Genomic DNA, 144,179 nt, shown 5'->3' with positions numbered 1-144,179 from the left:
GTCGATGAAAATTTCCATCTTTTCTTTTTCGGGTACATCACGAGGATATCTTGAAACCATATGCCACCATCGTTGAAGGAAGACCATGAATGTTTCATTGTTTTTCTGTTTGGTATTACATACGTCTAACATGGTGATAGCATGCTGAGTGTTATAGGAATATTGAGTTATGAATTTGTTGACTAGTTCATCGAATGATCTGACGGGAGGTGTGATTTTGGATAACCATTCCATTGTTTGTCTGCCCAAGCTTCTTGGGAATAACCTCATCAAATAGGTATCATCATGAATGAATTCAAGACTCATTGTGAAAAATTCTCGAACATGATCATGGGGATAACTTTTCCCATCATATTTGTCAAATTTTGGAACATCTGAGTTTGGAGGAAAAGGTACAATGTTCAATCTTCTGTCAAACAGATGACAAATTTTAGTTAAGGAGTACCGTACTGTTGTACCTTGTTGCATGTCTTGCATTTGTCTTTGTAACATTTGCATTTGTTGAGTAAGAGCAATCAAAGGTGCATTATTTTGCCGAGGGAAGAATTCTTTCCTTGCATTATTTCTAAGCTGAAATGGTGTATGGAACGGTATGTTTTGCTCGGGGATGTTTTTCTCAGGTATATTTTGTTCTGGTAGATTTTGTTCAGGAATATCCTGCTCAGGGTCACGTTCCTCTTCCTCTTGTTGTTGTTCTTGATATTCGTAATGTTGAGATCTTGTTTTAAAAATGTCTGTGTCAAAGTCTTCAGGAATTTTAACCCCTTTGCTTGTGAGCACGAGTAGGTATTTTTCCTTGTCATTTTCCATGAGTCATTCCACAAGTTTTTGAAATGAAGTGCTCTCTTGACATTCTTGAAGAAGTTCTTCAGAAATTTTGGTGTCCTCTAGATTTGGATGCTCGAAAGGATGTGATAATCTTCGATTCATTATGGTTTCTAATTGCATTTCACTTTGTTTATTTCATTGAGAGTGAGTAATGACGGGCATCTAGTAGAAGCTCTCTATGAGAAAGGGAATGAACTCTTCTTCAATGTTTTTCTCAAGGGTTGGTGGTTCAAATCGGGGTATGTTATAAGTGATGCACTCTTCGGGAAAAAAGGCTGGATTGATCTTCCCTCCTTGATTTATGTGTTTATTGAATACTAATTTTTGACAGAATGCCCTACTCCTCAAGGGTTCCTTGTCAAATTCATTTGTTTTGTTTTGAAGATATAATCATATATGACGAAGGAATGTTCAATGAGATTTGAAGAGTTGACGATTGATGTTTAAAATTTATTTCTTTTGGCAAGTTTCAAAGAACTTGGTTGTTGTTTCTTCAACTTAGTGTTATGATAAATATTCTTTCTTCTCAGAATATGAGGATTAGTCATGCACAAGCGATCACGGTTTCCTTTGATTTATTTTTGGATTTGGTTTAGCTTGTTTTGGAAACTCAAGTTTTACTTTATCAAAGTGAAGGTTTAGATGCCCCTCACGACAAAGTGCATCAAATGATATGGAATACGAGCTTTCCCAATATGGAAACTCAATTCGACAACTTAGAGTTTTTAAACAAGTGTGTTTTGGGATAAAAATCCGTTTGTTTTAAAGGACCTATTTGCTACTTGTGATGATGTTTCCCGACTTTGTTAGGAGAGATATGTTTATCTTGTGACTAGTTTAAGATTTCAGACAACTTTGTTTGATGGAAACTTGCTTTTAGAAATAGCTTTTGATACTTTGTTTTTGGTTTTCTGATTGATGATGTTCAGGCTGATGATGGGAATCTTCTGAAATTGTTCTCAAAATTTTCCAAATTGACCTTTGTGTTGCCCCCTATTTTTCTGGTTTCGACTATGCCCTAAAATAGAGACGCAATGCACTATGAAAAATTCTCTATGCGCTAGAGAAAAGACTCTAAGCACTACGTTGCCCCATGATACGCGCTAACTGGCTAATTTGTTTATCCTTGGTTTAGCTTTGGTTTAAAAGGCCATGCGCTAATATGGGCCTTCTATGCACTAACAGTTAAACCCTACGTGCTAAAGTTTGACTTCTATGCGCTAAGCTGATGCTTCAACGCGCTAAACTATTTTCAAGACGTGCTAACTACCACTGCTTGTTTTTAGATCTGGGTGAAGCACTACTGTTAAGTCTCGACGCGCTAAAGAGAAGGTTTAATGCACTAAAAGATGGTTCCTATGCGCTAAGAAGTTTCTCTTATGCGCTAAAATGCCTTGAAATATATTGACTTGGTTGCTTTTCTACAATTTTGGAATTTTGCCTTGAGTTTTTAGTGGTGATAGATGATTTTCTGAAATAACAAATGAAAGCATGACACCAAAGAGACAACCATTTTGCTTAATCTAAACAATAAGTGTATGTTCTATGAGGATGTGTTCAAATCCCCAATGTTTCAATAGGTTTAGATACAACATGCACTTCAATCAGACTCTTTATTCAAGGGTCATAAGCAATATCATATCCCACTAGTCTCAATACTCCGTCATCTCAAACGATCGTGTCACCCCCTAGGGGGAGCCCCTTTTTTTGCCTTTTGCCAGAAATTAACCCAAAGTGAATTGCTTCACAATTGAGTAGTTATCTTGGGAGATATATGGTGAGCGATCTTGGGGGTGGATTCTTCCCCACCCTTGCATTATGATATTGCAAATGTCTGGTTACTAACTCGGCTCAAAATTTTCTATGCTAAGGTTCGTAATCAAGCTTCCTGTTAGGCCGTCAGTGATAAACTCCCTCAGGGGGCTTCCCAACCTTTAGAAAAAAGGCTTTATGTATCTCAAGGATACTGGGGGAAGGCTAATTGCTACGCGCAACCATTGAAAAGGACTTTCGTCACTTTCCACTTTTGATTATAGTGGGTTGGAACACTTGGCTTCAAAGCCGTTTCCCACTTAGGTCGTTCCCTTCACACCAGCCAAAAATGGCTTTAAGAGTTTTTCAACCCCTCGGGAAGGCAGGCCTGCTAAAGGTTTTATTGCTTGAATTAAAGAATGCTTTAAGAGTGGTTTGACTTTTTGATCACCCAATTAAGGGGAGAGCATATACCTTCCACTTTCGAGACAAAGTACACAAGTTCTTTTTAGCCCTTCAAAGCAATGATTTGTTAATCCTATATGGAGATGTTTCTCCATGAAAACATGGTGTTCTTTTTAACTTTCCAAGGCAATGATTTTCTAATCTGAAAAGAAGAACTTGGTCAACAAAATGAACACGATGTTTTGTCAAAAAAAGAAATCAAGTGAAAGGAGAATATCTTCCCTCTTTAGTTGCCAAACAAAAGACTTTTGGGACTGTGTGATTCTTTTCCTTGCTAAAACCTACAATGGAACCTTTTATACACCAAAGGATGGTGAAGTTATTTTTAATCCATTTGTTTGCAAAACTTGAAAAAATTTGATTTGTTCTTTTTAAAACCCAATTTGGAAATTTTCTCTCCTAGAAAAGCAAGGAAAAATTTGTTTTGTGGTTCTTTTTAAAGCTCAAATAAAAGTGAGTTCAATTTTAACAAGAACCAAAAGAAGTTTATATCTTAACTAACTCAACTAAGTTAGTAAAAAATTAAACTATTTAATGATCCTAAAATTAAACTCCTATCTGCAAGAAATTTGTTAGAACCCTGCAAAATAACAAGTAAAATTGTTAGAAAATCTGTGGACTTCAACAAGTCTAATTTCTACATTCGGTTACAGTTTTTGTTTTTGCCTCTATTTGTGATGTGCTATAGAACAAATTGTATGTGCTACAAGGTAATTTGGATGCGCTATCGAAAAGGGCCGATGCGTTGAACTGTGTTTTAGATGCGCTACTCTATTTTTCTCCTGCATCGAGACCTATAGGAAAGTATTAGTGGGGACGATGCACTAAGGTAAAGAATGCACGCGTTAGAGAATAGACCCCACACGCTAAACAGTGCGTTGGATGCGCTAAAAAATCCACCAAATGTGCTAAGGGATGTTCCCTACACGCTAATTCCTGTTTCCTGCGTACCTGCAAAAGTGTTTATTTTTGAAAATCAATTTGATTAATGGGGTAGTGCCCCACGGTGGGTGCCAGAAATGTATGCGGGAAAAGCGGGGTGATGAAACTTAAAATGTGAAAAATAAAGTTCAAAGAGGCTTGTCCACACACCCATAGGACTTCTTGGTGCAAGTTATGGAGTCATGAAGAATGACTCAACTTCCTAAGGATGGTTCCATGGTTCTCTATCTCACAAGGTCCCTCAAGCCAATGCCTTTGCTCTCAGATCATTGAGCAAAGTGGCTTAGGGATTTCAAATGCAAGAACGAGGGATGCTTATGATTGATTTAGTTATGAAAATGCCTCCTATCTATGCATGATTCTACAAATGCAATAAACTGGATTATAAGATGATAAGATTAGTAGCAATACTATCCTAACATGATATACTAGTTTATGAGTTAAGCTAATGATAAAGGAAATAGTCTAAAATGCTTATTAGATTTATTCCTATAACAAAGAGAAGCTAGATGTGTTAAGAAATTGAGCATAAATGAGATACTAAAGCTTGCATGGATCCCTAAAATGGAGGAATGAGAGCTATATTTGTAGTGAAAATAGGGCAATGGATGGTCAGGATTGAAAGAGTTAATCAAGGGTCAAGATTGAAAGTTGTCAATCCATGTTTTCAATTTTCACCAATGAAATGGTGACAATTGTCAACATAAGGCTAGTTGAGAGGAGATATAAGAAGCATTAAATTCTTGAGAAGACCTCATGGTTACCCTAGGAGGTAAGGGTTAAGGTTAGGTTAGGTTATCCATTGGATAAAGATTTTACCCAAAGGATAAACTCTTGTGCAAGGGTTAAAGGAATAACCATGGTCAAAGCAATAAATGCTTGATGAGACACTTGGGTTAGATGGAGGTTAATTTAGTCAAAAAGTCTCTAACCATGCCACTAAGGGTTAGTTAACCATTAATGGTTTGAAGACTTTGGGGACAAATTTGTAAGTCCTTCCAAATTTTGGGGCATTCAACAAGTTAGCTTGTTGAATGGATAAAAGCTTTAATGCCTTTTGAAGACTTTACTCCAAATTTGAGAAGTGACCTCCTCAAATTAAGGGAAAGGGGATAATGGATGGGTTTGGGGTTAATTGATTAGGATGAGATGGATTCTAGAAGAAATTAGGAATAGGGTTTAGGATGCAAGTGGGAGATGTAGGAAAATGCAAGTGGGTGAGGAAAATAGAATTTAATTAAAATCAAATTAATTTATTTCAATTGGTTGCAAGTTGGGGATTTAAATAAATTAGATTTATTTAATTGGGGTAAACTATTTAATTAAATGTGAATTTAATTAAAAGTAGAGAGAAGAGTTTTAATCAAATAAAATGATTTATTCAATTAAATGACATAAAGGGCTTAAGTGAATTTAACTAAATAAATTGAATAATTTACTTAATTAAATAGAGGAATGAGAATAAAATGAACATTAAATATTCATTTAGGAATATGGTCATTTTTATATGTCTACAATCATTTTATTTGATAGTCCTTTGATTTGATGTGTGCTCAATCTAGGATTCCAAACACGCTTCAGTGGACTCCATGATGATGAGTAAGCAAACTAGACTAAAATTGATGCAAATGGATGTGATTTGAGGTTGCAAATGAAAGTGATGTGAGTATTTAATTCGGTACTACAATGGTATGAAAATAAAAGTAGATATATTGTGAAGGAAAATGAGGGGATTAAATAGGCCAAGTTAGGAGAAGAGGAGGCATGAAAATGAAACACTTGTCCTTGAGAAGGGCAAGTGTCATGGATGGAAATGACAAGTGTCCTTGTAAAGGGCAAGTGTCATGGAAAAGAATGATAAGTGTCCTTGAGGAAACATGCCTATTTGAGAAAGAGACAACCAAATAAGAAGTTTCCATTCCAAATATGAAGATATTTCCAAATATCAAGATAATGAGGATATTTCCTCAAATATTAGGAAATTCAAGATATTTGGGAATGTGCACACATATGGTAATGGAAAGAGGGTAAGGTTGACTAAATGAGATACTTTTCCTTGAGAAGGGAAAGTTTCATGGAGGGAAATGAGAAGTTTCATTGAGAAGGAAAAATGTCATGGAAAATAATGACAAGTGTCCTTGAGGACACATGCCTATTCGGGAGAGAGACACCCAAATAACAAGCTTCCATTCCAAATATGAATATATTTCCAAATATCAAGATAATTAGGATAAAAGAATGACAAGTGTCCTTGAGGAAACATGCCTATTTGGGAGAGAGACATCCAAATAAGAAGCTTCCATGTCAAATATGAAGATATTTCCCCAAATATTAGGAAATTCAAGATATTTAGGAATGTGCATACATATGGTGAGAGAAACGGATAAGGTTGACTAAAACCTATGGTTAGCCAAATGAATGAGGTTTTGAGGAAGGATTATATGAGGATTAAGGTAGGATGGGGCAAGATAGGATGAAATGAAAGGTGGGTTGAGATAGGATGAAGTGGATGGTGCTAGATTAAGGTTGGATGAAGTTGATAGTGGAGGATTGAGGTAGGATGAAGTGGATGGTGGGTGGAAATAGGAAAAAGTGGGTGGTGTTGGATTGAGGTAGGATGAAGGATTAGGATTGGATGGAGGATTGAGGTAGGTTGGGGGATTAGTATTGGATAAAAGATTGAGGTAGGATGGGGGATTAGGATTGGGTGGAGGAATAAGGTAGGATGGGGGATTATAATTATATGTAGGATTCAGGTAGGATGGGGGATTAGGATTGGATGGAGCATTAAGGTAGGATGAAGTGGATCATGGATTGAGGTAGGATGAAGTGGATGGTGGGTTGAGATAGGTTGAAGTGGATGGTGGGTTGAGATAGGATGAAGGATTAGGATTGGATGGAGTCTTGAGGTAGGATGGAGGATTAGAATTGGATGGATCGAGGTAGGATGAAGTGGATGTTGGGTTGAGATAGGATGAAGTGGATGACAGGTTGAGATAGGATGAAAGATTAGGATTGGATGGAGGATTGAGGTAGGATGGAGGAGTGAGGTAGGGTGGGGGATTAAGATTGGATGGAGGATTAGGATTGGATGGAGGATTGAGGTAGGATTGGGGATTAAGATTGGATGGAGGAGAAGGATTGGGTGGAAGATTGAGGTAGGATGAAGGATTAGGATTTGATGGAGGATTGAGGTAGGATGGAGAATTAGGATTGGATGGAGGATTGAAGTAGGATGGAGAATTAGAATTATGAATTATGTAATGGATTTGGGGATAATGAGATGGTGGATTTGGATTAGGGATGTAGGTGGTAATGTTGTTATGAAAATATGGAAGTTGGGATAGGATCATGGGAGAAGATGGAGACATGGGTGTTGCATATGAGGGATATTTGGATGTGATATATGAGGGAGCTGTGGGTGAAAGACATAATGGATTTCCCTTGTCAAAGATGTGATAAGGATTATGAGTGGATGTGTATGGAGGAATGGTAGGGTAGCTAGGATGAACAAATGGATTTTGGTATCTGACACTTGGTACAAGCTTGCTAAGGATGAGGGCATCAAGAATTTAAATTTCATATTTGTCTTGATCAACGAGACTCTCATCATCATAAGAATGGGATAAAGTGGAAGAAAATGAAGGATGACCAAACTCACTATAATAAAATTGTAACATAAAAATTGGTTGATGAGTTGGAGAGATCAAAGATGAAAATTGAAGATGCAAGTTTGGGACTTTGATGGACAATAAGTATGGACTTCAAATGATTTATTTTTGACTTTTTCTTGATAGTATGATGAATCAATAAGGATCTGGTCTACTACTAAGAGTGGGGGGGGGGGGTGAATCAGTAGATAGAAAAATGACTAGACTTTTCTCCAAACTCAAAAACAACCTCTCAAGACAAAATCAGAACTGACTAGTTCAAACATTGAACTACAAATTGCAATATCACTGTGAAGTATATGGGTTGACTGTCATAACCGAATAATAGTAAAACAACTCTGAAACTCTCAAACCTTTTTCCCAAAACATCCAAATACTTTATTGACAAAAGTAAAAGAACATTTCAGATTGTTGTTGGTAAACATATCATATCTAAGTGGATTTAGCAGTTAATCAAATTAACCATAGCAAACATAACCACAAAAAACATTCACCACTTGACACAATGATTTTGATGTGGAAACCCAAATGGGAAAAAAAAAAGTGGGGATGAATACCCACAAGTATTCTGAGCTCTTCTGAAGTTCGCCCTATTAGGAGCCAAGCTTGTTAAAGCTTTACAATAAGTCTTGTTAAGAACAGATCCTGTTAGGGACCACCCGGTTAAGGGATTGACTATAATGTCCTATTAGAAGCAATACCTTATTAGGAGTAACCTCGTTAGAGGATTTGAAATCCAAGCTAATTGATCACCTGGTTAGAGGATTTAGATAACACTAAGCTTGTTAGAGCTTACTTGGTTAAGGGATTTGACTGTTGTAATTGTTAGAAAACAACAGGGGTTTGCTGAAATGGTGAATAACACTACTCTGCTTGATCAGATCCTTTTCATGCTCCTATCTGCCTTTACACATACTGTAGATACATCTCCTGGTTTGGCAACCAATCACTCTTACATTCAACCAAAATTGCCACTACAACAAAACAACTCATTGACCTTATAAGCAAAACAATAGGTCGGTAACACATCACAAACCTAAGATCTCAAGAGATTACAAACAAATCGGTTCAAGTATGACCATTGGATTACATAGAAATCATTGCACATCATTCAAGGCAACCTCGACCACTCCTTGGTCACCGCTTCATCGATCTCTATAACTCATCATGCGGTTTCCACTTCATGCAATGAAATTGCTCATTCCCAAGATAAAACCGTTACCTCTACACACCAAAAACCATTTGAAACTCTTCTCATACAACATGCATACATGGCATAGTCATTACCACTCATCATTTGATCATAAATCAATACAACCGATTCACCAAGCTCCATCGGTTAGTGTTTGGCACATCAACAAGTAGGGTTTACCAGTTGATCTCACTTCTTCCCTAGTAATACCAGTTTCTTTCACAAGCTCACTTACCGGTTTCAAAACAACATTATTACAACATCATTACCGGTTATAATTGACATCAATGACAACATAATAGTTCATCAATGCAATCTTCATGCAAATGCCAATAGTTCTTTGGCAAAAGATAGTGACACAAAAAACATAGCAAGCATAAAAAAAAAGTATTTGACTCAACTAATATGATGAGGACCTAAGTTAGCCCAAATATTTACAATTACTGATATGAACGAATAAAAAATAGATGCAAACATGTACTTCCTAGGTTGGAAATGTGATACTACCCATTGAATCCCCATTGAATTTCTCCAAATATTGAAACACAATAGACAGATAGAGATTTTAGTGGCATTGGCTCTTCCACCACGACACACACTTCTTGGGAACACCAAAATTGCATACCTCAAAGATCAATAGATCTTATGAACCGGGGGACATTTGTCTCAACTATGAAGAATACGAATTGGGGCATCTTCGAAGGTCTGACCTCTTGCACCAACAAGCAAAAAAGGATTGGGGCTACTAAAACATGGTTCATAGTGGGGGTACTTTTGGGGTAATCTCATGGTTATACATGTAGTGGCTAGCTAATTTAAGACATATCCTAGCATGTAGAACACATGTTTTTACGCATCTGGCACACAAGCACCAAGGGATTTTGACTTTTTTCAAGACCACGAAGGTATTTGCATGTAGATACCGAGGGAAACAATCAGTATAACACAACGACACTAGTTGATTATGGCTTTCTCCAAAATCATAAATATTTATATAGCGGACCGAAAGAAAGCACCACTTGAGTCATTCCCTCTCACTCGACCTTATTGGCTACTCGGGAGGTAGGCCCTTCTACCTAAAAAGTAAATATTTGAGCATCACTAACACTTTTCTCTTGCACCCAGGACCATCAAAGCCAAGGGAGAGGATAGTGTGTGTGAGTAGTAGGTCCGTTCACATGTACAAGTGTGCCAAACAAAGAATACAAAGGTTTGTTTCCTTATGAAATTGAAATGTTATCTAACTAAGAGAAGAAACATGATTCATTGTAATATAAAATATATTTTCCAATGCATCCCTCTTTGCCATTCCTGCAACAAAAGAGTTAGAGTTTTGAGCTTTGGGGTCTTTGACAAGTGATGCAACATTAGAAATGTTAGGAAAACCCAATCAAACAACAAACATTAGAAAGTTAACAAGAAGCTAAGAAAATTTAAATTCAAGAAAATGATAGAAAATAAAAAAACATAGAGCATTCCTACCACTTTAGAGAGCAATCCCTCTATTTCTAGAAATTAAAATTGAAATGAAAAAGATTTCTGTTGAGGCGGAAATCCACTTGTATTCTTGCATTTTTTGCTGCAACTGTAAAAATCTGCAATATAACACACTAAAACAACAAAAAACATGAGATGGACCTGTGAAGTGAGTACAACCTTGCAATCTAAACAAACACAAAATCCATTCAAACACTCAAGATTAGGATGATTGAGAGGGAAAACTAGATAAACAACATAATAGTCCTTTGATTTGATGTGTGCTCAATCTACAATTCCAAAGGTGCTTCAATGCGCTCAATGACAATTAGTAAGCAAAGTAGACTAAAATGGATGAAAATGGATGTGATATGAGGTTACAAATGGAAGTGATGTGAGTAGTTGATTTGGAATTACGATGGTATGAAAATGAAAGTGGATGGACTGTGAAGGAAAGTGAAGGGATTAAATAGGCCAAGTTAGGAGAAGATGAGGCATGAAAATGAGACACTTGTCCTTGAGAAGGGCAAGTGTCATGGATGGAAATGATAAGTGTCCTTGAGAAGGGAAAGTGTCATGGAAAAGAATGAAAATTGTCCTTGAGGACACATGCCTATTTGAGAGAGATACAACCAAAGAAGAGGGTTCCATTCTAAATATGAAGATATTTCCCCAAATTTTAGGAAATTTTCTCAAATATTAGGAAATTCAAGATATTTGAGAATGTGCACACATATGGTGAGGGGAAGAGGATAAGGTTGACAAAATGAGACACGTGTCCTTGAGAAGAGCAAGTGTCATGGATGGAAATGACAAGTGTCCTTGAGAAGGGAAAGTGCCATGGAAAAGAATGACAAGTGTCCTCGAGGACGCATACCTATTTGGTAGAAAGACACCCAAATAAGAAGCTTCCATTCAGAATATGAAGATATTTCCAAATAACGAGATAATTAGAATAAAATAATGACAAGTGTCCTTGAGGAAACATGCCCATTTAGGAGAGAGAAACACAAATAAGAAGCTTCCATTCCAAATATGAATATATTTTCAAATATTGGGATATTTAAGATATTTCCCCAAATATTAGGAAATTCAAGATATTGAGGATTGTGCACACATATGGTGAGAGAAAGGGATAAGGTCGACTAAACCTATTGTTAGCCAAATGGGTGAGATATAGAGGAAGGATTAGATGAGGGTTAAGGTTAGGAGACATGTGAGAAAATAGAATTAATTAATTTTCATAATGGGAAAAATGAGGAAAGAGACAAAGGATGAGTAAAAAAGTCAATCTATGCATTTGATTTATTTAATAGAAGGAGGTGAATTCAATTAATTATTTGATTTATGATTATCAAATTATTATTTACAAGGGGAGTATAGCTTAATTAATGAAATTAATTATCTATAAGGAGGGAACACTAATTAATTAAATAATGCATAATTCTTTAATTAAAGGCACTCAGGATAACTAAAATCAATTAATAAAATTAATAAAATTTGGGTGTCTACACATTTGTAATCCCATACTATAACTAGGGAAACATATTAAGTATACCTTGACTAAACTCATCTCAATTGGTTCATGTTTGCACATGTTAATAAAATATATAAAGGTTATTGTAGTTGGTCTTATTTGACCTAGTGTTAAATTTTGGTGTCAAGTATGCAACTAGTGAAGAGCACAAATAGACATTGAGAGGGGGGTGAATCAGTGTATTTTAAAACATTAAGTTCAATGTGCAGATTTTTAAGGATGTAATGAAAACATAAACACACACACACACACAAGAGAACATCACATAACACTAGATGTACAAGGAAAATCCAATGCGGGAAAAACCTCAGTAAGAATAACTGTTGGTGTCTACTGCTCCAATCCAACCTCACAGGTAAAACTAAATACAGTATGTTTAAGGGCACCAACCCAAGGAGCACCAACCCCTAGTTTTATGAGCACCTAATCAAAGGAGCACCTACCCCTATTTTTATGAGCACCTACTCAAAGGAGCACCTACCCCTGCTTTGAGCACCCACTCAAAGATTATAATGAGTATAAATTTCAAATATAAATCAGGTACCTTGTTGCAAATGCGGTTTTTCAACTCACTTTATTCTTCTCTCTCTGAACACTTTTTTTTCAATCTCTACTCTCTGCCTTCCATCCTCTTCTCCTCTCTACAACCATTTCTCTGCTCTTCTTCTATATTCTCTACTCTTTGTCTTCTTTTTTTGCCTCACATAGTGTACATAAGTCACTATGTTATCTGCCTTGGCTCTGTATTTTTTTTAATTATTATTTTTATCTTTGGTTCTTGTTTCTCTCTAATTCTTCGTCTCTACTACTACTCTCTCTCTCTCTCTCTCTCTCTGACTGCAACTTCTTTCACTCTCTAACTCCCTCTATCTACTTTATTCAACAATGCACACCTCTTCAACACTCCACGTCACTATTTCAATCAACTTCTAGAGATGTCTTTATTTACAACACTATCTCTATCTCATCTACTCTTGTTGAATCACATCAAATTACCTCTACCTCTAGTCAGCTCTCTATATCAACAAGATTTTATTTTTTGTCTTTAGTATGATCTGAGACTAGTTGCTCACATTAAATGTGTTTCATCTGTCTCAGGTCATTTTGTACATAGATTACTAAGCTTAGTAATCTGAATCTACTCTTCAAGGATACGGTCTGTAGCAGATTGGATTTCCCTCCTTGGATCAACCACCTACATTGAATGACCTTTCTTTATTTCTTGCCCTTTGTCTAGCTCTATTCTATTCATTTTCTTGGACTGGTTTGCTATTTTTAGCAAGCTTGATCTATCCAGCAGATCTGATTCTACCTCTATCAATCATCTTGAGCCCATCAACAGACTGCAATAGGTTTTCCATTAATGAGATTACTATCCTCTATCGGCCTATTCAGAGAGGATAAAAAACTACCATACTGAGATCCACTGTCATTGACTTCTGCACATCTGATTTGTTCTGTCCACCAAGGAATCATATGTCTTCATATTCTTCATCTAGATTAGATGGTCAAGGTCGGTCAATTTCCATGTGGACAATCGGGCTTCTTAGATCAATTAATCTTCATGTTGTGACTAACCTTCATGTTATATGAACATGTTGCACGTATCGGGTTGATAATAAACACTTATCTCGATCTACTCTGTCAACTAGATTTTTCTTTCCTCATCTTCATCGCCATAGTTATCTCGAACAAGAACCTCCAGATTAGATGACCACATATCAAAATTACCATTAACTATTGACATAGGAGAATCATGTTGAAATGATAGTATAAGTCATTCCAATAACATACTATCAATCTCCCTTTATCGACATAGGTATTCTGAAACTCAAACTCCATGGTGAAAAAATTCATTGGCATAGGTTACTCTGATGAGAACCTTAGCTTTGATTTCCCTTATCACATAAGCTATCCTGGAACACAATCTCCATGTTGACACACCTTATTAGCATAAGTTATTGCAAACACAACCCCATCGGAACAACCAACACTATCAGATTAACATTTGGACACTAACCCGTCAATACAAACTCATTCTGATGACTCAACATGAACAAGCATCGACATAGCTATTCTGATAAAGTTACCAAGGGATCTTCTCTTTATTTTCCTCTATTAGAATAGTTTGGTCTATCGACATAGTGGGAAGTTGTCATTCCGCCTTCAATAGCTACTCTGATACACATCCTTGGTCTCCTGGTCAGCATAGCTATTCCGATACAATGATGTTGGAGTAGTTTTTTTTATCGGTTTTACACAAAATTGCTACTCCACCTATGTTCAGCTATTCTGATAAGATAATTTCACCTGCACAACACTTGATCGATTGAGTTATCCAGATATGATAACTTCACCTACACAATATTTGATCGATCGAGTTATCCCAATAAGATCACTCTGCAACTTGCGACACTTGTTTCTCTACATCCTCCAACACTTGTTTCTCTACAACCTCTTGGCATTATTGCAACACTTGTTGACATCAATGACAATAATCCTAATAATCTTCCCCTTTGGCATTGATTTCAACACACATAGAAACACACACATGAACAAAAATTTCTCCCTCTTTGACAACAATGGCAAAGGGACCTACACATGACCTGCCATAAAGCTTGTACACTTCTTGTCCCCTTTGAAAGATGTTCAGCTTGGAAAATGCCTGTCAATTTATGTTTTTTGTAGAGTCCACTAGATGAACCATTATTACAATATAGAAATCAGTGTTAATAATGCTCACAAAAACTTTAGAAGTCCCCCTAAGACAAACATGAGGTTCAAGGATGAAAAGTAGTAAAATAGTATGCTCCTCCTGAATCACAGACCTCAAAAATACGTTTAAGTGCTGAAGGAAGGTGGGAAAACACCCAACCTCAATCTTAGATATTCAAAAGTATCCTTGGGTAGTGGTTTTATAAAAATATCAACAACTTTCTCACTTGTGCTTACATATTCAACCTTGACTTCCTTGTTAGCTACCTGCTCCCTCAAGAAATGGTACTTAATTGCTATATGTTTTGTCCTTGAGTGCATGACAAGATTCTTGGAGATGTTTATTGCACTTGAATTGTCACATTTGATGGCGATTGGATCTGCATACTCTACCTTGAAGTTCTTGAGTATTTGCTTCATCCAAAGAACTTGTGAACAAAATGTAGCAGCAACTATGTACTCTGCTTCAACCGTAGATAAAGAAATAGAATCTCCCTTCTTGTTGTGCCATTAAACCAATCTGTCTCCAAGGAAGAAAGCTCCACCACTGGTGCTCTTCCTATCATCGATGCAACTTGTCCAATCAACATCAGTAAAGGCTTGTAAAGTGAAATCCTCTTTCTTTGAATACTATAAGCCATAACTAAGTGTTCCTTGTAGATACTTGAAGATTCTTCTAACTGCATTTACATGTGATTTCTTTGGAGCAGCTTGGAATCTAGCTACCATGCACATTGCTTGCACAATATCAAGCCTTGAAGTTGTGAGATACAATAAACTACCAATCATGGATCTGTACAAGGTCTGATCTACATTTGATGACTCATTATCCTTAGTAAGCTTGCATCTTGTCACCATGGGGGTACTAACAGGCTTGTTGTCCTCCATTTGAATTTTTTTAAAATGTCCTTTGCATACTTGGTTTGTGATATAAATATTCCTTTATCTAACTGAGAAATATACAAACCAAGGAAATATAACAACTCTCCAAGCATTGACATCTCAAACTCAGATTGCATTTGGTCAGCAAACTCTTTGCATAAGATGTCCTTGTTAACTAAAAATACAATTCCATCCACATATACCACAACTATAATCATGTGGTCTCCATCCACCTTAATGTACAGGTTGTTATCAACATTTACCTTTCTGAAACCTTGCTGATGGAGGGACTTATTCAAACTAGAATACCATGCTCTAGGTGCCTGCTTTAGACCATACAAAGCTTTTCTCATTTTGCATACAAAGTTCTCATCTTCATGTAGCTGAAATCCTTCAGGTTGCTCAATATAGACTTCTTCAAAATTTCCATTCAAGAATGTAGATTTGACATCCATTTGATATACTTTATATCCTTTATAGGCTAAAAATGCCAAGAACATCCTTATAGCTTCAAGCCTTGCAATTGGTGCAAATGTTTCTTCAAAATCTATGCCCTCTACTTGAGCATACCCCTTGCAAACTAATCTATCTTTATTTCTTAATACTTTGCCTTCTTCATTCATCTTGTTCTTGTAGACCCACCCATTTAGTCCCAATGGCATTATTGTCTGCTAGCCTAGGAACCAAATCCCAACTCTTTTTCTTCTCTATCTATTGCAACTCTTCCTACATTGCCTTTATCCATTTTTCACTCTTGCTGGCCTCAACATATGTCCTCGGTTCCATCTCAGTCATAAGGTAAAAATTTACTTGTTCATTATTTCTTGCAAGTTTTCTTCTAGTTTGTACACTCTCATTTTTGTTGCCAATAATTTGATCCTTATGGTGATTATTCTGCACATATTTGTTAGGGGCTTTGCTAGGTGTTTCTACTTCATGTTCACTCCCAGATTACTCTTCATTTTCAACATATGGTACTTCAGTTTGAGTTACTATAGTTTGTTTGCCTTTATGTAGATCTTCATCAATTTTCACATGAACACTTTCAACTACCCTTTTTCGTCTTTTGTTGAAGAACTTGTAGGCCTTGATATGAGTAGAGTAGCCTATGAAGATACCTTAATCACTTCTTGATTCAAAACTTCCTAATCCATATTCATCTCTTTTGGTGAAGCACTTGCTACCAAACACCTTGCAATACCATAACTCATAAGGTGTCATTATGTTGTCTACTCTTAGTTAAACCCTATTTAATGAGTATATTGTTGGCCATTTGGATGAATTGATTATGTGTTGCATTGATGTTTTATCATTGATGTCAACACTAGTTATTTGGGATGCTTTACCGACACCCTTTTGGTTCTGATAGGATGTGTGGTTTCTGATTGCATTGGATCCAACATGATCCGGTATGGTTTGGTTATGGAATTGTCTTATTCATGATACTCATGTTCATATTCATTAAGCTGGTTTTGGTCTAGTCATCGGATGCTATCTTGTTTGCTTGGAAGCTTGGCTTGTGGTTTCGGCGAGGGTTTCACCGGTAGAGCTTTGATGAAGATCTTTGATGATATGCATAAGTGGTGTTGGTGCAACTTCTGGTATGGATTTAGGATGTTGTTGGTGATCATGTTTGAGACTGGTGGATGGAGATCATTTTTGTAGCGTGTGGACCTATGTTGGGTCTTGATTGACCTAGGTTATGGACCGACTTAATGAAACATGTGGATTGGACCTCTCGATGTGTTTCCAAGATGTCTTATGTGTTGGATATTATTTGTCTGGTCTAAGGCTGACATGTTTTGTATTATGTAATTGGTTTATTATCTGGTAGCTGACCTGATTGTTTATGGTTGAGGGTTTGTATATATATGATGTAAGATCTCATTATAGATCATCATAAGGTTATGGTCATGGAATGGGATATGTATATGTAATGTGCGAATAATGTAATATCATTCAGGCAGAGGATTTGGCCGATCATTGGAGATCGAGTTGGGTTAATGTAAGAGGATTTAGTCCTCCAGTATTGAGCTTAATTGAAATTGTACTCAGGCATAGGAGATGCTATCTTTGTATTTCATTCATTCTTCTGGACTATAGTTTAGATTTCTATGTAGTTAGTGAGACTCTTTTTGTGATGAGAAGTGCGCTCTAGGCTGTTGGCCTTCCTGCAAGTGCAAGCACCTCAATTTTAATTCACATACTTACTGCAGAAGTATTATCTAACTATGGGTAGGCTTCCCACAGTGGGTTTTCCCTTTACCGGGGTTTCCACGTATAAATCTTGGTGTCATGTGGATGGTATTTATTCTCTGATTATTGTTTATGATTAATTGGATTAATTGCTATTTCGGTATTTGGTTTAAGAATTTTGGTATTAATGTTTTGGGTTCTGGTATTTAAGTTTTAATTGCTAAATGTTCTAGTAATATGTGACAACTAATTCACCCCCCCTCTCTGTTGTCTTCAGGTTATTTGAATGTCTAACAATTGGTATTAGAGCTTTGGTCCTCTCTGTAGAAAGCTTAATCACTTGAGCAAGATCCTATGGCGACTAATAGTTCAAGTTCATCTAGTTCATCTGGAGCTATCTTTCGGAGAGATATTCCTAGACTTGATGGAACAAATTACACAATATGGAATATTCAGATGGAGACTCATTTGGAAAGGAGATTTGGGAGATCACATAGAATGGTGTTACACCTCATAATCTAGCATCTAACAATCCTCCTTCAGAAAACTCGGATAAGGAGCTTGAGAATGATTGTAGAGCAAGAGAAGCCCTCTTGTGTGCACTTTCTGATCAACAAATAATGAGATTAACTAACAAATCATCTAGAAAGGCTATGTGGGATAAGTTGGCAACTCTCAATGAAGGTGAACCTCCTATGAAGATTGCTAAACTTGATGGTTACCGGATGAGATATGAAAACCTGAAGATGGAAGAAGATGAAATGATTACTAAATACATGGAAAGGGTAAATGAGATTGTTATGTGAATTCAATGTTGTGGTGGAACTCTGAGTGAAGATGAAATTGTTTCTAAAGTTATGAGAGCCCTACCACTAGCTTACAAGATGAAGGCTACTGCTATTAATGAATTGAGAACTATTGGAGTTAAGGAAAAATCAACTCTACAGCTCCCAAAGATCACCTACATGCAAACCTGTCACAAAAAGAGAGAAATAAAGTAGCTATGGAGGCCAAAATTCAGAGATGCATAAAAGATGAGTCATATTGATTGTGCAACAAGAATGCAATTCAATAATTACAGTTGTTATGAAAATACAAAGAGATAATATTTATAAAAGGATACTCGAAACCCTAAAGGAGAAAACCCTAAAGAATTATAAGATTCCTAAGTTTAGCTTAAGCATAGAGTATACTAGACTAATAATTAAATAAATAATTATTAGCTAATAAAAGATTACTCTAACACCCCCCTTAAGATGAACTTAGGGAGTAGCTAAAAAATAACTAAGGACTAAAAAAACATGTGAAAAATGTTGGAAAGCAACAATGGGTCCCGACAACTAGGCCTGATGAGGTACCCAAGTACAATATAATCTCTATAAAGTGGAGAAAAAGGAGAAAACCTAGTGGGAACAAAACTCCTCTCCAAGAAGAGATGAAAGCTCAAGTGAAGAAGCCCCCAAACAAGTGTTCAAGAAGATAGGAACAAAAAGAAGAGAATGAAGAACACCACTGAAGCATGAAATAGGCAAACACTGTTGAAAAGTAACTGCTGATCTGAAGAACCTCCACTGAAATAAAACATGACTAGGTAGAGAAGACTATAATCTGCATGAGTGTCCTCAAATGACACTACTTGAATCAGATGGAAAACGAAGACAAACAATTGAACTCAAAGATATAGATGGCATGAAACACCATAGCCTAAAGAGCTGATCAGTTGAACCAAGGAAAGAATCAGAAAAATAGGACAAACCTCCCCATAATGTTGAAAAGAAAGAGGGACAAGTACACTGAAAAGAACAACCAACAAGAACTACATGACGAAGAACCAGGAACATTAAAGGTGCAGATAAAGTCCATAGTGTCATGGAAGGAACACTCACTTGACACACATCATGAGGCTAATGTTGTGGAAGGAACACTCACGTGACAAAGGTAGATGGAAAACAAAGGAAAACATCAACCCCCCATGACACTTTATAAGTAGTGCATGTCCAATAAGACACAAGATGTGCAAGATCCCAAGTATACAATGCATGGTGGCACTTTATCTCAGTGTGTTTGCATAAATAAAATGCTACAATGATCATAAGAGACAAAATACTAGAAACAAAAAGAACAACCAAAGACGAGACATCCTACTCAAAGAAAGAGATCCCAAGACCTAAAACATCCGAGATATTCACCAGAGTGTTGAAAAGCAAAAAACTGAATAAAATATAACTGGAGAAGAATATAGAAAGAACACTCATATGACTAGAAAGTACACAGAACAAGATTTCCAACAATATAAAGGTTTTGAAAAATGGAGTTTGGATGCTCAAGTGATGTCTCCCAGAGTGCAAAACGTAACCTCTAGCTTTGACAACACAAAAATACATAAAAAAAACATCATCAAAAGTTCAAACCTCTAGATTTAGATAGAGCTTGTAAAGAGCCTTCCGACAATATAAGGTTTTTGAAAAAGCGCCTCCATATGACCAAGTTACGACCAAAAGAAAAAAAACCCCTCTTTTAGGGCATAAAAAGGTTTAATTTTTTTATTTTTTTATTTTTTGATGAAATTTTTCTGACGCATTTTCATGCCTCAAAAAATGCGCCAATAAAAAATCATGTCCCAGATGCCCCTGTCACCGAAAATAGGCAAATTATATATCAAAATTCATGGAATCAGCCTTCTGAATCCAACTGAGAGGTCCCTTTGGTACAAAAATGCTCCAAAAAATCAGCTACCCCAATAAATGAAAAAAAAAACAATAACTGCACAAACCCCCGAATACACAGATCTGAAGAATAAGGCCCAAAATATCTCATGAAGATAATAGGGGCATACAGATATGGAGCTTTGGTACCATATTGGAGTTGAGGAAAAATCAAGTCTATAGCTCCCAAAGATCACCTGCATGCAAACCTGTCACAGAAAGAGAGAAGCAAAATAGCTATGGAGGCCATAATTCAGAGATCCAGAAAAGAGGAGCCATATTGATTGTGCAACAATAATGAAATTCAATAATTACAGTTGTTATGAAAATACAAAGATAGAATCCTTATAAAAGGATACTCAAAACCCTAAAGGAGAAAACCCTAAAGAATTATAAGATTCCTAAGTTTAGCTTAATCATAGACTATAATAGACTAATAATTAAATAAATAATTATTATCTAATAAAAGATTACTCTAACAAGAACAATGGCTAATAATTTTGTTAACAAAGATACCTTTGTTGGGAAAATATATGCTTTTGAGCTTGAAGGATTTGGACCTTCTGAAGCTGTGAAGTCTGAACTTGCTTTTCATGCATCTACATCAGTAACTGGTAAGCAAGATTGGAAAGTGTTATATGCAAAAGAATTGGATGATATGAAGAGAGAAGATGATGCATTTGAGAAACTTGAATGAGAAACTTGAAGCACTATTTGCTAGAAGAGTACCTAAAGGACCGGTAGGAAGTAAGTATGAAGGAAAAACACCTTTTAAATGTTTTACATGTAATAAGATTGGTCATTTTGCATCTAGATGCCCTGAAAGGAATTCAAGATTTGAAGAAAGAGTTAGAAGATCTTTTAAGCCTAACCTTGGATATCAGAACAAGTATAAGTATAGGAAAAACAAAGAAAAATCATGCTACATAATGGATGAGGAAGATATCAATGACTCTGATGATGAACCTGTAGAAGACTCTAGTAGTTGTTCCAAAAATGAAAAGGAATGGGTGTTTGGGTGTTGTTGGCTATCAAGGAAGATATTGTGGCACTAGAAGAGAATGTACCTGAAGAGAAGGCATTTGCTACTAAAATTGAAGACAAGGATGAATGGGTAATTGATAGTGGATGTTCACATCATATGACTAGAGATAAAAGGAAGTTTCTATCTTTGCAAGAATTTGATGGCGGTTTGGTTAGATTTGGAGATGAGAAAGCATGTATGATCAAAGGAAAATGAACTATATCATTGGATGGTAAGAACAATAATTATAATGTTTATTTTGTTGAAGGTTGAAGCATAATCTTTTGAGTGTAGGACAAATGGTGGATAAGGGATTTCAATTACAATTCAAGGATGGAAAATGCAAAGTCATTAACAGATCTGGTTTGGAGATTGCAACTGGTACATAGACAATAGGTAATATATTTCATTTGAATTTTGGTGAGAAGACATGTTTGATTGCATAAATTGATGAGAGTTGGCTATGGCATAAAAGGCCGTGTCATGTGGATTTTGATTGCAATGTAAAGATCAGTTCAACTAAGGCAGTTAGAGATATACCTAAGATTGTGAAGCCCTATAATGCAATATGTAAAGAATGCTAAATGGGTAAACAGGTCATAACCTCTTTTAGGAGTATACAAGATAAATCTAATGATGTTCTTGACCTTATTCATACTGATTTGTGTGGTCCTACTAGAGTTAAAAGTTTTCAAGGTGATAGATATTTCATACTAATCACTGATGATTATTCTAGAATGATGTGGGTTACTTTTCTAAGGGAGAAATCTGGGGCTTTTGAAAAGTTTAAAATATTTAAGGCTAAAGTGGAAACTGAGATAGGATTGAAGATTAAATGTTTGAGGTCAGATCATGGTGGAGAATTCACATCCGGTGAGTTTAAATTTTTTTGTGAGAAGTATGGTATAAGGAGGAAATTTTCTGCTCCCCAAACACCTCAACAGAATGGAGTTGTGGAAAGGAAAAACACAACTATTTTGGATGCTGCTAGAACAATGATGATGGAAGCTAATCTAGCTCATATCTACTGGAGAGAAGAAGTGAGCACAATGGTTTATACATTCAAAAAAGGACATATCAAAGGAGAAACTGATAAGACACCTTATGAATTATGGTTTGGCAATACACCTAAAGTTAAGTATTTGCGAATCTTTGGTAGTAAATGTTATATCAGAAGAGATGATATCATTGGAAAATTTGATCTTAGATGTGATGAAGACATATTTATTGGTTATTCTAATGAAAACAAAGCATATAGATGTTATAACAAGAGATTGCAGAGAATTGTGGAGAGTGCTAATGGCAAGGTGGATGAGCTGAATAGAGGTCAAATTAGAGTTTATGAGAAAGAATAGGCGGTGGAAATGATCATATCCGAACTAGTAGCATCTTTACCAGAGCAAAGTGTTGAATCAGTTACTCCAGCAGTATCAAAAAATTCTACAATAACTGAAGAACCGACAAGAGGAACAGAGAGTCAGAGAACTCCTAGGTATGTGACATTGAATCATTCAGAAGATCAGATATTTGAGGATAAGAACAATGGAGTGATGACAAGAAGAAGACTGACAACTAATGAGGTATGTTTAATTTCTTAAGTTGAATCGGTATCAGTAATTAAAGTATGTAAAGATGAATATTGGTTGAAAGCTATGGAAGAAGAATTAGATTAGATTGAGAAGAATAAAACATGGACTTTAGTTCCCCGACATAAAAATAAGAATGATATTGGAACTAAATGGGTTTTTAGGAATAAATTGAATGAAGATGGTCAAGTTGTAAGGAATAAGGCTAGAATGGGTTTTAAAGGATATTCTCTGAAGGAGGGAATTGATTATGGAGAGAATTTTGCACCTGTAGCTAGGATTGAAGCTGTAAGATTATTTATTGCCTATGCTGCCCATAAGAACTACAAGGTTTATCAGATGGATGTTGAGTGTGAATTTTTGAATGGAGATCTTAATGAGGAAGTTTATATTGAGAAACCTGATGTTTTTTCACTATCAGATGATACAAACATGGTTTGTAGGTTAAGGAAAGATTTATATTGATTGAAATAGGCACCTAGAGCTTGGTATGCAAGGTTGGATAAATATCTTTTGATGCTTGGTTTTACTAAGGGTAATGCTAATAGTAATTTATATTATAAGATCACTGATGATGACATATTGATTATTGAAGTATTTGTTGATGACATTATTTTTGGAGGTGAAGATAAGTTGTGCATGAAATTTTCTAAGAATATGGAGAAAGAATTTGAAATGTCTATGATTGGGGAAATGATTTTTTTCTTAGGTTTGTCGATTACTCAGACTGACAAAGGTATTTTCATCTATCGAACTAAGTATGCTAGGGAATTGTTGAAGAAATTTGGTATGGGAGATTCTAAATTGGTAAGTACTCCTATGGTTACAAGTGAGAAATTGACAAGGAAAGATGTTTCTGCACTGGCAAATCCTACAAGATACAAATCTATGAATGGAGGTCTTCTTTATTTGACTCAGAGTAGGCCTGACATAATGAATGATGTTTGTATTGCATCTATATTTTAGAGTGATCCTAGAGAAAATCATGAGAGTGCGGTGAAAAGAATTTTTAGATACTTGCAAGGTACATTAGAATATGGTTTGTGGTATCCCAAGGATGATGACTTTAATTTATGTGCATATACAAATGTTGATTGAGTTGGAGATGCCGATGACTGGAAAAGTACTTCCAGTGGATATTTCTTTCTTTGAAAGAAGTTGGTTTCATGGATCAACAAGAAATAATCATGTACTTCTTTATCTACTGCTGAAGTTGAGTATGTTTCCGCTACTACTAACTATACATAGGTTCTATGGATGGAGCAAATGTTGAAGGATATCAAAGTGCATTGCACTAGACCGGTAGTTATCCATTCTTATAACTCTGTTGCTATTGACATATCAAAGAATTCGGTATTTCATTCTAAGACAAAGAACATATCTATCAAGTATAAATTTTTGAAGGAGAAGGTGGAACAAAATAAGGTTAGATTGGTTTATGTGAACACTAAAGAGTAGATTACAAATATTATCACTAAACCTTTGCCTAAAGAACCATTTGAGTACTTGAGAGACAGGTTAGGGGTTTTTGCCCCTCTAGTAGAGAACTTATTGATTCTTTTTGGCATCAGTCGGGTATGTATTATCAGAGATATTATTCATTTCGACACTGATGTGGGGATGCTACTGCTCAGGGGGAGTAGTTAACTTTGTGATTTAGTGGTTTATGTTTTTGCTTTGATAGTTTTTGTCAGATTTCTAGCATTGATGTCAAAGGGGGAGAGATATTGATGTGAAAAATAAAAAAAGGGAGTTGTATACACTAGGGGGAGAGATATATGTGTAATTCAGAGCTTTACAAAGATATTATTCACAGGAGGAGTTTGGTCTTTTTTTTTAGAATTTCATTGCTATATCTTTATGTGGGAGATTGTTGGATGGCTTCTATTTGGGGAGACTTATTTAGCATTTCTTGGTACTTAGATCTTTTTCACATCTAGTGTTTCCATCAATGCTAAAGGGGGATATTGTTGGCCATTTGGAGGAATTGATTATGTTTTGCATTGATGTTTTTTCATTGATGTTTTGTCATTGATGTCAACACTAGTTGTTTGGGATGCTTTATCAACACCCTTCTAGTCCTGGTAGGATGTGTGGTTTCTGATTGGATTGGATTCATCATGATCCAGTATGGTTTGGTTATGAAATTGGCTTATTCATGATATTCATGTTCATATTCAGTAAGTTGGTTTTGGTCTGGTGATTGAATGGTATCCTGTTTGCTTGGAAGCTTGGCTTGTGGTTCTGGTGAGGGTTTCACTGATAGAGCTTTGATGATATGCATAAGTGGTGTTGGTGTAGCTTCTGGTATGGATTTAGGATGCTGTTGGTGATCATGTTCGAGACTTGGTAGATGGATATCATTGCTGTAGTGTGTGGACCTCTATTGGGTCCCAATTGATCTAGGTTATGGACCGACTTAATGAAACGTGTGGATTGGACCTCTCGATGTGTTTCTGGGATGTCTTATGTGTTGGATATTATTTGTTTGGTCTAAGGCCGACATATTTTGTAATTATGTAATTGGTTTATTGTCTGGTGGCCGACTTGATTGTTTATGGTCGAGGGTTTGTAGATATATGATGTAAGATCTCATTGTAGATCATCATAAGGTTATGGTCATGGAATGGGATATGGATATGTAATGTGCAAATAATGTAATATCATTCAGGCAAAGGATTTGGTCGATCATTGGAGATTGAGTTGGGTTAATATAAGAGGATTTAGTGCTCCTGTATTGAGCTTAACCGGTATTATACTCAGGCATAGGAGATGTTATCTTTGGAGTTCATTCATTCTTCTGGATTGTAGTCTAGATTTCTATGTAGTCAGTGAGACTCCTTTTGTGATGAGAAGTGCACTCTAGGCCATTGGCCTTCCTACAAGTGCAGGCTCCTCAAATGTAATTCACATACTTACTGCAAAAGTATTATTTGACTGTGGGTAGGCTTCCCACCGTGGTTTTTCCCTTTACCTAGTTTTCCATGTATAAATCTTGGTGTCATGTGTATGGTATTTATTCTTTGATTATTGTTTATGCTTAATTGGATTAACTGCTATTTTGGTATTTGGTTTAAGCTTTCCAATATTAATGTTTTGGGTTTCAATATTAAAGTTTTAATTGCTATATATTTTGGTAATCTGTGACAACCGATTCACCCCCCCTTCTTAGTTGTCTTCTGGTTATTTGAACTATCTAATATATATAATAGTATGGAATGCTTCTTTCCATTATACATCAAACAAATTAGATTCATTTAACATTGTCCTTGCCATCTCCTTGGCTGTTATGTTCTTCTTTTCCACAACACCATTTTCTTGTGGTTTCCTAGGGGTTGAATATTGTCTTTTGATTCCATGTCTCTCACAGTAGTCTTCAAATTAATTTGACGTGAACTCACCTCCACGGTCTGATCTCAGACATTTCATCTTGTATCCACTTTCCTTCAACCATCTTTCCTAAATATTTTGAATCTTCCATAGGCTTGGGACTTGTCTTTCAAGAAGGTGACCCATGTCATCCTTGAAAATCATCTATAAGTAGCATGAAGTATCTTTCTCCATTAAGGGCTCTTGTCCTTTTAGGTTGACACAAATCAGTATGCACAAGTTGTAAAGTCCTTGTAGTTGAGTATTCTTTAGTTTTGAAGCTTTCCTTAGTTTGCTTCCCTCTTTGACACTCATCACAGAAGGTGCTAGAAGGTTTGATAATTTGTGGTATGTGCCTTACATAACCTTTCTTGATTACTTTAACAAGGCTATCAAATTTGATGTGACCTAGTCTTCTATGCCATAGCCAACTCTCATCAACTTGTCCCATCATACATTCAGGCTCAAAGAATTCCTTAAGATTATATACATTGCCATCTATCCTTTTTCCTTCAGCAACAAGCTATCCATTTCTTTCTTTTCTGATTTGACATCCTTTTGAATTAAATGTAAACTTATATCCTTTGTCACACATTTGACTCACACTAAATAGATTGTGTTTCAGACCTTCCACATAGTATACATCATGTTTTCAGTTTACCATCAATATTGAGAGTACCTTTGCCTTTTATTTTGATGGATGAATTGTCTCCAAACCTCACTGAACCACCATTCCAATCTCCTAATTTGATAAATTTCTTCTTATCATTAGTCATGTGGTTGGAACAACCACTATCTGTTACCCATAAGTTTTTCATTTCAACATGCAGGGCAGTTTGAACAATCAAACTTGACTCAGCTTTGTCCTTTTCCTTTTCTACCCATACCTTTTTTTATTCTTGCTTCTTCTTTACTGTTATATTCTGATTTGATTTTGTCTTTGGTTCCAAAGGTGACATTTTAATCTTTTGTTTAGATGTTCTAATTTTACAACGCTTTTTTATATGTCCAAGATTTTGACAATGGTAACATTTGACATTTCTATTGAATGATAAACTTAAGGGACTATCATAGGACTGAAAACTATATCTCCTACATTTATAAATTCTATGACCAATACCATTACAATGGTAACAAATAATATTTGCATCTCTAAGAGAATCAAAAGGATTTCTAATTTCATAACTAGGAGGAGATCTTTGCATAAGTCTATATTATGCAATTCTATGACCATAAGTATTTCATTTATAACAGTAGCCAAGGAACTGAGGTACATAGCAATCATTGTTGAAATTATTTCTCATTGGTCTCCTTGGAACAACATAACTCGGTCCTCTTGAACTCTTCCTCATATCCTTGACTGTTGTGAAACCTCCATCATCCATTTTGGCTTTTCCTTTTGGATCAACATAACTTCTCTTTGTAACAACAACATATGTTTTCTTCTCAATGGCCTTGCTGACAGTGAAGGTTTGTTCATTTCCATTCTTACTTGAAGAGACAAAATGTATCTCTTTATTTGTTGATTCCTTGTTGTTAGAACATTGACTAGCATCAAATCCAACTCCTTATGTATCCTTTGAGTGCTTTTGCTTGTTCAACATTTTTTCCAATGCATCAGTGCTGCCCTCACACTTAATTCTCACCTTGAATTCATCTTTTCATTTTCAAGTTCCTTTTGAGATTCACAATTTCTTCCTCCATCTTTTGATACTCCTTCTCTTTGTTTTCTAAATCTAATTTTGTCACTTCATAAATTGTTTTGGTTTCTTCCAACTGAGTAGTTATGGAAGCAAGATTGCTATTTTATTCTTCAATATTCTTGTTTAGTAAGTCATGCTCTTTTATGATAGACTTCTTGTATTTCTTGAACTCTTTTCTTACTTTGTCAAGTTCTTCAAGAGAACAAACCAATTCTCCTTCAAGGTCAACCACAAAATCTGCATCTTCTTCCTCACTGTCATCTATATTTTCATATTGACCAGCACTATGTTTCTCATTAAGGATCTCTTGAGCCATGAAGACACTAGTTTGTTTTTCATCTTTACTGTATTCCTCAGTCAACTCACTTTCATCATCAGAGACATCACTATCAATTGAGTAAAGAACCTTCTTCTTTTGAAAATTTCTTCTTCTTGATTTGTAAAACCTTTTACCCTTATCCTTGACACCTTCCACATTATTATCTTCCTTCTTCTTATAGGGACACTTAGAAGAAAAATGTCTCATTTTACCACAGTCAAAGCATTTGAAAGGTAGCTTTCCTCTATACTTGCCTGCTCCTTTCTTGAGCTTTCTAACAAAGTTAGCTTCAACAACATTAGAGTCATTTTCATCTTCATTTGTAGCTTGTTCTTTTCCTTTCTGTGTGGTATTGAAGGCAACTTCTCTCTTTAAAGGTTGAACACTTATTGTTCTCATCTCATAGGCAGATAGAGAGCCAAACAATTCATCCATAGAGAAAGTCTTTAAGTCTTTATCTTCCTCAATAGCTGAGACCTTTGTATCATACTTTGAGGTAATGATATCAAACCTTCTTGATAGTAACTTCATCTTTGACATCCTCCCCAATTCCTCTTATAGCACTCACAATCTCATCCACTCTTTGCAGATAACCAACTACCTTCTCTTCTTCTTACATTTTTAGATTTTCAAAGTGAGTTCTTAGATTTTGCAGTTTGGCTTCTTTTACTTTGGTATCTCCTTCATATACACTCTTCAACTTGTCCCAAGTTTGTTTTGTTCATGTGCAGTACATTACTTTGAAAAACTCTATATCTGACATACCACTTAAGATTGTATTCTTAGCTTTGACAATGTTCTCATATTCCCTTTTAGAATCAGGATCGGTAGGAGGAACTTGAGGGACATTATAACCATTTTTTACTAACATTTAGACATCAAATCCTAGGGAAGATAGGTAGGTTTCCATTCTTCTACTCCAGAAGGAATAGTTGGTACCATCAAAGATAGGTGCTTTAGAGGAGGATTCATTCCTAACCATTGTGTTCACAAAGCAGGATCTACCCAGGCTAGAGAAAGCTTTGCAGAAAGGGAACCTAGTGCTTTGATACCAATGGAAGAACCAAAATGGACACTGAGAGGGGGGTGAATCAGTGTATTTCAAAACTTTAAGTTTAGTGTGCAAATTTTAAGGATTTAATGAAAACATAAACATACACACACAAGAGCACATCACATAACACCAGATGTACAAGGAAAACCCAATGTGGGAAAAAACTCGGTGATAATAGCTACTGGTGTCTACTGCTCCAATCCAGCCTCACAAGTAAAACTAAGTAAAATATGTTTTAGGGCACCAACCTAATGAGTACCAACCCCTAATATTCTGAGCACCAACCCCTAGTTTTATTAGAACCTACTCAAAGGAGCACCTACCCTTGGTTTTATGAGAACCTACTCAAAGGAGCACCTACCCTTTCTTTTATGAGAACCTGCTCAAAGGAGCACCTACCCCTTATTTGAGAACCCATTCAAAGATTACAATAAGTATAAATTTCAAATAAAATTAGGTACCTTGTTGCAAATGAGGTTTTACAACTCACTTTTATTATTCTCTCTCTAAACTCTATTTTCAATCTCTGTTCTTTGCCTTCCGTCCTCTTCTCCTCTCTGCAACTAGTTCTTTTCTCTTCTTCTTTGTTCTCTACTCTTTGTTTATTTTTCCACCTCACATAGTGTACATAACTCACTACATTATCTACCTTAGCTTTGCATTTTTTTTTTGATCTATGGTTCTTGTTGCTCTCTAACTCTTCATCTCTACTACTTCTCTCTGCTTTCACTCTTTAACTCCCTCTATCTACTCTATTCAGCAATACACACCTCTTCAACACTTCACCTCACTATTTCAATCGACTTCTAGAGATGTCTCTATCTAATCTACTCCTATCAAATCACATCAAATTACCTCTGCCTTCGGTCAACTCTCTGTATCAACAAGACTTTTTTCTCTGTCTTCAGTATGATCTCAGAATAGTCACTAACATTAAATGTGTTTCATCTGTCTTCAGGTCATTCTATGCATAGATTACTAAACTTAGTAATCTCAATCTTCTCTTCAAGGATATAGTCTACAATAGATTGGATTTCCCTCCTTGGATCAACCACCTGCATTGAATGACCCTACTCTATTCTGTTCTCTTTCTGCACTAGGTTGCTATTTTTAGCAAGCTTGACTTGTCCAGTAGATCTTATTCTACCTTTGTCAATCATCTCAAGCCAATCAATAGACTGCAACATGTTTTCCATTAGTGAGATTACTATCCTCTATCGACCTACCCAGATAGGATCGACAACTACCATACTAAGATCCACCATCACCGAATTTTGTATATTTGATTTATTTTGTCCAACAAGGAGCCACATGTCTTCATATTCTTCATCCAGATCAGATGGTCAAGGTCGGTCAAATTCCATGTGGACAATCGGGCTGCTCAGATCAATTAATCTTCATGTTGTGACTAACCCTCGTGTTATACAAACATGTTGCACGTATTAGGTTGATAATAAACACTTATCCCGATCTACTCTGTCAACTAGACTTTTCTTTCCTCGTGTTCATTGCCATAGTTATCTGGAACAAGAACCTCTAGATCAGATGACCATATATCATAATTACCATCAACTATTAGCATAGGAAAATCATACTGAAATGATAGTATAAGTCATTCTGATAACATACTGTCAATCTCTCTTTATCGACATAGGTATTCCAAAACTCAAACTCCATGGTGAAAAACTTCATCGACATAGGTTACTCTAATGAGAACCTCACCTTTTATTTCCCTTATCACCATAAGCTATCCCGAAACACAATCTCCATGTTGACACACCTTATCGGCATAAGTTACCCCAAACACAACCCCATCGGAACAACCAACACTATCGGATTAACATCTGGACACTAACACATCAATACAAACTTATTCTGATGACCCAACATGAACAAGCATCGACGTAACTATTCTGATAAACTTACCAAGGGGTCTTCTCTTCATTTTCCTCTATCGGAATAGTTTGGTCTATCAGCATAGTGGGAAGTTGTCATTCCGCCTTCAATAGCTACTCCGATACACATCCTTGGTCTCTTGGTCGACATAGCTATTCTAATGCAATGATGTCAGAGTAGTTTGTTCTATTGGTTTTACACAAAATTGCTACTCTGCCTATGTTCATCTATTTCGATAAGATAACTTCACCTTCAGAGCACTTGATCAACTAAGTCATCCCGATATGATAACTTCACCTTTACAACATTTGATCGACTAAGTTATCCTGATGTGATCACTCTACAATTGACAACACTTATTTCTCTGCATCATGGAAGACTTTTTTCTTTGCAACCTCTTAGCATCCTCGCAACACTTGTTGACATCAATGACAATAATGCGAACAACTAGGTTTGGTTATTTTCATTTTAACTGCTAATTTTAATTAATTAATACAAATACCTACTAAAGTATACCTCTAAGAACACCCTTCTATGTCTAAGCTAAGCTCAAAGAGTAAGAGAGAATAGTTACTCTCATAGAATTGACCTTCAACTCTCCAAGGTTTGTGAATGAGTGGGTTTTATTTTCATGATGACAAACCTGATCTTGAAAGTGGTATTATCTCAAAAGTGGAGCAATCGTTTAGACCCAACATGTGGAATCCATGCTATTTCACTTTGCTTCGTGTCTTCTTTACTAGGGCTTCCCAATGGGGTCTTGTTTGGTTCATCTTTGAATGACAACTCTCCATTGTCCTTTCTATGGCCATCTGGAAACTATCAAGCATCTCTTATAGTTTGCAACTTCATTGTAGATACACAACTTCTTCCAACTATTTAGACTAGATTCATTCTCCTAGTATTGATATTTGTGGTGATTGGCTTAAAGTTAGAGCAAGATGTACTCATGTTTGACATTCTTTTAAACCAGAGATACATTCTTTAATTTAGAAAGACATAAATTCTATCTTTTTGGGTATCTTAGTTGTGGATAAGCATTTTTTCATGTATACTAAAGCTAGTATCCCATTCTAATGTTATGTTATAGATTCAAGTTCAAACCAACAAAGTGGTTCTAGAGTTTGCCCATTCATAGACTTTAATTAAGCACTAGGCTAATGTTCCTTGTATGATTGCTCATGTTCCTCCTTGTCCTAGCAACATTGATGCTTCTTTGCCACAAGGATGAGCCTCTTTATCACATGGGGGTCAACATGCTCATAGTCATAGCTTTAGGTGCGACTATTGTGTCTCCCATCACTCTCCACATCCGTAACTATGTGGATGGACTCCTCTACCACATAGACATTCCTCTACTTCTTATTGTGACCATGTTGACTGCTATATAGTGAAAAGTTTTCTTGATTATATCTTTTACCATTTGACCCACACATGTTACTAATAAAAAAAAGATTATTTATAGCAAGAGCTTGGATGTGTGGGGTCCATCATTTGATTGTGATACCCCTCCTACACATGTACCTTTCATAACTCTAATAATTTGACCGCTTTTTAATTACCTAAATATGACTTAAGAATAGACTTTTTAAAATGCGATTCTATTCCATTGTCTTTTATGAAAATTGTATATTATATTGATATAAAAATTAAGCTTTACCTTGTTGACAAATCGCTGACATTCACTCGAAAGCGATATTTAAACTATTCATTGTAAAGTAAAAAAATTCGTTTGAATTTTAGAGTGACCATTTCCACATACCAAATCAATCTCAATCGGTTATCACTGAGCGCTAATAATATAATGGGAGCTCATTCATCTCATTCCCAACTTAATTTCATATCATATATTTGATAATTTCATTGGCACTGCCTAGTCTTTAATTGTAATTAAAATAAATATTAAATGGTATGATGTTATTGTAACATCATTCTCTACCGTACATATTTCTTCTTTTAAGGAGCCCGAGTTTAAAATTTTGAGTAAGTCATTCAATAGTTTAGTAATTTCATTTTGAGTAATTCAAAATTTTCTTTCTTGTGAGTTGTTCATTTTTTTAAAAGTGGTTTCTTAATATTTTTAAAAAAATAATATCTATTTTAATAATTAAAGATCAATTTTGGATAATAAAAATAAATAATATTTATACTTATTATAAATGAAGAATAAAATTATTATTAATTGTTTAATCATTAGATGAGATGATGTTTAAGTAGAATGATGAAGAACACATCATAAAAAGAATAGTCAATGTTTGAAATCAAAATTACTATTTATTTTTTGGCTATTAAATGGAATTATGTTTAAGTACAATGATGAAAAACACATCATAAAAAGACCTTATAAAAAAAGTTTCAAGGAATAAAATCTTTATCACGAGAATTTGAAAATAATTTACTTTAGTATAATCACAATTTTCATAGGATATTTTGACATAGACATATCAAAAGTTAAAGTACCAAAAAATTATATGAATATTTTAATATTTTTTTCATGTTATATATATATATATAAAATTAAATTTTATAACAATTAGATTATTTTATTTAATGAATACATGTTAGTCTTTTAAATAGTTACAAGTAGATTGTTTAATCAATGAATACATGTTGATCTTTTAAATAATTACGATAAATTATATTGTAGTGCTAGGAGCTAGTCATTGAACAACTTTTATTTTTTAAAGAATTAAGGTATATATTTTAAAAATTTCCCAACTCATTAGGTTATTTTGAATGATTAAGAAAGTGAATTTTATCTTATGCTTAAATCTATTGAGGTGGACTCCTAGGTAGAGAGGGCACAATCATACTTGTTTTGGCAACTCTCATGTGCTAACATGGACTGGGGCCCACATTTTTGTTTCGTGTGTATTTTATTTTTCTATGATACGATGCACTGACATTATTGTAGCGAGCCGTGTGGGAATTGGAGTAATGATGACAAATTAATCCCTAGGGAAAAAAGGCCTACAAATTTTAATTCAGCCATCACTTCACATTACATGTTGTGCTGTTGGCATGCATGAGGGATTAAGGGAAGATACGAGTGCATTTATGACTCCAACAACCTATTCAAAACTTGCCTTCCCATTTTCTATGACACTTTTGGAAAAAATTTCACAAGTTTCTCTTGTGTTCCTCTAGTTTTTCTACAAAAATATCTCACTACTCACAAAATGGGAGGAGACCTTGTGCGTATTGAGCCTGATAAGTTGGACGAGTTTAAAAATATTAAAATTGTGTGAAACACATCTATAAGGAAGGAGGGGTTGATGGGTACCTTTAATTGATGCAAGGGTTTGATGAAGAATTATTGATTCAATTTTCTACATCTTGGGTGAACAAGAGGGTCACTGTAGGAGGAATTTCATTTGAGGTCAATGAGGAAGTGATTTCATAGGCAACTAGCCTCTCCATGGAAGGTAGAAAGTGAAAGAGAACAAGCCATGTCGTGAATAGTGAAAGTCTTAGTTCTGGTTCTTTCGAGGGAAGGAAGCCCCTGTGAAGCTACAAGGTGGATATGCAAGAGAAGAGCTACCCGACCACTAGAAAACGATATGTTTAATGATAATTAAGCACATTACTCTCAAAGTTTTTCATATAATTTATTACTTCTATCATATGCTGCTCTTAAATCATTTTAGGAATCATGACACCATCTCTTTCCCCTTCTATCTATTTTACTCCTTGGAACACTCCATCAAAGAGGCCCTAGATAAAAAAATTCAAGATAAAAAGTTGGTGCCCTTGCACTAGGGTTTGATTTACAAACTATATTCATTTTATTGTTCCCTTTGTTCACCTAGAAATATTGTGGTTATGGAAGCCCTTGCCACGAGTGCTTCCCCCTTGTTAATTGGTGCAACTAGTGCTTGGACCAAAGATTGCATTCCCCATTCAGAGGCTGCATACATGGCCTCCCCTAGAATTCCTTCCACTTCCGTGGTTATCATAGAAATTGATATGCCCAAAACCAAAAAGGCCTAGACTAGCAAGAAGAAAGGGAAAAACTTGAGCCATAAGAAGATAATGATTTTAGATGAGTCAAGTAACGAGGAAGAGGAGGAAAGATAGAGTAGTAGGATTGAAGGCAAGAGATGGTCGAATAGATTTGTCTCCTATGAGTCTGTGAAGGTAAGAGATTAAAGTTGGCTAATTATGGATCAGAAAATGAGGAAGGGGAGTAGGGAAGGGATTATAAAGAAAAAGATGATGAAGAGAATGTTGATGGTGGTGGGGATAATTTAGACGAGAACCCAGAGAAGTCAGTTAACAATAGTTGGGCCGAACAAGAGAACTCGACTGGGGATGAAAAATAGGAGGAGGTTTCCATGGAGTAAGATGTGAACGTGAATGTTGCGGGTGAGAGTTGTGTGGGATGTCAGAGGGCTGAGAAATAATTGAAGGATATGGGGTAAGAACTGCACAGGGTGAAGGATAGGATTATTGAGCTGGAATCGAAGATGGGCAACATATTTAAATTCGGCCTCAGGGTTATGCACAATTCGACAACTTCACTTTGTTTAATGTAGGAAAAGGTTCTTGGTGATGTTGCAAGTGAGGACGACATTCATAGGGAACTTATTAAGCTCCTAAATAAGCACTGGAACAATTCCCTACCACAAGTGAGCCAGGGTGTCAAAAAATCTAGTAATGCCTAGTGTTGTAGGGGACTTTATTTTTGTTGTTTTTTTTTACAGGAGCTTGGCCCATTTGATAAACTTAATAGGTCATCATAGTATGTTTTTTGTTAGCTAATTATATGGACTTTGGTTACTATTTAGATGGTTATGTTTATTGCTATCGAAGTGTTGTGACTTGGCTATTGTAGTTTTGCTATTGTTTTTGGATGCCTTTGAGCTATGGATATTTTAGGGACAATGACCTTGTTATGCTGCTTTCAATATAAAAAACACGGTTACTTGAGACCTTGGAATACATTTATGCAAAGTAATAGGAAGAGGTAAGTTGGATTAGGTTAGGTGCAATAATTAATGCACAATAAATAATTCTAAGAATAATTAGAAAAATCACTTACAAGTGTTATTGGTTGTTTAATAAACATTCATTTTTTTTAGTATAATGGAAAATAATTTTGTTTGTTTTTATTTAATTTGCCATATGCATATGGATATTTAATATGAAAAGCTTGTCTAAGATTCTTGAAAGTCAAGGACGACATTTACTTGTGATATGTTGAAAGGAAAATCTCATGATTATACCATTTAATTTTTATTATAAGAAACATCTTGTTATAGTTAATAACTTTAGTTATTATCATGACCATCACATTATATAAATAGATTTATTTTGATAGTTGTGATTTTAGACAACAATAAATGAGTATTGTTATTGATACACAAACCAAACCATATAGAAAAGCATACTAATTTCATGAAAAATGGATGTACATTGAACATTTGCTTGAAATATTAGCTTAAATATAGATTCTAAGAGTTGTGCTTTTTTATTTCTATTATTTACATAACATGTGGTTTCTATCTTTGACTAGTGTTCAAGTGAGATTAGTGGTAATATTTATAATGAGTTGACATATTTAACTACATGGAGATACTATTGAATTTCAATCATGTTCTCTTTTATATTATCAACATCTATTGCGACCTTTTGATTTGTGTATATTTAGAGCCCATACCATTGTGATTAGAATTATTGTATGATTACTCATTGTAATAGCTAGCATATGGATAAACTATTGAATTATTCATGTCCTATGTCACACCTATGTAATTAACAAACTTGACTATCACATAAAGTGGCAAGTCAAATGCTTCAGTACCTTTAGAATAGATTATAAATTTTACAATAACAACTGCCCCATTAACTAAACTTGCATCTACTTATGAATTGTACACCAACACTATGCATTGTGAAACACAATAGTATTTCATTGTCTAGATGATGATGATGATAATCATACTTATGTAATTTGATATGCATGATAGATGTAGATAAACTACATGCAAGTGGTCTGGTTAACGAATTTGACATTCTCTTATTATAAAGTATGACCATATTTTTTTTCTTCATATAAATACACATGCTCATCGAATAATGCACAATCATTAACATATATAATGATTTTTGTTCATCATTTCAGGATTTATTAGCTCTTATATGCTCTTAATGCATTTCAAATGTTTTTAAGGAAATTTTTATATCTAAGTTATTTTGGTTCATGTTCCTATTAGTGGAAAGCTATCTCTAAGGTCAAAATTATTTGGAATACAACCCATAATGCTTTACCATAAATGTTGCTTGTAACAAAGGAGATTCAAAAATGTAAATGTAAACATTGTATAGTTACATCAAACACTATTTAATGTTTGACATGTAAAACTTAAAATCTTCATACTAAGTAGAACAATTAAGTAAAGTAAACTTGCATACAATGGTATGTCCTTCATGGAAGGTAATTGGATGAGATCACCAATAATGATAATTTATCTTCCATACAAATATTTTGCACCATATGAGAAAAACATATATTTCAAGTGATTGTTGATATTAACAAATACCTTTGTTCCTATAAAACTCATTTTGTTAGTGAGTATATTAAAGACACTTTAACTCTTCTGATAGTGTAGCTAATAATTGTCCACTTAGAGGTTATATAGTTTTAATAGGAATATTTAAGGATGCACGAATTGTAATTTGCTTGTATGCTATGAACAACAATTCTTGTTGGTGTAAGAATTAACGATGATATTTTACCATAATAAGGTAAATTTCCCAATTCTAGTGTTTCATTATATGATCATATTAAGAGGTTTATGAATACACTGCAATCAATAATTTTCTATGATTTATGTGATGCCTTATTTTCACACAAATTACTTGAAACACTATGTGGATTATGGAATTTACTTTGAATTGGTATTTTCAACCAACTTGATTCTATGAAACACAATATTGTTTGGTACACTTTATTTGGTGATTGAAATTAATTCTAATTTTACTATATTTTTGTTGCCCCATATTTTACATACCCAAAATTTGAACTTCAAATCAGTCTCAATGTTGAATGAAGACCCAAATACGTGTCTATGCGTAACTAGTGAGCATGTGATCCGAGGTCGTTGTCAGTCAAAATATGAGAAATGGATGAGTTTTGAAAATTAAAAATAATTGAGGGAAATAATTTTGTGAACATGTCCTAAGCATCATTTTAAACCATATGACCAATTTTTGCCTAAACCTAGTTCACGGTTTGCCATATTTTAAACTTTCAAATTTTGGTGTCCCTCGCTTGCAAATAATTAAAATCCCTCACCCTAGGTATCTTCATGAGGAATTAATGATGGTATTTTCTCATTTCCCTACCATCAACATGTGTTTAAAATTTTAGAGCCTAACTCCTTGCCAGTCAAAAGTTATGGACATTTTCATGGATCGCTCACTATGTTTTTAATTAAAAATATTTAAATTATTTTTCAAAAACAAATATGTAGTCACATAAATCTGTCCACTTAATTAAATGAATATTTAGTATTTATTTGATTATTTAACCATCAATTAATGAATTAATTAAATTAATATTTAATTAATTCATCTTAACCCTCTTCTCCTATTAATTAAATAAATTATTCAATTTATTTGATTTAATTCACTTAACCAAATTCAGACCATTAATTAAATAAATAAATCATATTTGTTTAATTAAATATTCTCTCACATTTAAATAAATTAATATTTATTTAAAACCCCCAAAATCCCACCTCTCACATTTAAATAAATTAATATTTATTTAAATCCCCCAAAATCCCACCTCTCACATTTAAATAAATAAATCATTTATTTAAATCACCTTTATCCTCCACCCACTTGTATTTTCCTACAAAAGCAAGTTGCACAATTATTTTAAATAAATAATTTATTTAAATCACCTTTATCCTCCACCCACTTGTATTTTCCTACAAAAGCAAGTTGCACAACTATTTTAAATAAATTATTTATTGAAAATCCTATTTATCCTCACCCACTTGAAACCTTTAATGGTTTCCCTTAAAGTATTCAAACTTGATGGCTTTAAAGTCTTCAAACTTGATGGCTTCCTTCTATAGTCTTCTTAAGACTTTAATGGTTTTCCTTAAAGTCTTCAAGCCTTTAATGGTTCCCCTCAAAGTCTTCAAGCATTTTAATGCTTTATCTTCCTTTTTTTTCATTTAAATAAATTAATATTTATTTGAATATTTATCCAAATACAACTTGCACACATTTATTGAAATAAATGAATTTTTATTTTAAATAAAATCCTATTTTCCCTCACCCACCAAATCCACTTGCAAAATCTAATCCCCTTCTAGATTCTTCTAACCCCTTCCTAATTAGCCTAATCCACCCCCTAATTATTGTCACATTCCTAAGCAAAATGGAGTCACTTCTCAAAGCCTAAAAGTCTTTGATAACCATTCAAGGCTTCCAACCTTCAACCACTAAATGTCTCAAAGTCTTGGATAACCTTTGAAAGCTTCCAACCTTCAACCACTTAATCCACAAAGTCTTCAAAAACCATTAATGGTTAACCCAAACCCTCCTACATGGTTAAAACATTTGTTTTGACTCAACCTCTACCCAACCCAAGGGTCTCATCAAGCCTTTAATGCTTTGACCATGATTATCTCTTAATCATTTGCACAAAGGTTTATCCTTGCATTAACTCCTAATCCAGTGGGTAATCCTAATTTAGGCTTGACCCTTACCTTCTAGATAACCATGAGGTCTCCTCAGGCATTTAATGCCTCCAACCTCTTCTCTCAACCCAATCTTATGTTGACACTTGTCACCATTTCATTGGTGCAAATTGTGCACATGGATCCCCAACTTTCAAGCTTGACCCTTGATTAAACCTTTCAATCCTGGCCATCCATTGCTCCATTTTTCCTATAAATAGAGCCCATTCCTTCATAATCCAGATCCTGAAAACTTGTATGCATTTAGGCTATAGACATTTTTAGAGAGCACTTAGCATAGCATAACTAAAATCTTGTCTTTTTGGTAAAATCAACCATTTTAGCATCAATAGATTAGTATTAGCTTTTCATTTCACATTTAGAGCTATACTACAATCTCAATCCTCCATAAGCATCCATAGTGCAAAAAGCTGCTGAGAGCTACACTATTTTGGAACTTGGAGAGGAGAGGAACAAGGGAGAAGAAGCTAAGGCCATGCTAAGAGGCAGTTGGAGATGCCTCACAATCCTAGTTTTGTTTATTAGATATATTAGCATGCTTTTAGTGTCTCTTTTGGTATGCCTTTTTAGATTAGTTTTTGATTGACTAACACTAATGGTTTTGTGTGTTTTGTGTTATTCTATCATTGACTAACCTTGTGCCATTTAGGAGGGCATCAAAGTAATTTTGATTTTTTTTGGTCCATTATGATGATTTGTGAGGGAATAATTTAAAATGTCTCTATTACCTCTTCCCTTGTCCCACTTTGTGTCCTTTTGCTCTGGAAACAAATTTTCCTAACTGTCACAAAAAAAAAGGTTAGTAATGCTCCGTTTTTTAGCATTACTAACCCAAATTTGTAACCTCCACAAGAGAGGTTAAGAATGCTCTATTTTGGAGAATTATTAACTCAAATTAATAACCTCTCACATAGAGGTTAGGGTGGCTTGGAAATGGAGCATTCCCAACCTTATGCTCAGATGCTTATTTTTTCTAACTTCTTAACCCAATCAGTTAAAAAAAACTAATTTCAAGAAGACCACAGACAGAGTATGAACGCTGCATTGAAAAGTATTATGAAAGTGGTTTTTCGGCGAAAGATGTTATAGCATGAAATGCTTTGGTAGATAGTCACACATGTGAATGGTGGGAAGAAGGTTTCCAGACAACATCAATTAGTGGGTGGAGGTGAGAATGCAGAGTCAGAGATCATTAATGATTAATAGAGCATTCAAATAATAGGATTTTTGTCAGCTATTGTTATTCAAAGTGCTATGGTAGACATCCATGCAAAATGTGGATGAATAGACAAGGAATGAGAATTATTTATTCATAGAATGATTGCACCATATGCACAAAATGGATTTGATGATAAAGCTTTAGAAACTTTCAAGTAAATGTAGTCAGTGCTTATGAGAGCCATCACTACAACCTTTGCTAGCATCCTTCATGTTCGTGGCAGCTATCTAATGAACACGCCGAACATTATTATTAGGATAGCAGTTAAATCATAGTGGTTGTATGAACATGGTGTCCTAGTATATGTAAATCATTTGTTAATGTTGCATAAAGTAATACCAGACATGATAACTGTTCTACATAATGCCTTGGATAAATGTCATCTCACGACATGCCATGATTGTGATGAATAATGATGAACAACAAATACCCCAATTGGTACTAAGAGGGAGGGGGGTGAATTAGTACATACAAAAAATTCTCCATAACTTATCAAGTTAAAATAATTCTAATCGGTTGTCTTCATCATTGAACTTAACCATGGCAATACCAGTTAAACACAGTAAGACTTCAGACATCTAAACCATTAAAATTGAATACTTCAAATAAAATTCAACACTTGATAAATACTTCACCAATATACTCATGCATGTGTTGTATCAGTAATACCATAACCATTAGCTTTGCATGCATAATCACTTAAACAAAGACTGCACAATCATCACATGAAAAATGCACAACTCATGACACATAGATTTTCCACATGGAAACACAAATGGGAAAAACTATGGTGGGGATGAATACCCACAAGCTTATTTTTGAACTCTTTTGAAGCTCGCTCTGTTAGGAGCCTAGTCCAGTTAAAGACTTTACAATAAGGTTCTGTTAGGAACTGATCCTGTTAAAGATCATTTGGTGAAGGGATGGCTATATACTGTGTTAAAGGTTACCTTGCTAGAGTATTTGAAGAACTCAATGATCTTTAGTCACCTGGTTAGAGGATTTACAATAAGCATGTTAAAGCTACCCGACAAAGGGATTTTCCTACTATTGAAATGGTTGAAAGATAACAGGTAAAGCTCTGATCTGATAACATCACTATATGCTAAGGTAGATCCTTTTCAACTCCTCTACTCTGCAATCACATTCTACAGTTTTCCACTCATTGGTATGGCAAGTATATCATCACTAGGATACAAACACAACATTTACCAACACAAACAATAAAAAACATCATCGACCTTATAGACAACAATTAGGTCGGTGGCATAAACCCTAAACTCTAAACATTTTAGGTTTAGAATTACAAGCGATCCAATCCTGACCGTTCAAACACTTTGCATAGAAGAAAACAATCTCAAACAGACCACAAGTCATTCTGCATCGTCCATTCTTCACCGCATATGGGAATCAGTAACCCATCACGCTCTCTTCATATACCGCTAAGAAGAATGTTCATTCTCGAGGTAGACATTTAATGCAATCGATCTTCACATGCAAGATTCTCAAGAAAATCCTTCACGTGAACAAAACTAACGTGGCATCTCGATCTCATCCTTATCTCTAAGCTAACTCATCACAAAATGTCACTGGTTGCATCGCACAAGCTAGATTGCCAAACTGGAAACCTTAGAGTTGAGACTACCAACCAGTAGTCATACTTAGTGAAACCCTAACACCGGTCCACTACATCTCTTCATACCAGTTCTCCTACTAGAACATCAATAACAACTTCTTCCAATCTTCAAACTGGTTCACCTGCATTTATTGACATCAATGACAACATACATTATCATCATATGCCAACAATCTCCCCCTTTGGCATTGATGGCAATACTCAATGTAGCATTGCAACTATAAACAACATAGACCAGTGCAACTATAACATATATCTTCTCCCATATCATACATCATTAGATATCTTCTCTCCCTTTGACAACAATGCCAAAGTGGAGGCACAAGCTTCCATTCTCCACTATGTTGCTCCCCCTATGGAGTAGCATCCTTCAACACATCAATCTTGAAAGATTTGACACTGTAGTACCTGACTGATGTGGAGCACACATTTCTTAATTCACTTCATGAAGGGACATAACCCCTAATTTACCTCTCAAATAGGTAAATGTAGTCTTCGGTAAGGGCTTAGTGAATATGTCTACTAGCTGCTCCTTACTAGAAACATCTTGTAATACAACCTCTTTGTTTTGAACCTTCTCTCTCAAGAAATCATACTTGATCTCAATGTGCTTAGTTCTAGCATGCAATACTAGATTCTTGGAAATATTATTGCACTTGTGTTGTCACAAAAAATACTCACCAGTTCAGATATAGGTGCTTTGAAACCATCCAATACATGTTTTATCCAGATTACTTGAGTGTAGTTCATAAATGCTACGACATACTCTGCTTCAGCTATAGATTGGGAAGTACAACTCTACTTCGTACTCATCCATGAGACTAGTCTTCCACCAAGAAAGAATGCTCCATCGGTTGTGCTCTTCCATTCGTCCACATTACCTGTCCAATCTACGTCAGTAAATACTTTGAGATTAAAATCACCATTGTATGGATACCACAATCCATAATCAACTATCCCTTTTAGGTATCTAAGAATCCTCTTGATTGCTACCAAGTGGGATTCTCTTGGACTTTTTTGAAAACGGGCCACAATGCCCACTGCATGAGCAATATCTGGTCTGCTGTGTACTACATAGTGTATCTTACCGATCATTGACCGATACTCCTTCTCATTCACCAATGTTGAATCATCTTAGTCAATTTACAGTCAGTCACCATTGGTGTACCAACCGGTTTGCTCTCCTCCATGCCAAAAGTCTTCAATACCTCTTTGACATACTTCGACTAGGTAATAAAGATACCCTCTTTCATCTGTTGAATTTGTAGACCAATGAAGAAATTTATCTCTCCAATCAGAGACATCTCAAACTCTTTCTTCATTTCATCATCTCCTCCAAATATTATGTCATCTACAAACACTTAACAGATCAGAATCTGATCACCTTCAAATTTCAAGTAAATGTTGTTGTCCTCACTTGTTCTCTAAAATCCTATCTTTACAAGATGAGAGTGTAACCATTCATACCATGCCCTTGGTGCTTTTTTCAATCCATACAGGGCCTTGTGTAATGTACAGACCATGTTACTATCTTTTGATGAGGAAAACCCATCCAGTTTCTCAATATACACTTCCTCTTCTAGGATTCCATTCAAGAACACAGACTTCACATCCATCTAGTATACCTTGAATCCTTAAAATGATTCAAATGCAAGTAGCATTCAAACACCTTCTAGTCTAGCCACATGGGCAAAGGTTTCTCCATAGTCTTCTCCTTCTTCCTGAGCACATCCCTTGCATACAAGTCTTGCCTTATTCCTTACAATTGTGCCTTCTTCATTCAGCTTATTCCCGAAGACCCATTTGGTACCTATGACATTCTTGTGTTCTGGTCTAGGTACCAAAGACCATGTTGCATTCTTTTCTATTGGTCCAACTCCTCTTCCATTGCCTTAATCCAGTCTTCATCTGTAAGTGCCTCTCTAGTGGTCTTAGGCTCAAATTCAGAAATCATGCAAGAGTTTTCTTTCACGTTTCTTCTTGTGAGTATCCCCGCATCTTTATCTCCTATGATCTGCTTCAGATCATGATGTAGTTTCACATATCTAGGAATGACTCTTTCTGGTTCTACTTGCTTTTCCTCTTCTGCTTCTTCTTCTTCTTCTCCATCTTCTTCTTCACCTACTGTAGCTTCTACCGATACAGGAATGCTAAGGTCTTTGCTTGTTTCTTTCTTAACCGGTTCCTAGAAGGTTACACCCAGTTCATCTTCCACTTGCTCACTGTAGGTTTCCTTAGGCTCCTCAGGGGATTCATCAACCCTAAAATTGATACTCTCAACAATTTTCCAAGTCCTATTGTTGTATCACTTGAGAGCTTTGCTCTTAGTGGAATATCCCAAAAATATTCCTTCATCACATTTAGCATTAAACTTTCTTAGATGCTCACCTCTCTTGATATAACACTTACTGCCAAATACTTTAAAATAACTCACACTGGGAGTCTTCTCAGTCTAATACTCATAAGGGGTTTTATCTTTACCTTTCTTGATGGGTACCCGGTTCATGGTATGGACTACAGTGCTCACTGCTTCTCTCCAAAAAGTGTGAGCAACCTTTCCTTGGATCAACATTGTTCTAGCTGCTTCAACTACAGTCCTGTTATTCCTTTCTGCTATGCCATTCTGTTGTGGTGTCCTTGGGGTAGACTACTACCTCCTGATATCGTTCTCTTCATAGTACTTGTTGAATCCATAAAAAGTGAATTCACCTACTTGATCAGTTCGTAGGCATTTTATCCTTTGACCACTTTCCTTCTCTACCAATGCTCTAAAGGCTTTGATCTTTCCAAATGCCTCAAACTTTTCTTTCAAGAATGTGACCCACATCATTCTTAAGCAGTCATCAGTGAGAATCATGAAATACCTATCTCCCTGAATAATTCTATTTTTCATTGGACCACATAGATTGGTCTGCACAAGACCAAGTAAGTTCTCTGGTAAAAAAGACTTATCTTTGAAAGTTGAGGAAGACATCTTCCCAAGTTGGCATTGTCTGCACAAAAAATTCTCTGGTTTGTTCAGCAAAGGCAATCCTCTTACTACCTTGATCTTACTCACCTTTACAATATTATGAAAATTCATATGACAAAGTCTCCTATTCCATATCCAACTATCATAGAAATTTTCCATTAGACACTGACTAATCTTGGCATTCAACTGAAACAAGTTACCTCTGGTTTGCTTACCAGTGAAAATAAGTTCACCACTCTTTCCAATTATACTGCAGACTCCACCTTTGAACTCCAGAATGAGTCCTTTATCATTTAGCCAAGCAACACTCAAAAGGTTATGCTTAAGACCTTCTACCCAATAGACATCATCCGCACTGCTCTTTACATTCAGTGAGATGGATCCTTTACCTTTCACCAAGAATGGTGCATCGTTGCCAAACTAGACAACACCTCCATCATATTCTTTGAGAGACAAAAACTTTCTCCAGTCACTAGTCATGTGGTGAGAACACCCACTATCAATAATCTACTCATTAGAGTTGTCAATGCGAGAGACAAGGGCTTTCTTGTTAGACACTTCTTCCTTTACAACTACAAACACTATGTCCTCATTCTCTTCATCCTCAGATTCTTCATCACTAACACCTTCTGATGAATAATGATGAAAAACAAATACCCTAATCGGTATTGAGAGGGGGGGTGAATCAGTACAGACAAAAACTTTCTCAACAACTTATCAAGTTAAAGCAATACCAACTGATTGTCATCATTACTAAACTTAACCATGGCAATACCGGTTAAACACAGTAAGACTTTAGACAACATATAATGATAAGTCTAAACACTTCAAATACATTCAATACTTGATAATAAATTCACCCATAAACATATGCATGTGGTATACCAGTAATACCATAACCTAATAGCTCTGCATGCATAATTACTAGAACACAAAAATACTCAATCATCAGATGAAAAATTCACAACTCATGACACACAGATTTTTCATGTGGAAACCCAAATGGGAAAAACTATGGTGGGGATGAATACCCACAAGCTTGTTTTGAACTCTTTTGAAGCTTGCCTTGTTAAGAGCCTAGTCTAGTTAAAGACTTTTACAATAAGGTTCTACTAGGAACTGATCCTGTTAGAGATCACCCGGTTAAGGGATGGCTATATACCCTATTAAAGGTTGAAACCCTGTTAGAGGTTACCTCGCTAGAGGATTTGAAGAACTCAATGATCTTGAGTCACCCGGTTAAAGGATTTACAATAAGCCTATTAAAGCTACCTGGTAAAGGGATTTTCCAATTGTTGAAATGATTAAAAGACAACAAGTAAAACTCTGATCTGATAACAACACTACATGCTAAGGCAGATCCTTTTCATTTCCTCTACTCTGCAATCACACTCTACAGTTTTCCTCTTACTGGTCTGGCAAGTATCTCATCACTCGGATACACACACACAACATTTGCTAACAACTTTACAATAACAAACATCATCGACCTTATAGACAACAGTTAGGTCGGTAGCATAAACCCTAAACCCTAAGCATCTTAGGTTTACAATACAAGCGGTCCAATCCTGACCGTCCAAACACTTTACATAGAGCAATACAATCTTAAACAGTTCACAAGACAATCTGCATCGTTCATTCTTCATTGCATATGGGAATTAGTAACCCATCACGCTTTCTTCTCATACCGCTAAGAAGAATGTTCATTCCTGAGGCAAACATTTAATGCAATCCATCTTCATATGCAAGATCCTCAAGGAAATCCTTCAACGCACAAAATTGATGGGGCACCTCGATCTTTTTGCTAACTCATCACAGAGTATTATTGGTTTCATCGCACAAGCTGGATTGCCAAACCGGAAACCCTGGAGGTAAGACTACCAATCGGTAGTTACGCTTAGTGAAACCTCGACACCGGTTCACATCATCTCTTCATACCTCTTCATACCGGTTCACCAACTTCTTTTAATCTGCATATTGGTTTACTTGTACTTATTGACATCAATGACAACATACATTATGCCAGTTCATCATATGCAAACAATATCCAACACCTTCATCCACTGCAACAAGACAATTTCTACTACCTCCTCCTTTATACTTTCTAAACCTTTCCGATTTATCCTTATTGTCATTGCTAGGACAGTTAATAGCTATATGTCCTATCTTATTGCAGGAATTTTTTTTTAAAGGAAGCTTACCTTTGTATTTTCTTGTGCCTTTTGGAAGTCTCTTGGCAAGAATAGCTTCAAACTCCATCAGAATCTCTTCATCATCCATATCTCTACATTACTTGGATTCATAACTAGTACTTCTTTTCCTTTTTTGGTTGGTGCAACAGATGCTCTAAAGGCTGGCTCAATCTTCTAAACACTACCATTATAGCTATTCAACTCATATGCAGTCAAATTTGCAATGATAGAGTCTAAGGATACCTTGGTTTTGTCGATAGACCTTAGCTCCTAGATAACAACAACTCTGATTGCATAGAACAGTAACAATAATCTCAAAACTTTACTAACAATGGTGGAATCATCAATTGTTCCACCAATGCTCTTGGTATCTCCAACCACAGTCTTGATCCTTATGCCATATTGCTGAATGGTCTCTCCTTCAACCAACCTTACGTCTTCAAATTTTCCTCTAAGGCTTTCTTCCTTAGCTTGCTTGACATGCTCATCACCGCCATAAATGGTTTCCAATGTGTCCCATATATCCTTAGGAGTATCCTTATCTTGTACATCAATGAACTTAATATCAGACAGGCTGCAAATAAGGGCTTCCATGACTTGCCCATTTTCTTGAATCTCTCTTTTCTGATAATTGGTTTGAGTGCCAGTGGGCATTACATAGGCATTCTCAACATAGCTCCAGTGTTGAGCACCCAAACTCTTGATATAAATCTTTATTCTATCCTTCCATAATTTGAAGTTATCTCTATTGAACTTAGGACCTTCCCTCTTCATCATTAAAGCAAGATCTTTTACCTCAAGCTGTTAAGCTTATATCACTGAGGACCTGGAGTTGCTTTGATACCAATTGATGAATAATGATGAGCAACAAATACCCTAATCGATACTAAGAGGGGGGGCGTGAATCAGTACATACAAAAACTTCTCCACAACTTATCAAGTTAAAACAATGTTAACCGGTTGTCTTCATCATTGAACTTAACCATGGCAATACCGGTTAAGCATAGTAAGACTCCAGACATCTAAACCAGTAAAACTGAATAGTTCAAATAACATTCAACACTTGATAACTACTTAACCAATATACTCATGCATGTGTTGTATCAGTAATACCATAACCATTAGCTTTGCATGTATAATCACTTAAACAAAGAATACACAATCATCACATGAAAAATGCACAACTCATTACACACAAATTTTTCACGTGGAAACCCAAATGGGAAAAACCATGGTGGGGATGAAACCCACAATCTTGTTTTTGAACTCTTTTGAAGCCTGCTCTGTTAGGAGCCTAGTCCGGTTAAAGAATTTACAATAAGGTTCTATTAGGAACTGATCCTGTTAAAGATCACTCGGTTAAGGGATGGCTATATAGCCTGTTAAAGGTTGAAACCTTGTTAAAGGTTACCTTGCTAGAGGATTTGAAGAACTCAATGATCTTGAGTCACCTGGTTAGAGGATTTACAATAAGCCTATTAAAGCTACCTGACAAAGGGATTTTCCTACTGTTGAAATGGTTAGAAGACAATAGGTAAAGCTCTGATATGATAACAACACTATATGCTAAGGTAGATCCTTTTTAGCTCCTCTACTCTGCAATCACACTGCAGTTTTCCACTCACTAGTCTGACAAGTATCTCATCACTCAGATACAAACACAACATTTGCCAACACAAATAATAACAAAAATCATCAACCTTATATACAATAATTAGGTCGATAGCATAAACCCTAAACCCTAAACATTTTAGGTTTACAATTACAAGCGGTCCAATCCTGACTGTTCAAACACTTTGCATAGAATAAAACGATCTCAAATAGATCACAAGTCAGTCTGCATCATCCATTCTTTACCGCATATGGGAATCAGTAACCCATCATGCTCTCTTCACATACTGCTAAGAAGAATGGTCATTCCCGAGGTAGAAATTTAATGCAATTGATCTTCACATGCAAGATCCTCAAGGAAATCGTTCATGTGCACAAAACTGACGTGGAATCTCGATATCATCCTTATCTCTTAGCTAACTCATCACAAAATGTCACCGGTTGCATCGCACAAGCTATATTGCCAAACCGGAAACCCTAGAGTTGAGACTACCAACTGGTAGTCACACTTAGTGAAACCCTATCATTGGTCCACTACATCTCTTCATACTGGTTCTCCTACTTGAACATCAATAAAAACTTCTTCCAATCTTCATACCAGTTCACCTGCACTTATTGACATCAATGACAACATACATTATCATCATATCATGATATGCCAACAAATTGAAGAAATGTACAGAGATCGTATGGAAGCAAAGACAATACATGAGATGTGTTTGACAGAATGTCGTGTACTGCAAATCGTGGAAGCATAACCAATACACGTGAAGTCTTTGTAGAGCTACAAAATATGGAAGCATAGACAATGATGCAAAATGTGGAAGTGTGGATAGAACATAAAGTGTTTGCCAGAATATCTCAAATCGATGTCATCTCATCGAATGAAATGGTTGCAAGTTTAGTGCAAAATAGACTTGCTGAGCTCTGAGAACCCTTTTAGCAATTACAATTTGCAGGTGTAAAGCTACATTTCACAACCTTAGCATTGCATTCTCTCTACCCACAAACCAATGTGGAAGCTTTCAAATAGGTTACGGACATTCATCAAAGCATAAAGAATAGAGGAATTTTGCTAGATGTTGTAGTTGCAACTGATTTGGTAGACATATATGAAAAATGTGGAGGCGTAGCGAAGGCAAGTGAAACATAATGTTTCAAAGAATGTGGCCGCATAGGCAATGCACATTAATGTTTGACAAACCTCATAAATGTCATTTCATGAAATGCAATGGATGCAAATATAGAAGATAAGACACGATAAATGAACTATTTGGCAAGGTCCCTCAATGTACCAAATTCGCGGCCTCAGGAGGATATACAATTCAGTTGATTCGTTTGACAAAATTCCTCATAGAGGAATCTCATGAGATGTATGGTTATGAGATATATGGCACATAGATTTGTTTAAAGAACTACATTAATCAAAGTATAATGCAAATCTTGTAACTTTGAGACAAAAATTCTCAAAGAAATGTGGTCTCGTGGAATGCCATGGTTGCAACATATGTACAAAACTGGGTTAGTTGACAAAAAACCTTGAAGAGACGTTGCCACATGGACTGCAATGAGTGCAGTGAGTGCACAAAATGGATTTTACAAAGGAAGCTCTCAAAATCATTGAATTAATGCAGCTCGACATTATAAGCTTTGTTTGTGTTCTAAGCGGTGGATGAGAGCCTTAGATTTTTAATCGCATAAACTATAACATTTATGTAATTGATCAGTGAAATCATAAGAAATTCTTTGACAAAATGAATCGAAAATATGTTATGTCTGGAAATGCTAGGCTCTATGACTCCAAAGAAGTGTAGGCGCTGACCATGAATGATATCTAGCTAATGCTATTGGAATGTGTGTCTTTGGAGGGCAAATGACTACTTAATTTCGACAAGCAATGCACTAATGTATGGGAATGTTGTGATCTCAAATGGTTAGATGGTGAGATGATGATAACTTCAGATGAAGTGGATGAAGATAGAGAAATGCCTCAACATAACTCATGACTTGGTTCTTCATCGATATTACAAGTTTGAACTTGTATTTTTGTAAAAGTGACTTATGTTACTCATTGTAATGAAAGGTTAGAAAGTGGACCTTATTCACGCAAAAGTGAACTATTTTCTGTCGTGCCTGTGAAGTGTATACCTGTTATACCTGCAAACACAAAACACTCAATAAATCATTACAAGCAATGGTTAGAAAATTAATCAATGAATGATAAAACCATAGCTAATCGATCTATTGCCTCCTAGTAAATGCGAGTATGAATATTGCTCTCAGATCTAGTTATGAAAATTCTAGTGAGTTGACTACATGTAAATGGAGGATTTAAATGATGAAGATGCATGATCTAGCAATGATGAGATTAAGCTAGATGATAAGCAAATTAAGCTAGAAAAAAGCTAGATTTAATCTAAAATTGAACATGATAATAATGCTAAAATGATAAACTAAGAGCTATATGACTATAATAACAATGATTGAATGCAATTGAGATGGGATTCAGGATGGGATCCTTTGAACTCCAAAATGGGGTCTATTTATAGGATTTCCAAGGCTAGGGGTGAGGTGGTAGGAATCAACGGTCAAGATTAAGTCTGAAGATATCAATGGTTGAATTGGAGGAGGTTGGCAAAGAAGTTGGATTAAAGGGGACATTTGGAGGTTGGATAAAAGGGGACAATGTCATCTTCATGGTGACAAGTGTCAAGAGACTTATAGAAGAGGTTGGATGAAAGGGAAAATTTAGTGACAAGTGTCACAAAGCTTTGCTCATGAGAGGGCAAAGTGTTCAAGGAAAGGGGACATGGTGGTTAGGATGTGCAAGCTAAGATGGGTTTAGTTAAACTCAGGGTTAGATGGAATGGGTTAGGTTTAGAAGGGGTTAGGTTAGGTGGTTAGAAGTTAGGAGAATTTGAATTTAAAAATTCAAATAATAGGAAAAGGCTAATTAATCTCAACAACTCATTAATTGATTTGTTTTAATTAATTATGGGATTTAGAGGAAATGAATTTGATGGGTGGAATTAATTAATTTGAATTAATTAATTTAAGGGGATTATTGAAATGAACCTATTAAATAAATCCTTAGATTTATTAATAAGTAGATGAAAAGGGGGAATTTGATCAAATTGCTTAGTGAATTCAATTAAATTGGGAAGGGGGATTAATTAAATAATTGCTTATTTAATTAATTATCTTCAGACCATTTTTAGGTATATATAGTTTCTAACTAAGCTCTTTTTGCATAAAAATGAGTTAGTTATTAACCTATCCAAATTTAGTTACTAAGGTACTTGTCCTACAAAGCCTATAAATACAAGGATATTTGTAATGTAAGGGGGAGAGACTTTTATGGAGGGGAAAATTTGTAGAATTTTGTAGAGAAACTAAGTGAGAAATTTTTGTTGATACCTTTGTACCAAGGGGTTTTTGAACTTGTATATGTTGGCATTTTTGATGTTTATGTTGTGATTGTCATTGATGGACACACACTTGTATTGAGATCCCCTTTATATGTATGAGCTCATGCTCAACTGGTATTTGTTCCAATCGGTATGTTGTACTCTAGTCTTTTGACTAGTGGTGATTTTGTAGAATGTGTCTCCCGGTCTGAAGCAGCATGTTGACCCCAAGCAGTTCGTAGATCACAAGTGGTACAAGGAAGCAAAGCGGCACAACACATTCTTACCAGTCTTCATTTTTGTCAAACTGGCAACCGACATTTTTGTCAAACTGGCAACCGACATTTTATATGAACCAGTAACACTCTGTGATGAGTTACCAACTGACATTTTGTGATGAGTTACCAATCCACCGATTGTTTGACGGTGCTAACACATTGACGGTGATTCTTGTGTCGTGTTACTGAGTATGTCTAGATTCACTGAACCTAGGAAATTGTCATATAATCCTATTGGACCGACATGAAATCAGATTCCTTTAAAAGGACATCATGTCTAGGGTTTTAGGTTGGTTGAAGGAGCTGTGAATAGGGTTTATGTTGAGCTAGGGTTTAAGGTGAAAGAGTAGAGCGATCTTATGAGAGAAGATTGAGTTTTAACTAAGAGTGAGATAGAGAAGACTGAAGTAATGCTGGAATGCATTAGCTGTGAGCAATACTAGATCTAACCAAGCAGTTTGTGCTAGTAGATAGATCAAACACTTGTTGATTACTCACATCTTTGACAAGTTTGTAGCCCTTAATCGGGTAGGCCTCAAAGCCTTTGTAAAATCCTCTAACAAGGTGGTTCACACATGTGAATCTAAAATCGTCTAACAAGGTAGTCTTTAATCGGACTTATCTCCTAACAAAGATTGAGATTCCTAACAGGATCTGTTCTGGTGAAGAACATTGTAAGACCTTAACCGGTCTGACCTTAACCGGTCTAGTTTCTATTCTGCAGATAGTGACTTGTGAGTTCCATCTCACCGTGGTTTTTCCCAGTTGGGTTTCCACATCAAAAATATTGTGTTATGGTTGTATTGCTTTTGTGGGTGAATGGTTTATTCGCATTTTGGTTTGTATGTGTGATAACCAATTTGATTGTCAGACTGCTTTACCGATTTATCTCTAGACTGTGTAAGTGTTTTAGTGCAAGGTGTTTTGGCATACTAATTAACCCCCCCTCTTAGTATTCATCAATTGGTATCAGATCCAACCTTTCTATAAGTTTAACCACTTGGAGAGAGATATGGGAGAATACACATTGAGGGAACTTACTCAACGACTCACTAAGTCTAAGCAAGCCTATGATGATCTTATGGTCAAATACAAGGCATCTTAAGCAAAAAGAAGAGAACATGCAGAGAGGCTGATGGAACTATTTGAAAGTAGTTTTGAAGATGAAGCTAACATAGAAGCTATGATTGTTGAAGTGAATAAGCTGAATGATTCAAACTCCAATCTGAGAAAGGAGTTGGAAGGACTGACTATTCGGTTTAGCCAAGAGCTTGAGAATTGGAGAAAGGCTGAAGATCTGGTAAAAGACAAAGATCATGAGATCTCCAAGTTGAAACAAGAGATTAGTGCACTAACTGCTTGCCTTCATGAGAGCAGAATGGAGAAAGAAGACATGCAAGGAAAATTAAACATTGCCATCTCGGAAAATGCAAGTCTTATGGAGACAAACACTGCTATTTCCAAAGAACTCTTTGAATCAAAGGAAATACTAGCTAAGTTTGGCAAAAGTACAGTCAGGCTAGAGCAAAATCTTGAGTCATCTAGACCGGCAAAGAATACCAATGGTCTTGGTTTTTCTGGACATGAGGAAGGAGAATCCTCAAGGACAAATGCTGAAGCATCAAAGAAGCAATTGACACTCAAAGGAAAAGGTAAGCAAAAATTCAAACCTGTTTGCTTTAACTGTCTTAAAGAAGGACACACTGCCAATGTGTGTAGGAGCAAAGCGTACAATAATTTTTCTTATTTTATCAACAATATACCTAGCTCCAATAAGTTCAATGGTCATTGTTATGCATGCAACAAGTTTGTGCATAGAGCATTTGAATGCAGGTCTGTAATGGATAACACAGGAAGATATCCTCAGAGGACCAAAGGAATTGGTCCTGAATCTTTTATGAACCGGAACCACAACCAGTTTAATGTCTTCAATCATCAGTCAAGAAGCGGTGGTCATCAAGCAGCAACCAGATGGAGAGAAAGTTGTATGATCTGTCATGGTCATGGTCATGGTCACACTGCTGCAACATGCAGAAGGAAGAATTGAAACATGCACAATGGACCTTGGAGAGCACCTGGACTTGTTTTCTATCACTGCAACAAACTAGGTCACAATGCAAGATTCTGCAGAAGCAGAAAAAGTATATCTAATGATATACCGATCACTCAGGAAGGAGAAATAGATGCTGAAAAAGTTCAAAAAGACATGAAGAAAGTATGGAAGAAGAAACCAGTATTATTGGAGGAGGAACTGGTTTTTGCACCCAGTGTGGAAATATCTGAACCGGCAAACTAAGCCTCAAAGGCTTAGGGGGAGCTAATGACAAAATGCTTTCGAACCCTCGGTTAATACCGGTAAAGACCTTAACCGGTATGCTACACCTGTCGCTTGGCAGAAGACCAGAAATGGTAAAGAGGCAAATTAGAGTTTATGCCCTAATATAGGAGCATTAATGATGGTAGGTGAGAGACATATATAAATGCAATTTTCAAATCATTTCTCACTATCTATTTTTCGAGCGAAGAAAAGTTTTCAAGTGCAGAGTGAAGAGAAGGCGATTTGAGCTTAGATTTTGAGGAATTGGAGTGATTTGAAGGAGATTCAAATATAGTTTGCAATCGGCAGTGGAGAACTCAAAGCGGTGATTTGGCATCCGACAGAGAGTGAAGCAAAGCAGAATCAGGAAGCCCTAAATTCGCGTTTGAAAGGTATTTTTCATATTCTTGAAATACTTTTCAATGGCTTCCGCATCTCATACCAATTCAAGCACATCCATTGAGTCAGAAAATTTCACTCAGAGGAAGTCCAAGTATAATGCTTTGTCAGAAGTCCCAACCAGAGTCATAGTCAAAGAAGGAATTTCAGATTATATTGATTGCAAGATAGAAGACCTAGGGTCCTTAGCCATTCATACTCAATTAGGTCTATTTTGCGGTAAGGACAAAAGGATCAAACTGGAGTTCAGTATCTTAGAGAAGAAGAAATTCCATAATGTGGTGTATTTTCTAGAAGATTTCACAGAGGATCACATCAGAATCATCCTGAGTAGAGTCCACGGTGACAAGATGTACCTGGAGAGAACGCATGATATCACGCCTAAGGCAATTCTTGCAGTCATTGGTTTCTGCAACACAGGGGAAGTACCAGCCTTGAGAACGGTAAGCAAAATGGAAATGACCAAGCTTACCAGTTCGACAAGTGATTCACGAGGTATGACAATTAATTCTATCAAGGATGAACTGGTAAAATACGCCTACATGGTGGTAGGCTACAGGACATTCTCAGCCAGCAGGATTAATTCTGTATCTGCTGCAGTGATAAATGCCGCTTACCGGATGATTATAGAGGATAAATCATTTGACTTATGCACTAGTATGCAAATGCAACTCATGTCAAATCTCAAGGCAATCAAAAAGGACAATTCACTAAGATTTAAATTTGGACAACTACTGGTAGGATTGTTTTTCTATTTCCAAGGCTACTTTCTGGGTGTAGGAGATGTCCAGTGGTCCCCTGACCAACCAGTAACCAAGTAGATAAAGGAAAGTGTGCAAGCCATTGGAATCGGCTACCTTGAGATCCTGAACAAATACTTTGATGTGTTCAGAAGAAAAATGAGTCAGAGGATGCAAATCTCAGGTGACATAGTGAAGAAGTATGAAGACGACATCTGTTTCACTATTCAGGTGGACAAATGTCTAATGGAGGCTATTGAGCCTAGAATGGAGGAAGTGGAGCCTATGGGCTATGAAGTCATGTATGACATGCTGGAAGGGTATGATTCAACCCTTATTGCCTCACCTCTTGATCCAAAGGTGAAGTGAACTGGAACCTACTTGGAGAGGATAGCACCGGTTGAAGAACCATCGGTGAAGAAGGGAAAAGAACTGGCAGCCAAGAAAGCTAAGGCAGTGCCTGCGGCATCAGCACCAACTACCACTGAGACTCCTAAAGTGACCAAGCGGTCACTGGCAAAGAAGAAATCAGAGGCAACACCAGCAAAAGTCTTCGAAAGAAAGAGGAAGACTAAGGCAAATGAACTGGACTCCGAAGAAACTAAGTCTGATGAACAACCAAAGAAGGCTAGACAGACCAAGAAGGTGAAGAAGAATGAACCGGCAACATCCGCACTGGTAAATATAGATATCTCCTCTTACAAACCTTTGACACATTGTCAAAGAACAGTAAAGAATATTAGGAGAAAGTTACTTCATGATTTAATTGATTATTATGATGGTTTCAATAGTGAGGAAAAAGATGAAGTACTGCAAGAGATTATTCTTTATTTATGTAGAAATGACCGGTCACCATCAGAGATTAAATCTCAGACACCGAATTCATTGTATAAAGCATTGGATAACAAATGGTGCATTGCCATTGAAAAAGGAACAAGAGATTAGGGAGAAAGTGTTTGCACCTTACTTCCCCAAACTCTCAAACTCAGAATTATTTGATGTATTAGATCAAAATAAAGGTCTCTTCTTCACAAGGAGAAGAAGAATTTGGTTGTTGGAAGGGAGAGTTGATGATGTAGAAAAGGATACACATCAACACATGGCCCATGCTATCAGTTCACAGAAAGCTCGAATGGCCAACCTCCAAGCGGAAAAGGAACTGGTTATTTCCAAACCAGATGAAGTTTTTGATGAGGAAGGAAACTTGGTGGAGGAACCAATCGACACCATAGATGTCGATGCCCTGGATACAGAAGATGTCACTTAGGATATACCATCTAAGGGAACTGAATAGGGGCAACAGGTTGATCAGGGTGGTGAACAAGCTGTGGACACACAGCAAGTGGTAAAAGACAAAGAAGAAGAGAAAAAGAAGAAGGATGAAGATGAGGAACAAAGAAAGGAGGAAGAGAAAAAGAAAGAGGAAGAGGAGAAAAGAAAAGATGAAGAGGAAAAGAAGCAAGAAGAAGAAAGGAAAAAGAAAGAAGAAGAGGACAAGGAAGAAAAGAGGAAGAAGGAAGAAGAAGAAAAGAAGAAGAAAGAAGAGGAGAAGAGGAAGAAGGAAGAGGAAGAAAAGAAGAAGGAAGAGGAAGAAAAGAAGAAAAAGGAAGAGGAAGAGAAGAAGAAGAGGGAAGAAGAAGAAGAGGGAAGAAGAAGAAAAGGAAGAGTAGAAGAGGAGAGCAGATGAGAAGAAGAAAGCTGAAGAAGCCAAGGAACGTGAAGTGGCAAAAAGCTCTCAGGTGGAGACTCTGAAGGCAACCGAAAGTCAACCCTCACCGGTTGATCTCTCCAGTCCTATCGATCTCCAATCTGCAAGTGAGTCAGATCTTATGCAGAGCATCAAGGTTGCTCAAGAGTGCCTTGAGATCATCCGCAGGAAAAAGGAACAAGACATCATTTAGGTAGCTGTAGACACACTCACCGGTTTAATCCCTGGTACTAATCTTCCTGACACTGATTCCTCACTTGCACAACTCAAACTTCTGTGTACTATAGTGGATGATCAGGTGCAGAGCCTAGAAGAAGTAGCTAAGGCAAATGTAAAGAAAGAGCACCAAAAGGCTCTTAATGTTGCTCTGGTGAAGAAACTCAATGAGCTTAGGACTGAACTGTCAAAGGATCAAAAGGACATAAGGAGTGCTTTGGATGAGGGAAACTTGCTACTCAGCAAAATCTGTCAACCTCATCTGTTTTGTGATGATGTGCTAGCTAAGAAGCAACAGCTTCAAATAGACTTATAGTCCTACTTAAGCACATTCAAGACTCCTTACGACTCCTTTGTGGCATATGGGCAAACCGTTCATCGGTTTCAGATCCAGTCAGCCAAGATAGAGCAAGAGATCAACACAAGATCTAGGGATTTGCAGGAACTTCAACTGGTATTACTTCCATGACTGCAAATTCCTCAGAAATGCTATTTGAACCTGGAAGCACTGATAGTTACCCAAGAACTAAGCACAATAGATGCCATGGAGGAACAGGTATCACAAATGCAGACAGAGAAGGAAGTGGCGACCTCCCTACTTGAGTCCTGGTCTCTCTCCATGAAACAATTTTTGCAGGACTACAAAGCGGTTTTTGAAAAATATTATTCATTATTGTCATAAACTCTTTTATATATATATGGAAACAAGTTTTTGCAGTGGTACTTTGTCATTGTTGGCAAAGGGGGAGAAGTACATGGTTTTAAAATTTTGATGGTCTTAAATTTTGAAATTTTGATATATCAGGGGGAGAAGTATATCAGAGGGAGAAGTATCTATTTTTGACATTTTGATATATGCTATGATATATATATGCTTTGATGATTATGCTCTGAATGCAAAATTTCTATACACTCTGTTGATTAAGGGATAGTGTATATGCTTAGGGGGAGCAATTTTGTTAATGGCAAGTTTTTGTTGTAAAACACTTAGATGTCAAAATTTTATTTTTCCTAAGTGTTGCCATCAATGCCAAAGGGGGAGATTGTTGGCATTTTTGATGTTTATGTTGTGATTATCATTGATGGACACACACTTGTATTGAGATCCCCTTTATATGTATGAGCTCATGCTCAACCGGTATTTGTTCCAATCGGTATGTTGTACTCTAGTCTTTTGACTAGTGGTGATTTTGCAGAATGTGTCTCTCGGTCTGAAGTGGCATGTTGACCCCAAGCGGTTCGTAGATCACAAGTAGTATGAGGAAGCAAAGCGACACAACACATTCTTACTAGTCTTCATTTTTGTCAAACTGGCAACCGACATTTTTTGTCAAACTGGCAATCGACATTTTATATGAACTAGTAACACTTTGTGATGAGTTACCAACCGACATTTTGTGACGAGTTACCAATCCACCGATTGTTTGACGGTGCCGACACATTGATGGTGATTCTTGTGTTGTGTTACTGAGTATGTCTAGATTCACTGAACCTAGGAAATTGTAATATAATCCTATTGGACTGACATGAAATCAGATTCCTTTAAAAGGACATCATGTCTAGGGTTTTAGGTTGGTTGAAGGAGCTGCGAATAGGGTTTATGTTGAGCTAGGGTTTAAGGTGAAAGAGTAGAGCGATCTTATGAGAGAAGATCAAGTTGTAACTAAGAGTGAGATAGAGAAGACTGAAGTAATGCTGGAATGCATTAGCTATGAGCAATACTAGATCTAACCAAGTATTTTGTGCTAGTAGATAGATCAAACACTTTTTGATTACTCACATCTTTGACAAGTTTGTAGCCCTTAACCGGGTAGGCCTCAAAGCCTTTGTAAAATCCTCTAACAAGGTGGTTCACACATGTGAATCTAAAATCCTCTAACAAGGTAGTCTTTAATCGGACTTATCTCCTAATAGAGATTGAGATTCCTAACAGGATCCATTCTGGTGAAGAACATTGTAAGACCTTAACCGGTCTAGTTTCTATTCTGCAGATAGTGACTTGTGAGTTCCATCTCACCGTGGTTTTTCCCAGTTGGGTTTCCACATCAAAAATATTGTGTTATGGTTGTATTGCTTTTGTGGGTGAATGGTTTATTCACATTTTGGTTTGTATGTGTGATAACCGGTTTGATTGTCAGACTGCTTTACCGGTTTATCTCTAGACTATGTAAGTGTTTTAGTGCAAGGTGTTTTGGCATACTAATTCACCCCCCCTCTTAGTATTCATCAGTATATTTTCAAAAAGAATAATGAAGAATACATTGAGTTTGTGCATCTTGAATGTATTCATGAGTTATTGTTACTAATTTCTCGTATGTTGAATTAGTAATACCTTGATGTATTGGTGAAATCTATTGATGAAACACATCATTTCATGGTATCTTGACTTGCATGTGCAAGTACAACCTCTCTTCATATGTCGAGGTTTATTTTACTTCTTTCAGCATCGTTGCATGACTAACCTATTTGGTGGTAACCCTTTTTGTAATTGTTATCATTTACAAAATCCTACTTGGTATTCATATGTCTTCTAGTAGGGTTTCTGTTATTAATCTTGTTTAATTTCTATGTTTTCTCCTTTATGTACTTTTAGGTTAAAAGTACAAAAAAATCCTAAATACCCCTATCATATGAGGGAGCTGCCCCTCTCAAACATAGAAGAAGATTGTGGTTTTAGTCCAATCTCTCCAACTATTGGAATATTTGTCACTGCTCATCGGGAAAACATGGTCAGTTTCAGATAAACAATCATAGTGACAAATCTGTTTAGCAACAGATTTTTGGTGACTTTGTTGGGGAACGAAATACCAGTGTCTGTTGCTCCTCATAAATTCTAAGGTACCTTTTTCAGAATGAAGGTTGGCAACTTTGTCTGAAAGATCAAATTTAGAACAATGGTTTGGTACAAACGAAAGTTGGAAAGTGACAGTGAAAGTGATGATGAAGACTATATATATCAAAAGAAGCAAGTTTATGATGAGCCCATACAAGTTGAATTCCTGAAGAACTTTTATGGTGGCATGCAATCTACTCCTAATAAGATTCATCCCTATCTATGTCAAGTGTTGCAAGATATTGAAGAAAAGAATGGAAAAGAGATTGGTTTTCCTTCTTGTGATCATTTACCTAATTCAAAAACAATCAGGAAAGATGAAGACAAAAGTGATCTTTCTCCTGTACCAATTGCTCAATAGAATCAAAGTCTTGATAATTCTGAACAAGTCAACTTCTTGAAGATTTTCTGTAGCGGAAAGAAACTTGGTCCTAATAAAGTTCATCCTTCTCTACTCTAATCTTTGCAAGTAATTGAAGAGAAAGAAGGAAGGGTAAAATTGTTTCTTGCTCATGATCATTCACTTGAAGCAGAGGTAAACAACAACAATGATGAAGAAAAAGATCTTCTTATTTCAGTTGCTGCTCAAAGAAATCAAGATCTTAATGATGCTGAACAATTTCAGTTTTTGAAAAGATTTTATGGTGATAGGCAACTTGATCTTAACAAAGTGCATCCTTCATTGCTTTAAAAATTGAAAATGATTGAACAAAAAGAAGAGGGAGAAAATTAGTTTCTTGAAGATGTGCACATTCCTGATGAGATGTCTATTGAGGAAGATGAAGTCATATCAATTCACAAGGATACATGTCAAAAGAAAGATCAAAAGAAAGTGTGTGAAGAAAAAAAGAAGATGGCATTGGGGAATGTCATAAGTATTGCACTGAAGAAATATTCCATCAATCTAAGAAAAAGGAACTTCAAGAAGAGGTATCAAGTAATTTCAAGTCTTGTTTGCAGCCCCAACTTGAAAATAATGATGAAGTCATGCATGAAGAAGGATCCCCTATAGTTTTCATTCCAATTTGGTGTCTCAATACTTCTGACAATGAATTTCTATCTGGAGAAGATATTCTCATTCATCCATCACTAACAGTTGAAAATGAAAACTTTCCCAAGGAAATCAAAGGTATGATACTTAGTGGACAACCTTGTACGAATATGACCAATGGAGAAGCAACCAAAAGTAAAATTTTGCAGACATATTCTTTATCTTAAAAAATGGAGACCTTTACTGAACTTCTAGATCAGCCTCGAGTGAAAGAAGATGAACCATCAAGCATCCACTCTTTATTATTCATGCCACCTGAGTATGAAGTTTTCAAATTTCATGAAGAGTGTGATGAAGAGGAATCATTGGGACCAGAGAACACAAAAAGTAATGTAGATGCCTATGAGCAGGTTGAAAATGAAATATATGAAGGTATATCAACAAATGTCCCTATCTTGATAGAATTAGAATCTGTCTTATGGAGTATTCCATGCTCAAATCAATCCTCTTTTTGAATCTTTAGATGAATAAGACACCCCTATACAAGAGGATAGTTTTGAGAATTATACCAAAAATGCAGAGATAAATGAGGTAATGGATGATCTAATGAAAGAACCCAATGAAGTCACCCCTCACAATGTTTGTATCCTATATTGGTGTTTAAAGGCTTCAAATGATGACTTTTCCTATAGTGAAAGTGTGTACCTCAATCCTTTGTTTTCAGATGAGTGTATTTCTACAAGTGATTTTCAGGTTGATACTCAAGAATAGGATTCAATGGTTGTGCCTACACAAGTTTCTTCACGTCACAAGCTATATGAAGGTTGTCTGATTCGTGGGTTAATATTTTTTAATCCAAATAATTAAAAGGATCTTCAGATAGAGAAGGTTGATATGCTTAACATGATGCCATAACATATAATTAATATCACAGAAAGTGGTGTCCAAATCTTTCAAGAGAGCCTGTAGATTTATGATAAGAGATGGTTGTTTGGTTCATTGCTCTAAGATATTTCTCATCTTATACATGTTGATATTTACAACCTACTGAGCTTACAAATGTCACATGGATGCATGCCACTTTTCCACAAAGGTGCCTATTTCTCTCAGGCTGTGAATGGTTTTGTATGACAATCTTGGAGAAGTTTAAGGTGGGCTTTGTCTACCATGTACATATTTAGTTAGAAGTTTTTTTTGTGTTCATCCCATTTTTGGTTTGTGTCTGGTTTCTCCAGCTATTCCCTATGTTGTTTCCTCTTTGACTCTATTGCGCAATGGATAGTAAACTAGCCTGCGAACCAGAGATTTTGGGTTCATCCTACGTCCTTTGCAGTCCTTGTCCCTAGTCAAAGCCAGCTATTACCCCATATTTGACATACCCAAAATTTGAACTTCAAATCGATCTCAATGTTGAATGAAGACCCAAATATGTGTCTATGCATAACTAGTGAGCATGTGATCCGAGGTCGTTGGCAGTCAAAATATGAGAAATGGATGAGTTTTAAAAATTACAAAGAATTGAGGGAAATAGTTTTGTGAACATTTTCTAAGCATCATTTTATACCATATGACTAATTTTTTCCTGAACCCAGTTCATAGTGTCATATTTTAAACTTTCAAATTTTGATGTCCCTTGCTTGCAAATAATTAAAATGCCTCACCCTATGTATCGTAATGAGGAATAAATGATAGTATTTTATCATTTACCTACCATCAACATGTGTTTACAATTTCAGAGCATAACTCCTTGCCAATCAAAAGTTATGGACATTTTCACGGATCGCTCACTATGTTTTTAATTAAAAATATTTAAATTATTTTTCAAAAACAAATAATTTTGATATTTTTTTTTGTCCATTATGATGATTTGTGAGGGAATAATTTAAAACATCTCTATTACCTCTTCCCTTGTCCCACTTTGTGTCCTTTTTCTCCGGAAACAAATTTTCCTAACCGTCACAAAAAAAAAAAGGTTAGCAATTCTCCGTTTTCGAGCATTACTAACCCAGATTTGTAATCTCCACAGGAGAGGTTAAGATTGCTCCGTTTTGGAGCATTCTTAACTCAAATTCATAACCTCTCACATAGAGATTAGGGTGGATTGGAAATGGAGCATTCCCAACCTTATGCTCAGATGCTTAGTTTTTCTAACTTCTTAATCCAATCAGTTAAAAAAAACTAATTTCAAGAAGACCACGGATAAAGTATGAACACTACATTGAAAAGTATTATGAAAGTGGTTTTTGGGCAAAAGATCTTATAGTGTGAAATGATTTGGTAGATAGTCACGCATATGAATGGTGGGAAGAAGGTTTCCGGGCAACATCAATTAGAGGGTGGAGGTGAGAATGCAGAGTCAGAGATCATTAATGATTAACAAAGCATTCAAATAACTAGATTTCTATGAGCTATTGTTATTCGAAGTGCTATGGTAGACATCCATGCAAAATGTGGATGCATAGACAAGGCACGCGAATTATTTCTTCATGGAATAATTACACCATATGCACAAAATGGTTTTGATGAGAAAGCTTTAGAAAATTTCAAGTAAATGCAGTCAGTGCTTATGAGAGCCAACACTGCAACCTTTTCTAGCATCCTTCATGCCCGTGGCAGCTATCTTGAGAACACCTGAGACATTATTATTATGATGGAAGTTAAATCGTAGTGGTTGTGTGAACATGGTGTCCTGGTACATGTAAATAATTTGTTAACATTGCATAAAGTATATACAAGGCACAATAACTGCTCTACAGAATGCCTTGGATAAATGTCATCTCACGGCATGCCATGATTGAAGAAATGTATGGATATCGTATGGAAGAAAAGACAATACATGAGATGTGTTTGACATAATGTCATGTATTGCAAATCATGGAAGCATAGACAATACACGTGAAGTGTTTTTACAGCTGCAGAATATGGAAGCATAGACAATGATGCAAATTGTGGAAGTGCGAACAAAACATAAAGTGTTTTCCAGAATATCTCAAATCGATGTCATCTCATCAAATACAATGGTTGCAAGTTTAGCGCAAAATAGACTTGTTGAGGTCTAAGAAACCTTTGAGCAATTACAATTGGCACGTGTAAAGCCACATTTCACAACCTTAGCATTGCACCCTCTTTGCCTGCAAACCAATGTGGAAGCTTTCAAACCAGTCATGGGCATTCATCAAAGCAGAAAGGATAGAGGAATTTCGTCAAATGTTGTAGTTGCAACTTCTCTGGTAGACATGTATGCAAAATGTGGAGACGTAGCCAAGGCAAGTGAACTGTCTGACACAATGCTTCAAAGAATGTGGTTGCATAGGCAATGCACATTAATGTTTGATAGAATACCTCAGAAATGTCATTTCATGAAATGCAATGGATGCAAATATAGAAGATAAGACATGATAGATGAACTATTTGGCAAGGTCCCTCAATGTACCAAATTCGTAGCCTCGGGAGGATATACAATTAAGTTGATTTGTTTCACAAAATTCCTCATAGAGGCATCATCTCATGAGATGTATGGTTATGAGATAGGCGGCACACAAATTTGTTTAAAGAACTACATTAATCAAAGTATAATGCAAATCTTGTAACTTTGAGACAAAAATTCTCAAAGAAATGTGGTCTCATGGAATGCCATGGTTGCAACATATGTACAGAACTGGGTTAGTTGACAGAAAACCTTGAAGAGACATTACCACATGGACCGCAATGAGTGCAGTGAGTGCACAAAATGGATTTTACAAAGGAAGCTCTCAAAATCATTGAATTAATGCAGCTCGACATTATAAGCTTTGTTTGTGTTCTAAGCGGGGGATGAGAGTTGTAGATGTTTTAATCACATAAAATATAACATTTATGTACTTGATCAGTGAAATCATAAGAAATTATTTGACAAAATGGATCGAAAAGATGTTATGTCTGGAAATGCTAGGCTCTATGACTCCAAGGAAGTGTAGGCGCTGACCGTGAAGGATATCTAGCTAATGCAGTTGGAATGTGTGTCTTTGGAGAGAAAATGACTACTTTATTTTGACAAGCAATGAACTAATGTATGGGCATGTTGTTATCTCAAATGGTTAGATGATGAGATGATGAAAACTTCAGACGAAGTGGATGAAGATGAAGAAGTGCCTCAACATAACTCATGACTTGGTTCTTCATCGATATTACATTTTGAACTTGTATTTTTGTAAAAGTGACTTATGTTACTCATTGTAACTAAAGGTTAGAAAGTGGAGCTTATTCACCCAAATGTGAAGTGGTTTCTAACTAAGCTCTTTTTGCATAAAAATGAGTTAGTTATTAACCTATCCAAATCTAGTTACTAAGGTAGCTGTCCTGCAAAGCCTATAAATACAAGGGTATTTGTAATGTAACGGGGAGAGACTTTTACAAGGGGAAACTCTGCAAAATTTTGTAGAGAAATTAAGTGAGAAATTTTTGTTGATACCTTTGTACCAAGGGGTTTTTGAACTTGTATATTTTCAAAAAGAATAATGAAGAATGCATTGAGTTTGTGTGTCTTGAATGTATTCATGAGTTATTATTACTAATTTCTCGTATGTTGAATTAGTAATCCCTTTATGTATTAGTAAAATCTATTGATGAAACACATCATTTCATGGTATCTTGACTTGCATGTGCAAGTACATCCTATCTCTTTGTATGTCAAGGTTTATTGTACTTCTTTCATCATTGTTACATGACTAACCTATTTGGTGGTAATCCCTTTTGTAATTGTTATCATTTATAGAATCCTACTTGGTATTCATATGTCTTCTTGTAGGTTTTATGTTATTAATCTTGTTTAAGTTATATGTTTTCTCCTTTATGTACTTTTAGGTTAAAAGTACACAAAAATCCTAAATACCCCTATCATACGAGGGAGCCACCCCTCTCAAACGTATATTGTGGTTTTACTCCAATCTCTCCAACTATTGGAACATTTGTCACTGCTCATCGCACAAACAAGGTCAGTTTCAGATAAACGACAATAGTGACAAATCTGTTTACCAATAATTTCAAAGTCATGTTGACCAAATATTTGAATATTAGATAACTATGTATTGTCTGAAAGATAGCCTAGATAGAATCTACCACTTGTTCATTTCTATATTATTATAAGCAACATGCTCTCTAAGATCAATATCATTAGTTTCTAAAGGATAAATTGTATGTTCTAAATTCCAAGGGTGATATTTATTTTTAATATTTTCCCACATGGAAATAATACATTCATGTTCAATTATACTGTAAATTTTGATGTTAGGCAATTTTTTATACAATAACTTGCTCAAATTATCTCATGAAGTTGACATTGTATGATGTCATGTAATGGTTTTTGACCTTGCAAATTTTAAATTCCGATTCTCATGGAATTGAAATGTATCAAGTCGTGATCACATATTATGCCTTGACAAGGAATTGTGTATTGATTTCCTTTTTGATGTTAGTGCTAGCCTATTTTTCCCATGGGTTATAATAGTCATAGGCAAGTTTCTCATACATCTCAAGAGTCATCTATTTAGTCCTAGGCTTTAATTTTTTGAATGGTTTCTCCAATGATAAGGTAATATTTTGTCTTGTCCATTTTATAAGTCTAAGTGATGTATTTTGGATGTCTTTTTAATTGAAAGTGAGTCTTAACTTATGCCAATCTTTCTGAGTTACCTTTAATATTATCAGAATTGAGTAAAAATTCCCTTTCTTTTCAAAAAAACCTTATTATTAGCTAAGTCCACATTGAATGTGTTTGGAGGGAGTCTTGTTGATGAAATTTTTGAGTTTCATTAGAAGAGGCTGACTTATTTTAGGATTTGAAACATTTTAGGTCTTGTGCACAAAGCCTTTCAGGCTCATCATGGCAACCAAAGCTATTTTAATCCTAAATAGAGAGCTACAATAAATTTTTATTCTAATTCAACACCATTGCACTTAGTCCCATAGTTGAAGGATGCATCTAACATTAGGTTTTCATTAGTTCTCATTTTCAAAACCACATAAATGTTTTGTTTCAATGGCATCTGAACTTAAGAATGCATCCATATCTAAATAAATAGGGTTATAGATTATTGCATAGCTCCTAGAGATTATCATCTTTGAATCATGCAAGAACATGCAAGGACAAGTACATAAGCTTCATTTTTTTTGGAAGAGTAGGGTCTATCATCTCATTGAAACTCTTGCATTATTTTTGTCATAAGAGAATGCCATGTACAATGTTGATTGAGATGATTATTCTTCCTTGTGTTTTATCAAGGAATGCATCTTGATAGTTTTCATGTGATTGGCATAGTGAAAATGGAATTAAAAATTTCCTATAGCAATAAGAGGTTTTATGTTAGAGATATAAGTTCATTATACATCATCCACTTTGGGTTTCAAAATATTTTAAAAGTCTTGAATACACCTTATAGAGTGCATTGGATTCAAGAAGAGTTGTATAAGAGACCTATCTATTAGGAGGTATCAAGGTTTTGCTATAACTAGTGATATGTATCATTGTCTTCTATTTGTTTTGTTTCCTTTTAAATCACTAAAATATCGTATTCATCTTAAAATAAGTGAATCGTCATTGAGTTACATTAAACTAGGTTAACCATTTTGTTTGAGATTTTTTGTCAAGCATGAAATGGTTGGAAGACAATGTATGTTAGATAAGGTTTTCATGAAGGCTAATGTGGTAGCATGTATGTAAGAGGTCAGTTAACATGCACATAGTAAAAGAGGATAGCCTTATATTCATAACATGTCATGCTGAGCTTGTCACTATAAAATGTATGAAAATAAAGAAGAATCTATTTTCAATGTGCGTGTAATGTGTGATGAGATAGTCATGATGCCTAGGTCACACAAATTGGATAGGTTATTGATGGGATGGGGTTTGGGATAGGCTGAGCCTAGCCTATGCTCTTGGATCCTTTCCTTGGATCACTAGGTGTTCTACCCACACCCTAGGGTCTCTAGGACTTCCCCTGCTTGTGGAATCCCCTGACCTTGCCCAAACCACCCACCAACAACTTGAATTACTTCTCCTAAAGTCTCACCTACTCATGAAACTCAAAGAACCCTTACTTAGGCTAATAAGGGTTTGGCTTGTACCACACCTTCTAAGGTCCTAGCAAGGATAGGATAGGTCTTGGACATGGTTTCCCATCCACTCATGTTCCCCCAAGAGGTTTTCAACTTCCAACTCCTTATCGATTTCACTATTTTGTCTTTTTCCTACAAAATAGGGCTACAAGGAATGTGCCCAATTAGGCCTCCTATCTAGACTTTTAGGGCTCCCACTTGCAGATGATGCATATGCTTGTGAAACTTCCCAAAAGACCTACTATTCATTTGGCAAGGGTTCAAGGATTTTTCTAGTTTTGGGCTTCCAAGTGTCCGTACACTACCCTAGGTGAATTTTGAGGTTTTTAAGGGTTTTAAAGAGGGTTTTTAGGCCTGCCAGGGTCACAGTGCTGGTTTGTTGATTTAACCACCTTGTCTGGATTGGTGGAAGCTCCTCCTTCTCAAAAATGGTACTCCACTCACCCCTCTACAACTCCTCCAAAGGGTGCCTCCTCCTCTATCATTCCTTGCTCTTCTGGACCTCTGCAACTTTACCCCTTCCTAGCTAGGCACAATCTAGTCTCGCCTAGGAGTGGGTCTTTGGTTGGCTTCCCTGCATCTTCAAGGGCCCTTCTTGCTTTGAAGTAATTTATAGGGTCTTTACTCCTATTCCCCATGGTTTCATGGTGATTCGACAATGGGGAAAGGAGTTAACAACCCATTTTCTCAAAACAGTCCAAAACTGGACAATGAGAAGGTAATTTACAAAATATTTTCAAACACACCACACTTGCAAAACAAAAACTAATATAAATGCTCAAAATGGAAGTAAATACACCATATAAGACTCTCAACACATTTTTTCTCAAAAATTAATCCATTAATGATCTTTCCTTACTCCATTTGTGCCGACTGGTAACAAAATTGCATTCATAGTCAAGTCACTTTTCTTGGGCCGTACAACAACTGACATCCAACACATCATCTTAGGGTTTGAAACTAAATATACTACCCTTTCCTCACTCTATGTGCCCATATTAGGGTTGTCCATGCTAAACTAAAGATCTTGATTGACTAGGTGGAAAAGTTGCTTGACAACTTTGAAAAGTTGTCATGCAACTTTTGCAACTTTTGAGCAACTTTCTCAATGTTGCTTTTCTTGACTCCTAGGCCCACATTGGGCTATCCTAAGGACACCACCATGCTAAGAAGGACCCTAAACACCTCAAAGGAACACATACCCTCTAATTTCAAGAAAAACTCAAGTTTGACTTATGACCCAAGGACCTCAACTAGGACCTAAACTAGGACCAATGAGCACATGGCTCTTATTTTATATACAATGGATTCTTAAAGAAGAAAGAACACAATAAAAATCAAATGGTGGGAGCCCTTTGAAGGTTTCTCCTGCACCATACTCCCCCTCTACAACAAACTAAGGAATTAGGGGAGTGAGAAGAGCCAGATCAATGTCAAGCTTCTTTAACTTGCTCTCTTCAATCCAGGTAGCTTCAGACACAGGTTGAAGTGCCCACTTCACCAAGTGCTCCATGTAGACCTGGTGTCTAGTAGACTTCTTCACCCTTGACTCCAAGATCTCCTCTGCTATGGGCTACTTCACTTGGGGTAAGGCATTCACATCTAAGTCTTGCTGTAACTTGGCTTGATTCTCAGTCTGCCCTGCTATCTCACCCTTATACATTATCAGATCAGCAACATTGAAGACTGGTGAAATGGATAAGTTTGAAGGAAGATCAACCTTGTAGTCATTCTCACCATATTTTGACAGAATTCTACAAGGTCCTACCCTCTTCATTTGCAGTTTAGTAGGCTTGCCACTTTGCATTCTAGCTTTTCTCAGATGGACCATCACATAGTCACCCACCTTGAACTGAACCTCTCTCCTTCCTTCATCCACTTTGACCTTCAGTTTGTGAGTAGATTCTAGGATGTCTTTCTTGACCTATTCTTGGATCTCCTTGATGGTTTGAGTGAAGTCTTCTGCTTGGCCACTCTTCATCTCCATGGAACCAAGTTCCTTGATTTCACACACTTCCCTTGGATGTCTACCATAGACAACCTCAAAAGGACTCCTTCCAGTGGTCCTATTCACACTGTCATTATATGCATATTTTGCATTAGATCCCATGTCTTCAACAAGTTGCCTAACACCCTATTAATGACTTCAGTTTGACCATCCGTTTGTGGATGGTAAGCTGAGCTAAATGAGAGATTAGTTCCAAGTCTCCTCCATAATGTTTGCCAAAAATGGCCCATGAACTTGCTATCCCTATCTAAAACAATGCTTAAAGGAAGTCCATGAGTCCTTACAATCTCCTTAAAGAAGAGATGTGCAACATAGCTAGCATCATGTGTAGTTCTACATGGAATGAAATGGCTCATCTTGGAAAATCTATCTACTACCACATAGATGCTATCCATACTTGTCTTTGTCTTTGGGAGTCCTACTACAAAGTCCATGCTTATACATTCCCAAGGCCTATTTGGGACCGGTAGTGGTTGATAGAGACCTGCATTACTTGATCCTCCTTTTGCTCTTTGACACACACCACATTGCTCCACATACCTTTTCACATCTCTTAGCAACTTGGGCCAATAGTAGTACCTCTATACTAGATCTAAGGTTTTATTGATTCCAAAGTGTCCACTTAAACTACCATTGTGTTTTTCTTGGATGAGGTTTTCCCTCATTGATCCTCTAGGCACACATAACTGATTACCTTTGAACAAGAGACCATTTTGGAGAGTGTAATCTACATACTCACCATGAAAGTGGTTCTCAAACTCCTTGCAGACCTTGTAGGCTGATGAGAAGTCTTCATCTCCTTCATAGAGGTCCTTGAAACCTTCTATTCCTATGCTTTGCAACTGTAACTCTTGAACTGTCAACAACTTCCTGCTTAAAGCATCTGCCACCTTGTTGAGTTGCCCCTTTTTATGCTTGATGGTGAAGGTGAAGGATTGGAGGTATTCCATCCATTTCAAATGTCTATTGCTCAACTTCTCTTGAGTGTTAATGTAACTCAAAGCTTGGTTATCTATGAACACTACAAATTCCTTTGGGAGTAAGTAATGCCTCCATTTTTTGAGAGAATGAACTAGTGCATACAACTCTAGGTCATAGGCTGAGTACTTCTTCTTTGCTTCATTGAGATTCTCAGTAAAAAATGCCACAGGCCTTCCCTCTTGACTCAATACACCCCCTACTGCAATTCCACTTGCATCACACTCCAATGTGAATAGCTTGTCAAAAGTAGGTAGGAGTAGGATGGGTTTTGTGGCTACTTCTTGCTTCAATAATTGGAATGCTTTATCAGCCTGCTCAGTCCATTTGAACTTAGTTTTAAGGCCTCCTTTTATGGTGTCAAGGAATGGTGCACATATGCCACTGAAGTTCCTCACAAACTTCCTATAGAATTGAGCTAAACCATGGAAACTCCTAACTTCAGTCCATGTTCTAGGGGCAGGCCAATTCAAGATTGCCTCCACTTTGCTTGGATCCATCTTCAAGGTTCCCTTAGACACCACAAATCCCAATTAAACTAGCTCTTTCTTCAAGAAGTCATACTTCTCTAGGTTGATTGAATACTTCTCTAGGTTGATTGATAACTTCTCTTCATGCAACCTCTCTAAGACTAACCTCAAATGCTCAAGGTGCTCCTCTTTGGTTCTGCTATAGATGAGAATGCCATCTAGGTACACCACCACAAACCTTCCTGTGAAGTCCTTTAACACCTCATTCATCAACCTCATGAAGGTGCTTGGGGCATTGGTGAGTCCAAATGACATCACAAGCCATTCATACAATCCTTCTGTGGTCTTGAAAGCGGTCTTCCACTCATCTCCCTCTTTAATTCTAATCTAGTGATAACCACTTTTAAGGTCCAACTTGGTAAAATACATAGCACCTCCTAAATAGTCCATCAAATCCTCTATTCTTGTAATAGGAAACCTATACCTTATGGTGATCCTATTGATTGCCCTTGAATTAGTGCAAAGTCTCCACTTGCCTCCCTTCTTTGATGCTAGCACTACCGGGACTGCACATGCGCTGATGCTCTTCTTGATCAGTCCTTGTTCCAATAACTCCTGCACTTGCCTTGCCACCTCCTTGTTTTGGTTAGGTGTGAGCTTATATGTAGCTTTGTTAGGTAGGGATGTACCAGGAACAAAGTCTATTTGATGGCTTATAGACCTTCTTGGTGGGAGTGTTGTAGGTGCTCCATCACTCACTATGTCCTTATACTCTTGCAAACTTTGCTTCACCTCCTTGGGTACCTCTACCTACAACTTGTCTTCCTCCTCCTTTGGCTTCACAAATATAGCACACCTCACTGTCTCCTCCTCATGTAGCATGTGTAAGAACTCTTTACCAGTAGCCAATAAGACACTAGGTGTTCTTGAGGTTCCCTCTTCATTCTCTGTCAAAGACTGAATCTTAAAGGTCTTGCTATCCTTCTTGAAGGAAATGGAGTTCTCCTCTCTATCATAGATCACTTTCCTATCAAATTTCCAGGTTCTACCTAGTAATAGGTGACAGACATCCATGGGTAACACATCACAAAGGATCTTATCCTTGTATCCTCCAATAGAAAACTCTACCCAAGTCTATTCATTGACTAGCACACTCTGCTCTTGATTCAACCATGTCACCTTGTAAGGGTTAGTGTGGGGTATCCTTGTGAGTTTCAACTTCTTGGTTGCCTCCTCTGATATTATGTTATCAGTTAACCCTGAATCAACTATCACCTTGCAAACTTTACCAAGGATATTGCATCTCACCCTAAACAATGCTCTCCTACGCTTAGGTTCATTCTTAACTGGCTATCTTATCAAGACCCTATTGAACATTAGATTTTCTCCAATCTCTGATTCAATATGGTCTACCTCATGTGTCTTACTACTTGTTGTGTCTTCATGAGCATAAGCAACCCTCTTTCCACTGTTTGATGAGGTGGGCTTGTCAGGGCATCTATAGGCCAGGTGTCCCAATTGTCCACAGTTGTAACATTTCATGGTTGCAAAGTAGGAGTTACCCCTACCGGTACCTCTACCCCTACTTGGACGCCCTTGTGCACCTCTTCCTCTAGAATGGCCTCCTCTAAGATTGGCTTCACTATTATGCTCAATGAACTTGGATTCTCCTTGGTTCCTTTGCTCATTTGCCTTGCTTTGGTAACCACCTTAGTGATTCATTTGATCTCTACCTCTGCCTCCACCCTTGTTATTAGAGTCTCCTTTCGTTTTGTTCCTCTCTTCCACCTTGGTAGCAAGCTGATGACATTTTTGGACAGTGATGGGATTCCATAGGCTTATCTCCTCTTGAATGTTCCACTTTAGGCCGCTTAGATACCTAGCCACCTTGATAGATTCCTCTTCTTGGACTTTGGATCTAAGAAAAAGCTTTTGAGACTATTTGGTGTAGGAGGTCGCATCAAGTTCTTTTTGCTTCAATCCATGTCTCTTCTTATGAAGTTGGACTTCATAATCCTCTGGCAAGTAGTTCTCCTTGATCTTACTCACCATGGCCTTCCAATTTGCAATAGGTAGCTTCCCCATGCTAACTCTCTCTTCTTGCAGATACTTCCACCATGTCAAAGCTGCTCCCCTTAATCTTGATTTGGCAACCTTAACCTTTTGAGCTTCTGTCACTCCCTCACACTCAAAGTGGTTCTCCATACCCTCAATCCATTCCATGACAATATCAATGTCCATCCTTCCACTAAAATGTGGCAATCCTTCAAAATCTTTGGTGTTCAAAGCCTTAATAGCCTTTACAAAAGGTTCTTCATTGAACAAGGGATCTGGTTCAGGTATAATGTCATCTATATCTATAGTTTTCTGACCTTTATCCTTGGTGTCTTCACTCCAAGGTTCATGTGTCCTCTGATCCACCACTTCCTACAGCTTATTCCTTATCTCACTCATAGCTTCTTCAAGGAGTCTATTCTTCTCCTTCTGCTCTTCTACCTCCCTAGCCAGCTCTGCATTAGTGACCATTCTGCTCTCTCCTACTGATTCACCAGAGTATAGAGACATGCACAGTCCACCAAATCTTTAACTTGCTCTGATACCAATCTGATGGGATGGGGTTTGGGATAGGCTGAGCCTAGCCTATGCTCTTGGATCCTTTCCTTGGATCACCAGGTGTTCTACCCACACCCTAGGGTCTCTAGGACTTCCCCTACTTGTGGAATCCCTTGACCTTGCCCAAACCACCCACCAACAACTTGAATTACTTCTCCTAAAGTCTGACCTATTCATGAAACTCAAAGAACCCTTACTTAGGCTAATAAGGGTTTGGCTTGTACCACACCTTCTGAGGTCCTAGGAAGGATAGGATAGGTCTTGGACATGGTTTCCCATCCACTCATGGGCCCCCAAGAGGTTTCCAACTTCCAAATCCTTACCGATTTCACTATTTTGTCTTTTTCCTACAAAATAGGGCTACAAGGAATGTGCCCAATTAGGCCTCCTATCCAGACTTTTAGGGCTCCCACTTGTAGATGGTGCATATGCCTGTAAAAATTCCCAAATACCTGCTATTCATTTAGTAAGGGCTCAAGGATTTTTCTGGTTTTGGGCTTCCAAGTGTCCGTACACTACCCTAGGTGAATTTTGAGGTTTTTAAGGGTTTTAAAGAGGGTTTTTAGGCCTGCTAGGGTCACAGTGTTGGTTTGTTGATTTCACCACCTTATTTGGATTGGTGGAAGCTCCTCCTTCTCACTAATGGTACTCCACTCACCCCTATACAACTCCTCCAAAGGGTTCCTCCTCCTCTATCCTTCCTTGCTTTCCTGGACCTCTGCAACTTCACCCCTTCCTAGCCGGGCACTGTCTAGTCTCGCCTAGGAGTGGGTCTTTGGTTGGCATCCCTACATCTTCAAGGGCCCTGCTTGCTTTGAAGTAATGTATAGGGTCTGTACTCCTATTCCCCATGGTTTCATGGTGATTTGACAATGGGGAAAGGAGTTAACAACCCATTTTCTCAAAACAGTCCAAAACTGGACAATGAGAAGGTAATTTACAAAATATTTTCAAACACACCACACTTGCAAAACAAAACCTAATCTAAATGATAAAAATGGAGAAAATACACCATATAAGACTCTCAACATAGTTTTACTTGAAAATCAATCCATTAATGATCTTTCCTTACTCCATTTGTGTTGACTGGTAACAAAATTGCAGTCACAGTCAAGTCACTTTTCTTGGGTCGTACAACAACTGACATCCAACCCATCATCTTAGGGTTTGCAAGTACATATACTACCATTTCCTTGGTCTATGTGCCCATATTAGGGTTTTCCACACTAAACTAAAGATCTTGACCGACTAGGTGGAAAAGTTGCTTGACAACTTTGGAAAGTTGTCATGCAACTTTTGCAACTTTTGAGCAACTTTCTCAATGTTGCTTTTCTTGACTCCTAGGCCCACATTGGGCTATCCTAAGGACACCACCATGCTAATAAGAACCCTAAACACCTCAAAGGCACACATACCCTCTAATTTCAAGAAAAACTCAACTTTGACTTATGACCCAAGGACCTCAACTAGGACCAATGAGCACATGGCTCTTATTTTATATACAATGGCTTCTTAAAGAAGCAAGAGCACAATCAAAATAAAATGGTGGGAGCCCTTTGAAGGGTGCTCCTACACCAGTTATGTTATTGCCTTGTTTGATGAAGAGTGCCTTCTAGTGTGGTGGTCTCCTCAATGTTTGATTTGTGTTCAATATAGATGTTTAGTGGCCCTTGAGTGGCCCTATCGCTCTTGTGTGCCTCTTGGATGGTATGAAATATGAATTTGTCTGACTTGACTTGAATGTCTATTGATTGGATGTATAGTGAGCATTGTATATTGCATTGCATAATAGATTTAAAATTTTTGATGTGCATAAAATGTTTGACAATACTAATATTGTGTACTTTCTTGGTGTGCATTGATACATCATTTCTATAAGAATGCATTATTGAATGTGTTAAAAGAAAGTGTTCATAAGTGAAGATTATGTGAATCATCATATTAGATGATTTGGGATAATGACTTATGTTTCTAGATAGCACTGTTCATATATTTATGATGAGTACTAAGAGGGGGGGGGGTGAATTAGTATACCAAAAAATACTGAACTCATACTCTTAAACAGTTTAGCAATTAACCAGTATAGCAGATTTACTAACAAACCGGTTAAGACAAATGCAAACCAAACAAAAAATAAAGCATTCACCCATAATTGCACAATCACCATAACACAATTTGTTTTGATGTGGAAACCCAAACGGGAAAAACCACGATGAGCAGAAACTCACAAGTAACTATCTACAGCATAGAAACCAGACTGGTTAAGGTAATACAATGTTCTTCACTAGAACATATCCTGTTAGGAATCTAGGTCTCTATTAGGAGACAAGTCTTGTTAAAGAATATCTCATGAGAGGATTTTATATTCATAGTTGTGAACCACCTTGTTAGAGTATTTACAAAGGCTTTTCCAGGCCTACCGGTTAAGGGTTTCAAACTTGTCGAAGATGTGAGTAATCGACAAGTGAGTGATCTAGATACTAGCACAACATGCTTGGTTAGATCCATGATAGCTCATTGTTAATGCATTTCAGCATCACTTCAATCTTCAATATTTCCATACTTTGTTTCTTCATAGAGACCTAATCTTCTCTTCTATGATCACACATACAAAACCCTCATCAACAACTAAAACCCTAGACATGATGTCCTTATAAAGGAGTTTGATTTCATGTCGGTCCAATAGGAATACATTACAAGTTCCTAGGTTCAGTGCATCTAGACACATTTGGTAACATGACACAAAATCACTGCCAAAGTATAGGTGGATGATAACTCATCACAGAAATACCAGTTGGTAACTCATCACAGAGTAATACCGGTTCATACAGTTTACCGATTATCTATTTGTCAAAAATGAAGACTGGAAAAATGTTAACTACCGCTTTGTTCCTTCATACCGCTTGAGATCCTCAAACTGCTTGAGGTCTTCATACCACTTTGGGTCTTTAGTCAGTTTGTGACTGGTAAACACCTTCTACAAAACTATAATACATAATACCGGCTAGAACAAATACCAATTGAGCATAACTCATACATAAAGAAAGTGATCACAAAACAAGTCTGTGTCCATCAATGACAATCACAAAATCATAAAAAATGCCAACAATTTATGTAAGAATATTTGTGGATTATTGCCTTGTGGCATTGTGAAGAATTCTATTTGATCCATCTACATCATGCGTACCCTACAATTGTAGTATGTGGCTTCATGTTGACCCTACCTTTAGGTTGGCATTAGGTTGTCATTGATGTCAACTGGTATGATATGGTCACCGATGAGTAAGTAGCGGTGAACGGTATGGGTGAAGTAAGACATGATGATGTCAACCAATATGTGTGTAAGAAGACATAAAGGTATGTTACCGGTACACATGAAATGCATCATCTACCGGTAAAGTAGGACCACCGACAAGACAAAGCAAGAAAGAAAAGAAGAACAAAAGGATGCGAAGCGGTATACACAAAGAAGTTTAATGCTACTGGTAAATGACCTTAGTATATGGACCAAAATGTTTTATGGAGGGCCAAGTTGATCCATCGACAGAGAAGAGGTCAACAGGTATGAAGGTCCACCGGTGAAGTTAGGTTATATTGGTAAGGTGAGTAGAACCAATAATTAGTCTTGGATGGTGAAGGAGGTCAAATCGACATAGCAAACTGAAGATGATGCCAAACCAACATTGCAAACCGAGCATAGGTGGATGTCGACAAGGATGATAGGTGGAAACTAGGTAGTAATCACATAGAGGATGGTGAAGTATTCATCGACATAGTAATTAACTACTAGGGTGACATTAATGAAGAACCTGCAAATGATGGGAGGATGGCAGAATGTTGTGGCTTGAGGAAGACAAGGTGGCAAGGTGATTGAACTAACCTTGCAAGCCGATATGATATTTGTACCTATTTGCCAAAGGAAACAACCGAGGCATTAATGGCGATTGAAAGAGCAACACAAAAAAGCATGTCGTAGACATCCAAACATAGAAAATGCACATTGAAAAGTGAGGAGATGGCAGTGCTGTTTGGTGTGATGTAGATCGCCATTCCAATAAAGTAGAATAGATCAGATCTAATACGGATCGAGTTGGTGAAGGTAAAACCTAACACAACACCCTTTGAATGCTTCTTTTGGTGGGAACCCTCACAGATAAATATGTCAACTTGAGATTGAAATGAGTGGATGCTAGATGCAAGGTGTGAGAGGAAAGAGAGCCTGAGAAAGAATAAAGACTATCTTCCTAAGAATTATTTCTCAGAGAGTTAGAGTTTTTTTTAGCAAGTTGAATTGTTGAGAGGGTCTAATTGGTAGAGACAGAGTAACTGGTAAACTGTTACAACCTTAACAGTCAAGCGTACCGGTAAGGAGTGATTGGTTAGGAAGGCATCCAAGTGTGATACTATGAAGTGTGAGGCTTAGACAAAGAGAATAAAGGATGTGAGTAATCAGTAAGTGATCTGAGAGAGTAATTTGATAACCGGCAGTGGGAGAACCAGTGAAGAAGAGGAGATTGTTAACCAGAAAACATCAGTTGATTAGGTGTTGCAGAACTCATTTGCAACTAGGTGCTATCATTGCATTAAAATTGTATTTCATCACATTACACTGATTTTGTGCTTGGTGTAGGGGTTGGTGCTCCTTGGGTTGGTGGTCTAAATCATTGCAATGTGTTGTTTCATTGTGAGGCTGGATTGGAGCAATAGACTCCAACAACATTTCTCATCGAGGTTTTTCCCATATTGGGTTTTCCTCGTACATTTGGTGTTGTGGGTTATGCATTTGTACATTTGCCTCTTGAAATATCTTCTTATATCTTACTGGTTTGATTTCTTAGTGTTTAGGTTGTTAACTGGTACTCAAGGTTTGGTTTAAAAGAAAAAGATTTTAGGAACCACTAATTCACCCCCCTCTCAGTGGTACATTGTGTTCAAAAATTTCATAGTGGGTGTAATTGAGTTCATAATGTAAATTTTGTATCATGATGGTTAAGTATTAATTCCAATTCTTACAAGGCTGAATGGTTAGTCATCCCCTATACAGGTTAATGTATAAAAACACACATGTATTTGAATCATAGTGTACCTTGCTTGACCTTGTTTTATAAACATGCGATAAATATGATCCTATATATTATATCCTTATGATCTTATTTTCCTCATGAATGTGGTGCTTTAAGTGAGCCTAATCCTTGCATTAACTAACTTCATTTGGATGTAGTAGAATCCCCCCTTCATATGTCCCATCACATAATAAAGTAATTGTGTTGCATTGAATTTTACATGTTAGCAACTTGAGTTGAGTGCATAGTTGATGTTTATTTGTTTCATGGTATTGGAGTCTTAAATGACTTGTTTTTGTGGTGTGCTTGGGAATGTTCTCTAAAACCCTTGGATGTTGTATTCTTAGGTGTTTTGTAGCGATTACTCCCTCACATGTGGCTAATATTAGTCAATTTGTTATGTGAAAGTGTTTCAAGTTTGATGATTTATTGATGAAAATTTTCCTTGTGTTGTAAGGAATAGCATTATTATTTTGAATTTTCTTATGATTGGTTTTTTCACCAAACTCTTCCATTTGTCTATATCGCGACCTTTGGTTACACTTGACTTATTGTTGAATTCGCATGTGTTTTATGACTTAATGTGGAAATTGATAATTCTCCCTCTTGGGTTCTTCTTTAAAATCTCATGGTGGCTATTTCAAATATTTGACATCATTGGCCCTATGTTATGATAAGTGTTGTTATTTATCATGTTCACTATGAACACTAATAAAATGTTAAAGGGAATAATTTGCATAGAACATACCAATCCTATATTTGTATTAAATCATGATTGAATTATGCCAAGTAAATCATATGAAATGTTATGAAGATTAGCATGCTTATTTCTTTGGATATTGATGATGTGATATGCATTGTATAAGAAATTGCGAGGTGATGTAAATTCTCTCGTTACCTTTTTGAATTCAATACATTATTCTTTATAGGTCTCATTTGAATATTTGCATGAATAGTAAGGTCGATGCACTAACTTTTCATACTATTGCAAGTACGCATGAATTTATATAGTTTGTAATCTTGTTTCATTCCTTGTTTAATCAACTCTTATTACTAAGTTATGTATTGATCTTGATCATACACGAGTGGGTTGTCTTATCTCTAAGTTTGTAACTTTGGGTGAATTTTAGTAGGAAGATGGGTATCATATATGAATTCATCTTGGCATCCTTATCGGTTATGTATTTTTTTTTGGTCGATAATTATCTTTATTTATTAAATAGCGAGAAAATATTTACATCTCAAAATTTCAAAATGCCTTAATTTGTAGGTAATCAGAACCAAACCCTTTTGACAGAGAACACCATTCGAGTTGTATCTACATCTTTCGTATGGCAATTTTACAGTATATTCACCATATCGAGAGACCACCCAACAAAACCCTTCAATTACAAAAAACCATTCCCCCCTGAGACCAGAAAATATATACATACATATGGGTGGCCTAGATTACATAATATTACAAGCTACAATTACTAGGGTTTTGGCATAGTTTACAAAAATGAAATCCACACACTAACATTCACAAAGAAAACTCGGCCCAAAATCATCAATCCACTACCTTGATGTCACATACCTTTCAAACTATAGAAATTTTTAAAAATTACAAAATAAAACAATGCAGAGTCAAGACAACACCCCATGTGGACAAAGGGAAACTCCCATTCCACAATTAGGGCACATTTTTTGCAACAACACTCGACCCAACACCCACAATAATTGTTGGATTGTTGGAATTGACAAAACTAGTCAATCCAGAGAATCGGTGTATGTGCTAAGATTTGTCATTGATGTCCAACACTTACCGGTGAAGATACTAACCGGTGTAGTGGTATAGGTTGAGTGGTGTTGTTTTTTCAGTAAGCAAAAGTGATGACTTACAATACATGGAAACAAATTTGGTATTCAAAGGTTCAATCAACTAAAGGAAAGATAGACTAAGCCAACTGGTCTATCATTCAGGAAGATCGATCACTTTGATGATGATGATCAATCACTTTGATAATGGTGAAGTCACAAAAGGTGACTCAGGCAAGAAAACCTATTTGTTTATACAAGCCGATAACTCATTGGTAAATAGGGGAAGAGACTTGGTGCTAGCACAACAAACCGACAATCAAAGGATGAACAGGTAATATGGAAGTACAGTGGCATACCAGTACACCGGTATGACAGAAGGAAGACAGGTGATCACCATAAATCTTGGAGCGGTGATAGATTATTTAGTTGTCATGGAAAAGGATGAGTTGGTGAGCTTGTGTCTATGCCAAATCATATGTTGGTAAGGTCAACTTTCAGTTATCATGCAATGGCTGAACACTACTCATAAGTTTCTATCTTTGGGAGATGCAGTGGCAGAATTGGTTGAAAACTTGGTGAAATTGTTGTAAGGCACGCAGAGAAAGAGTGGGAGATTTTGAATTTGAAATCTTCTGAAATCCATGATTAGTTTGATTGAGGGAATGCCTGAACGTGTTGGTAGAAAATGTATAAAGTGTTCTTGAAGTTCATTCAGAAAGTTTTGATCGTGAAATTTGCAACAAGGAGATTTTGTTGAAGGCAATCCAAAGTGAAGAGTAGAGAGAGAGGAAGTGCTAAAAGGTGTTAGCATAGTAGAGTGTGTTTGAGGTAGATCAACTAAGTGCAGAGTCAAGAGATAGTGAACCGGTAGAGTGCAGAGTCAAAGATCAGAGGACTGGCAAAGTGTAGAGCCTAAGGTCTGAGGATTGGTAGAGTGCAATGCTGAGGGATAGGTGATCAGTTGAGTGAAGAGCCAAAGGTGTAAGAAGGAAACCATTGTTGTGCAGAGAAGACACAATCAGTGTGTATTGAGTGTGATGCATATTGAGATCTGATCAAGCTATCAGTAGCTAATTCAGTAGATCATCCATCTGTTGCTTTCTAACAACTACAACATAAATCCCTTAATCGGGTGGACTTTAACAGGTCCCTATTGTAAAATCCCTTGATCGGGTGACATATTAACTGATGTTCTAAGTCCTTTAACCAGGATACCTTTAACAGGGTAAAGGCACTAACTGGCCTTGATCAAAATCCCTTAACCGGGTGGCACCTAACAGTGTCTTTGTAATCTCCTAACAGGGATGGCTCCTCACATAGCATACTTTAGAAGAGTACAAATTTTGTGAGTTCCTACTCATATCATGGTTTTCTCCCGTTTGGGTTTCCATAGGATAACTTCTTGGTGTCACTATCAACTTTTCATGCTTGCATATTTTACTTTAGTGATTAAGTATATTGTTGGATTTTAGATGAATAGAGATTTAAGTTAAAAGTTAAATTGTGAAAATTTGATCAAGTGTTGATTCACCCATCCCCTCTCAACATTGGTTGAGACTAATAATAACTCCCACCACCTTCCACACCAACCATCATGTTGATCTCCTTTTCCTTGGTTGAGCTGACTTGTCGACCTCCCACCACTTGTCGCTTACCCTTGCCTTTGCCGCATATTTTTGCAGGACCACCACTCATAGTGTCCTGAGCTTCCAACATTTTCTCCAAAAGGTAAAGCTTGAGGGAGTCCCACATGAGGACAAATTTCATTCTTTATTCATCTCAGTCCATGTCCATGCGGCCAACGAATGAAGGGAACCAATTCCCTCAACTAATGAATCCCTTCTATATACAAACCTTCACCCACATCAAAACTAGTTCCGAGTAAAGACAATTACAAAAGTTCCCCAAGACCACAAAGCCACTCATCATAAACACACTGGTGTAAAACAAACACCAACTCATCCTTCATCACACCAAGTTCAAACCCCCATTGTAGAACCATTTGTTGGCAATTGACACTCATCCAGTGACTTCTGATACTTGATTTATGGTCTAGGGTTGTCATTGATGGCAACTCTTCTTGGTGATTCGATCTGATAGTTGTGATTCATCATATCCAAAAGCTAGAGTTAACCCGTAAAACAGGGCATCTTAGTATTGTTTTGGTCCAAAATGATTTCTGATGATTGTGGTGTGGTGATTGTTTTTGTGATCTTGATGAATGGGAAGATCCTTAGGAAGCATGTGATTATAATATTTTGGTCCAGTGTTTTGTTTTGTTCAAGATTGAAGCCGACATGTGACTACACATTACACTTCTTGAAGCCGACTTGAAGGAAATTACTTTTATGTTATGACCAGATATATTAGTTGGTTTGGCGATTGGTTTTCATGGCATTAGTATTGTGGTGATCCATTTTGGTGTGATTGAGTGCAGTTTCATGTGCGCATTTGGTTTATAGACAATCCGATAGCTGACTAAGACAGAAACAGAGTATTTGCAGAGCGAGGATAGTCAGAGATCTTGTGCTTAACCGAAACTCATTCTTGCATTGTCAGATGCTATCTAATAGTTCATTTCATTGTATTCTCTAATTGTAAGCAAATTGTAAGTCAGTGAGACTTCCTTGAAGGTTGTAGCCTTTTGGGTCATTATAATTGAGCAATGATTTCTAGGTAGTGAGCTTGAATGCAAGTGCATTCCCCATCTATGTAATATTTATATACTCCTAGCTATAGTATATGAATATTGTGGGTTCTAGCCCCACTGTGGTTTTTCCCTTTCTGGTTTTCCATGTAAATTTTTTGTTGTTGTGGATCTATGGTTTATTTATTGCATGTTTATGCTCTTTTCTGTTATGCATTGCTAACCGGTCGATAAAGAATAAGTTTGTGGATTTGATTTCTGGTAGATCACTGATTCACCCCCCTCTTAGTGATCCCTGATTCTAACACCATTGTCACCACATCCACATTCATTTGATATTTATGCATTGTCGGAACAAATCTCTCTCCAAGTAGTGTTTTCATGATCTCCACAAACCCGTCATCACAATGCTTAAAAATGCACTTTATTATTTTGTCTGAGACATCACCCACAAAGGCTAACTTCTTCCTTTTGGTGTACAAAGTAAATTTTGCCTCCATACTTGTCAGCACCACAAACAACCCACATACAATAAAGCTTGAATGGGCCTGGTTTCCTATAAATAACTATTTGTCACACCTCACATGAATTGCCATACCAAGAAATAATTACCGATTAAATAATAACTTGTACTTCATTCTCCAAATCATCCTCATTTATATTTTGAAAATCTTCAACATGTGAGTCATGCACTTCTTCAAATTATGTAGCTCATTTTGACAACACATCAACCACCTCATGTCCACCTCCTCTCACATGCGAAATGACATAATTGTTGAATAGTTTTAAATAATTTTTTATTTTGGCAATAAATTTATTTAGAAACCATGCATTTGTTTCACCTTTGATAATTACATTAATAAAAATTTGTGAATCCCCTTCTAGGTGTAAATTATGCACCCTCATTTTGATCCCCCACTAAACCACTAGAAGGGTGGCTTGCACCTCAACTTCATCATTTGAGCCATTTGCAAGTCTTTGAGCTCCCAATACCACAATATTCTCCATCCAATCTCTGATGAAAAACCCCACACCCATGATAGTTGGGCTGCCTTTTGAAGACTCGTCAAAGTTGGCCTTATGCTACCCAAATTCTGGTGCTTCCCATTTTACGACAGACTTCTCACTACAAGCCGGATTCACCCAATGAGGCCCATGAATGGGCCTAAATTTGATCCCCGACCAACAACTCTAAATATGGCTACCCTCTACCGAAAAAACAAACTTGTCTGAGTAAAATTGTGAGGCCATTGTGCCGACAACTTCTTCAATTGAGCCATTAATTCTAATGCATATTCTATCCACACTTTCTACTTTGTCTTGAGAAATCCTTCGATTACGCTCCTTCTAGATCTCCCATATAATAATAGAAGGACAAACATGCCAAATACAGAAAAAACACAATTTTCCTATGGCAAGTCGGCCATCCCATGAACAAATCCTTCAAAGTTGTTGGCAGAGGCCCTTACCAACCTAATTTTTGATGCACCATTCTCCCACTGATAAAAAAACTCACACCTTAAAATAAAATGATCCACACACTCTTCCTCTCTCACACACAAAACACACTTTATAGGTCCCATAAAGCCAAGTCTTTTTTTTCTTTTTCATGTAAGAATCCTACCCTTTACTACTGTAGACACCTAAAACTGTCTTGTCTAATTAAATAAATATTTTGTTTATTTAATTATTTTATCCTAAGTCTTTTATTAATTAAATAAATTCTTATTTATTTAATTAATTCATTAATTCTTTTCTAAGCCTTTCCTCATTTAAATAAATAATTTTATTTATTTACATTGTCCTTTTCTTTTTCTTTTTTAAATAATGCTTGGTAAACTTTTTAACGTGACTGACGATGTTGGCATGACATGCCCTTCGGCTCCACATGAAATGCTTTTGACCTAGAGCTATGAACCGCTGAGGCCACAACCAAGGGACCTCATCCCCACACTTCACTTGTTCAAACCCGCGAGCACGATGACCTAGTGAAGACACAAGGCCTGCGAGCACAATGGCCCATCAGGGGTTTGAACCTTGGTGACCGCTTCACGAATGAAGTGTTTTAACCGTGACACTACATGTCCAAAGACACATTGTATTTTTCTTAAATTTAAATAAATATTTTATTTATTTAAATGATATTACTTCCTTCATTAATTAAATAAATCTTTATTTATTTAATTAATTCATTAGCCTTTTCTACCCATGACACATGTCACTCATCTCTTAATTATTCTCTTACGTACCCCCTTTATCATTTAATTATTTCCTCTACCTACCATTTAATCCTAGCCGACCATTTATCTTTACAACTCTTAATCTTATCCCTCCATTTCTTAGAGTGTTCTCTATATAAGAGGATGCCCTCTTCCCTTTTAACCCTAATCATCTAATCAATGCATCTAAACACTCATGCAATCAAGCCTCCTTGCAACCAAGCTATCAACCACATTTCCAATCTTTGTTGAGCTCTTGTGCACACATAATATCTGAGAGCAAATATATCAAACAAGATCAATGGAGATAGGAAGAAATGGAGATTGAAACCCTACTAGACATGTGAATGGTATAGCTTGGTTTATTTTGTTTATTTGCATGGTCTTAGGCATCTTCATTTGTGTATGGTGGATCATTTTAATTGTTAGGATAGGGTTTTGTGGTTGATCCTTGTTAGTCTTTCAATATTGTTGTTTCCATTAATCCATTTTCACTGTATACATTTTGGCACGTCCGATGGGACATGGATTTTTGATAGATCTATGTTTTTTTTTTGCAGGTATTTCTAACACTATATTGTTGTTTTGTAAAACAATTTGGAGAACAACCTCGTGCAGCTAGGGTTTTGGACACAAGATTAAGGTTTTGGAGAGATTTGATCAGATCTCACAAAAGACTTGTAATTTTTGTATCAAATTTTTTTTGCAAGTTGGGGACAATATCAGGAGTGTTCAATCCAAAATTTAGATTTTTTGGATTATATTTGAATATTTTATGTTTTTTCATTAAAAAACAAATTTTGGAGAAAATTAGCGAATTTTTTGGATTTTCTTACATTTTTGGAAAGTTCTCAGAATTCTACAAGGGGTATATTTTTGTAATTTTAATATGGGTGCAAAATAGTTTGTAAAAATTCAGATCTTTAAAAATTAGGGTTTGGCACAATCTAGTAATACAAACTTAAAGGGTAAAAAATGGCTCTGTGATTTCCTTCGTGAAAATATCCAGACCTCGATATGGCAGAAATGGTTTTTCGAGAAAATGAAATATTCGGTTTCAGCTTGCAATTTGGGGAGCTGGGCTCCCCTACCTCAGGCAAAATCGAAATGGCAGATAGTGAATCCAAGGAGATACCGGAGGGCTGCTATGAAAGGTTTACCATTTTCTAGAAATGGAGATCATGGCAAACAAAATACCCTTCACTAGGAAGCCTCTATCATGCTATCTATCTCCAATAGTTTCACCCATTTGTGGAATCTTGAGGATGGTTTTGTAAAACTGGTTCCCCAGATCAAGCCATATAACAATAAATATAAAGGGAATTTGGATAATTGGAGGTCAGGTTGTAATTATGCCAGACCTAAGATTTTTGTGGAGGAAGGCAAGAATCCCAAAACCCTGCCTCCTCCCAAAACCACAAAGGTTAAGCCGAATATGATGTTAAACCCTAATTCAGAAGAGAAGAATGTGCTGGAAATCAATGACAATTTGGTTGAAAGGATTCAACAATCTTGCAAAACATTTGGGGTTTTTGCTAGATGGTGCAGACTTGGAGTCCTGATAGAGGTAATTGCAGATTGGTTCAAGTCTTCCTTCAAGTGGATAGTAAGTATTGCTATCTTATATGAGGGTTTTCTTTATATTGACTGCGGAAATACCAGGCATAAGAATGAATTCTTAATAGGTAAATCTCTGATTTTTAAAGGCTTTGATTTTAAGTTTTTAGAATGACAACTTGCTTTCAATCCAAAAAAATTAGATTCATTTAAAGTAGATAGATCAGTTTTGATCCCCAACTTACTTGTAGACTTAATGGATTTGGAAATTATTAGGAAAATAGGTAATCATTTAGAAAAATTCCTAGAGATTAGTGACAAAAATAGGAAGTATTTGAACTATGTATTGATAATTAATATGGATATTAGTGTGAATTCACTCAGCCCTATTGAAATCAGAACTAGGGAGTCATCTTTCTGGATTTTCCATGAATTTTATAAAGGGATTCTAGCTCTAGACTTAGCATCCAAACTAGTCTTAGAATTTTTTCCCTCTCAAAACCCTAGAGTAATCCCTAAGCTATATATTTGTTTCAATTTGGAAAAGGGAGGGTTTGTGATTAAGGATAACCCTCCATCGACAGGGCAGCATGATGGGGTAGAAGAAGGGGAAATTATTGGTGACCAGAGTATGGATGAGGGGATGAATCCATCTCCCTTGCTATCCAATGAGGATATTTTTAAAGATAAGCAGGGGAGGATTTTTTACTCTAAGGAAGCGAATAACATTTGTGCCCTTGGAGTGGCCGTAAGGGAAGAATTCAAAAAATTATCTCAGGATAGTAAGGGTGAAATCATTCTTGATACTATTTATTAGGGTGTTGGGGAGGAGGAAGATATGACTCTTATCCCTCAACAAGATGCTGGTTCGAATGTCAGGAGCAATTTCAGAGAAAATGGTTCCTCCCAACCATTGGGAGCTCCCAATAGTTTGGATAAGGCTAAAAAAGAGGTAGATTTGGTTCGAAAAGAGGAAGAGGTAAACTGCATGATCAATTATTTATGTGATTCAATCATCAAGGATATCCTGGAGAAGTTATTGGATGAAATAGTAGACAAAGATGAGGTAGAACTACAAAAAAGGTTTGTTGAAGAAAGGGATTATGAATTTTACCCATCCCCCTAAGGTCACAAATATGGAAGTCCTCATAATAGAGTTATATGACAAAGAAAATGGTGCAAATTTTGAAGCCTTAGGAATTGAACAATGGGCTAGGGAAAAGGCCACTCCAGATTGTGCCAAGCTCTGCAAAAAGAGAGGCAGGAAATCCCTATTGGAGCTGAGAGCTAATGATGGTATAGTTGAAGGCCAAGTTAAATTCGTGCACATATGTTTCATGGAGGGAAGGGGAAGGTCCTTCCCATAGCACCATGAAATTATTATCATGGAATGTTAGGGGTTTAAATGCCCCTAACAAACAACATATATTAAAACGTTGTCTATCTAACTATAGCTCTGATTTAGTTATGTTACAGGAAACCAAATTAGAGAAAATTGACTTAGCTTCCTTTGGTAAACAACTAGGCTTTAGACATAATATAGGTGTCCTAGCCAATGGAGCCTCTGGAGGTCTGACCATTATTTGGGACCCACACAATATTGGGTTCTCATTATTAGAGTCTCAAGGCAATTGGATCAGTGGCAGGGTTACCAACTTGAAACACAAACTAGATTTTCTCATTATTAATGTGTATAGGCCAACCCTAAATGAGGACAAAAGAAGAGTTTGGAAGGAAATCAAGGAATTCATAAACTCCTAGGGTCATTTTTGCATTTTAGGAGGTGACTTCAATGCTATAATGAATCAATGTGAGAAACGAGGAGGCATAGGTAAAATCTCTAGAGCAACTTTAGACTTTGTAGATTGGGTCCATCGTAGTGGATTGATAGGGATTAACATGGTTAAGGATGCCTTTACTTGGAACAATAGAAGGTTATGTTTTAGTAGTATAGCAGAAAAACTTGATAGGTTCTTTGTAACAGGTAGTCTCACCAACTTTTGATATACCTTAGAAGACTCAATTTTACCTTTCTCAGGCTCAAATCATTTTCTAATCCAAATTAGCATTCTTGGTGACTCAGGACCAAGAAGATGTCCTTTTAAATTTGAACAAATGTGGTTGAAAGATGATAATATTATTTGGATTTTAGAGGAATGGTGGAAAGAGGCAGAGGTCTCTGGGTCTGGGATCTATAAGGTAGTCAATAAGCTTAAGATAATTAAGCAAAAGCTCATTCAATGGAATAAGGAGCATTTTGGTAATATTTTTGACAAGAAGGCCCAAGTGGAAGTAGACTTAGTGGAGGTAAACGAAGTAGTGATGAGGAAAGGGATGGATGAAGCTTTGTTCCTCAGAGAAAAGAAACTCCTTCTTGAACAAGAAAATATTCTTGCAAAAGAGGAGGTCTTTTGTAAACAAAAATCTAGGGAGACGTGGTTGGATGAGGGAGATAAGAACACTAAATTATTCCATAATAGTGTGAAACTTAGAAGAGTCATTAACTGAATTTCTAAGATAAAGACATGTAATAGCTCCGAGGTGGAAGATCCTAAGATCATCTCGAGATACGCATTAGACTTTTTTTCCAATATTCTCAACTTTGTTCTCTTTGCTCAGACCAAGATAAGTTTCTAAAATGTATTCCAAAACTACTCAGTAAGGATCAAACCCATAATCTAACTACAAAATTCTCTTTAGCGGAAGTAGAAGCAACTCTAATGTAGATGAATCCAGATAAATCCCCTGGTCCGGATGGCTTCCCGACTAGTTTTTTTTAGAAATGCTGGTCCTTCATAGGGGAGGAGGTGACGGGTGCTCTTGAGGGCATGAGGAACTCAGGTAATATCCTCAAAGAAATTAATAATACTTTTTTGGCCCTCATAGAAAAGAAGGAAAAGACTGAGTATTTTGATGAGTTTAAATCCATTGCCTTGTGTAACACCATCTATAATCTTTTTACTAAAACCTTAGCTAATAGGCTCCAAGAACTCCTTCCTCTTTTGATTAGTGAAGAACAAATGGGTTTTGTCCCCGGGAGGTCTATTTATGATGGGGTTATTATAGCTCAGGAGGCCATTCACTTCGTTCAGAAGAATGGAACCCCTAGTATGCTCTTAAAACTAGACATTAGGAAAGCCTATGACAAGGTGGACTGGAGATTCTTGTGCAAATGCTTAGTAACCTTCAGATTCCTCTCTTCATGGATTAACTTGATATTTGAATTCATCTCAACGCCTAAATTCTCAGTTTTAGTTAATGGAACTCCTAATTTTTTAGCTCTTCTAGGGGTCTAAGATAAGGATATCCCTTATCCCCTTTTATCTTCATCATTATGGCAAAATCATTGGGTAGAGCGATCTCTAGAGCAAGGGAAAGTAGTTAGATTTCAGGAATTAGAATTACTAGCAACCTAGATCATACCACGCATCAACAATTTGTGGATGATACTCTGTTATATGGGCTCAACGATTTAGGAGAAGTAAATGCATTTAAGCAGATCCTAGACTCTTACTCTAAGGCTTCTAGACAGGAAATTAGTCCATCTGTCTAAAGTCTTCTTTTTTAACACTAAGGTTTTCTTACAAAATGACATCTGCAGAGTTTTGAATTTTATATGGGTAGGCTTCCCTGCAAGTATCTAGGTTTGCCCCTAGATAAGAGCAATGGTTCACCTAATTTGTGGGATTCAGTGTTAGATAGGATTAGGATTAATGTAGCAACCTGGAAAGGCAAGTGGCTATCCTCTACTGGGAGAGCTACCATGGTCAAATCGGTTTTGCTAGTGATGCCAATCTATCAGTTATCATGTATAAACCTCCCTCAGTCCAAAAAGGAAATATTGAATAGACATCTTAGGTCTTTTTTCTGGCAAGGTGCTGAGGAGAAGAAAAAGATCTCCCTTATGGCTTGGGATAAGATATGTAGGCCAAAGTTAGAAGGGGGTATTGGGATTAAGAGTATTGAAGGACCAGAGTAAAGCGCTAGGGGATAAATTAGTTTGGAGAATGTTCAGATCCCCCCACCTCAAATAGGCTCAAATCTTATTCTACAAATATCTTAGAGGTAGGGACCCTACTAGCCTCTTTAGGGAATATTCTCCCCTAAAAGGTTCTTGCATTTGGAATTCTATGTTGGAATATAGGAAAATAATTTTAGATAATTTATCTTGGAATTTGGGCAATGGTGAAGAAGCCCTTTTTTGGATAGATTCTTGGGGAGGTTTCAAGGCCCTTCATAACAGTTCAAATCTGGAGTCGTCTAGAGCAGTGCTGGAATTCGTATGGGGTAGGTATGTTAAGGATTACATATCGCCAATTGACAAAGATCTAGTTAAGGGCTGGAAATGGAAATATTTAGATCATGTGGATATCCCAGTAAGGGAAAAACAGATGCTCCAAGACATCCTTAATAAGAGAATGGTCACTTTCAACAGGGGGTCAGATAGTGTTATCTAGGATGGATCAAAATTGAGATAGTACACCTCAAAAGATGGTTATAATCTTCTTCTTAGTTAGCAACTTTCCTCAAGAACTTCTATCCCCTCAATCCTATGTTGGGATAAGATGTGTTTGCCAAAGGCAGGACTGTTTTCATGGTTTTCTCTCCAAAATAATATTCTAACGGTGGATAGATTTAGGAAAATGGGCTTTGAGGGACCCAATAGATGCCCTTTATGTGAAAAGGTGGAAGAGGATAAGGATCATATCCTCCTCAATTGCAATTATGCCTCTAATTGTTGGCTCTGGTTAGGTAAAAAATTAGGATGGAGCTCATCTCTCCCTAATCCCATTCTTGGAATGTTTCAAGCATGACCCATTCTACATCAACACTCCCTCTTTGGAGGGCTATGGAAACTGGCCCCATCTTTGGTTCTTTGGGAACTTTGGAAGGAACACAATAGGAGACTCTTTAAGGATAATAAATTGGATTGGCTCCAACTTGTGAATAAAATTGAAGCCTCAGTAGTAGAAACCCTTAATAGCAGGACTTCTAAATTTCCTAGCAAACTTTCTGAGATGACATACTGGGATGAGAAAATGAGAGGCAGATGGTTAGGTCTGAAGATCCCTCCCTTTGTAGGAATAAATAATTCTAATAAAATGGAGTTAAGAGAAGCCTACAAATGGAAGGTCCCAAAAAAAGGGTGGGCTAAGCTTAACTTCGATGGTGCTTCTCGTGGGAATCTAGGTCCTGCAGGGATCGAGTGTTGTCTGCATGATGATGATGGCAGAGAATTAGCTAAGTTGGCCAAACCTATAGGGATTTAATCCAATAATAAAGTAGAGATTTTAGCCTTAGTTTAAGGCCTCCTTTTATGTCAGAATAGGGGCATTAGTAAGCTCGCCATTGCAGGAGATTTGGCTATTATTGTCAATGACCTTAGAAAAGGTTTTCTTCCTAACTGGAAGCTCAATGTGATCTTGTCAAGAGCTCTAAGACTCTTCAAGGATTTCAAGAAAACAACCTTTAATCATATTTATAGAGAAGGTAACTCAAGGGCGGATGAATTAGCCAATGCAGGGGCTGATGGATGGTTCATAAGTTAAGATAGAGTCCTCCCTCTTTTCCTAAGAATATGCAATAAGGTTTAGACTCTTAAGCTTTTGTTCTCTATTAGTTAGGTTTTGGTGACCCGAGGATTTGTCCCTTGACCTAGCCACCTATTTAAGAGGTAGTAGGTTTCGTCAGTGACAGACGGTTAAAATTAGGTTGAAGGTTGTAGAGATATTTTATCTTGCATTTCTTAAATCCTAAGTATTCTAAGACATGTTGGATATCAGAGCACAGTCCTCTTCCTTATCACTCTGATTATAAATATCAAAGGTATTCAGGACAAATTCATAGTGTATCATTTGTATATGTTCTTATATTCACACACACACACACACACACACACACACTCATATATTTACTTATACAATTTTAATATACTCGGAGCCATTTATTGTAAGAATTTATGTTTATAGGTATATATATGTATATATAGATATGCATATATATAGACATACATATATATAAGCATATATACACATATATATGTATGGATGTATATACATTAATATACATATATAAATATTATATATAGATATGCATAAAGGATAATGATGCTGTTAGATTCGTATATATATTAATAGGTGTATATGTAAATGTATGGATGTATTTATATAAAATTTTATATATATGGTAATTCTCATCTACAAACATATTACTAGTTTAAAGGGGCAGTTAGATGTATTTATTATGTCATCATCTTGTTAGCACATTATCTCAATTATTTCCTTCTTTCGGGGCATACTTAGAATTGATGATGTGACTTCCCTTGCCGTTTGAGCTAGCTAACACTAAGGAGCTCGCTCAACTAGTGGTGGTGGTATTTATTACCTTGATCCTGAAGATTATCTAACCTACATCGTGACCCTTGATCCTTGCTCCTCTGATACTCTTTAGCAGTCAAATCGGTCCTTTATTGAGGATTTGATAAGTAAGGGCTTGTTTTGAGTAGATGGCTATCTGAGAAACTTGAAGCTCATTATGGATACTCCACTAAGGCTTATAGGGCTCAAGTGTCAAATGGCTTTTATAGGGGAAATTAAGGAAGAAAGATTGAAAGACATTCTGGTCTTCCGAATGTCCTGGTTATCAAGGCGATCATGAAAATTATTGGGGAGGAATATATCACAAATGAAGACCGCACTAGGGCTAATTCTAATATTTCTACTATGTTCTTAGTGTTGGCTGTGAATTATGAGAAGGACAGGGACGTGGTGATAAAATTATGGAGAAGTGTCTTCAAGAAATAATTGCTGAGTGAACTTGAGAGGGTGGTTGTCAATATTGACGAGGAGTTAATTGCACCAAAGCCTCACAATTATGATATACTCATACAAATGAATATCCTGGTGCCTAGATATCCAATCCTAGAAATTGAGGATATGGCTGCCTTTGTGGCCTATAATCCGACTAAGTGAAGGAAATTTTTCTTTCTTATGTGGATTTTTCATATTAGGAAACCGTCATGCAACAGGTGGTTGGCCAACTATCTAGAAGCTGAAAACATTGAAGTTGTCCCAGATGACATGTTTATCCCTCCCATCCCTGCCTCTATCCCAAATTATTCTTCGGCTAGCTCAGGGAAGAAGGTAATAGAGGTGTGGGCAAGAAGGTGTCAGGCAGGATAGTTGGTTTGTTGTCACGGGTTTATCTTATCATTACTTTTTGATTTTTAAAGGGTTTACCGTAATACTTTTACTTTATTTCAGACTTAACTTTTAAAGACTTATGGATGTTAAGGTTAATTCTTGCTCTAGCTTTAGATATGATTTTTTCTATCTTTAGTTTGATGGCTTTCCTTTCTTTATTTGCCCTAAAATGATTCTTCTAAATTTTGGTGTGAATTTTATGGGTTGTGCTTGTGGGTTAAACAGACTATGTCTTTAAACTAAGCTTCCTAAAGTATTTTTTTTTTGTATTAAGTATCATAGAATCACAAAGTTCATTTTTTTCTCATTCGAGCATCCACGTTACAAACTTATTACAAATACCAGCTCCTTTTGAGCAAACGTATTACAAATACTAGCTCCTTTCGAGCACCAAACTAGAAACAACAATTGGAAGACCAAGAGTCACAACTTAGAATTCTACACAAAGGCATCCCTCATGGGAGTTGAACTTGGGTCTCCACATTGAGAACTCAATGCTTTAACCAACTAAGCTCAACCCCTTGGACTTCCTAAAGTATTTTCAATTCATATATATATAAATATACATATATATACATATACATATATGTATATGTATATATATATATGTATATTTATATATATATATATGTATATATATTTATATATACGTATATATATATATACATATATATATATGTATATATATGTGTATGTATGTATGTATGCATGTATGTATGCATGCATATATTTATATATAGTTAGGAATTTAGATTCAAAGGCATAGATGATATATTCTTTTGTAGCTTTAGGTCTTGACAGAGGTGGGGAGGTTGACCGCTTCTATTTTATTTTTCTGAAAGAGAAATGTGAAGCATGGAAAGGATACTCTTTGTTAATTCTCTCCTGGAATTTTGGATTTCTCCCCTCATTCTTTTCCTTCCTGCTTTCAATTTTGCTTGGTTCTGATATTAAGGGGGATAATTGTTTTTTAAAATTCTCTTTGGTGACTCAAATAAGCTGACTTTCTGAAAGGAATTGGTCTCTGAAAATCAAATATGATTAAGTCTTTCTGAAAGGAGTAGGTTTCTCAATATCAAATATGAATAGGAATTTCTGAAAGAAGTGATGTGACTTTAAGATCTTTTTGGGCAATAGATTCTCTATCTCCTAGATCTAGGCTATGTTATTTCTATGCCTGTCTTAATTATTGTCAAGATGAAGGCAGTGTTAAGGATTTGGGTTTTTCTCAATACTTCTATGCTTTTTCAATACTAAAGATCTATGGTTGCAACAATAGCTGTGGAATATGCTTGGCAACCTAGATATGGGATTGTATATTGGGTAGAAATTCATGAAGTGGTTTGTTGTAGGGCTGGTTTGAAGGTTTTTGTAGGTATCTGAGATTTCATTTAGTCCGAGTGTCTTGATAGTAGTGGAAAGGCATTTACAGTCTGTTGATAAGAAGTGGTCCCCAATGGCAGACCTTTGCCTCAATTTGAGAGAAGGGATAGTAAATCTTCTGGGCCTGTAAGTGAATGTTCATTATAGGATGACAGATTGTATTGATTATGCTGTAATCTCATATACTGCTAAGTTGTAATGTTGCAATCATAACTGGTATTTTGTAACTGGACTTAATGTCCCGGGGAAGGCCAGAGGTTTTCTCATCCCTGCTTTTTCCTACCGCCACCCACACTGAGTGAAGATTGTAATGCAATGTAATGAATTTTAATCTAATAAAATTTTATGGCTTCGGCCTTTTATCGATCAAAAAATAAAAAAGATAAAATAAAATTAGGGTTTGCAGTGATTTGATTAGATCTAACAAGCGACTTGGAATTTTTGCATAAATTTGTTTTTTAAGGTTGGGGACAATATCAGGAGGTCGAAGTTCAGATTTTTTGGAGTATATTTGTATTTTTTATGAATTGTTTATGATTTTTCATAAAAAAATAATTTTTGGAGTAAATTAGCGAATTTTTCAGATTTTCTTACATTTTTTGAAATTTATAAAAATTATATAGGGGATATGTTCTTTATGAATTTAATTTTGATGCAAAATAATTAGTGAAAAATTAGATCTTTAAAAATTAGGGTTTTGTAATGTTTTGATCATATCTCACAAACTGCTTGGAATTTTTGCAGGAATTTTTTTTGTAGGTTGGGAATGGTATCAGGAGTTTCCAATACAACATTAAGATTTTTTGGATCAAGTTTGAATTTTTTATGATTTTTCATAAAAAAAATTAATTTTGGGTTTTTCTTACATTTCTTGAAATTCTACAGGTGTTTTGTTCTTTATGAATTTAATTTTGATGCAAAATAACTCATGGAAAATTAGATCTTTGGATTTGTCAAAAAACGTATTGTCGAAGGCCCCTATTTTACAAAGTCATTTGGGATTTCTAAAAGTTTACCTAACTTGTGTGCTTGCAAGAGGGGTATTATTTCACTACTAACAAGTTTGGTGCAGGACCTTTGGCAAAGATTTGATTTTGAAATTGCTTGCTTTGTCTTCTTTAGTCTAGCAAAACACTTCAATTGGTGCTCTAAAATTAACAAGTGTCTTTTGTGTCTTGAGCAATAAGCTCTTTTTGTTTTATCTTTTAGAGGGCCTACCTCCAAAGTAGCCCATAAGGCCAAGTGAGAGGGAACACCCCAATTGGTAATGGGCTAAAGCCAAGCTCTTCCAAGCCACTATAAATAAAAGTATTTCTGATGAAAGTTGCAAGTAACAGGTGTTACATGTTGCTATAACGACGTTATGACTCCCCATAAACCCTATAGAGTGTAACCTTTATAGGTTGGAAGGCCTTCCATTTAACAAAGCATAACATGCTGCTGATTATAGCCACTCGAATAGATGCCCTTAGTAGACACCTTTTGTGTTAGAAGCGCAAAACCTTCTAGTTGTTGGTGCAAGAGGTCGGACCTTTTAAGCAGCTCACATTCTTATAGTTCTTAGTAGAGATACAAAGTTCACCATGGGGACTGGTGCTTGGCTGCCCTAGAGAAGTGAGTGCTGAGGGTGGAGCTAGTGGGGTCAAACATCTAAGTATCTGCTCTGAGTTGCGTACCTCATGGTAACCCCCAAGTGAGATTCAACAACTATTATCCCAGCCAACCCTAGGATTTGTGCTTGTATGATCAAAACACTAAAGCATTTTCAAGCAAAACAAAGAAACATTGTGTCTACCTTGTTTTCAAGTGTGTACAAAAACATTTCACATTATATTTCACATTTGGAAACATTTTTGATCCTTTGGACAAAACACTTTCACACATTGGGTCTTCACTATTTTGTTGCGTTTTCTTGCCACTAAAAGTCAAAACATTGAGATTTGGTCACATTCAACAATTTCACAATTGGCCAAAATTGCAAAACATTTTTAGAACCGCGTTTATGCCAGTTTAAATCGTGTGTGTATCAGGAAATCACATATGTGCAGAGCATAATCACGTTTGGGTATTAGATAAGTATACTGTCACATTTGTTAGAGAAAAATTTAAAACCACATATGTGTTAGTTTGAGCCATGTCTGTGTTGAGAAATCACGTCTGTGTAGAGAAAAATTACATCTTTGACTTTCAAGCTAAAATCGTCATTATCATCAAAATTTGCATTTACTGTAACTGCGTCTGGGAACAAAAATCACATCTAGGTATGTTAAAATTGCGTTGCAAAATATTTGTCAAGAGAAAAAGGACTTAAGTTTTCAGATTCAAAGAGCTTGTAAGGCTTCTTCCTATAGGACTTCACTGTTTAGTCAACTTGTCTTGGCCACACATAGTCAATCATTTTCCTTCACTTGAATTGCCCTCATATATATTTGCCAAATTTGAGTCAAAAGGTTACTTTTATTGTCCTCATCAAACTTTGCAAACATACTACAACACAATCCTAGGTGATTCTCGTATCAAGATCTATCATCTTAGGGTCTCATTTGGTCTTGTTGAGTCAAGGTCAACTTACCTCATCAAGATATCCATCATCTCTTTGGGAGGCACAACTTACTCTAAAAAACATACATACTTTGGTATTATGGTCTTGGAAATTGCAAGTTTACCCTAGATTCATCTACATTTCATACACCTCTTAATCTTCCATAGTCTTTGCATTTTTCATACTACCTTTCATTTTGGTCAAGACTTTAGTCCATGGTTGAAACCCATTCACAAAGGTCTAGAAGGGAAGTTGAAAAAGATTTAAGGTCTTTAAACATGAGTACTTATGAGTTTGATGGAGATGAATTTTACATTCCATTTGATAATCACATTAATATACCAGATCATGACAATGACAACAATAAGAACAACAATGGAAATGATAATGAAAATGACAATGCATCTGTGGATTCTGTAGAAGTTGAGGAAACTATTATGGATCACCATTTTAATAAATTGGTTCAAGAAACCATGAAGAGGGATAGACAATATTTTATACAAGCTATGGCACAAAGTGGAACAAGACTACCCCATGATTTTAATATGTCACAAATTTTGGAGGATGATACAATTCAAATAAATGAAGCTAATACATTACAAAGGAGACTTGATAATGGTGGTAATATGAGAGAGTGTCTTGTGCTTGAGTCAACTTCCTCCCTATTTCAAAAACCTGAAATTCCAAACACATACACTCATTCTCATGCTAGTGATGATAGAACCTCTCATGAACAACCCCACAGTCATCCTTTCCCATGGAGAAGAACTACCACCACATATGCTCATGGTGATACCCAAGATCATACCAATGCATACAATTACACTCAAGAAAATATTCAAAATCATGACATGAGGAGACCCCGTGTCAGATTTGGGGGCAATACTCAAGATCACTCTTACAATACCTTCCATCTTAATGGTCATGACATGTATCAACCTAGACCTAGTGCTCCTCAATACAATGCGATACCAAGTGGTCCATATGCAAGATATAACTATGTCCCTCCTCTATATGAACACATCTATGATCAATACCATCCATATATGCATTATATCGCTCTTCCTCTACCCAGTGGCTCAAACATGGGACTTGATCAAAGAGAAAAGACACCACCCAAGAATGACTTGCAATGACAAATCAAGGATTTGCAAAACCAAATACATGAATACACCAAAGCAATAGTACATGATGAAAGACATATGTCCTTACCCATTTGATAGAATAATTCCAATGCCTCCATTCGCTCCACATTTTGTGACACCAAAATTTGATAAGTATAAAGGCAAGGGGGATCCTAAGGCACACATAAGATAATTTTCCATAGCTTGCATTAAGATAGCAGGAGAAGAAACACACTTGATGAGATTTTTTCCACAAAGCTTAGGTGAACAAGAAATTGAATGGTTCTCCCAACTTCCACCTAGAATTAAGTCATGGGGTGATCTAATAGAAGATTTTATACAACATTTCTCATACAACATTGAAACAAATGTGTCAGTAGCTATCCTATGCATTACTAAGAAGAAAAATAGGGAATCTTTTGCTTCATTTTTACAACAATGGAGAGGTCTTGCTAGTCGATGCTCTTGTGATATACCATAAAAAAAAATGGTAGAAATGTTCACTCAAAACATCAACAAGGATATTGGATATGAGCTAAGAAAATTTTGTTTGTCTACCTTCAAAGGGTCATTGAAAAAGGATTGTTAACAAAGAAAGTCCTTATTAAACAAGGTGTCATCAAGATATTCAAAGAGAATAAAGAGGAATCAAATGGGAAGGATAAACCTCGATTTTGGAACAAGAATAAGAACAAAGTCAATGACGGGGTAGTAGATGCAAATGTTGTGAAACCTAAGATAACTTTCCTTGATACAAGTTCTTCAAACACAAAAAATCAGAACAATCAAAGACAATCAAAGCCTCAAAGAAAATTTACTCCGTTTGGAGAACCGATTGAAAGAGCATTCAAGAAGTTAGAGGAAAACAAGCTCATAACACCACCAGATAATCCACCACATGAGCCAAAAGTGAAACCAAATTGGTGGAATGATGATGATTATTGTGAATATCATAAGAGAAAAGGGCATCTAACTAGCAATTATCACAAATTAAAGAATATCATACAAGATCTCATTGACAATGGCGACATAGAAGTTGATGGTCACACCTCCAATGAAGAACATGTGCAATGTTCAAGGAGCCATTTCCTAAACATGACAAGGGAAAAGATAAAGCTACAGACAATCAAGATAATTATACCAAGATTTCCTATGATTATGATTCTACTATTAATCACATTTCAATAGATAATCATGTTTCTACCATCATCATAAAGAACAAATATCCTGAAGGTGCTACCCAAAGGAGTAAGGTTGTTTTAAAAGGCATTGGACCATCTTCCTCATCCTCCAAAAATAAAACCTCCAAATGTAATATCACATCCCATCGAGGTAAAGTCACTTTGCAAGGTGTTCCATCTAAGACCACAACCTCTTCATCTATCAAGAATGAGTATGACCTTGTAGATCAGTTAGGGAATACACCCACCCTCATTTCCATCCTTGAGATTTTACACATATCTCCCACACATAAGGCCATCCTTGACAAGACTTTGAGAGAGACCTTCGTACCCATTGATCTGAACATGGACCAATTTCAAGAAATGGTGGGATAAATTTTTGTTTTGCATAGCCTTACATTCACATAAGTCGATGATACACCCATAACCCAACCTCATAATGCACCTCTATATATTGAAGCCTTTCTCCATAAAAACCAAATAAAACAAGTCTTGATAGATGCGGGAGCAGGTCTGAACATATATACATTGAATACTATTAAACAATTGGGATATTCTGAAAAGGCTGTGAATCCTACACATGTAATTACCATTAAGGCATGTGATGACGAAGAGTGCTCATCCAAGGGAACAGTCACCTTACCTGTCAGAGTTGGGCCAGTTACAAAGGATGTGGTATGTCAAGTCCTTGATTTAGAGCTCACATACAATATACTCCTGGGATGCCCATGGATCCATGAAATGAGAGTTGTTCCTTCTAAATATCATTAATATATCAAGTTCCCACACAATGGAGTTGAAGTGACTATTAATGGTGATCCGAATCCATTCATATATTGCAATAACTTGTGACCAAAATTGGAGACAATAATACCAATCAATAGAGAAGCAACTCCATCATTCACATATGTTGATCCTGAATCATTAAAACCTTCAATGTCAAAACAAGGTGATATTAAAGGAAAATATCAGGATAAAGGCATGGGCAAGTACACTCTAAATCAAACTATGTACCTAAGATAAGTAATGGATTCTCCAAAAGAGTATGGATGACCATATCCTTCTAAAAAGGTATCTATCATTACACTAAAATGGGATCCTACTATATTCCAAAAGTGGGGTGAGATGGAAGAAGAGGACTTATACAAAATGCTTTACAAGGACTTTTAAGAGGATACACAAGATCACGTCAAGATACCATGTGAAAAGTATGGTAAAGTATTTAAGTTCTTGCAGAAATTTGGATATGATGGTAAAGGCCCTCTTGGGTTACAAAAGAAAGGAATTGTTGAACCATTACAACTAGAGTTGACATTCAAAACTCAACATTCAAAAGGACTTGGCTCAGAACCTCTTAAATTAGGATCTCATACTTCTACAGAAGCATTGCAAATCACAAAATCTAATGACCAACAAGAAGAAAAAAGTTACTCCATGGATTCCAATGAATGGGAATGGGATTCAAACAAATCATCTAGTGATTATGAGCTCACTGAAACATTCAGAGTGCTAGGTGAACCCATAGAAGAAGGAGAGTTCAACATAAAATTCAAACTTGGTCAAACAAACATAACAAAAGAAGCAAAGGATAAAGGCAAAAATTTTGAGGATCCTGAACAGTCCCTATTTCTAGGTTCTAGGCCGAAATCACATAGAGTGAGGACTCCCATTGTTGAATGTTCTTCTAGTGATGTCAATTTGGATTCGTTTAAGATTGAGACATATGAGAAGAGTGATAGCGATGACCTGGACAATTACCTTTACATACCTGAAGACAATGGTGTCTTTACCCTTACTCCTGCCGACTTTGAAAACATCAATGGTCTTCCCCTTGTTCACCCCCAACTCACTGATTGGGACCAAAAGGGATCTTTACAACTAGACGCAGTTGAAAACAATGATGCTTTCATAAACTACTTGGGCATACAAGATGATCTTTCACTTGGGGACCATAAAGAAGGGTACACTATAGAACTGAATAGCGTGGCATACTTCGGTGAGGGTGTTGGGCTTTCTAGTCACAAAAATATAAAATAAAAATAAATCATGAGTCTTATGGTGAAAACCACACTGTGGCATTGTCTGAATCTAAAAAAGTAAAAATAAAGGACGTATTTGAGGGTGAAAACCTCTTTGAGGCGCCTGAAGATGGAAGGCTTGACATTTTATCAATGAAATTATATGAAGAGAAATCATCCATGTTGGTGGAGGAAACTATCAAAACAAACATTGGCATATAAGAGACTTTGCACAACATATTCTTAGCAAAATACCTGAAAGAAAAAGAAAAACCAAAATTTATAAGTTTCTTCACAGAACAACAAATCAATTTTGCATGATCATATGTGGATATGCTTCGACTAGATCCTGATCTAGTTATGCACCATTTGACAATCACACCACAAGCAAAGCCAGTGAAACAAAAGTTAAGTAAATTGCATGCACAAGTGGCATTATTAGTAAAGGTAGAAATTGAGAAACTATTGGATGTTGGATTCATAAGACCAATTGATTATCCTGAGTGGATCTCTAATTTAGTACCTGTCAGCAAGCCGGATCACAACATCAGAATATGTACTGATTTCAGAGACATCAATAAAGCTTGTCCTAAAGATGACTTTCTATTGCCAAACATTGAATTGATAGTGGATCTTACAGCTGGTCATGTAATGTTATCTATGATGGATGGATTCTTTGGCTACAACCAAATAAAAAAAGCACTTGAAGATCAACACAAAACAACATTTACTTTTCCTTGGGGAACTTTTTGCGGGAGTGTCATGCCCTTCAGACTAAAGAACGTAGGTTCCACATACCAAAGAGATATGACTACCATCTTCCATGATCTTATACATGTTACCATGGAAGATTATGTTGATGACCTCCTAGGTAAATCATTAGAAAGAGAAACACATTTGGACATCCTTTCAGTGATCTTCAATTGGTTAGAAAAATACAAAGTTAGATTAAACCCTAAGAAATGTGTCTTTGGAGTAACCTCTAGGAATCTCCTTGGATACATTGTCTCAAGGAGAGGGATTGAAGCCGATCCAACAAAAATCAGAGCTATATTAGAAATGCCACCACCAAAGAATATCAGTCAACTTTGGTGTTTATAGGGAAGACTTCAATCTATATGAAGATTCATTTCTCAACTTGTAGATAAATGTCATCCTTTTCAACATCTACTTCAGAAAAGTATCAAATTCAAGTGGGATGATAAATACCAACATGCTTTTTAGATACTCAAAGATTATATCCTAAATCCCCCAGTTTTGATGCTGCTAATTCCAGGAAAACCCCTGTTACTCTACATATCAGCTACACAATCAACATTGGGGGAACTCTTGGCACAACAGGTTAATGAAGGAAAAGAAAGAGCAGTATGTAACATCAATCATACTTTCGTTGGCTATGAGATTAACTACACACCAATTGGGCATGCATGTCTTGTTGTGGTTTTTGCCTTCCAAAAATTATGACATTACATGGTAACTCAGAAAACTAAGCTCGTCGCAAGGATAGATCCACTAAAATATCTTCTCAATAAGGCAACACTCACTGGTAGGTTAGCTAAATGGGTTATGGTTCTTGTGTGAGGGAAAAAGCGAGACTAGGTTATCATGTCCTAATCCTACCTCTTGTCACACATTACGGAATACGAAAGAGCCTAGAGGTATCGCACAATTGGCTACTTCTTTTTGTGAAAGAGAGAGCCACGGGCTACCTATTAGGGTTTCTATTCCTTTGTTGTAATTGAAAGGTAAGATTATGCAAGTCCAATTCCTAACCCTAGAATGTAAGTATGAACTAATAACAAGATTGCAGAATTGAACTTAAACAATGGAAAGCTATAAATACCAAGATAAAACAAAAATTCAAATGCGTACTCGGAGTCAAAATCTGAGTGGAAATGTTTGGGACGGGGGCACGGGCGCCACTGTCCTAATTCTGCACTTGAAACTGCACTTGAAACTGCTGTTTTGCACTCTGGAAAACTGTCTGAAATGCTATTTGTTAGGAGGACCAGGGCACCCAGTGCCTCTATCCCAGGGACCAGGGCACCCAGCACCCCTGTCCTGACAGGACCAGGGCGCCCCACGCCCCTGTCCTGGTATTTTGCTCTGCAATTTGGTGTGGGGTGCTGTCTCGACCTACTTTTTCTGGATCTGCAACCTGCGGCTTCGTCCGAGTCTCGAAACCTGCACTTATATCTGAAAAAGGTGTTTGGGCGACTATATAGGGTTTTGCCTTAGTCAAACCCCCGCTTCGGTGATTTCCACCTCCATGAATAGCCAAGTTGTATTGTAAAAGTAATGTGTGTGCAGACCTTGTGTGTGTGCAAGATCTAAAATGCAAGTAAGCAAACTAGAGCAACCTAGAAAGTAAACCCTAATTGCTTGTCAATGATAATGTAAATGCTCTAAATCAAGATGCAAAGTGATCTAAAGCATGAATAAATGAGATATTGAAGCTTATGCAAAGACATGAAAACAACATGAAATCATACCCAACCCCCAAGGGAGAGGTACAAGCCAATCTTCAGTCGGTAATCTCCTATTGTTCTTCAATGTCTTCCAAGCCCTAAATGGATGAATGGATTTGATAAATGCTTGATAGAGGGATGTTGAAAGTTGTTGAAGTCTTCAAAGATCTGCTCTTTCACTACATATGAGGTTCCTGAAAACAAAATTCCCATGCCTTCAAATGAAGAAAGATAGCTCTTATGTATGAAACCCTAGGTCGCAATTTCGTCTTTTGGCCGACCTAGAGATTGAATATCCCACCAATTTCTTGGGGTTAAGCTTTATTTTATGATTGGATCGTGCTCCTAAAATTTTGGGAAAAATGTCCGGGACCATGTGCACTCCGGGCGCCATGGTCCCGACAACTTTTCACCAAATTTTCAGGGCTGTCAGATATGATGATTTTAGAGAGAATCTTGAAGTTACAGGTGATTTCGAGATGTTTTGACCCCCGAAATCAAGCCCCCAAGTTCAAAATAGGACTTAATTAGGGTTTTCGATTAGATGATGCATTGGAGGAATCACATGAAAAGGGGCACACTTTAATGAAAGGGCCCGACTTTATGATGTGAAGGATGATGAAATAGGACCTTAGACCGAATTAATTTGATTAATTAAGTGCTAAAGGGAAAATGTAATGCAAAATGCAACTGCGCCAAGGCAGGTGCTAAACTACGTGTTAAATTGTACTGCTTTAGCAAGTGCGTACAATTTATGATGTTACATTTAGCCCCCACTTTAGCGGTCATATGAGTCCTACGTGCATATGCAAGCTAAAGTACAGAAAGTAAACATCATTTGAAAAAGGATATATCCATAAGTTGTTGGACGAAGCCCCCAACGGTATCTGCAGTACACAGTTAGGAACCGTACCCTACAAAATACACGTTAGATCACAAAATCACCTAATGCTTACTAAGGAAGGTGATGAAATTTGCGAGTAGCTATATGCCCCCCCCTGTTTCGGCTTGCTTATTAGGGAGGTGAAACAGGGTAACATGTTTACTTACGACAAAGTGTGTAAGAGAGTATTGATGAGAGATGTTCACTGAAAAGGCTTCATCAAAGCACTTTTTGGAACATCCCGAGAGTAGGGGAGCGAAAATACAATTCCTATGCAACAAACGGTTCGAAAATCGCATCTCCCAAACTCAAGTTATGATGAAATGAGTGATAGAGGAAAATTAGGGTTTTGAAAGTAAATGTAAAAGAATGAAAGTATATACCTTTGAAAGTGACATTTGCATTTGTCACTTTATTGATTATGAGTACTGTTCATTGCAGTGGAGCCCACATAGCCATCATCATGCCTTCATGACGACCGGAGCATCCCACGAGGATTGAGATCATGCGACAGGCTGTGATCGACGATGAGCCACTGGACGAGGTGAGTTGACTAAACTTTGACTTTTGATTTTCTGCATTTGACTTTCTGTGATCGTTTGCGGGCCCTGGAACCTAACCGTGGGTCCCACATAGGGCGCCATGGTCCCTGTGGGGTGCCATGGTCCCCCTAGGTGCCATGGTCCCTGACAGGGCGCCATGGTCCCTTCAGGGCGCCATGGTCCCTTCAGGGCGCCATGGTCCCTGATAGGGCGCCATGGTCCCAATCAGGACTTGGTGAGAGATGCCAGGGTTAGCATACGATGTTCGATAGTTTGCATGAATGATTTTTGATGATTGAGTACTGATTATAGTTATGTTTTTGTGATGCAGGGTCTCCCGTACATGAGAGAGCATACGGCGGGGTAGATTCTTCGCAGTTTGTGAGATCAGATTCCCCGACTTACTCAGGCAGAGAGAGACACATTGTCGATAGTAGGTTTGTGGTCTATGATTCTTATGCCGGCCATCCGATTTCATCCCGCGATGCTGATGGCACTCATGGAGTGATGGGATCCTGACACATGCACGTTCCAGCTTCCAATAGGGGAGATGACGGTGACACTTGAGGATGTGTACCGCATTCTTCGCCTACCGATCAGAGGAGCTACCGTGACATATGCGACCGATCGATCAGTAGAGGATCATCAGAGGGAGCAGGTATATTGCATAGGGAGAGTCATGCCGAGTGAGACGAGAGGTCGTATCATGGTCAACTGGCTCTTACATCCTACAGGAGAGGTGCCCCTCATGAGACGTCTTATGATAGCCATCATTGCACTAGCTGTCTGCCCTAACGAGCGAGGTACACACATGCATGGGGGTCTCACATGGTGCATCAGGGCTATGGAGAGACATAGGAGAGTATATGCCTGGGGTCGGAGTATGCTTGCACATCTCTATCATGACCTCGAGGAGTATGTTTTCGGACAGGGTTGCAGCTTGATGACATGCACACTTCTGCAGGTGTGGATATTTGAGCACTTTACATGCACTAGGCCTGTTGGCTATCCGATGAGTACGGCTAGTGAGCGACCTAGGGTATTTACTTATCCACTTACCAGCGAGTGGAGATTTGGAGATCTATTGTATTGGAGAGTGATAGTTGACAGATTGACAGCTGAGGTGACCGTGTGGAGACCATATCTACGGATGCACAGATGGGATGGGATGGAGAGACAGTTAGCATGCCTACAGAAGAACTGCCTACTAAGAGGATGATATCCCCACATCATAGTCCCATTCTACTTTGACTGAGTACGGAGGTAGTTTGGGCTAGAGCAGTGTGTTCCAGCCGATGTGCCCATCTACACTCGACACTCCTGAGTCCTTCCTAGACCTAGAGCAGTAGCGAGACCGACGATAGACGATATCGAGATCACAGATATAGAGGGGTCCGACTAGGATGTGGTCACTGATTATGCTGCAGACCCCGGGGCATAGCGCAAGTATCATTCCTGGTTTATGAGATCATACCCAGGGCCTATCTTTCCACCAGATCACCCGACAGGCCATCCAGGTCCATGGAGGCATGGAGATCGAGATGAGGATCAGGGATCCAGATCGGAGGAGCTAGAGGAGGGAGAGGATCATGAGGAGGCAGGTGGTCCTGATCTGCCTATAGGAGATCAGCCTAGTGCCGAGGAGGAGGAGGACGAGGATGATGATGAGGAGGAGAGAGATGATGATGAGGAGAATGAGGATACAGATGAGGATGGGGATGACGAGGAGGAGGATAGAGATGATGAGGAGGGGTCAGATGCTGCTCCCCACCATTCAGGGGATGATACCATAGCCCTGGATCCTCCTCTTATTTACCAAAAGGGGGAACACGAGGCGCTACGGAGACCTGCACCTATCACACACAGATTGCTCGAGCGTGGGGAGCCTAGTAGTTCCCAGTCACAGATGCTACCATATCACGATCCCTACATGCGTGAGGGAGATCTAGGTATAGTAGGTTTATATTGATTGATTGATGTTTTGATGATATAAAATGGTACTAACACAAAATCTGTTCCACTGCTATAGCTAATGTGCAGGAGTGGCACTCCTTGATCCAGCAAGCAGTGACAAATATCTCCACGACAGCGCAGATCCCTAGTTCCTCACAGGTTGCTTATAGACCTCAAGGGAACGCGGGTCGGCATGATGATTTGTTTTCCCCATTTCGAGTATAGGTAGAGATATGGAGGGAGAGAGAGCGGGCCCTATCAGAGGACCTTCAACGAGCACAGCGTGATCTAGCAGTAGCTCAGGTCGAGGCTACCTTGTATCGTGCTATCCTTATGGATAGGGATCGTAGGAGTTCCTCTTGGAGCCATTCATGATCTATATCATGGTATACGCCTATGGGTCCACCTGCACAGTCGGATCAGGAGGGAGCATCTAGTCGTCACTCTCCGGCCACCAGCCCTAGGGATAGAAGATGATTTTATGATAGGGTAGGTCATATTTTGGGTGTATAGGGACCTACCTTTGTATACTGATCCACACACACACACACACACACACACACATATATATATACATGCTTCTTTGTTTCAAACGTGTTATCTTTAATGCCTAAACAATGTGTATTGTGATTAAAGTTAATACATTTGGTAAATGTACATGTATGTTCCGAATTTAATTTCCATGTGATTGATTTCTCAATGCTCCATGATTAAATTGATACATGTGTGACTTAACTATATTGATGATAAGGAAGAAAGTATGTATTAAGCCTACGAATCATATAACCAATGTGATTTAATTTGAATTTAAACACAACATGACATGATTCAACTTAACACATAAAAACATTGTATAATATGTCAACATAATGAAAATGTAAATCTTTTGTAATTTACATAAATGAATTCAAGACAAACCATAAAGTAAAGACACATGCTTGTCAGGAACGAAGCAATATAGATTAAACAAAACATCATTTAATTCTATTTGCTCTAATCAAAGATATGTTAACATATTATCCAATTTTGAAGAAGTGAGAAAGGAAATAGATAAATGATAAGGAATGAGGCATTAAGCATAGTATCTACGCAAGTGCATAGCATTTATAGGGTCTTTAAGAGGCGTACCGTCTACATCCGCTATTTTGTAAGCACTTGATCCATAATCTTCAATAACGATATACGGTCCAAGCCAATCACGACTGAATTTTCCCTTTTCTTTAGGTAAGGCATTCACATTGCGTTGATTCTCATAGAGCACTAAGTCACCCACTGAGAAGGAACGTTGAATAACCTTATCATTATAGCTTCATTGTAGAGTTTTGTGATATGCTTGAATATGCTCAAGAGCATTTATACGCTGTTCATCAAGCATCTCAAGCTGTTGAAGTCTTTGTTCTCTATAGGAGTCATCATCTATTATACCTTTGAGAGAAACTCTAAGTGATGGAATCTCTAATTCTAAAGGTATAATAGCATCAGCACCATAAACAAGATTATAAGGAGTAGTTCCCATGGCAATTTGTACACTCGTTCGGTAGGCTCAAAGAGCATAGATTAGCTGAGTACTCCAATCCTTACCATGCTTGTTCACGGTTTTGCGAAGAATTTGTTCGATTATTTTATTGGATGATTCGGCTTGACCATTTGATTGAGGATAGTATGGTGTAGAAAATCGATGTTTAATATGATATTTCTCGAGGAATTGCTTCACGTCTTTATCTTAAATGATGTCCCATTATCAGAGATTATAGTGGAAGGTATCCCAAATCGAGAAATAATGTTTTCTAGAAGAAATCGACAAATCACTTCGGCTGTAGTGGAGCGAAGAGGAACAGCTTCTACCCACTTTGTAAAGTAATCTGTTGCGGTTATAATGAAAATATGTCCTTGAGATGAAGGAGGAGAGATTTTATCGATGAGATCCAACCCCCATGCAGAGAAAGGCCAAGAAGCTACCTAAGAACGAAGTTCTTGGGCAGGAGCATGAATCAAATTATTGTGTTGTTGACATTGATGACATTTCTTAACAAATGAAAAAGAATCCTACTGCATAGTTTGCCAATAATATCCCATACGAAGTAATCTTTGAACCAAGGATTTACCTCCAAAATGCCCCCCACAGGCACCTGAATGCGCCTCTTCAAGAGCAATAGGGATTTCTGATTTGTTAAGACAGCGAAGGAGAAGACCGTTATAACCCCTTCGGTAAAGAACATTAGAAAGAATGATATATCTAGCAGACAACTTGCGAACTCTAGCCTTGGTGTTCCTATTGGTGGAATCAGGAAAGGTACCATCAGTCAAGTATCTTACGATATGTGAGTACCATTCATCTGAGTCTATAAAGTCACAACATGTCACCAAGCTAGAATCATCTACAATAGCTGGAGAAATAAGGTTGTGAATAACAAATTTAAGATCAACCATAGGGTCCTCTAAAGATACCAAAGAAGCCACACATGCCATGGCATCCGCATGTCGATTATCTTTTCGAGGAATAGGTTCCATGGTGTAAGAATCAAATTTTTGTAACAAAGAGATAGCAAGGTCTTTATATTGTGATAATTTGTCTTGTTTTGCTTGATACAATCCTGTTACTTGTCTTATAATTAGTTGAGAATCTCCAAAAATATGTATGTGTTTTATATTCAGAGCTAAGGCTGCTTTTATTCCTGCTATAAGAGCCTCATACTCAGCAATGTTATTGGTACATAGGAAACTGAGATGATAAGATAAGGGAATAGACTTCTTTGTAGGAGAAATCAGAACAACACCTGCCCCTGATCCCGTACGACACTTAGAGCCATCAAAATACAACTCCCAAGTTTCATCTTTCTCTGTACAAAGAATGAAGTCGTCAGGAAAAGACTCAAGGTTAGGGAAGGAGAAAGGTGAAGGGGCCTCAGCTAGGTGATCGGTCAACGCTTGCCCTTTAATTTCTCTTTGTGAAACAAATTTAAGGTCAAATTCAGTTAACATCATAACCCACTTAGCTAGGCATCCTGATAAATCAGTTTTAGAGAAAAGATGCTTCAAAGGATCAAACTTTACCATGACGTGGACTTCTGAGTTTAAGAGATAATGTCTCAATTTCTGAGTCGCAAACACCAAGACCAAGCATTGTCTTTCTATCGTAGAATATCGGGTCTCATAATTGAGTAAGGTACGACTTATATAATAAACCGGACACTCCTTACCATCTTTATCATGTTGTGCCAATAATGCTGCAAGAGCATGAGAGGACACAACCGTATAAAGAAGGAAGGGTTTAGAAGGTTCAGCCGGTCGAAGGATAGGAGGATTAGCCAAATACATTTTTAAATCTTCAAATGCTTGCTGACAATTCTCATTCCATTGAAAAGTGATATTCTTTTTGAGAAGTTGAGTGAAAGGAAAAGTACGATCCGCAAGTTGAGATACAAACCTACGAATAGCTTGAATCTTTCCTTGTAAGCTTTTGAGTTGAGACACATTTCTAGGAGGTGGCATGTTGACAATAGCATCTATTTTCTTAGTATCCACCTCAATCCCACGATGCGAAACTATGAATCCTAATAGTTTTCCACTATCCACACCAAAAACACATTTTCGGGGATTCAAGCGCATGTGATATTTACGAATCCTTTCAAAGATTTGACGAAGGATCTTAATATGATCTATGCGAAGAATGGATTTGGCTAAAACATCATCAACATAGTCTTCTAAAATCTTATGCATGTAATCGTGAAAGATAAGGGTCATCGCTCGTTGATAAGTTGCACTGGCGTTTTTAAGTCCGAAAGGCATCATTATCCAACAAAACGTACCCCAAGGAGTGGTGAAAGCGGTTTTGAATTGATCTTGAGGGTTAATGAAAATTTGATTGTATCTTGAAAAACCATCCATGAAGGATAACAAGGCATGTCCTGCCGTAGAATCAACTATCATGTCAATGTTTGGAAGAGGGAAATCATCTTTTAAAGAAGCCTTATTTAAATCTCGGAAATCGGTACACATTCTTATTTTATTATCTAGTTTAGCCACAGCGACAATATTTGAAATCCATGGGGAATAATCAATAGGGCGGATAAATCCAGCCTCCAATAACTTTTCAATCTCAGCCTTAACAAGCAGAGCCACCTTAGGATTCATTTTTCGAATCTTTTGTTTCATGGGCTTAGCATCAGGGACTAAGACAATATTATGAGTAACAATCTTAGGATCTATACCAGGCATGTCAGAGTATGTCCAAGCAAAGATCTCGGGGAATTCATGCAATAAATCTTCATATTGTTTTTGTTCCTCTTCATCCAAACATTTTCCAATTTTAATAACTTTTTCTTCATTGCAAGGATCCATCTTAACATTAGTGGTGTCACTTATGAGAAGATTACTTTGTTGAGGAGTATCCTTTAACTGAGGGAATTCTTTCACAATCTCATCATTATCAATCTCTTTTCCAAAATAAGCTTCAGCGTTCAAACAATAAGGGAGTCCCCTATTGTGATGATAACAAGGAAGAGTATCATATGCTCCTAAAAATTCAGCTAAAGCATCATCGGTAGGGAAAACATCAAAAGCACAAGCACACGAAGGATCCTCATCAATGTACTTGGGGTGTTGCATTGATAGAGATGTAGAAATAGTATTAACACTAATACATGGTCTCTTAGAAGCTTTAGTACGCTTGCAGGGATTATAGCCAAGTCCAAAGGCATAATTGTGAAGATTATTCTCTAGAGGAACTTTTATCCCTTGTTCGTGAGTGCCACAACCATTTCCATGATACCCATGCTTAGCAAAAATGCAAAAACCACGACCATAACGATCAGCCATTTCAGAAAGAGAAGGTGGTTTTTCATAAGACAAAGAATCAAAATCTTCAGAATTAGAGGTGTGAGGAGAAGAAGTTTGAGAAGCGGCCACAAAATTATTGCTCATAGGCTCAGGTAATGTTGATTGATTTTTTAGCTTCTTCCTTCTTTTCAACTTTAAGCTCTCTAGAAGGAACCTTATATTCACCTACAAAGGTGGGATTAAAATCAAGGGATCCCCAATCGTCGTCTGCGAGAACCTTCTCAGGATCAAAATCCTTCTTATGTGTAGTTTCAAGTCGAGAAGAGTCTTCTTCAGGAGCTCCAGACTCATCCAAAGAATTTTGATCATCAGAGAGTGAGGATTCATCGATAGGTATCTTGTTTAAAGAGTCATCACTAGACGAGGATGACTTAGAAGAACCCCCTTTGGAAGTAGATGTTTGTAAACAAGCTTGGAAATTAGTATCACCTATCAAGGTATATGTCTTATTGTTATAGATAAATTTAACTTGTCTGTGCAATGTAGAGGGGACAGCTTGCATACTGTGAATCCGAGGTCTCCCTAATAACAAGTTGTATGTTAAATTTCCCGACATAACATGGATAGGAGTAGGTAAAGTAATAGGCCCCACTGTGAGGGGTAAGGTGATAATACCTAATGAAGTTTTAGCCACATTATCAAAGCCTCGAATAGGATGAGAGTCCGGCTCAATTAGGGATGTATCCACATTCATCTTATGCAAAAGATTAATGCTACACACATTAAGACCAGAGCCATTATCTACTAGTGTTCGTCTTATAGAAGTGTCTTTCATGATAACCACAATCATCAAGGGATCATATTGATGCTGAATTTCACTAGTAGGCAACTCATCTTGGGTAAACACAATTTGAGCTTTAGGATTCATCATAGAGTTAACAAAAGATGCTATATTACTAGATGTATTCGGTGGAGGAACATTCAAATCTTTCGAGGCATCTTGTAACATTCCATGATGAGCGGAAGAAGTTTGAATCAAATCCCAAAGGGATATCTTAGCAGGGGTAACTTTAAGTTGTTCTATGAGATCATATTCCTTACTAAGAACTTGTGAAATACATGGAGCTTGTGGAAGAATTGGTTGAGGATTCAGAAGAGAAACTGGAATAACAGGAGGAGGACTAGGCTGCCTATTATTTCTGGTATGATAAGTATGGGCAACCGCATGATAACTCTCTCTAGTTATTTGCTTGGCATAACTATAAGGACTTATAGGTTTTCTTCCTTGCACAATGATGATTGGTTTATTCGGAGTACGTAAGGAATCATGATCATACCCTCCCTGGACAGTAAGGAGAGGTGATTTAGGAACTTGAAAGGTGGGAGAAGGATAAGCACCTTGGACTTCAAAGAGAGGCTTTTTATGCTCATTCAAGTTTATCATGTTAACCAATTTAGAAGTCTTGTTCTTGTTTAAAGATTTCGATAAAGCCACAAAGTCATCAAGAGCATCATCCAACAAAGCATGATCATATCTATTAAAAGGTTTATCTTTTGATTCAAAAGGAGACATCTCCTCATAGAGGGGATTATTGAAAACAACCATGTTACTAGATTCAGTGGAAGAGTTGATAGGAATGTACCCTTGAGAGGACTCATTCAACTTATCTTTCTCATCACAACGAAATGGCATAGTAACAAGGTTTATGATTTTTTGGTAAAATGAAGGTTTGGCATCTTTAGGGTTCAAAAACTCATCTAAAGCTTCATCTTATTCATCTTGGATATACTCATAATAATCATCATAAGCATGAACATTTTGCAAATAAAAGTCTGACATTTTGAAATAAAAGTTGCATGAAATTTAAACACACAATGCAAAAGGAACACTCTCTCTCTCTCTCTCTTTTTTTTTTTTCTTAATGAAAATGAAATGAAAACACACTAAATCTAGATCTAGATCTAACAAATGCAAGGCAAGAAGAAGCAATGATAGATTCACGTCGGGTTCACCAAAATGTGTGAGGGAAAAAGCGAGACTAGGTTATCATGTCCTAATCCTACCTCTTGTCACACATTACGGAATACGAAAGAGCCTAGAGGTATCGCATAATTGGCTACTTCTTTTTGTGAAAGAGAGAGCCACGGGCTACCTATTAGGGTTTCTATTCCTTTGTTGTAATTGAAAGGTAAGATTATGCAAGTCCAATTCCTAACCCTAGAATGTAAGTATGAACTAATAACAAGATTGCAGAATTGAACTTAAACAATGGAAAGCTTTAAATACCAAGATAAAACAAAAATGCAAATGCTTACCCAGAGTCAAAATCTGAGTGGAAATGTTTGGGACGGGGGCGCGGGTGCCACTGTCCTAATTCTGCACCTAAAACTGCACCTGAAACTGTTGTTTTGCACTCTGGAAAACTGTCTAAAATGATGTCTATCAGGAGGACCAGGGCGCCCAGTGCCTCTGTCCCAGGGTTTAGGGCACCCAGCACCCCTGTCTTGAGAGGACCAGGGTGCCCCACGCCCCTGTCCTGGTATTCTACTCTGCAATTTGGTGTGGGGTGCTGTCTCGACCTGCTTTTTCTGGATCTGCAACCTGCGACGTCGTCCGAGTCTCGAAACCTGCACTTATATCTGAAAAAGGTGTTTGGGCGACTATATAGGGTTTTGCCTTAGTCAAACCCCTGCTTCGGTGATTTCCACCTCCACGAATAGCCAAGTTGTATTGTAAAAGTAATGTGTGTGCAGACCTTGTGTGTGTGCAAGATCTAAAATGCAAGTAAGCAAACTAGAGCAACCTAGAAAGTAAACCCTAATTGCTTGTCAATGATAATGTAAATGCTCTAAATCAAGATGCAAAGTGATCTAAAGCATGAATAAATGAGATATTGAAGCTTATGCAAAGACATGAAAACAACATGAAATCATACCCAACCTCCAAGGGAGAGGTACAAGCCAATCTTCAGTCGGTAATCTCCTATTGTTCTTCAATGTCTTCCAAGCCCTAAATGGATGAATGGATTTGATAAATGCTTGATAGAGGGATGTTGAAAGTTGTTGAAGTCTTCAAAGATCTGCTCTTTCGCTGCATATGAGGTTCCTGAAAACAAAATTCCCATGCCTTCAAATGAAGAAAGAGAGCTCTTATGTATGAAACCCTAGGTCGCAATTTCGTCTTTTGGCCGACCTAGAGATTGAATCTCCCACCAATTTCTTGGGGTTAAGCTTTATTTTATGATTGGATCGTGCTCCTAAAATTTTGGGAAAAATGTCCGGGACCGTGTGCACTCCGGGCACCATGGTCCCGACAACTTTTCACCAAATTTTCAGGGCCGTCAGATATGATGATTTTAGAGAGAATCCCGAAGTTACAGGTGATTTCGAGATGTTTTGACCCCCGAAATCAAGCCCCCAAGTTCAAAATAGGACTTAATTAGGGTTTTTGATTAGATGATGCATTGGAGGAATCACATGAAAAGGGGCACACTTTAATGAAAGGGCCCAATTTTATGATGTGAAGGATGATGAAATAGGACCTTAGACCTAATTAATTTGATTAATTAAGTGCTAAAGGGGAAATGTAATGCAAAATGCAACCGCGCCAATGCGGGTGCTAAACTAGGTGTTAAATTGTATTGCTTTAGCAAGTGCGTACAATTTATGACGTTACAGTTCTAAGTGAATTCGGCATTGAATATGTAGATAGAAAAGAAATCAAAGGAGAAGCTATTGCAGATCAACTGGCAGATGCACCCATGATTGATGATACTCCTATGACTTCAAAATTTCTGGACGAATCGATTCTGATGGTGACACACACAAAGCCTTGGCAATTATACTTTGATAGTTCATACACACAACATGGTGCAGGAGCTAACATCCTCTTTATCACACCTCAAGGGGATTCCATTCCTAAATCCTATCGATTGTCATTTCCTTGCACCAATAACATAGTAGAGTATGAGGCATTAACAACAAGTTTATGAATTGCGGTTTAGTGGAAGATCCAGGAACTTCTTGTTTTTGGGGACTCTCAGCTTGTAATTTGTCAAGCAAATGATGACTACTAGACAAAAGATGAAAAAGTATTGCCTTATAAGAAAATGGTAGATGACATCAAACAATACTTCATAGAGATAATCTTTGAGCAGATTCCAAGGAAAAACAATCGAGCTGCAGACTCCATGGCTACTATTGCTCCATTGATCGATCTACCACAAAATGAGACCTGCTATGAGTTCTTGGTGGATAACCTTTTGGCTCCCTCATATGAGATCAATCCTGTTGAGATGGTATGTTTCATTGATCCTGATTCCCCTTGGTACAGTGTCATTTTTACATACCTTCACAACAATACCCTTCCTCAAACCTTTCCAACAATTAGTGCCACACTTTCATCTACCAATATTCTTGCTACATCATTTTCGCCGATACCCTTTATCATCGAGGTTTAGATGGCACTCTCCTTAGATGTTTAGAAAGTGACAAGGCTCAGATTGCATTACAAGAAGTTCATGAAGGTATATGTGGTGCCCACTCTAGTGGTCCGACCTTAGCTAAGAAACTTATTATAACTGGATACTACTGGCCCACTATGGAAATAGATTCATATCAGTTTGTCAAGAAATGTAAGCAGTTTCAGATGCATGGAGACCTCATTCATGTGCCAACTTAGGAACTTCAACCGTTCACAAATCGTTGGCCCTTTTGTCAGCAGGGACTCGATCTCAAAGGCAAGATTCACCCTCCTTCTTCCAATGGCCATAAATTTATTATCACAACCACAAAATATTTCATGAAATGGATTGAAGCCATTCCTCTCACCCAAGTCACTGGAAAACAGATTGCCACATTTATCCTCAACTACATCATCTGTTAGTATGGTGCACCTCTTTCCATCATCGTAGATAATGGAAGTCCCTTAAAAAATTAGGATGTTCGTGAACTTTGTGATTGCTTCCATATTAAACACCTCTTATCCACTACATACTATCCCCAAGGTAATGTTAAAGATGAGGCATCTAATAAAACCATTATGAGAATCCTCAAAACGACAGTCGATGACGCTAGCCGAAATTAGCACATCCAACTCAATCTTGCACTTTGAGCTTATCGTACAAGTGCTCATACACCTACTAGAGCTACCCCTTATTCACTTTTCTATGGTTTCAAAGCTATCTTTCCTATTGAGGTCGATTTACCATCCTTATGAGTCTCTTTGCATGATATAATCAATGATGAAGACTATAGGGTCTCCCGCTTACAGGAGCTAGAACTATTGGATGAGAAACATCAAAGTGCTTTTAATCATCTTAAGGCTTATCAATAGAGAATGAGTCACAAATAAAATCATATGGAAAAGCCTCATACATTTGAGGTAGGTGACTTAGTATTGAGGGAGAATACTAGGAATCAATAAGACCGAGAAAAGAAAGGAAAATTTGAGCCCAATTAGCCTGGTCCTTATGTCATCACAATAGTCTATGGATCAGGTGCATATTAACTCTCAACACTGGATGGAGAACCTTTGGAAGATCCTATCAACAACATGCACCTTTGCAAGTTTTACACATAGCTCTTCAGAATATCCTAATTCAAAAATACAAAAAAAACCATAAAAATAAAAAAATCGATACTTGGTAAAAACCTGACAAATAGGCATCTTGAGACACAAAAAATAAATAAAATTGAAACATCAAAAATAGTAAAGAGAAATAAATCCATCCAATGATGAAAACCACTTCGGTGGCACCCTAGGCAAGTACCATGGTAAAAATCGGGTTACCAATGCCATGTCTAGAGACATTTCTCCTCCCTCCTTCAGGATTGAATCTCATCCTTTCACCTTGTACACACTCACAACCTACACCTCCATAATAAATTTACCCATTCTCATCAAGGCTTGTTATTGATCTACCTAAGATTAGTTAGCCATTCATAATAAACCTACCTTTTCACCCTTTCCTTCCATAATAAATCAGGTCCAATCTATAACTAGGGCAAAAATCCCAAGTCTAGTGACGAAAGTGGTACCCTGAGCATTGCATGTTTTGAGGAGCATTGCCTTTTCATTCCTCCTTCTTTCTATGCACAATCCACAATAAAAGATCACTTGCATCACCAATCTGCAATAAAGTTTCATTCTTCTTCGCAATAAAGTATCATTTTCATGGATTCAGTCAGTTTCAGATGAGACACAATCAACAGTGGGCTTTCAAAAAATCAACATTATTTGTCCTTTATCAGTATAACAACGTTGTGACCAAATCAAAAATGTTAACATATGTGGCAAGAAACACAAATAACTTGAAGATTTCATTGTGTCTTGGTGTCAAGTCTTGGTTTTGTTTTGATTTTATCTTTTGGTGACATGTCTTTTAGCTTTTCCGGGATGTCTCTCACTAGAGATTATATCTCCAAGATGTCTTTGACTAGAAAGGCGAGGATGGGGTATGTTCACCTATTTTTTTGTTGTCTGTGGATTGTCTCTTAGTAATTCTATGACTTATCCAAGGATATGAGGACATTGTGACTCTAGTGTGAACTGGGGCATTCCTTGTTTGCGACTGTTTGATCTCCATGCAAACAAGTACAATGACTTTCAGGATCGAACCTATACCTTGATTGTCATAACCTATTTTCCATAATAAAGCTCAATAATGATAAAACACAAGAAGCTCTTTCAGTTCCATATCTTCTATCTTCCATTCCCCTTTCAAGATTGACTTCCATCATCCTTCCCGAGTCTGTGTAGCCTGCTATAACATGACTGAGTATAATGCCATGCCAAAAATATCTGCATTTACACCTGCATCACCACATATTTGTAATTTTCATTATATAAATACATATAGATATAATAAATGCATCACATCCTGCACACACCACTGATTAGTATATCATATATACATCATGCATTCTCATCATGTAAATAATCATAGCATGTCAATTATCATACATCCATCTATAGTACATTCACATTTGTATCATGCATGTCATATAAAACATAAACAAAAAAAAGAACAAAAACATATTGTATATCATCATGGATATATTTTGCACCCATAAGCATCATAACATCATCATAAGCATCATAGAATCATTATAAGAACATGCATAAACTGTATCAACATATAGAAACATTACATAGAAACACATGCATATAGCTGCCACAAGGATGGATCATCTCATATATATATATATATATATATATATAATCATAATGTGTCATAATACAATGATGTCAATATCTCATAAGGCTACAAAATCACGTGAAGGTGTCTACATCATCATACAAAATACTAATTTTAAAATAGGATCTAAGAGAGCTATGATGAACTCCCTCCCTCAAGCCAACTGGCCTCCAAAGAATCTGACCTCTCGAAGTCCTTGCTCCAGGATCACCTCCTCTGTCTTCTCCTCTTAGTGGTGTGGGTGGACCCATAACCCTACCACTGGATGCCTATCATCTATCTCTCCCCCCTATTGTAGTCATCCTAGAAGCTCTCTTGAAGCTCGTAGCCCTCAGCTCTGGAAGAACAACCAGATAGTACAAATCTCTCCAATAAGCTATCTCCTCTCTTTCCCATAGGACATATGCATATCCAGCCCATGTGTCCTCAGCCTCAATGTACCTATGGATGTCTTGATCCCTCTCCCTCTACATCTTTGCTAAGTGTCACCTCAATTGAGTCAAGTCTCTCTCTCTCGATCCTCGATCTCATCATCTTGTCTTGCTGCAATCTCTCACAGTGCTAGCAACTCATCCTCCTCCCCATCTCCACCCTAAGCACCCTCCTCCTATCTAGCATGTCCCTATACCTATCCACCAATCTATAATACCTATCCTCCTATACCCCTCAGTGGTCTCGATGGCCTCCCTCCCAGTGGATCATGTCTCTCCTTAGCCCTCTCTCTAGCATCCCTTTGTCCACCCTTGTCCTGTTGGCATATGTATAGAGTATGTTGACATGATGATATTGTATGTTGTCATTGATGTCAATATGATGATGAGTGAACTGGTATATTGAAGTAAGCACTTGCAAGAGAACTAGTATATGTAGCGGTATGTTTGTCCAAGTGAACCAGTATGTTGAAATGTGAACCGATATATGTGAAAATGTGAACTGGTATATGTGAAAATGTGAGCTGGTATATGTCAACAAGTGAAGTGGTATGTTTGTCCAAGAGAACCAGTATGTTGGAATGTGAACCAATATATAGAATTTTTTGTATCAAGGTTTCGTATGGTATGACTACCGGTTGGTAGTCTTAGCTTCAGGGTTTCCGGTTGAAGTGTTCTATGCCTATGTGATTCAACCGATGACATTGTGTGTTGTGCTAGCATTGTAATGAAGAATAGATTATGTTTCCATGTTATCTCTATGCACGTGAAGGATCTTGCATGAAGGAGATTGATCCTATCTACCTTGGGAATGTGCAAAGTCTCTGCAAACTATGGAGAACATGTGATGGGTTATTGCCTCCAAGATGCGGTGAAGAATGAATGATGGAGAATGTCTTGAGATCTGTTCAAGACCGTTATACTCAAAGCAAAGTGTTCAATGGTCAGGATTGAACCGACTGAATTGCTTAACCTAAATATTTAGGGTTTAGGGTTTATGCTACCAACCTATCTATTTGCTATAAGGTCGATGTTGTTTTTCATGTTGAGGTGGTTGGCAAATGTTGTGTGTCTATCTAAGTGCAAAGATACGTGATTCTTGCCAGACCAGATATGAGGATAGATACCTACAAAGTGTGAGTGTAGAAGGAAGGAACTAAAGCAGATCTGCATTGGCATTGAATGCTATTACCAGATTATTGTAATACCTGTTAACCTTTAACCACTTCAACAGTTGGAAAATCCCTTAACAGGGTAGCTTTAACCAGCTTGCTGTAAATCCTTTAACATGGTGACTCAAACCCATTGAGTTCTAAAAATCCTCTAACAAGGTAACCTTTAATTGGGTTTAACCCTTGACTCGGTATGTTAGCTACCCCCTAACTGGGTGATCCCTAGCAGGATCGATTCCTAATAGAACCTGTTGTAAAGTCTTTAAACAGACTAGGCTCCTAACAGAGCAGACTTCAAAAGGGTTCAAAGTGCAGCTTGTGGGTATTCATCCCCATCATGGTTTTTCTTTGTTGGGTTTCCACATGAAAAATATGTGTGTTATGTGTGATGCTTTTCATATGATGCTTTGTTATTCTCTGTTAAGCGGTAAAGCATTTTGAACCTATAAGTCTTTACATTCCTATTAAAAGTATTTCTAGTGTATGCATATGGGTGAAGTGGAAATAAGATGTTAGGTTGTGTGGAAAGTTGAGTTACTGGTTTATGTCTTTCTCCATGCTTAACCGGTTGTAATCTAGTTTAGACTGGTGTTATTGCTTGCCAGTCAAAGGGCAGGGTTCTCAGTATAACTGGTTCAAGAGAAACTATTTTTATCAGTACTGATTCACCCCCCCTCTCAGTACCGATTTGGTACTAACTGGTCATCATTGATTTATCATGCCCCTCACCACTCTCCTCACTGCTCCTCTCATTTGCCTCCTCCATCTCCCTCTCGCCTATCCTCATCATCCTCATCATCATCATCATCATCATCATCATCATCATCATCATCATCATCATCATCATCATCATCATCATCATCATCATCATCATCATCATCATCATCATCATCATCATCATCATCATCATCATCATCATCATCATCATCATCCTTCACTACCATAGGCTCATATGGATCTGTCAACCTTGGTACTGGATGTGCAACAAAATAGGCATCATACTCTACATCTATACCTACGTCAATCACATCCCTCAGTAGATCCCAAGACATAGCAACCATCTACTCGAACTGTGTAACTGCAACATCATAGGACAAAATCAGCCCCTAGTGAGCCTTCCCTTGAACTGTCTGTACAAACTTTCAAGATCCTTGAAGCATCCTCTACTATCCTCCAAACTACCTGGATACATATAAGGTGTTCGCCTAATCAAATACCTACTCCTGAAAATATTTTGAAGCTCTATGGCATCCTCCCAATCCTCACAGTCAAGATAGGGTGTCCATATGACACTATCTATGTCATCTATAACCCATCTCCAATAGTCCACTTTCCCAATCTATGGCTGGAAAGTGATCATACTGTACTTGTGTGCGTAGGAATATCCATGCCCTCTCCCTCTGAAGTGAACTGGTCTAGTCACTGCAATGTGCTCATATGATCACACTTATAATAAAGTCACCCCGCACCCTAACCCGCAACCAGCAAGATACACAAATTGGTGAAGCTCAGGATACAAATGTGCTAATACACATAGAACCCATGCATATCTATTTTGCTGTGTCACCAACATCTCTAGATTCCTCCCCCAACTAGCAACCATACCTTGTGTTGCCCTATCTAGACAAAGGTAACCACTAATCACTCCTCCAACTACTACCGGTAGTCTATGTCTAGTAGCTAGCATAACATCCCAGCTGACATGATCCAATCTCATCTCCAACTGTGGGTCACCAAAGACTCATCTCAATGTATCCCTATCACCCTCTCTATCATACGACACTAGCTCACTGTGGATTGGTATCCTCAAAATCCTATAAACATCCTCTAAAGTGATTGACATCTCGCCAGTCGACAAATGAAACAAACAAGTCTTAGAGTGCCATCTCTCTGCTAGAGAAGTCAGTAATCCTTTGTTCGCTTGAATCCCAAGTAGATACATGATGTGTCTCAATCCCATACCCTCAATAATTGTCTGCTCCTGAAAGGTCAACTTTGGTCGTAACCTCTATGTCATAGGGAATCTCTCCCATGACTCTATCTTGGGAAAATACTCCTGCATCCAAACAAACCAATCATGTCAATCCTAGTGGTACTCATGTCTATCACATAGTGCTACTTCTATCCAAGTGTTTTATTTTATCACATGATGCCAAATTCTAGTGTATATGTTCATCACATTGCACTTGATCCTATTTAGAGGCCCTACTTGAGTGTATCCTCTCAACAACTTATCCAATTGACAAAATATGTTCATCATAGAATTGTCAATTATAGCCTATCTCATAGTTTGTCTCCCTAGGGAACTTGCTTGAGTGTATCTTCTCAGGAGCTTATTCAATCGATAATGTATGTTCATCACAAAACTGCCGATTTGAGCCTACTAAGACACAAACGCGTTTTTACAACCCAGACATGCTTTCTTACCCTAGATGCGCCTGCACATCATAGATGCACTACTGTCATACATAAACGTGCCTTTTTGACATAGACACGCCTTCTTCACATAGATGCATTTCTATCAAACCTAGATACGATTACATTTGCATATGCAACCAAACCTAACCTAGATTCACTTATCCTACCTAGATGTGCTGACACTAACCCAAACACATTTGTAGTGAAAAATACCGATGTTGCATTTTTTTTTATGTACCCTAAAATTCATTAATGACAGTAATAAATACAAAAAAATACAATGAGGCTTTGAGGTACTTACCGGCTCACCCATGTCATCTGGTCTCTGATATCACTAGAGTTGATTGAATATGTGAACTCTCTCCATCGACGCTGATTGCTCTAACTACTCTAAGTTCTCTCTATGCACTCTGATCTCTTATGTGTGTGGATGCAAATGAGGATGTTTTTCTTGTGGCCCTATCATATAGGCTACTTAACCCTAGTTTCTCATGTCAGTTTTTCTTTCTCATGTGACCTTGTCACCCTATCTTGTCAGTCCTTTCTAGCCTTTCTTTCTTATCAAGAGATTGTCTGCAACCCCTTTTAGTCTTTCCATCCAATCTCTCGAGGGGGCATATTTTTCCTATCATGGGGCAACTTTGTATCTATTTATCTTATCTTCTTTGAGGCAACGCGACAAGCTACATTATCTCAAAGAGGGGCAAAATGTAGACACCTAAAATTGTCCTATCTAATTAAATAAATATTTTATTTATTTAATTATTTTATCCTAAGTCTTCTATTAATTAAATAAATTCTTATTTATTTAATTAATTCATTAATCCTCTTCTAAGCCTTTCCTCATTTAAATAAATACTTTTATTTATTTAAATTGTCCTTTTCTTAAATTAAATAAATATTTTATTTATTTAATTGATCCCACTTACTCTATTAATTAAATAATTATTTATTTATTTAATTAATTCATTCACCTTTTCTACCCATGAGACATGTCACCCATCTCTTAATTCTTCTCTTACCTACTCCCTTTATCATTTAATTATTTCCTCTACCTACCCTTTAATCCTAGCTGACTATTTATCTTTACACCTCTTAATCTTATCCATCCATTTTTTATAGTGTTCTCTATATAAGAGGATGCCCTCTTCCTTTTTAAACCTAATCGTCTAATCAATGCATCTAAACACTCATATGCAATCAAACCTTCTTGCAACCAAGCTATCAAACACATTTTCAATGTTTGTTGAGCTCTTGTGCACACATAAAATCTGAGAGCAAATATATCAAACGAGATCAATGGAGATAGGAAGAAATGGAGATTGAAACCCTACTAGACATGTGAATGGTATATCTTGGTTTATTTTGTTTATTTGCATGGTCTTAGGTATCTTCATTTGTGTATGGTGGATCATTTTAATTTTTAGGCTAGGGTTTTGTGGTTGATCCTTGTTAGTCTTTCAATATTGTTGTTTCCATTAATCCATTTTCATCGTATACAACTGCCAACCAAGAAAAAGCTCTAGCTTTTGGTAGACATTCTTTACCCCAACATAAGTTTGTTGGCCAATTTTCATCCCTTTCTTTGTGATCAATAAGATAATATCCAATTTTAACTGAATACTCCCCATGCTTTGCTCCACTCCAAACTACTTCATCTTTTTTATCTAAAAGAAAAAAAATTCAGTTCTTTAAGATATTCTCTATGAGAAGTTTGTGATTTGCATCCAAAAGAATACCATCAATAGACTTCTAGCTCCACTCCAATCTACCATCAATCATTGCTAGTGCCATATAATCTCTGACCTTGGTCCCCCACAAATTACAAAGAGTCTTCCTCCCAACCTCCAAATTATCATCCTTGCCAAAAATATCCATCCTGTCCCATGAGTCCAACCAAAAATCAGCCAGTCTCCCATCACCAACTCGCCAAGTTATATGTTTTGTAATGACCTTTTGCATGACACAATGAAATTCCAAATTGGTGAACCCTTGGGAGGATTAAAATAGTGAAAATCCTATGATACTCCATGTTATCCAAATACTTTGCCCTCAAAATTTGAACCCATAGTTGAGTAGATTTTTTTTAAATAGACCACACTAGCTTATCGCCCATAGATTCATTCATTTTGTGCCAATTTCTCAAACCAAACCCTCCATAATTCTTTGGTTTACGAATCTTCTCCTAGGAAAAAAGGGGAATTTTATCCTCATCCCTTGAACCATTCCAGAAAAAATTTCTCATTTTTTGTTCAATTATCTTTAGAACCTTCATGGGTATTTTCATACACATCATTGAGTACAAAGGAATTGTAGAAATAACATTTCTAAGCATTAGTATACGACCTGTAGAGGTCAACCAATGACTTTTGCACCCATCTATTCTTTGTAAGTGACAATCAACTAAAATTTTCCAAATAAAAGAAGGCCAAGATACTTACCAGGGATTCCACCAATATGCATCTCAAGAATCCTAGAAACCTCCAACTATTTTGGAAAAGAAGTATTGAAGAAAAATATGTCAGGATTTCACGAATTAACCCTTTGACCCGAGCACCTGTTGTACTTATCAATGGTCCTTTTCATGACCCTCACTACTCTCAAAGAGGCCTCCCCTAGAAGGAGTGTATCATCAGAGAATTGAAGATGTGAAATAGATCTAAACCCTTGAGCAACATTGACTCCCAACCACAAACTATCATTCCTTCTTGTAGATATCAGCCTGCCAAGAGCTTCATACATAATAATAAAAAGAAAAGGGGAGATTGGGTCCCCTTGTCTTAACCCTCATTAGGATTCAAAAAAATCTTGTGGGTTGTAATTAACTAAAATGGAGAAGTGAGGATTACACAGACAACATTTAACCCAGTTAATCCAAAAGGGGCAAAAACCAAACCTTTGAAGCACCTTGAATAAAAATCTCCAATTCACTTTGTCATAGGCCTTTGTGATGTTAAATTTTAGAATCATCCTTTCAATACTAGAAGCTTTGATCGAGTGAATAGCTTCATGAGAAATGATAATCCCTTCCACAATAAATCTCTAGGGTGAGAAGCCACTTTGTTCTTCTGAAATAATTCTCTCCAAGGTTTTTTTTAATCTATTAGCAATTACTTTTGAAATGACTTTGTAGTATGTATTGCACAAAGAGATTGCCCTAAAGCCATCAAAAGACGCCACATCATTTTTCTTGGGGATAAGGGAAATAAGAGTATTATTGAAATCCTTGAGAATGAACCTCCCTACATGAGACTCCTCAACAACAAGTCTCAAATCCTCAGCAACAAGATTCAAAAACCGTTGAAAATAGGAAGCAGGAAAACCATCGGTCCCTGGAGCTTTGATAACTCCCAAATAAAAAAGAGCCTTCTTTACTTCTTTAATAGAAACAACTTCCATAAGCCAATGATTTTGAGCCACTGTGATACAATTTGGTATAATATTCAAAATGTCACCATCATCATCACTGGGTTGATCCTCCTTAGTCAAGAGGTTCTAGAAGTAAATCACAATAGATTCTTGGATTCCAGTCTGATCAGTCAACACAACTCCAGCTTGATTTTGAATTGAAAATATTTTATTACAAGACCTTCTCGCTTTGACGAAATTGTAAATTTTTTTTGTGTTTCTATCCCCATCCTTTAACCAAGTTTCACAAGACTTTTGCCTCTAAAAAGTTTCTTCTCTAGCCAGAACTTCTATATATTCATGATGCAAGAATTTTTCTTCCTCAAAATACTCCATTGACATCCCAGCCTATATAACTCACTTATGAAGATTATTAAGTTTCTTTTCAAAAAGGAGTTTCTTAGTAAAAATATTTTTAAACTTCTCCCTATTCCATTTTTTCAAACACTCTTTTAGATATTAGAGCTTCTTGAAAAAGATAAAAGCTCGATTTCCATTCCTGAAACGAGCATTTGTCCACCACTCTTCAACTTGCTTTCTAAAACCTTCAGCCCTGAACCACATCATTTCAAAATCAAAAGGACAACTTGTGGGGAAAACATCATCTTATATAATGAGGCTAATAGGATAATAATAAGAACCATGTAAAGGTAAAATATCATCCTTAGTCAGCCAGGGTTTCTCTTCCCAAGCCCCCACAAAAAAAAAATTGATTAGGTTTTTTTGCAATATTGGAAAACACTGCCCTCCTATTGGTCCAAGTAAAAGCACCTATTTTGAACTTGGCTTCAACCAACCCATTATCAATAAAAAATTCATTAAAATCCCTTTGAACATAATAAACCATTTATATCCTCCTCTTTTTATACCAGGGGATAACGTAGCATTAAAATCCCCACCCACAATATAGACTTCATTTGCCAAATTAGAGAGTAAACTAGATAAAATACCCTAAAGAGCTCTCTTGCAATAGATGCCAATTGGGCCATAAATATTGAAAAGTCCAAACAAACAATGCAAAGCCTTTGAAAACACTCTAACCCATTGCAAGTCTTTTTCCTGCCTTATTAGCACAACATCAACTGTAGAACTATTCCATAAGACACCTAACTCTCCCGAAGAACCTTCATACTCCATAAAATAGCTACCCCACATCTTAAACCTAGATTTAAAATATTGTAAATCCTCATCCTTTAATTTTGTTTCCTCCAATAATAGAATACCAGTTTATGACTGGTCAAGACATCTCCTGAGAAGTCACCGCTTGTCAGGGGCATTGCAACCCCTGACATTCCATGAAAGGAACTTCACTACTTCCGGGAAAAGGCTCCCAATATCAATTTGGTTTGACCTTTGGCACTACCTGCCATCTCCAAATGAATTGTGTTGGATTTAGGACCCTTAGTCTTCTTTTCCCCAACCTTTGGTTTTAGTTGTGTTTATTTTGTCTAATGAAGCGATCTATTCTCCAAGGTACCAACTACATCTCGTACCCCTAAATTTACCAATTCATTTAAATCATCCTCCAAGAGGTGTGATTCTACAATATCCCTCTCTAGCGATTCCAGCTCATTGATATCATCGTATTGAAATTCAGAGTGTAGATTAGGGAAATTTGAATATCCTTAAAAATATCACCATTTATGGGAGTCCTCACATATACCTATTGTATCCTGATTTGAATTCAGACAACCACTATCATGTAGCTCACTAACTATAGGATTCAAACCTCTATCTTGAAATAAGTCATGCTTATTCACTCTTTCATGCTCCACATCTAGAACTTCATCATCATTCTATTCCATCACCAACTCATTGCCCACATTGACCATCTTTAGATTATCAACATCATCCTAGTCAAGGTTCATATTCACCTCTTCAACCTCCTGCTCAATATTCTTCTTAGGTCTACTAGCCTCTGATTTAGAAAGAACTTATGTCTCTTTCACACCATGTTTCATTTGACAAAGTCGATCATCCCCTGCATTGCCACTTTCATCTATAAATCTATGATTAACATCCCTACCAGTTGGGTTATCCCCAACAACTCCCCCAACCTCATTATGGTCAATGTCGACTACATCATGAACACTATTCAAACCTAAGACAACACTCTCTTTCCATTTGTCACCAATTTCTAGAGACGACTCCTTAACAACTGCCTTTGCATTTATTGACCTTCTGAAATCTTGATTAGGAGGTCTTTCAAGGAATCCTGAACTAAGTCTTTACCCTTCAGCTCATTCTTGCATTCCTCCTCAGCATGGTCTTTTTCTTTACAAATTCGACATGCATCAGTAAGATTTGTTGGCAACTTGGAGGAATTGATTATGTGTTTCATTTATGTTTGTCATTGATGTCAACACTAGATGTTTTGTTGTCTACCAATTTTTGATAGAGTGCTTGGATTATGATGTTGATCTGGAGATCTCCGATATGTTCTAACTATTGGAATTGGTTTGGATTGGTTATTCATGTGTTCCTAATACATATCAGATTCAGTTAGTTTGGGATTTGATGATCCGAAAGCTATCATTTTTTCTAGTAAGCCTTTTGGTTACTAGTAAGGGTTTTACCGATAGAGCTTTGTTGAGGATCTTTTGATGAATCTGATAAGTGGTGTTGGTGGGGCTTCTAGAAGGTTATCAAGATGCTGATAGTTATAATGTTTGTGTTCCAGTTGATCAGTGGTGTTGCATTTGTCTTATGACAACCTATTATAGGTCCGATCTTATTCTGTTAGGTTATGGACAAGATTATGTAACGTGTTGGTTGATGCTCCTGATGTGTTATCGGTTGGATTTATTGATTGGCTTATGTTGTTTCAGTTTTAGGCCAACTTGGTTTATCATCGGTTTATGGTATTATGTAACAAATTTATTGTATTATCTTTTAGGTGGCCGACCTTATTGTTTAGGTCTCGGGTTGGTATAAATATGATGTAATATCTCTTTGTAGATCATGGTATGTGGTTATGGGATTACTTGTGTGAATAAAGTTGTAATCATATACAAAGGTTTTGGTCGATCATAGGTGATTGAACTGGGTTTATGTAAGAGGTTTAAGACCTCTGGTATCTTCATTTCGGATTGTAGTTGGATGTTTTCTGTAGTTAGTGAGACTCCTTTTTGATGAGCAGTGCGCTCTAGGCTGTTGGCCTTCCTACATGTGCAGGGCCCTTATTGTAATATTGATTCATCTTATCAGTGGATAGGTATTGTGGGTTTCAATCCCACCGTTGTTTTTCCTCATTGAGGTTTCCACGTATAAATTTGTGGTGTTATGGCGTTCATATTTGTGGTTGCATTGTTACTTACTGTTATATGCTTTTATATTTACTGATTGTTGCGTTGTTGTGTTAATAAGGTTAAATTTATCCATTCCGGTAGAACAATGATTAACCCCCCCTCTTAGTGTTCTTGGATCCCAATAATTAGTATCAGAGCTTGGTGCCTCAGAGTAAGTCTAACAACTTGAAGAAGATCCTGTATCAGGAATCTATAGAGATAATTTTAAGGAAGGAACTTCAAGTATCACTTGAAGACTATAATGCTGAAAGGTTGAGAAACATGAATCTATAAAATGAGTTGAGATTTGCAAAGGAATTCATTTTTACTCTGCAGGAGAGGTTGTCATCTGCACAAGCTAAAAGGAAAGAAATTTGTGATCAATTACAAAGTCAGGATGATGGAGAGAAGAATTCTTTAAAGGAATTATGTCAGGAGCTGACTCAAGAGAATGGTGTCATGAAGAATTAAATACAAGCCATAACTTTGAGGATGTCTATGGAGATTGAAGACTGAAAGAATGAAGGAAATATTTCCATATATCTGAAAGATAGATCTGAGGAATGCATTAGGTTGGTGCATGAGAATGATGTGTTGAGAACTGAATTGGTGCAATCACAAAACAATGAGAAAGAGTTGGGAAGAATGTCGACAGTCCTAAGAAGTGATTTGGATGCAATGAATGAATACAAAGATAAGTCCAAGGTTAGTTTTGCTAAGCTCAATGAATTATTGAAGAATCAAAGGGACACTGGAGACACTAGAGGTCTTCGATTCGAGCCTAGAGAAATCTCTGGTACTGCAAATTAGGATGACACATCTGGTCAGAAGGTCGACTAGAATAAAAAACCACCAGTAAGGCAACCCAATGCACATAAATTTAATGGTAGATGTTTTTTTTGCAATAAGTTTGGTCATAGAGAAAGTCATTGCAGAAGTACAGAAAATCAAAATAATAATTCAGTTCCCAGTCAGTGTTCAAATTGTAAAAAGTATGGTCATAGGACAAAATATTGTATAATGAATGTTAGATGTCATGCACGTGGAAAGTTTGGACTTATGGCTAATCAATGTAGGGAGAGGAATGATCAAGGTTATAGTAAGGCAATTCAAAAAAATAATGTTACTTGTTATGCATGCAACAAAGTAGGACATATTGCTAAATTTTGCAGAAGCAAGAACCTACCAACAAGAAGTGATAAATCTAATGAGAAGGGAAAGAAGAAGGATGATGATATTCAGAAGGAGCATGAGAAGAAGTGGTTTATGAAGTCTGAGGATCAACCGGCAAAATCAAATGCCCTAGATGTTCATTTGGTGGAAGCATATACTCTGATTACTCAACCGATAGAGCAAAATTTTCTTGTACTGGCAAGAATCTCATCCAATAACTAAGGCATTCGCCTTAGGGGGAGGCAAATTGATGACAGATCTTGCATTTCCCCTAGTAGTGGTCTGAAAGCTTGTTTCAAACTTTGGAGAAGTCAGTTTGAAGGTTAATTGACGAAGATTTGTTGGATCTTGGATCTGGTTTGGTTTATCGATAAGTCACTTCATGAGTTATGGTTTGGTCATACACCTATAGTTAAGTACTCCAAAATATTTGGTAGTAAATGCTATATTAAAAGAGTTGATGCCATTGGAAGTTTGATCTTAGATGTGATGAAGGGATATTTCTTAGCTATTCTAATGAAAGAAAAACATATAGATGCTATATAAAAAGATTGCAGAGAATTGTGGAGAGTGTTAATGTCAAGGTGGATGAGTTGTACAAAGGTTAAATAAGAACTTATGAGAGAGAACCAAAAGTGGAGATGATCATAATTGAACTAGTAGCACCTGCACTAGAACAAAATGTTGAACCAGTTACCCCGAAAGTATCAGAAAATTCAAAAGTAATTGAAGATCAGAGCAGAGGGACAAAAAATCAGAAGACTCCTAGGTATGTAAGGTTGAATCATTCAGAAGATCAGATAATTGGACAAGAAGATGGTTGGCAGCTAATGAGGTATGCTTAATTTCTTTAATTGAACCAACATCAATAGATGAAGCATGTAAGGATGAACGTTGGATGTAAGCTATGGAAGAGGAATTGGATTAGTTAGAAAAGGACAACACATGGACCTAGATGTTATTGGAATTAGGCTTGATTGGTTTACAAAGGATATTCTCAGAAGGAAGAAATTGATTATGTTGAATCCTTGCTTCGGTAGCTAGGATTTTCAAATATTTTTAAGGATTTTCCAGGTATGGTTTTTGGTTTATGATGAATTTACACTATGTGCATATTCAAATTCTGATTGGGCTATAGGTAACCGGACAGGCTCATCTGGTGAAATTTTCTTTCCTGGAAAGAAAATTGTTTCATGGATTAGCAAGGAAAAATCATATACTTCCTTATCTACTGCTAAAGCTGAGTATGTTGTTGCTGCTACTAGTTGTACACAAGTTTTGTGGATGAAGTAAATGTTGAAGGATATAAGGGTAGATTGTAATGAACCGGTAGTTATTCACTGTGATAACTTCGCCACTATTAACATATCAAAGAATCTGGTATTTGAATCTAAGACAAAGCACATTTCTATTAAGTATAATTTTCTGAAGGAGAAGATGGAAGCAAATGAGGTCAGACTCGTTTATGTGAACACTAAAGAGAAGATTGCATATATCTTCACTAAACCTTTGCCTAAGGAATCATTTGAGTACTTTAGAGACAGATTGAGAGTTTTAGCCCCCTCGGTAGAGACTTGAGTGATGTCGATTTGCATCAGTCTGGTATGCATTTATCAGAGCTATCATTCATTTAGGATTGATGTGTTGGTGCTACTACTCAGGGGGATTAGTCAACTATGTGGTTCAAAGAATTTATGATTTTTCTTTGATGTTTATGTCATATTTATGGCATTGATATCAAAGGGGGAGAGATATTTATGTGAAAAACAAAGATTAACATAGATATCATTCAAAGGGGGAGGAACAAAATTTCAGATTGGTTGTATCCCATTGGGGGAGTTTGGTTTATTGGTTCAAAACTTCATTGTCATATCATTTTGGGGAGACTATTGCATGTCTTCCTTTGGGGGAGACTTGTTTAGCATTTCTTGGCACTTGGATGTTTTTCACATCTAGTGTTGTCATCGATGCCAAAGGGGGAGATTGTTGGAAACTTGGAGGAATTGATTATGTGTTACATTGATGTTTTTCATTGATGTCAACACTAGCTATTTTGTTGTCTACCAGGTTCTGGTAGAGTGGTTGGATTATGATGTTCATCTGGAGATCTTCTCTGGTATGTTCTGGATGTTAGAATTGATTTGGATTGGTTATTCATGTGTTCCTGATGCATATCACATTCAGTTGGTTTAGGATTTGATGACCCAAAAGCTATCATTTGTTCTAGTAAGCCTTTTGGTTATCGGTAAGGGTTTTACTGACAAAGCTTTGTTGAAGATCTTTTGATGAATCCGATAAGTGGTGTTGGTGCGACTTCTAGAAGGTTATTAGGATGTTGATGGTTATCATGTTTGTGTTCCATTTGATCAGTGGTGTTGCATTTGGCTTATGATGACCTATTATAGGTCCGGTCTTATTCTGTTATGTTATGGACCGGTTTATGTAACGTGTTGGTTGATGTTCCCGATGCATTATCGGTTGGATTTATCGATTGGTTTATATTGTTTTGGTCTTAGGATAACTTGGTTTATGATTGGTTTGTGGGATTATGTAACAGATTTACTTAACTTGGTTTATGATTGGTTTGTGGGATTATGTAACAGATTTACTGTATTATCTTTTAGGTGGCCGACCTAATTGTTTAGGTCCCAGGTTGGTATAAATATGATGTAAGTTCTCTTTGTAGATCATAGCATGTGGTTATGGGATTAAGGTTATGGGATTACCTATGTGCGAATAAATTTGTAATCATATGTAGAGGTTTTGGTAAATCATAGGTGATCGAACTGGGTTTGTGTAAGAGGTTTAAGACCTCCAATATTGAGCTTAATCGGAACTATACTCAGGCATAGGAAATGTTATTCTTGCAGTTCAATCTTCATTTCAGATTGTAGTAGGATGTTCTACGTAGTCAGTGAGACTCCTTTTGGGATGAGTAGTGCACTCTAGGTTGTTGGCCTTCCTGCATGTGCAGGCTCCTTATTGTAATATTTATTCATCTGATCAATGGATAGATATTGTGGGTCTCCAATCCCATTGTGGTTTTTCCTCATTGAGATTTTCCTCGTATAAATATATGGTGTTATGGTGTTAATATTTGTGGTTGCATTGTTACTTACTATTATATGCTTTTATGTTTACTATTTGTTGAGTTGTTGTGTTAATAAGGTTAAATTTATCCATTCTTGTAGAACACTGATTCACCCCCCCCCTCTCAATGTTCTTGGATTCCAACAAGATCCTCAACTTCAATAGTCTATCTCCAACCCCCTCACTCGACTTTAATTCAATAAATTGAGGCAAAAGGATGCGTGGATTACCATAAAGTGTAGATTATTGAATACATACTAAACCCCAAATATTGCAGAGCTTCATTAATCTTTAGAAAAAATCCCAACTTATTTCCAATCATTTTGAGTGTCTTACTATCCCAATATTCATGTGGGAGATTGTAGAGCCAAATCCAAATGGGGACCTCATCTATCTCTGCCTTTTTAGGGTCAAAGTTTGGAACCCAGTCTTTTATGTAGAAACCTTTTCCCCCCATAAGTAATGGACCACTATTCAATATCCATTCTTTATCCTTTTCACACGAGCATATTACAAGGTAGAAACCAATAGGCAGGGTTTTCAAAATGCAGGATTCACCCTATGTTTCATCCACCTAAGAATAGAAGTGGACCATTCTCCATTCCATCCCATAAAAAAATCCCATTTCCCAAAAAAATGCACAAATTTCTTCCATTCTGCATTCTCAATAAGGAAAGAGACAACTAGGGAAGGAGTGTATTCTTAACATACCTTCTTGGACGCCAGTTTTGTTGGCAATTGACACTCATTTGATTGGTTTCAATATGTTTTCATTGATGACAACATGTTCCGCCTTCATATTTTGTTTTAGTAGTGTACCGACAGACACTTCACTAACACATGTATCTTCACCGATTGGAAGGAATTCTCTGGTTACCAGCATTGTAGGCCAACATGACTTCATCTGGTTATCGGTATTGGAGGATGAAATCATTTTGGGAAATTTGACATCGACAATTGATTTTGATATATGCATTTATGCAATTTAGCCGACATGTATATTCATATTGTAATTATCTTTGTAAGCCGACATAAGGCATGCAAGTTTGTAAGGGTACATACAGGTCAGTTGATTAGATCATTTTTGTAATAGGTGAGTATATGAGATGTAATGGAGATGCGAGCTATATGAGAGAGATCATGTATGTGAGGATATTTATGTAAGGGGTATTCTGGTAAGGGTTTAGGGTTTTAGACCGGAACAGACAAAGCTTAACCAAAACTATATTTAGGCATAGGAGATGCTATCTTTGCAGCTCACTCATTTCTCCAGATTGTAGTCTAGATTTCTATGTAGTTAGTGAGACTCCTTTTGTGATTGAGCAATGTGCTCTTGGCTGTAAGCCTTCCTGCAAGTGCAGGCCCCTATATTTTGTAATATCTCTTCATATGGCTAGTGGATTGATATTGTGGGTCACAAATCCCATCGTGCTTTTTCATTTTTGATATTTTCCACATATAATTCTCTGTGTTATGGTATTCATTTGTGTGATTGACTTATTAGTTGCTTTACTTATTTCAATTCTATATGTACGAGTATACTGGTTGGTGAATGCATGCTTTAATAAGGTTAAAATTGATCATTTGGGTAGAACATTGATTCACCCCCCCCCTCTCAGTGTTCTTGGATTCCAACAATTGGTATCAGAGCCTTGTGCCTTAGAGGAAGTTTAACAGCTTGAGGAAGATCCTAAATCTGAAATTGATGGATATGAGTTTGGAGAAACAACTTGAGGTAGCACTTGAAGATTATGATGTTGAAAGGATGAAAAACTTGAAGTTACAAGATGAATTGGATTCTGCTAAGGAATTCAATCTTGTCCTACAAGAGAGGCTGTCATCTGTTCAAGCCAGGAGGGAGGAACTTTTGCAGAATTAGGATAATGAGGAGAAAGATGCCCTTAATGAAAGATATCAGAAGCTGAGTTAGGAGAACATGGTTATGAGGAATGAAATGAAAGCTTTAACTATGAGGATGTCAAAGGAGATTGAAGACTAAAAGAAGAAGAAAGAAAATCTTTTTGTATCTCTGAAAAACAAATTTGAGGAATGTGGTAGGTTGGTTAATGAAAATGATATGTTGAGAACTGATTTAGTGCAATCCCAGAGTAATGAACAAGAAATTGAAAGGCAAATGATAATTCTGAGAGATGATCTAACTATTGCAAGTGAGTATAAAGAAAAATTCAAGGTTAGTTCAACACAACTTGATGAGTTATTGAAGAGTCAAAGACAGATTGAAGATTCTAGTGGACTTGGATTTGGACAAGGACAAATTTTTGGTACTGCAAATGAAGATCAAAACCATAAGGCACTAGTAAGGCAGTTTAATGGTTATAAATATAATGGTAGATGCTATGTTTGTAACAAATTTGGTCACATGGCTAGACAATGTAGAAATAGAGCAAATAAAAACTATAATTTTGTTCTCGGTCAATGTTTTAATGCAATAAGTATGGTCATAAGACAGAAGATTGTCGAATGAATGTTAAATGTTATGTATGTGGAAAATTTGGACATATGGCTAATCAGTGCAAGTCAAGCAATTTTACTGGTTTTAGCAAAGCAATTCAAAAGAACAATGTTACATGTTATGCATGTAATGAGGTTAGACACATAGCTAAGTTCTATAGAATAAAAAATCTACCAATTAGTAATGATGGATCAAATGATAAAGGAAAAGAGAAGGTTAATGAAATCCGACAAGATTATATCAAGAAATGGGTCATGGAGTTAGAAGATCAATCAGTAGATGGAAATGCATCGGTTACTCAACCGACATAAGAGGTTGCTCCTGCATTGAAAGGAAGCTCATCTGGTAACTGAGGTAGATGCCTTAGGGGTAGGAAAAATTCATGAAGATGTTGCTTAAGTCCTGTGAAGAGGTTTTGGAAGATGTTCTAGACATTGGAGATGCTTATCTGGCATGGAGATGTTTGATCGAGATCTGGTATCTTTCACTGGTAGTCATTCATATCAATGAAAAATTAATGTTTCTTCAAGGTTAAAAGGTTGAATTCACTTTATTTCTGATCACTTTGCATTCAGAGTGATTCAAAACAAGTCTAAGGTGATTTAGTGCGATCGATATCATCCTGAGTGATTTCACCAGTGATCAAAAGAGTTCTTTAGGGTTTTTCATCGATAACTATTTTATAGGTATTTATCTTTCATCATGGAAAAGGGATCATCCTCTGTACCTACTTTTATTGCAAATCCAATCATTGTTGAGGTCAAGGACCATCCTAGGCCGATTTTTAAATGATTTCCACATATAGCCACTTTGGATGATTTGGTTGGCGTATTTTCCTATGTCCCGGAAGGAGTTGTGTATGTTGAAGATGTCAGAGCTTACATTCACTGTCACATTGAGGATTTGGGAACCATTGATATTAAAAGCATGTATATGAGCGAGTTGATGGGATATTCTAGAAAGATTAAGCCTAAATATCAACATATTGAGGATCTACGGTTTACTGACATTCTGGATATTCCGAAATTTGAAGATGAGATTGTCATATATGTTTTGAGCAGAGTACATAGAGAATTTATCTAGTTGGATAGACCGTATAAGATAATTACAATATGAATATACATGTCATCTTAATTATCTTTCTAAGCTGACATAAGGCATGAAAGTTTGTAAGGGTATATAGGTTAGTTGATTAGATCATTTTGTAATATGTGAGGATATGAGATGTAATGGAGATGTGAGATATATGAGAGAGATCATGTATGTGAGGATATTTATGTAAGGGGTATTTTGGTAAGGGTTTACAGTTTCAGACTAGAACAAACAAAGCTTAACCAAAACTGTATTCAGGCATAGGAGATGCTATCTTTGCAGTTCACTCATTTCTCCGGATTGTAGTCTAGATTTGTATGTAGTTAGTGAGGCTCCTTTTGTGATTGAACAATGTGCTCTAGGCTGTAAGCCTTCCTGCAAGTATAGGCCACTATATTTTATAATATCTCTTCATATGGCTAGTGGATTGATATTGTGGGTCACAAATCCCACCATGGTTTTTCCTCTTTGAGGTTTTCCACATATAATTCTCTGTGTTATGGTATTCATTTGTATGATTGGCTTATTGGTTTCTTTACTTCTTTCAATTCTAAATGTTCATGTATACTGGTTGGTGAATGCAAGTGTAGAGCCCCTCCCCGATGAAGCCCTGGTTAACCTAGTTTGACCATGGTTGACCTTATTAATAGTTTGCATGGATGATTGGTACACTATGTAAAGATGTTATAATTCAATAGGATGGGCTATGTTAGACGGGTAAATTAGTGAGAAAAGTAATTGAACCATGTTATGGAATCATTTTACCTTGTGGTGCACATTTTGATGTGTTATAGATTTAGATTCTATATGATCCACTGATTGGATAACCTTGATATGATCTATGTCATTTATCCCAGAATTTGCAGTGCTTCATTATGATGTTAGAAAATAGGGATGCATGCCTTATGAATGATTGTGATGATGTCTTTGAGTAAATTATTTAATGTGGATTTTATCAGATAATTGATAATTTGATTGTTATGATTTAAGGTGTATGCAAAGTGTCTGACTTGTATTCTTTTCATATATTAATATTGCATAAGATTATTTGAGATTACTAATGTGTGAAATGAGATGTGCAGGAAAACTAATCCATGTGACCATGGAAACTATTTAGAGAATCAAGCTAAACCTATGCACGTTTGTGAAGCCAAGAGTTGTCTATTTGGAGAGACAACACCTAGTGTGTAATGCGTTTTATTTATAAATGTGAATGCTTGAATGTGTGTTTAAATTGAATTTGTTAAATTTGTTAATTCAAAAAAGGGACATTTTTTATGTGTATTTAAATATTATTTATTTTTTATGGTGTCACTTGACACTTGTGTTGTGAAGTGAGTCTGCAGTGACATGTCCCTTGGAGGAAATTTGTATAACCAATGCATTTTTCAAAATATCTTAGTGTGGTCCCAAAAGAGTCTTGGATAGAGAGCCATTAGAAAGGTCAACTCAAGTTTGACCCATAGGTAAACTTTAGGTGAGTTTTTAGAGGGTCAAACTAACTCCTACGGTTACGTTAGGGGTATTTTTAAAGGTCCATATGTTATACCTATGGGTAAAGATCAATTTTAACCATGTGACTGTCAAGTCACCTCAAAAGTTGAGTTTTCCAAGTTGGACGAAATTCAACTTTTGAGGAGTTCTCCTAGGTTAGACAAACTTCCAATTGAGTGATAGTTGCTCTTCCCCATTTTCTTTTACCTTTTTTAGTTACTTTTTTTAGAAATCCTATAAGAGGTTGGGAAGACCAACCTATGAAATCTGTTGGAGTTATCTTTTAGTGGCTAATAATTATTTATTTAATTATTAGTCTATTATACTCCATGCTTAAGCTAAACTTAGGAATCTTATAATTCTTTAGGGTTTTCACCTTTAGGGTTTTGAGTATCCTTTTATAAGGATTATCTCTTTGTGTTTTCATAACAACTATAATTATTGAATTGAATTCTTATTGCACAATCAATATGACTCCTCTTTTCTGGATCTCTAAATTCTGGCCTCCATAGCCTTTTTGCTTCTCTCCTTCTGTGACAGGTTTGCATGCAAGTGATTTTTGGGAGTTGTAGAGTTGATTTTTCCTCAACTCTTATATGGTATCATAGCTCTAGATCTGCATGCCCCTGTTCACTTCATGAGGGATTTTGGGTCCTGTTCTTCAGATCTGTGTTTTCGGGGGTTTGCGCAATTGTTTTTTTTCATTTCTGGGGTAGCTGATTTTTTGGTTCATTTTAGTGCTAAAAGGGCCTCACATTTGGATTCAGAAGGCTGATTCCATGAATTTCGATATATAATTTGCCTATTTTTGGTGATAGGGGCATCTAGGACATGATTTTTTATTGGCACATTTTTCAAGGCACAAAAATCCGTACGACTGTACCTACAAATGCATAAAAAAAATTTCGACAAAAAAAAAAAAAATTCTTTTTTTAACCCTTTTTATGCCCTAAAAGAGGGTTTTTTTCTTCTTTTGGTCATAACTTGGGCAAACGGAGGTGCTTTTTCAAAACCTTATATCATCGGAAAGCTCTTTCCAAGATCTATCCAGATCTGGAGATTTGAAATTTTTATTTTTCTCTTTTGATCGCATTTTTTTCTGTCAAAGCCAAAGGTTCCTTTTTGCACTCCAGGAGACATAACTTGAGCATCCGAAATCCATTTTTCGAAAACTTTATATCGTTGGAAATTTTGATCTGTGTTATTTCCATTCATATGAGTTTTATTTCCAAATTCTGCTCTAGGTATATTTTATTCAGTTTTTTCTAGTTTTCAACTCTCTCGTGAATATCTTGGATGTTTCAGGTCTTGAAATCTCTTTCTTTGAGTAGAATGTCTCATCTTTGGTTGTTCTTTCTGTTTCCAATCTTCTGTCTCTTATGATTATTGTAGCATTTTATTTATGCAAACACACTGAGATAAAGTGCCACCATGCATTGTCTACTTGGGATCTTGCACATCTTGTGCCTTATTGTACATGCACTACTTATAAAGTGTCATAGGGGGGTTGATGTTTTCCTTTTTGTGCCATCTACCTTTGTCACATGAGTGTTCCTTCCATGACATTAGCCTCATGATGTGTGTCAAGTGAGTGTTCCTTCCATAATACTATGTACTTTCTCTACACTTTCAATGTTCCTGGTTCTTCGTCATACAATTATCGTTGGCTGTTCTTTTCAGTGTGCATGTCTCTCTCCCTTTTCAACATTATGGGGAGATTTGTCTTGTTGTTCTAATGCTTCCTTGGTTTGATTGATTAGCTCTTTAGGCTTTGATGTTTCATGCCATCTGTATCTTCGAGTTCAGTTGTTTGCCTTTGTTTGCCATCTGATTTGAGTAGTGTCATTTGAGGGCACTCATGCAGATTACAATC

The sequence above is a fragment of the Cryptomeria japonica genome, chromosome 5 (assembly GCF_030272615.1).
Source record: "Cryptomeria japonica chromosome 5, Sugi_1.0, whole genome shotgun sequence".
NCBI classification, from domain to species: Eukaryota; Viridiplantae; Streptophyta; class Pinopsida; order Cupressales; family Cupressaceae; genus Cryptomeria; species Cryptomeria japonica.
Note: the sequence above shows the minus strand (reverse complement) of the source record.